Source organism: Trachypithecus francoisi, unplaced genomic scaffold (assembly GCF_009764315.1).
Source record: "Trachypithecus francoisi isolate TF-2019V2 unplaced genomic scaffold, Tfra_2.0 Lachesis_group20, whole genome shotgun sequence".
Classification (NCBI taxonomy): domain Eukaryota; kingdom Metazoa; phylum Chordata; class Mammalia; order Primates; family Cercopithecidae; genus Trachypithecus; species Trachypithecus francoisi.
Window position 1 is genome coordinate 24,207,301 of NW_022681466.1, and position 120,951 is coordinate 24,328,251.

General features: G+C 43.0%; 1 protein-coding gene across 7 annotated transcripts; it reads right to left on the minus strand.

The window, feature by feature from the left end:
* Positions 1-11,557: 11,557 nt before the first annotated feature.
* Positions 11,558-96,069, minus strand: SPOP (speckle type BTB/POZ protein). 7 transcript variants are annotated; one of them, XM_033183411.1, is made up of 11 exons: positions 95,797-96,069; positions 86,297-86,349; positions 36,853-36,996; positions 36,068-36,189; positions 33,365-33,516; positions 33,114-33,241; positions 25,163-25,340; positions 21,450-21,505; positions 20,508-20,630; positions 14,558-14,700; positions 11,955-13,226 (listed from the first exon to the last, which is right to left on the minus strand). In XM_033183411.1, the coding sequence occupies exons 3-11, from the start codon at positions 36,928-36,930 to the stop codon at positions 13,082-13,084; spliced, it is 1,125 nt and encodes a 374-aa protein (XP_033039302.1). In that variant the 5' UTR covers positions 36,931-36,996; positions 86,297-86,349; positions 95,797-96,069; the 3' UTR covers positions 11,955-13,081. The 7 variants fall into 7 exon arrangements, with proteins under 7 accessions (XP_033039294.1, XP_033039302.1, XP_033039300.1 ...); XM_033183409.1 differs by having other exon boundaries at positions 86,291-86,349; XM_033183404.1 differs by lacking the exon at positions 86,297-86,349 and adding an exon at positions 51,769-51,819 and having other exon boundaries at positions 95,797-96,020.
* Positions 96,070-120,951: the final 24,882 nt, after the last annotated feature.

Here is a 120,951-nt window from a genome sequence, read left to right on the forward strand (position 1 = left end):
TGCTGTGCCTCACACCTGTGTGCTGATGCATGATCACAGCCTCAACCTGCTAATGTGGGAGAGGAAGTGGCAACAGGAAGACAGACTGCTGCACGGTATGCACCCCAAATTCCCAGGTCCTCCTGGCCGGAAGAGCAAGTGTGGCAGGAAGGGTGAAAGCAGGAAAGGATGGTGGCATGCCAGCCAGTGTTGGCACACCCCTCCTCCCACCTGTCCCTGATATTGTATGTTGTCTTCTCTAGAAAGGTCTTCAGAGACCCAGGTTGGCCCCTGGGGCACAGTGAGGGGCAGGTCTCACCCTGAATCTCTTAGTCAGAAGACAGCCAAGGCTTCTGGCTCCTAACCCAGTGATTTCTTCCCATTACGCCAGGCTTCCTTGCCCCAGATCCTTTTCATGGCTTGGCAAAGAAAGCCCTAGTCGGTCCTAGGGAGCCTGGACTCCCCTCACTTTGGGATGAAGGCAAAGCTGTGCCCAGCTGGGATATGTTTGAAGAGAGCTGTGTCTTGAGTCTTCATTGGCATGTGACCTTTATCTACCCACCTTGCCTCTCTGGGCCTTGGATGGCAAGTCTTCCCCTACCTGCTCACATGGTTCCTGTGAGGGCCAAACTGGCCCAGTGGATGGTGAGCCCCCATATCACTGTTGGCCCCAGCCGCTGGTGCTCACAGACACCCACAGGAATGGGAGAGGACTGGGTTTCTCTTTCTTTTCAGGGCAGGCTATGTGGCACCACAGCTGAGTGCACAGATTCTGAAGCCAGGTTGCCTGGATCCAAATTCCTTCCCCGCCACCTCCTAAGTGTAAACCTCGGGCAAGTTACTGAACATCTTTGCGTTTCAATCTCCCCATCTGTAAAGTGGGGATGCTTGCTCCTGGCAGAGGGCTTTTGTGAGTTGCAGCCGTGTTTAGTACAGGGGCAGTGCTCAAGACCAGTGGCCCAGTGACAGCTCATCATGCCCCTCCTGCTCCTGCCAAGCCTGGGTGGGAAGTAGGGAGAAGAACGGCCATGGGCTCTATCATTCCTTGCTGCATATCCTAGCTGGGCACAGCTTTGCCTTCACCCCAAAGTGAGGGGAGTCCAGGCTCCCTAGGACCGAGTAGGGCTTTCTTCGCCAAGCCATGAAGGGGATCTGGGGCAAGGAAGCCTGGCGTAATGGGAAGAAGTCACTGAGTTAGGAAGAATGTGAAGGAAAAAACTAGGGAAGGTCAGAAGTCTGTCATGTCTACAAAAGATGACACATAAAAAGGAATCTACTTTTGTTTTCCTTGATTCTGGCCCAAAAATGGGGCACTTGGTTGCATTCCTGTTCCTCGGCCCAGCATCCCACTTGTGCAAGCACCAGCCCTTCCAGCGCACTGAGTGGTTTCTTCTGTGTACTGCCCTCTGGAGCTCTACCTGTAAACAAAAAAAGGCTCAGAGAATGCAAGCGACTAATGGATCTTTATTTAGGGACCCAGAGAGCTGCCTGCCAGGCACACTCTCCAGGCACGGGGACCCTCCTGCCTTACCTTGCCCTGAGTCCTGGCCCCAGTGCCCTGTCCCCCAACCACACACTGATAACCCAGTCTCTCCTCACCCAGCCTCATCACCTTCACCTGACAGACCAGTTTCTCTGGGCTTGGACGGCCCCATGATCCCTTGCTGGTATCCCGTGAATGGGTGTGTGAAACATGCCCATCTTGGACTGTACCCTTGAGGGTGACGACTGTGCCTGTCCTGCCGCATAGTGAGTCCCCTGAGGACAGGGCCTTTTGTGACCCTTTCCTTCCATACTTTGAGAAGGGCCAAGTGCCTGGGGTACACACAGGGCCTGGCTGGTAAATCTGGTTGACTCACAGATGAACTCAATGCAGTTTCTATTGTGGGAATCTTTCACAGGGAGAGGGAGAAAGAGAAGGGAAAAGACACAGGTGAGGAGGCAGCTACATTGTGCCATGCCACACTGGCTTGGGTAAATAGAGGGTAGATGGGGGATGAGTGTGGAAAGGTATATAATGCCCCCATTTCCCAGTCTTGGCACTCTCAGGCCTGGGAGAGGAGGGGGCCTGCTGCCACTCAGCAGGCTCTGCCATCTGCCACATCTCAGCGGAGATCAGAACTGGAGGGCTCATTGTAGGCAGGTTTTGTTTTTTCTCTAAATGTGGCAGGATCAGGCTCAAGATGTCACTCTAGGAGCAGGACTAGGGACGGGGAGCTAAATGTCTAGGAAAACAGGGGAGAAATAAATGGAAGCTTCTATGTTCCAGAAGAGAAGAATGGGGGCAAAAAAAGAAAAAAGAAGTTAAAGAAGATAGTGTAGGGAAGATGGGCTTGATTTAGCAGGTTTGCATCCATCTTTCCCTGGCCACTCAGAAGGCAGCAATAGCCCAGGACACAGGGCTCCTGGGTCCCAAGTGCGTTCCTCTCCTCAACCCTTGTTTTTTTTTTTATTAAAAAAATTTTTTCAGAGACAGGGTCTCACCAACCTAGTCTCAAACTCCTGGACAAGGTATCCACTCACCTTAGCCTCTGGAGTAGCTAGGACTACAGGCATGGGCCACTGTGATCAACCTCAACTCTTATTTTTTTGAGATGGAGTTTCGCTCTTATTGCCCAGGCTGGAGTGCAATGGCACGATCTTGGCTCACCACAACTTCCGCCTCCCGGGTTCAAGTGATTCATTCTCCTGCCTCAGCCTCCCTAGTAGCTGGGATTACAGGTATGCGCCACCACGACTGGCTAATTTTGTATTTTTAGTAGAGATGGGGTTTCACCATGTTGGTCAGGCTGGTCATGAACTCCCGACCTCAGGTGATCCACCCACCCCGGCCTCCCAAAGTGCTGGGATTACAGGCGTGAGCCACCGTGCACGGCCCCCAACTCTTATTTTTATACCTACAAGCCAAAATGCCTCTGCCCTGCCTCTGAGCTTCCTTTCTGGTATGCCTAATCTCCTAACTTTTGGAGACTGTAACAATGATGACAGTGATGATCATAAATGAAGGAGGCAAGAGTGATTTCCAGTTGACTGAAAGATTTGATGCAGGTTCTTTCCTGGGACCTCTGTGGACTCTTCCTCCTCCATATATCACAACAGGTGAGATACCTGGAACCTTGCAGGACGCCAGGCCAGTTCGTCTACTTAGGATGCTTTTTCCAGAGTGAATCCTACTCAGAAGATTCCCACACTCCCAAAGGTGCCCATTTTAGTGTGTCATTGTAGATTTTTATTCCAATCCAAGAAATCCTTAAAGGAACTGGTCTCAGAAGGCCATATATGGCTTAGTTCAGAAACAACAATACAGCAATAGCTATAATATTAGTAGCAATTTACCTTTCTGAGGCCTTTATTCAATGCCAGACACCATGATAAAGATGTGACATGTATATTTTCATTAATTCCCGACAAGAAGTCTAGGAGATATACCCATTTTACAGATGAGAAAACTAAGGCCAGGATCACGAGTGGTGGCAGGAGATGGAAGCCAGACTCCTGGACTCCAGGTGTGTGCTCTCCAAACACCTGCTGTGGCTGGGCCCTCAGTGCAGCCTGCACTCTTACCAGCTCTTCTTCAACAGCTAGTTCAGATCATGTCTCCAAACCCCTCTCCCAGGAGTTCTCAGACACTGACCTTATTTCCACTTAAATCTGAAAAACATACGACAAACTTGCTCAACCTCCCAGTATCAGACAAACCCACTTATTTCTGCAGGACTCTCCTCACATCTAGAGAGAGGATTCATCTCTGCCTAAGCCCACTCACCTGTTCCTCCTCCAGCACTCTTAGAACCTGAAGGCATAGACTGTCCCCGCTCTACCGGATCCTGGAGTTTTGACTGCTTCCTCTCTACTAGATCTTTCCCATCGGCTTTAAACATGTTATGTCTCCTTCATTCTATAGACAAAACCTAAACACTCCCCTCAACGCATTTTCCTCCTCCGATTACTGTCCTAACTTTGTGCTTCCCTTCACAGCCATGCCTCAAAGGCTTCTCTGTCTCCCGTTCCTCACCTTCCCCATCAGGGTCCCTTCCCTGAAACAGCCTTGGCTAAGGTCACCAATTACTTCCATGTTGTTAACTCCAGTGGACATCTTTTACTCTTTTATTCAACAGCATTTTTTAAAAAACATTTTTTTTTTCTTTTTAAATCTGGTTTGCTTAACTTTGTATTTCCTTCATATAGATCTCTGGCCACTTCTCCTTTGAGGTGTATCTTCCTGTACTAGCCTTGAAGTATAAGAATTCCATAAAGTTCAGTCCCGGGCCCCCTTTCTCCTCACTCTACGCTCCTCCTCAGTGATCTAACACCCCAGGATTTCGATGACACCCCTAAACCTGTATCTCCCAGAACCATCTCTCCAGTCCCAACTTCTCTTCTGAGCTCTAGGCTTACCAATTCAACAGCCCATGTGATACCTTCATTTGGATTTCTCAAGGCATCTCACAGTCAACAAGTAAAATAAAATCAATGACCTGATTGCCTCAAGCCTGTTTATCTTCCCATTGGTCTCGCTTCTGGTAAATCCATCTATTCACATAAGCCAGAAACCTCTTCATCCTTACTCTGTCCAATTCATCAAGTTCTGCCAAATTTGCTCCCTAAAATCCCTCTCAAGTAGATGTACTCTTCTCCAGCTGCGCCAACTCCCTACTTCAAGTTCTGTCATCTCTTGCCTTCTTCCACCCCCAACCCCAATGCTAATTTTTCCATACTCTAGCCAGAGATCTTATTAAAATGCAGATCTTGTCGTCCCCTGCTGCCTAAAGCTCCTCCGTGGCTTTCCCATCGCTCCAGTCTAAGTTATCTAAATCCTAATGTGACCAACGAAGGTTCTGCCACGGCTTCCAACTTGCTCTCATATCTCTCCACACTCTAGCCACCTGGCCTGCCCTGGGCTTCTGGAAAAACACAATAAGCTCCCTCCTGCCTCAGGGTTTTATGAATGCAATTTCTCTGTGTGGAATGTGCCTTCCCGAGTACCAAGTTGACAGGTCCTCATCCTTCAGCTCTCACTTCAAGAGCTGATTTCTGGCCGCGCACGGTGGCTCAAGCCTGTAATTCCAGCACTTTGGGAGGCCGAGACGGGCGGATCACGAGGTCAGGAGATCGAGACTATCCTGGCTAACACGGTGAAACCCCGTCTCTACTAAAAAATACAAAAAAAAAAAAAAACTAGCCGGGCGAGGTGGCAGGCACCTGTAGTGCCAGCTACTCGGAGGCTGAGCCAGGAGAATGGCATAAACCCGGGAGGCGGAGCTTGCAGTGAGCTGAGAACCGGCCACTGCACTCCAACCCCGGGCGACAGAGCGAGACTCTGTCTCAAAAAAAAAAAAAAAAAAAAAGAGCTGATTTCTTAGAAAGGCCTTTCTGGATTCCCCAGACAAGATAGTTCCACACAGAGGATCTCATGGTACCCTACACATTTCCTTCAGGGCACTTACCATGCTCTGACATTATTTGTGGGATTATTAAGGATAATCTCTCCCCATTAGACTCCAATGACTACAAGGAGCAGTTAGTTTTACTCACTGTTGTATCCCTAGAGACTAGAATAGTCCTTGGCATATTGTATATGGAATGTATAAATGAACTATTAGCAAAGAAAACAAAAAGAGCTGTAAAAACTCTTGGCCAAACCAAGGCAGAGTTTCTTAAATACTGCTGGGAGGAGAAGACACTCGGGATCACCCGTTGGCAGGCATGCTGACCACTCTCAAATGCCCTTTTCTTCTTTTAAAAATAAAAACTGTTGTTCAGAGGTAACGGGGCAGGAAGGATGCACTACGGAGAAAACTCCCTGGAATCACTGAAGATTATGTTGGATAACATGTCAGTCACAATGTCTACTTTTCATTAGTGCTTCAATAAAATATACTTTCGGCTGGGTGCGGTGGCTCACGCCTGTAATCCCAGCACTTTGGGAGGCCGAGGTGGGCAGATCATGAGGTCAAGAGTTCGAGACCAGCCTGGCCAGCATGGTGAAACCCCATCTCTACTAAAAATACAAAAAATTAGCCAGGCATGGTGGCACATGCCTGTAGTCCCAGCTACCCGGGAGACTGAGGCAGAAGAATTGCTTGAACCCAGCAGGCGGAGGTTGCAGTGAGCCGAAATCATGCCACTGCACTCCAGCCTGGGCAACAGAGCGAGACTCCAAATAAAAAAAAAACAAAAAAACAAAATCACTTCCAATACTGATAAGACACAGAAATTGTAAAATGTGTTAATTTAACCAGAGAGTAAAATATGCAATACAACATGTATCAATGTATCTTTCGATTTCTGAAAAGGCAGTATTTCATTTTGCTTTCAAACTACATAAATGTATTGTTTTTTGAGACAGGGTCTCAGTCTGTTGCCCAGGCTGGAGTGCAGTGGTGCGATCATGGCCCACTGCAACCTCAAACTCCTCGGCTCAAGCGATCCTCCCACTTCAGCCCCCAAGTAGCTGGGACTACAGGCGTATGCCACTGTGCCCAGCTAATTTAAATTTTTTTTTTTTTTTTTTGTAGAGACAAGTTCTCACTATGTTCCCTAAGCTGGCCTTGAACTCCTGAGCTCAAGAAATCCTCCTGCCTCAGCCTCCCCAAGTGCTGGGATTACAGGCATGAGCCACTGCACCCAGCCCATAAATGCACTTTTTAAATGCTATGGGTGGCCAGTCATGGTGGATCACATCTGTAATCCCAGCACTTGGGGAGGCCGAGGTGGGTGGATCACTTGAGGTCAGGAGTTGGAGAAGAGCCTGGCCAACACGGCGAAACGTTATCTCTATTAAAAATATAAAAATCAGCCAGGCGTCGTGGTGCACACCTATAGTCCAGCTACTGGGGAGGCTGAGGCAGGAGAATGGCTTGAACCTGGGAGAAGTCTGAAGTGAGCCACGATCGTGCCACTGCACTCCAGCCTGGTGACACAGCAAGACTCTCTCTAAAAAAATAATAACTTAAATGTCCAGTGGTGTGCTGGAGCTGCTTCACACTGGCTCTCTAGAGATAATTATTAAATTTTCAGGAATTTGAGAACTGGTTGCTAAACAGCCATTATTAAAAATTCAGTTATACTAACATACAATTAGGTAAAGGTAATAAGTACTCAAGACTTATTTCTTCCTAATTATTTTACATTTTACTACTATCCATGCTCAGCTATAGTGGGCTGTGTGTCTCTTCCCAACTCTGCTTCAGTGATGTCATTTTAGTGATCCAAAATCAGCCATGGTGACAGTGTTTACACCGTGGGAACTGGCAATGCTGCCAGCCAGGGCTTCCATGTCTGGGAACTGAATGGTGTACCTTTATAGCACACCAAGAACCAAACCACTGGCCCATGAAAACATTTGAAGGTCTGAAGCAAATGTTTATTGGAAGATGAATAGGTTAAAATGTACAGAAACATGTCAGCCAGGCATGGTAGCTTACACCTGTAATCCCAGCCCTTTGGGAGGCTGAGGCAGGCGGATCACCTGAGGTCAGGAGTTTGAGACCAGCCTGACCAACATGGAGAAACCCCGTCTCTATTAAAAACACAAAATTAGCCAGGCATGGTGGTGCATGCCTGTAATCTCAGCTACTCGGGAGGCTGAGGCAGGAGCATTGCTTGAACCCAGGAGGCAGAGGTTGTGGTGAACTGAGATCGTGCCATTGCACTCCAGCCTGGGCAACAAGAGTGGAACTCTGTCTCAAAAAAAAAAAAAAAAAAAGTATGAAAACACGTCTTTAAGAAATCCTTCTCAAAATCGTGTAAGGGTTGAAGGCAATTTTTTCTCAACTTAAAGCTACAGTTGTTCTACAACATGGCTTTCATAACGAATATCAGTTACTAGTGCCCATCATTTATAGGACAACCTGTACACCATTACTTCTACGAAAAAACAAATGTGTTGACTAGATTATGATACAAATTCTGAAGAGTGGGAGAGATTCCCTTCCTCTCTCCCTTTCAAACTTCTGGAAAGAGGAGCTTATTCTCAATCTATGTTTTCTCACCTCATCAGGCTTGGTTTCTGCCTCCACCATTTGACTGAAACTGCTTGAAGGTAACCCTTGACCTCCTTACTGCTAAATTCAATGGATTCTTTTGAGTCCTCAGTTCTACGGGCTCTCTGGTTTATTTCTGCTTCCTCCATTAGACTGAATTAACAGAACAGAAATCCCACCTTCCATCCTAGGCTTAGCCTAGCACAGTGTCTGAGGCCTCCTAGATGCTCAGCAATTGTTTGCTCAGTGGCTGGAAATGTAATCTCTGTGACCTTGGGCATGCCACCTCACTTCCATGGATGTCTGTTTTCTCAGACATGAAAAGAAGGTGAATCATGTGGGACCCCCTTTTTCTCCTTCGGTTTGTCGAGACTCAACTTTAAGGGTCTTGCAAAGGCTAAAACTCTCCCCCCGCCCGTTTTTTTTGTTTGTTTTTGAGATGGAGTCTTGCTCTGTCACCCAGGCTGGAGTGCAGTGGCGTGATCTCGGCTCACTGCAATCTCTGCCTCCCAGGTTCGAGAGATTCTCCTGCCTTAGCCTCCCGAGGAGCTGGGACTACAGGCACACGCCACCATGCCCAGCTAATTTTTGTATTTTTACTAGAGACGGGGTTTCACCACGCTGGCCAGGCTGGTCTCAAACTCCTGACCTTGTGATCCGCCCACCTTGGCCTCCCAAAGTGCTAGAGTTTCAGGCATAAGCCACCGAGACCAGCCAACATTCCCTATTTCAAGTGAGCGTTATAAGTGGATGTGTCCACTTTATTACCAGGCAAACTCCTGGATTTTCATCTTCTCCTTGGTCCTTGGGTCTAAGCTCCAAAGCTATCCCTTTGCCTTCTGCTGTTTCTTGGCTCAGAGTCAGGCTGAGTGACCTTGAGGAAGTTACATAGCCATCTTCCCAAGCTATACAATTGGAATGAATGGGAGCTGTGCAAGACAAGCTGGCAAATGTTGAGAACTCCTGTGAGATCTGTAAACTGCAGTTACTGGAGCTACATCCCCAAACCTGAGTTACACATATTTTATCTTCATAACCTTTCTCCCCTGGAGTTGATCCCCTTCAACTCCTTCATCATTTCGGTTGCTTGTACTGAATTCCCTCAAGTCTAAAATTCTTTTTTTCCCTAGAGCTGCAGAAATCAAGACCAAATAGTATCCAGATGCCACTTTCTACTCCAGCACTATAGGATTTACAGAGGGGGAGGGATCATCTTGCTAACGGCTCAGCGGCATTAAGATCCCATCAGTCAACAACATTCAAGTTCCTGTTCTCATCCCGAGGTCAAAGCTTCTGGTTCTCCCAGCTCATTATCCCAAATACTAATCGTCCTACATTTGCTTTCTTGCTCACTGTCTCCATGAGGTGTCCACCTATTGGGTCAAAGGCCCCAAAATGGCACGGTCACCTCTGAAATTAAAAGAAGAAAACGCATTCACCTTGCGCATACACGTACATAAAGAGCAGTCCAACGATACTCACCTGAATGTTAGATTAGTCAGCAAGCCATTAGAAATGAAGCTAAATGATGTAGGGCAGAGTTCAGTGACAAGTCATGAGATAAAGGAAACACACAGGGCTCAGGCTGATTTAAAAGATAATTAGTTGTGGAAAATAAGGTTGGGTTCCAGCCAAGAATTTGTCTTTGACAAAGATAAACCAAAGGCTTTGATACAGTCATTTTGGGGGGGATTTAGTTGTTCTTTTATAGGAGTTGAAGAGCAAGAATAAAGCAATAGTCAGTTTCAAAGTGCAGCTCAACTCCCCCTCTGTTTGTTGTTCTGCTCATAAACATACAAGCTATTTCCTTTCATCTGCACAGGCTCATACAATATGGAGATCCCACAATAGATTTACACCAGATTTAAAGATGAATGTGCAGAGCTGTGGTCAAGCCAGAGATCTTCTGGCCTAAGAAAGATCTCAATGTCCCTGGCTGGAATTAAAAAAAAAAAAAAACAACACACACACAAAACAAGAGAAAGCTCTTCAAGACCAAAAAGGCTTTAACAGTGAAAAGGAAAAGAGGAGCATCTCTTACCCAAATTGTTAAAACCCACAAAGATGCTTAAGATGTCTAGTAACAATGCAAAGAGCTTTAATCTTTACATAGAGAATGGGGAAAATTTTCCATAGGTGGTCGGATATATGGGGGGAGCTGACAACACAGAGAAAGGGGAGATGCGGATGATGCCAGATACTCTATGTGGACCTGAAACTGCAACTCCAATGGTTCTGCGAAACTACTTGCCTGAAATACTGTTTTGATAAATAAGCCATATCCTTGTGGAATTGAAATCTCCAACTGTTTCACTGGCACGGACATCTCTGCAGTGACAGCTCATGCCCCAGATTGTGGAGTTAACTTGAATTAAATTTCAGATGTGGGGGAGCTAAGGGAGGGGGGTGGTGGCAGTGGGAGGTTTATGAACAGTATGCTGGGGCTCTGATGTTGTCATAACCAGATGGCTTCAACTGTATCATTTAAAACAAAAACAAACATGCCCAGAAAGAATGAAATAATGACAGGAGCATCAAGTAGCTTTACCTGTACCTGAAATCCCAACAGCTTTGTACCCACAGTAGAGCCCAAGTTGGAAATTCCATAAATACTGAAGATCTCAGAAGAGACCTTGATCCTGACAGAAGCTAGGTGCCAGGACTGCTATCCTCCTGAGGGCAGAGTCCCTGAACTCACCAGCCTCTCAACCCACAGCTGTCTGTGAATGAAGAGGAAAGCAAATCTGAAGCCTGGTTTGTCCTTCTGGAACCTCTGAAGAACAGGCCAGCAGAGGCACCTTTCCAGAGCTTTGTTCTTGCTATTCCCACAGGAAGGAAGCTTTACTTTCAGTTTTGTACCTAAACATTTCAGAAATGGAACTTCCTCCAGTTAATTACATAATCTTCAGGATACTCCATTAGAAGATCCAGCATTCAGTAGTTGTGTGATCTAAGGCATGTCCCTTCTCTGGGTTTCTGCTTCTCTCATCTACACAGTGGGAAGATGCCGTGTCTCACCTGTCCTACCAAGTTCGTCAAGTTGTTCGGAAGTTCAGATGAAATATTGTATACAAATTTCGCTGGAAAAACCTAAGATGATATGGGTAGAGGAGACTTTCGAGTTCGCCTGGATCCCTGGACTTGTGTGCTGATCTGGAAAGCTAGGACGGAGGAGGCGCAGGACAGCAGCCAGCAGCCAGCAGCCAGCACATGTAGAACTGGGTACTTCCTCACTCAGGGGACACTTCCCAAGGGAAACTGGGAAGTGCAATGGAATGGTTTCCAATAAACGAATCCTGCCTTTGATTATATTAGTAACAGATCATAGTTATCCATTCTAGAGGCAGTAAGATAAATGAAAGTTGGAAAATGTACAAAATCTAAGGTCCACTGAAGGGAACTGGAAGGTGAAATAGGTTGAGGTCCCATCAAAGGTAAAAAATACACATGCTGGCCAAATAGCTGATGCATTCTTCAATATATCCCACTGTCCTAACAGAGCCACAAAAAAGGCAGACAGGGAGCCCCAGAACATTTTTGTGAGCTCAGATATTAGCTTTTCTGGAAACACATCAAGTCAATGACAGAACCAGTAAGAGACAATAATTTCCCTTTATTTAATCTCCACATTTATGTCCCCTGGATCTTTTTGTATTTAGTTAGGAGAAGGGAGGTGGGGATTAGGTCTTAAAACATACAGGGTGCAGAAAAGCCCACTACCATTACTTGCCTTGGCAGAGGTAGGGGCCTGATCCCTCATCAGGATATGGACTGGGAGATACTCAGGGAGGACAAGAGACTGGCAGATGCTGATAGCTCACAAAGAAAACTTGAAATTATGGAGTCTCAACAAATCCCTACGGCTCATTAGACATTTCAAACATAATCTCTGCAAGCTGAAAACTAAGACTTCAAAATCCCTTAAGCAAGGGACTCAGACCCAAGAGACAAGGCAGGTGAGTGAAACAAAAGACCAGAGATACCACACAGTACAAAATAGTAATTATTTATATTTTCAAAAAGAAAAAATTAACATTTGGAAGTTCTCCCCTGGAGGAAGAGGGGCTAGTCAGAAGGAACAGAACTGGCTCCTATGCAGGCGGCAAGTCAGGTACAAACAGCTGAGCAATCTGGGCTGGGATTTTATCACACAGCATCTTTAATTAATAAAATTTCCTTCTCTCTTCTCTTCTTTTGTTCTGTTTTTGTTTTGCGTGTTTTTTTTTTGTTTGTTTGTTTGTTTGTTTTTTAGAAAAAGGGGTGGGGGAGAAGAAATAAAATCAGAGAAAAATGCCCAAAAACATTTTCCACAATATCTAAAAACAGAGAACCACAGTTCTTGTCAAGACAGTATGAATTCTGGATGAGTTATTTTTTTCCAGTTTTCAACACCAATAAAGATTTTTGCAAAAGCCACCACATCAGAACACTCATCTTCCAGATCAAATAACCTTCCCCTTTTGCCTTCACTTGTCATTTTTCACAGAAGGATAAAAGGATGCATTCTGTTCTTGCAAACAGTAAGTGCTAACGACAAGAGAGCTCTTCTGATGCTTGTATGGTGGTGAGTTTTCACAAATATCCAAGTTTTAGCACAGTTGGAAGGACTAAAATTTGTTTCTCTCAATATAAATACTACTGGAATCCACAAACTGATTTTTGAGAAATTCTGCAAAAATCTTTTCTTCTTTCCTTTTCCCTTCTGTTAAAACTCAATGTCCTTTCTTTTTTTTTCCTTTTTGCTCCAGGCACCTGACGATTTATTCTGCTCAGTCAGATGCAGACAGGTTTCTCCGAAGTACCACCGCTGGGATGTCCTCAGGCCAGCACCTAAACTGAATCCCCACAGTATCAAACTCGGCCAGGCCAAAGGGAACACAGTGACGCAGCAACAGGGTTTTCATTAGGTTGAATAGCCCCGAGTCCTGGGCCCTTCCCTCCCCCCGTTTCCCCCAAGTTATTTAGTGCTGTTTTAAAAGTCTGGGGCCACAATGCAGTCTCTTCCCCTCACAACAGAGTAAAAGCTCCACAGATTGCGCTGTCTACCTGGTGGTCAGTGGCAGCAACAGTGGCTGCTGTTTCTGGAAATTAAACGGAGTCTTACAACAAGCAGGATCTTAGGATTGCTTCAGGCGTTTGCGTGGGGGTCCCAGAAAAGGGCACTGTGCTGAAGCCAGAGAGCGGTATGCCTCAGCCACCAAGTGGGGATGTGACACCACCATTGACTTCCACCCAGAGGTCTCCAAGACATCCGAAGCATGACTAGGAGAAATGTGGAGAAATGGGTTACCAAAGGGAGTGAGCAAGGGATGAATTCAACAGCCATCTAGATAGCCTAATTTTCCAGTGTTAGGTATAAAGGGTGTCAATGCAAGAAACAGACAGAACCCTTAATATGCATGAGAATTTGCTTGTTAGACAATGCGCAGACTGGCGACTTGCCTGTGGCTGTCGTCATCTGAAAACCAGGACTTTGAGCCACTATATTCTCAAAAACAAAAAGCGGAATGTTCCCCAGGCCCTCAACACTGCCTATGTTCCTTATATTCACCGGTGATGCCCATCATAAAAAGGAGCATAGGCTCCCTCAGCCAGAAGCCCTGAGCTTCTGCCTGGCTTTGCCACTCACCAGCCTTTAACCACAGGGCAGATCAGAGCCCGGGGCCTAGTTGATTATCAAAAAAGAGGGGAGGATAACCATACTTCATTCAATGGTTAATATCTCAAAAGCACCAAGCACGTGTCCAGCACACAGTAAGCACTCAAAGGAACTCACACTGATGGGTCTCTCCACTCCTTCTGCCTCACTTGATCACTCCTTAGAAAATAATTCTACAACTAGACCTAGAGGATGTTATTTCTTGTCTTTGGGAATTTTCTATGTTGAATATTATTCACTCAGTCATCTGAAATGTCTCAGACCTGTCTTGCCCCAGGACTGCTGTTGTGAGGGCTTTTCTTCTTCGGGTTTTTCCCAGCTTTTGCTCTCTCCATGGGGCAAGGGATAGAACATGTCCCACTGAGAAGATGGGTTGTAGTTACAATTCATCTTTCATATTATTATTCATATTATTTCATATTATTATTTCAGAAAGTAGTATTGCCAGGTCATTCGTCACGTACGATGAAGGAACAGACCTAGCGGAATGAACATTTCTTTCTCAAAACAGTATTATGAAACCAGCTACTGATGATCCCTTCTCTTTTCCTCATTCTATAACTGAACGTGAGGTACGTTTTACCAACTCATAAACATATCTCTATCCCCCTAGAAATCTACATGTCTTTTATTAAGTCACTGAGTGTGAAGTAAAGATACTATAATTTGGGGCACACAGCTTTTTCAGGCAAGTTATTTTCATCACTTCGATTCACTATGCGGAAGTAAAACACTTTACTCACCAATAGGATTCAACCCATGAAGGTAAAACCATTTTCCATACAGTAAATTAAAGGAAAAGATGAAAGCTCTATACTTACTGCCAAAAGGTTAATGAAGCTACTTGCCTGCTTTACCCACTAATTCAAAGTCTTTCTCATTTCTTCAACTATCCAACTATTCTGAAAGAAGAACTTTGAAGATGCCAACTCACTAGTTGATGAAATCCACTGCCTGAGTTTTCAACTGATCTGCGCTGTGGAGGTCAGCCAGGATGAGAATTTCTGCAGCATTCTCCACGGACAGGTTACTGCAGAGGGCATCCTCACACATGACCTTTAAACGCTCCAGGGCATACTGTAAAACACAAGCACTGCTGTCGTCAGAGCAGCAACAGCTCTGGGCTGACCACTACTGAAGCTGTTTTCTTTAGCTGTACCATCATATTAACTAGATACTTGAACAGAACTGCACAGACCATGAAAAGCTACTACTGCAATGGTAAAACATAACCATATTCTTAAGGTCAGATGTTTAAGATTGAAACACAAACAGCTAAAATAACTTGGAAAGCTGCCATTAGAGTTCTAAAGTCTACCTATTAGAAAAATGGCAATTCCAGGGTAGATCTGCATCCTGAAGTTTACTCTCCTCCAGTCTGTGATGAAAGTTGTTCTTAAACCTTCACCACTTAATGATTACAGTGAGGCATCAGTTTGCTTCAAGTCAACAGGGACATTACTGCAATCCCCTTATTTAGAGCCAGAAGAGGGTGAAGCACAAATCTTTTGACTTAAGCATTGTCACTAGCCCAGCAGGATATGCCAACTGACCCATCAGGCTGTGAAAAGGAGCCCTGTGGTGACTTTTACCAGCACCTCTGCTACTAGTTGTTTCTGAATGAGGGTCAACTAAAGGCTTCCTTTTAAATAGAGAAGGATAAATAGAGTCTTATTTTACTAGGGTTGAGGTTAAGCTTCTCAGGGTAAACGGACAAAGTGGCAGAGAACCTAATGCAGTTTCAGTTTAAAAACTTGTATTTTCTAAGAAAAGGGCATAACTGTTCTTGAAATGGAAAGCCTAGGTTAATGCTGGGCACATCTGATCTACTTGATTGGTTCTGATACAACTCTACCCCTTGTTCTCTAATATGAGATTATGAACTTACTAGGAACTTCAGGTATAGGAAAGAGGAAGGAAATACAAGGAGGCACAAAATAAAATGTCATTAATCAGTTCACAGGAAAACAGCTTGCTTTGAGGCTATGCACAGTATCCTTATAGGCCCCAGCTTTAAGGCCCCAGAACTCAATGACACAATGCCCCTTCAGGGTGAATCATGGCAATCAAACCAGGACAATTTCATTGTTATCAATTCTGGGTAAGGAGGCATATCTGCTGGCACTGTGATCTCCTGCAGCAAAAAGAGGTTTTATTGGTTTTGGTGCAGCTTTTTTACATCTGAGTAACTGGAAAACAGTTTCCATGGAAAACAGGAATGACATTAGATAAGCAAGAAAGGAAGTTGCCGTTTTTGTTTTAAAAGGCTGGAAAAAAGGTTTAGTAAATGTTCAGTTTTTTATACAGTGCTGCCCAGACAATTCCTCTTATCTTTTCTCAATACATTCTTTTAAAAGGACTTTTACTGTGAATAGCTCTGATCCCTACTGCATAATTAGACAAAAGTAGCCATTCTTGTCCCTTGGGGACAAAGTTTTTTCTTAATTATGCTTCTGAAAAACCTGCCTAATGGCAGTACTTACCCAAGAGATGGAAATTGTGTCTCCCAGGCCTAACTGAGGAGTTTTGTTTTGTTTTTGGTCTAATTACACATGTCCCCAGGAGACTGGAAAAGCTTAGAAGAAGCTGTTTCAGCCTCTTGGGTAAATTCTAGATGTTTAGATCATTCCATGAAAGATTTCTTATTCTGTTTTCCTAAAACTCACAAAGAGGTGTAAAGGTAAAAATGTTTTCAAATAGGCTTGGAGCAAAACCTGTCTAGTGGGAAATTCTGAATGGAATTTGAAAATGCACCCTTCAATTACTTCTCATTCATAAATTTAAAGCACTGCTGTGATTCAACAGCTTTATCTTTTAAAACCACAAGTTAACACATTATGCTGAAATGCTATCCTTGAAATGGCAGTTCAGGCTGATCACCATGCCCTGTGTCCTTACAGTAGGTTACCAGTAGGTTTTCCGGCTAGGGAGCAAGAATGAAAACTCAGTGACACAGCAGAAGTTTAATCTTGGCTCTGCGGATATACAACTCTGAGCCTTAGTATTTCTGTCTAAAAAGTGGGCCTTGCAATACTTATCCTTATGGAATCTAGAAGATGAGAGGATAAACACCTGATGTGTATAAGCACAAATGACCACTTCATTAAAAATCAGAGCACAGATCAGGCAAAATCATAATTAACTTTATAAAAGGCAGGTATTGGATTATGTCTTCTACTTTCCCAGAGCTTGCAGTGAATATTTTCTTACTGTCTCCATTAAAAGCAAGTTTCCCTTGGTCAGAATTGAGGTAGACTGGAAGGATATGGAATTTTCACCTTGCTTAATTATACTCATAAAGTCTTTTTTTTTTTTTTTTTTTTTTTTTGAGACGGAGTCTCGCTCTGCCACCCAGGCTGGAGTGCAGTGGCCGGATCTCAGCTCACTGCAAGCTCCACCTCCCGGGTTTACGCCATTCTCCTGCCTCAGCCTCCCGAGTAGCTGGGACTACAGGCGCCTGCCTTGTCGCCCGGCTAGGTTTTTTTTGTATTTTTAAGTAGAGACAGGGTTTCACCGTATTAGCCAGGATGGTCTCGATCTCCTGACCTCGTGATCCGCCCGTCTCGGCCTCCCAAAGTGCTGGGATTACAGGCTTGAGCCACCGCGCCCGGCCTATACTCATAAAGTCTTGAAAAGTGACAAGAAGGATACGGTTACTATTCCAATCTTCTTCATCAAGAGCACTGATTGCATTTACTTACCCCATCCTCTATATACACTCCAAAAAGCCGATCAATAAAGCTAAACCTCCACTATAAACACAGGCACTTTCCTCTGTCCTCAGGCACAAAGGGAGGTAGACTATCCCATCAGCAAACACTGGAAGACTCTTGTGTCCTTTGACCAGAACCCACTTTTCCCACCAATGGGTATTGCAGCATCACCCCAGGAAGAGGGGGTGCTTTCAGCAGAGAACCTTCTTTCTCACAGAGTCTACTGCTGGCAGGTTCTACACCCTTTTCCCACCCTCACGCCAACTCCACTTGTCCCCCAACACAGGAAAAGCTCCCACAGGATAAACACCAATTCTTTCACCCTTCCCCACAGGTCATGTGTCCACAGACCGCAGGGCCTAGAAGGGTATTGAGTTCTCTCTCTGATGTACCTACACAATGAAAGTCCGTTTCCCAATGTGTGTTTTGGGGACCACTAACGTTTTTTTGTTTTGTTTTGTTTTGTTTGAGACGGAGTCTCGCTCTGTCGTCCAGGCTGGAGTGCAGTGGTGCAATCTCGGCTCACTACAAGCTCTGCCTCCTAGGTTCACACCATTCTCCTGCCTCAGCCTCCCGAGTAGCTGGGACTACAGGCGCCCACCACCACGGTCGGCTAATTGTTTTTTGTTTGTTTGGCTAACTTTTTTGTTTGTTTGTCTGTATTTTTTAGTAGAGACAGGGTTTCACTGTGTTAGCCAGGATGGTCTCAATCTCCTGACCTCATGATCCGCTTGCTTCGGCCTCCCAAAGTGCTGAGATTACAGGCGTGAGCCACCGCGCCCAGCCGCTGACCACTAATCTTGCAGGTGATCCTTGAGAAAAAGGATTCCAGGGTTCACTAAATTGGAGAAATGCTGTCTATCATAATTCCTGTTAGAAAATTTACAGTAACATTAATATGCTACAGGTTCTGAGAAATCCTGCAGTAAGACAGCAACTATTTGTCTTGGTTAAACTCAGTATTTTTCATAAGCCTTTCCCACCAACCTAATATCTGTTGATATTTCACCTTATTTTGGGAATCACTGACCAAATTATTTTAGGTAATCATTATATGTCTTTGATTCTAAGATCTGCGTTTTTATTTTCACACTTTAACACTTCCCAAATTGAAATGTGTCTTATGAAGTATAATTTATTCTACTATTAAGCTATTAATTCTCTCATAATTTTGAAGAAATACTTTCTATTTCGATAACTACTTAGGTAAAAGCTGAAAGTGCTAACCAGGACATTAGGTAAACGATTACAGCCATGCCTCAGTATCCTTAGGGGACTGGGTCCAGCGGCCCCACAAATACAAAAATCTGTGAATGCTCAAGTCCCTTATATAAACTGACAGTATTGGCCAGGCACAGAGACTTACACTCATAATCCCAGCACTTTGGGAGGCTGAGGTGGTCAGACCACTTGAGGTCAGGAGTTCGAGACCAGTCTGGCCAACATGGTGAAACCCTGTCTCTACTACATATACAAAAATTAGCTGGATGTAGTGGCGCATGCCTGTAATCTCAGCTACTCGGGAGGCTGAGGCAGGAAAACTGCTTGAACCTGGGAGGCAGAGGTTGCAGTGAGCTGAGATTGTGCCACTGCACTCTAGCCTGGACAACAGAGTGAGACTCCATCTCAAAAATTAAATAAATAGACCAGATGTAGTGGCTCACAGCTGTAATCCCAGCACTTTGGGAGGCCAAGGTGGGTGGATCATTTGAGGTCAGGAGTTCGAGACCAGCCTGATTAACATGGCGAAACCCCATCTCTACTTAAAATACAAAAATTAGACGGGCGTGGTGACAGGCGCCTGTAATCCCGGCTATTCGGGAGGCTGAGGCAGGAGAATCACTTGAACCCGGAAGGTAGAGGTTGCAGTGAGCCGAGATTGTGCCATTGCACTCCAGCCTGGGTGACAAGAGCAAGACTCTCTTCTCAAAAAAAAAAAAAAAAAAAAAAAAAACAGACAGTATTGGCCTGTATCTTTATGTATATCCTCCTGTGTACTTTAAATTAGCCCTATATTATCTGTACTAACTAATACAATATAAATGCTATGTAAATAGTTGCTATACTATTTTGGTTTTTTATGTGTATTATTTTTTATTTATTTTTTTGAAACAAGGTCTCGTTCTGTCACCCAGGCTGGAGTGCAATGGTGCAATCATGGCTCATTGTGGCCTCAACCTCCTGGGCTCAAGTGACCCTCCCACCTCAGCTTCTAAAGTAGCTGGGACTATGGGCGTGCACCACCACACCTGGCTAAATTTTTTTATTTTTATTTTTGTAGGGATTTGTCCCGAATCTATGTTGCCCAGGCTGGTCTTGAACTCCTGGGCTCAAGCAACCCTTCCTCCTTGGCCTCCCCAAGTTCTGGGATTATAGGCTGAAGGTCCCACGCACCCAGCACCACTGTGCCCAGCCTGTTTTTTCTTGTTTCTTTTTTTTTTTTGGAGACAGAGTCTTGCTCTGTTGCCCAGGCTGGAGTGTGGCATGATCTCAGCTCATTGCAACCTCTGCCTCCTGGGTTCAAGCAATTCTCTTGCCTCAGCCTCCCGAGTAGCTGGGACTACAAGCATGCACCACCACGCCTGGCGAATTTTTGTATTTTTTAGTAGTCATGGGGTTTCGCCATGTTGCCCAGGCTGGTCTCGAACTCCTGAGCTTAGGTGATCCACCTGCCTCAGCCTCCCATAAGTGCTAGGATTACAGGCGTAAGCCACTGTGCCTGGCCTCTTGTTTCTTTCTTCTCAAATATTTGTGATCTGAGGTTGGTTGGGTCCACATGGATCCAAAGGGCTGTTTTACTGATAAAGTTTAAATACGTTAATAAACTCAAAAACATTTTTGTAAATTATAAAGCACAATCCAAATGTATTTTGAATCTTTACTATCACTGTGATTAAATTTGAGATAGAAAAAAGAGGAGAGGTAAATGTCAAACTTATCCTTCTTTCCCATAGTTAGGTGACCATATAGTTTACTATTCAAAACAGGACACTTTTGAGAATAAAAAGTGTGCTATTAATAATTGTGTTGGAATAATATGTGTAAACCAGGACTGTCTTGGCCAAACCAAATATGCTCATTTTACCCACAATGCAATACAGAAGCCTGTTCACGAAACTCAAGAAGTCACAATAACTCCTAGTCCTGATTATTTTTCTATTCTTATCTTACCTTGTCAGCAGCTGCCAACAAATCATCAGCCATTTTGTCGAGGTTTGGAGCCTTCCCTGTGTATATGAAGCACATCATTTCCTTAAAAACTTCAGGCTCCACATCATTGATTTCCACTCGATTCTATGCCAGAAAAACTGAATATGAGAAACATTCCAACAGAACAAAATCCCTAAACTAAACTATTTTCATGATTTTAAGCTCTCGTGAGGAGAGAACCTTGTATCATTTAAAACCTAACATTAATGGGCCGGACACGGTGGCTCACGCCTGTAATCCCAGCATTCTGGGAGGTCGAGGCGGGCGGATCACGAGGTCAGGAGATCGATACCATCCTGGCTAACATGGTGAAATCCTGTCTCTACTAAAAATACAAAAAAAATTAGCCAGGCGTGGTGGCAGGCACCTGTAGTCTCAGCTACTCGGGAGGCTGAGGCAGGAGAATGGCGTGAACCCGGGAGGCGGAGCTTGCAGTGAGCCGAGATCACACCACTGAGCTCCAGCCTGGGTGACAAAGTGAGACTCCGTCTCAAAAAAAAAAAAAACCTAACATTAAGGGAAAATTTCTTTGTCCAGCTTGATTATAACAATCTTTTCGCCCATCACATGTTCCATCTTTGTTTTCTCAAACACAACAGCAAAACAACTCTTTGATTTTTTTCACCTTTCTTTTCCTCAATTTTCTGAGTAAAAACATATGTCTAAATACCCTCACCCAAAACTGTGTGGATGATCAGCTTCATTTAATAAGTCAATCTGCTTTATCCATAATACTTCTACACCACTTCTCTCTGCTTTCAGAAGGAGTTTAGGGACTCATACTCCATTTTAGTAACACAGTAAGAAAAAAAATAATTAGGAAAATAAATCTGCAGCTAAAGTGGGAAATCATCTGACTCTAGACACCTGGCTAAACAGACATGTCTTCATCTTGTTACATACCTTTTTGCTTTCTTCCATTTCATGTTCAAACATGGCACTAAAAACCGGAGAACGAGCTACAAAGTGAAAGAAAAACAAACAGATAAGCCTATCACAGTAAAATCTTTTGGTTTTTTCCAGTCATGAGGGAGAGATCATTTTCTTTCCTATCCTACTGCTATAGGAAAGGTCTCTGCCTCAGCTTACATCAGAATTACAAAATTCCTCTCTTTATATAACAATAAGTAACTAATTATAATACATAAAGGAAAATAAGGCCGGGTGCGGTGGCTCAAGCCTGTAATCCCAGCACTTTGGGAGGCCGAGATGGGCGGATCACGAGGTCAGGAGATCGAGACCATCCTGGCTAACAGGGTGAAACCCCATCTCTACTAAAAAAATACAAAAACGAGCCGGGCGAGGTGGCGGGCGCCTGTAGTCCCAGCTACTCAGGAGGCTGAGGCAGGAGAATGGCGTAAACCCGGGAGGCGGAGCTTGCAGTGAGCTGAGATCTGGCCACTGCACTCCAGTCCGGGCGACAGAGCAGACTCCGCCTCAAAAAAAAAAAAAAAAAAAAAAGAAAATAAAACACTACTTCCAAAATAACTTATTGTCTCTACTCCAACCATTCACATTTCAAGGAAATTACTTATATACGTTGGATGATAATGCTATGTTCTCTGTATAGATTTGGGGTTCAAATGCAAAGTCCCTTATGATCAAGCAGGGTGTTCTAATACCTATGTTTTTGTTGGAACTGACACCACACTTTCTGCACCTCCAGGGACCACATAGGAAGGTCAAGAACTGGGCTCAATGGCATCCACTAACCAGATGAAGTGCATGTTCACCTATGGCAAGCTGCCTGTCTTTCTAAGCTATGGATTCTTAACAGAGATGATATTGCCGCAAAGAGGTAGGGGAAAAAAAACTTTAGATTTTATAATGATTTGTGTCCCTTTAAAGCACAACCCTACCTGATAAAATCTCCTTCCTTACTATTTTATTTCTCTCATCAGGGAGAATTTAAATTTAGTTTTTCTCCTTAGAGGCAGGGATAATGAAGGTTGAGAAACAGTATTCCAACTCATGCTCATTCTAGTCCAATGAACATTATGAAAAATAATCTCAACCATGAAAAGTAATAAAATGGCTAAGAACTCAAATTTGTTCATGTTGTCAACTAAATCAGGGGTTTTGGTGAAAGGTGTGATCCAACGATTACCTAAGAGTGAAGGAATGGACAAAATACAGAGTAGAAGGGATTTGAGCTAACAGGGAACTGGAATTTTTGGCCTATAGTTTATGTCAGAAAGGACTAATTTTAGTTCTGCCATTTTCTTTTCTTTTCTTTTTTTTTTTTTCTGAGACAAAATCTTGCTCTGTGGCCCAGGCTAGAGTGAAGTGCAGTGGCGTGATCTCAGCTCACTGCAATGTCTGCCTCCTGAGTTCAAGCGATTCTCCTGCCTCAGCCTCCCAAGTAGCTGGGATTACAGGTGCCCACCACCACGACTGGCTAATTTTTGTATTTTTAGTGGAGACGGGGTTTCACCATGTTGGCCAGGCTGGTCTCGAACTCCTGACCTCAAGTGATCTGCCCACCTCTGCCATCCAAAGTGCTGGGATTACAGGCATGAGCCACTGCACCTGGCCTAGCTCTGCCATTTTCTAACCACATATTCTTGGGCAAATCATTTAACCCTCTGAACTTCAGTATTTTAATGTATACCAAAAGGATATTAATTCTCATTGTTCTTATTTCAGAAGGGTTATAGACTATATAGAGAACTAAATAAATATATTTCAGAAATTAAAGACTAAAGGCCTGGTGCTTTTCATAAAGAAGGAAGGGTCCAAAGCAACCAGGTATTGAGGGTCCTCAGTAAATAGACAGCAGCTGATGCAACGAGAATAAATGAAATCACTCAGGGAGAAAAAGTGGAATGAAAACAGAACTGAAGCAGATCCTCAGGGCTCACCAATGTATAAAAGGATGGGTGAGGAAGAAGTAAGGAGACCACTCATCAGAAGCAACCAGAGAACCAGGAGAGAGGAGTCCTGGTATATGAACTAAAGTCCTTCAAATTTAGCAACTAGTAGATCATGTAATTTTGAAAATCTGCTTTCATAGCATGGAGGTGAACTGAGGATAAGTGGGAGGAAAGAAGTAGAAAGTGAATATGCTAACTCAAGAAACTCAGTTCTGGGGAAAAGAGAGAGAGAGATAATACTAGAGGGAGAAGCTTGGAGCCTGTTTACTGGCTGAAGGTGAAGAGAAAATAACAGAGAGATACTGAAGATACTAGATAGATAGCAAGGGTATAACCGGTAGAGTAAGGTTTCTGAGAAGGCAAGATGGGATACAAAACAGAGCAGAGGTAGAAAAAAAGTCTGCTTTGTCCACGAGGAAGAACACCTCTACTGAGAATGCAGGTGAGATGAGAAGCAAGAGATGAGGGAGTTCCTACATAAGGGCTTCCTTTTCTCTTGGAGGAAGTAGGCAAGGTAATCTTCTAGGAGTTTGGAAGGAGTTAAAGAGTGGTTAAGGTTTGAGACAGCTATAGTTAAGAAAGGGAGTTGCCTAAACATCTGTAGAAAAACTGTTGGCGGTGTTGAGGGCCTAGCTAAGTGTGGAGACACTAACCAAAGAGTTATAAACTTCCTTGAGTTTTGTTTTTCTTCCCCCTGAGATGGAGTCTTGCTCTGTTGCCCAGGCTGGAGTGCAGTGGCATGATCTCTACTCACTGCAACCTCCGCCTCCCAGGTTCAAGCGATTCTCCTATCTCAGCCACTGGAGTAGCTAGGATTACAGGCACGTGCCACCATGCCCAGCTAAGTTTTGTATTTTTAGTAGAGATGGGGGTTTCACCATGTTGACCAGGCTGGTCTCAAACTCCTGACCTCAGGTGATCCAGCCGCCTTCGCCTCCCAAAGTGCTGGGATTACAGGCATGAGCCACTGTGCCCGTGACTTCCTTGAGTATTACACAATAACAGCCAGTTGTGAGAGGGTACAGGAAAATGTTTAGACTGAGGCAGTTTGAGGTTTTACCAGGTGTGTACTTTAGAATGACAGAGCTGAGGGTCTTAGTAAGAAGTGTGTTACTTGAAGGTTCACGCAATTTCCTGTTGGGTCTTAGGGTCTTAAGAGAAGTATGCGGTGATTGTTACCCTTCCCTGGGTGGTGAAGTCAGTCCTTCCTCATCAGCTCCTCCTTGGTGTCAATCTCCCTGGTCTTGAAAACCATGGGTCTATTAGAGCAAGAACTGATCCTCCATGTCAGGGGCAAGAGTTTCATTCTTCTAGCATGTTTAAATTGAAGAGAGGGCTAACCCCTTCAGGGCTGAGGACTAGCTAGATGGCATTTAGTCCTGAGTATAGAATCCTTTCCACTACATCCTAAGCCCCTATCTAGGGGTTGATACCTGCTCTTAACTGGTGCTCTAACATCTACTTTCTAGGGGCAAAGGCATTCAATACCTTTGTACATCATCATCCATTCCTTGAAAATGATGGCCTGGGTCCACTACAGAGAGGAAAAACAGAAATCTCATTTTAGAGAGCAGCTTTTTTGGTTCTGAGCATTAATGTTACCAGAATACAAAGGTATATTTAGCTGCGGTTTGTTTTGTAGTTGAGTTCAAAAAGTTGAAGTTGTTCAAAAGGTGATTATGCAATCACTTGTTTTTCCTTAATTCACCAAAATTATAAAATTCCTCATGAATAAATACCAACCTGCTAAGATAGCTTTGTGGGCCTGGAATTCCTGGCCAGCAACACACAAGCAGCAGTCTGTGAACCGGGAATTCTCCCACAGTCCTCCTAACTCATCTGCCAACCGGCACTCAGGAACCTTTACCATGTTCATGGTATTCTGGCCAGAAATGTTGACAGAATCTTGCACAACACTCACCTGTGAAAGGAAACACAAGCCAAGCTTTTGTTACCAGGAATTTTTTTGCCAGCAGATAGAGAGACGACTTTTACCTCATTGCTGTAGTACATTCAGATACTAATATTAATCATATTATCTTGAAACCACCTCCACAAATCAAGGCTTTATCCCTGGATCAAGTAACTCCTTTTCTGTCACAATCAGACTTATTCTATACCATCTCAGGACAATGGGGAGAGAGCCCCACAAACCTCCTTTTCCTCCAGTTTCTAATAAGCTTTACCTCCCTTAGACTACAAACCTGGGCAAAGGTGCCAGAGAGACAAAACTGACAGAAACAAATGTTAAACCTCAAGTATTTACCTCATTCTGCCTTAAGTTCAATACAAAGAACTCCTACAAATATTACCATTTAAATTAAACTCTAGAGACAAATTTCATAAAAAACTAAAGATTGTGCCCATTTTTTTTTTCCAAGACAGAGTCTCACTATGTCTCCCAGGATGGAGTCCAGTAGCATGATCATGGCTCACTGTAGCGTTGACCTCCCAGGCTCAAGTGATCCTTTTACTCCAGCCTCTGGAGTAGCTGGGACTACAGGCACATGCCACTACACCTGACTAATTTTTTATTTGTTAAAAGAGACAAGGTCTCACTATGTTATCCAGGCTGATCTTGAACTCCCGGGCTCAAAGCGATTCTCCATCCTTGGCCTCCCAAAGTGCTAAGACTATAGGCGTGAGCCACTGCACCTTGCCAAATATAATAACTAAAGCCTATAAGAAGTTATTTTAATTAGGTCAAGAACATGCACAAAAAATGCATCTTCTACAAGGCCTAGTAAATAACTGGTACTTCTTCAAAAATATTAGTTTAATGAACATGACATTACTGACCCACTGTCAGTAAGGACCAGACTTGGAAGATCTTTCTAGTAGTGAAAACTGGGTGAATATCCCATACTTTTATACCTTTAGTCAGTTGTGATAATGACATACAAGATGCCTGGCTGTAGCTACACATGCACTTATAGCTTTGGAAGATAATGATGACAACAGGTTTATAAAGGAATCCCAACTTCCCACTATGGCTTCAGCAGAAGCACGTTTTAACCAGTTCAGCCTAGATAAAAAACCAAGTTAACTTCTAGGTGAGTCAGTGAAACTCAGAAAAATCTGTGAGGGTACCAAATACAAGGATTTATAAATCATACAACGTCACAAAATAAATGTCAGTTGCCAAACTGTAGATAGGATGCTGCAGATCAGTCGTCTGCCTAACAATCATTCAAAGCAGAACTCACAAACCTTGAGAATTAGTTCCCCACTCTTGCTATTCCTAACACTAAGATGAGAAAGACAGCTTAGGAACATCCTTAATGACCCAGATTTCTTTTAACCTTCAAGATGCAAGTCATCCCTTAAACGCAGTCATAAACCCAGAGGCAAAGTTAATGACCTGTAGTTCCTTCTGTGCAGGAGTGAGACATTTACTATCAGGTCAAGAAATTTATTCATTTGTTTAAAACTAGCCGTTATGGTCTTGGGCAATGAAGCAGCCAAGTTAATCACTTATGAATATACTTGGCATTAGTATCACATTTATCAGAGCCAGATTATAACATTATTTTAATAGCCTAGGACCCAGTACAAACCATCCCACAGAGATTCTCTCTTGTCCTTTGTAAGATCTCTAATTTGCTTCTGCCACTTTCTCATATTAATACCTTCACTTCTTTGATATAACATTAACACTGAAAGTAGAAGTTGCCTGTTCTCAGTTATAGCTCCAAAATACTAATTTAAAAAAAAAAAAAAAAAGGAAAAGACCAATTAAATCCGACTTTCTCACAGGGAAAGGCAGGAATCTCCTGGGATGGCCAATGAAGGGAATGGAGAATGCTTTTGGCACTGGGTTCCCAGTTTGAATTAAACTAGGTTGACAGGAGCCCAAAGTCATTAACACTTGATGGCAATTTAGTAGACTGGGTGAAATGAATTGGCAAGAAGAGCTAAACTGAATTTCACATAATCAAACCATGGTTACCAGTGGGCCTTCTGCTGGTTAGATGCACATGTGGTAATCAGTGGGGCCCAAAGGCTGTGACATCTCTCACTGGGGCAATTCCTCTCTCTGGACTCAGACAGGAACACAGCAGAAAAGAGAACGTACCTTTATTGTCTGAGCCAGGCTTGTTCTGTAGATATATAGATGCCTGGAGTCTCCAGAGCGCTGAATGTCTGGCACCTCTCACCAACATTAAATACGCTTAATTAAAAATAAATTCTAAATGGCATTCACAAATGAGTCTTCAGAGCCCAAACTTTTAACTTAAAAAGGGATTGTTTTCCTCTGCAAATGATGATGCTAAAATGAGACCATTTTGAGAAAAACTAAAGATTTTTTTTTTAATGCCTATAAAGTTGACTGTGGAGACTCATTCAGAACTGCAGCTGTGAAGATGACGTGACTGTGACATTTATGTCATCTTATAAATGACTGCATGAAAATGTCTCAGGAAGGCTGTATAATCTCCTTAACTTCAACTTGTAAAAGGGTCTCACTTTTAAAGTGAATCCTTTTCTTAAAAAAACAAATTTCATAAAAAACTAAAGATTGTGCCAATTCTTGTACATTTCATCTATACATAAAGTAAAACCCAGAGAAATACACTTTTTAACTTCTGTATAATTGAAACAATCTAGGAAAAACAGACACTGCCTACAAATTATTTACAGCAGGAACAATATTTCTACTAGCAAAAGATTAGCAACAACCTAAATGTCCATCAACAAAAGAATGAATAAATTATACATTCACACAAGACTATTATATACAGCACTAAATATGGATGAAGTATAGTTATATAAATTTTAGAAACATAATGTGAAAAAAGCAAGTCTTAGATGACTACATACAGTCTGACACCATTTTTATAAAGCTCCAAAACAAGTAACCTAAACAATGTATTATTCAGACATACAAATAAACAAGTACATGATAACATAAAATTCAAAATAGTTATTTATCATCCTCTGAGTGGGGAAACAAATCTTAGGGACTGGGGAGAAGCATTACAGGTTAGTTTCAAGTTATTGGTCATATTTTTAGGTTGAGTGGTAGGTTTAGTATAGTCTCATGCTTTATAACCTACAATGATATTACCTATTGAATCACCATTTGTGTAGTCAAGAACAACCAAATAATGGTATTTTCATCCAGTACAAATAATATATTCAAATAATCCAATAATTAAAGGATAAAAAGGTAAAAATGAATAGATTCACTTATTTAAAATTTGGCAGCAATACCTATTCCCAGGCTATGGGGTGTGTGTGTGTGTGTGTGTGTGTGTGTGCGCGTGTGTAAAACAATTGGTTTTAAAATTTACAGACAGGGTCTCCCTCTGTTGCCCAGGCTGGAGTACAGTGGTACTGCTGTGATCACAGCTCACTGTAGCCTCCAACTCCTGGGCTTAAGCAATCCTCCTGCTTCACCCTCCCAAGTAGCTAGGACTACAGGCATGTGCCATCATACCTGGCTAATTTTTAAATTTTTTGTAGAGACAGGGTCTCACTATGTTGCCCAGGCTGGTCTCAAACTTCTGGGATAGAATGATCCTCCTACCTCAGCCTCCCAAAGTGCTGGGATACAGGTTATAGTGAGCTATGATTAAGCAACTTCACTGTAGCCTGGGCAAGATCAAGATCCCATCTCTTAAAAAATTAAAATAAAGTTAATTAGTGTCTGGATATTTCACATTTATATGTTATTTCATATTTCATCTTTAGTTGCAACATCACAAAGAGGTACTGGGATTATCTACCTGTCAAAGGCATATATGGTAAAGTTGGAATACAATGCATCTTTATTGCTAATGGCTATTTGTTTTCAATATAAATAATTGGAGAAAAGGGTCAATAGAAGCTGAAATATTTCATGAAGATTTTCTGTGGACCAAATTATTAAAGAGAAAATTTTAAATAGAATTTAAACATGCTTTCATGTCTCTATTTATTTATTTATTTTACAGACAGGGACTAATTATGTTGCCCAGGTAGGAGTGCAATGGCTATTCACAAGCACGATCATAGCACACCACAACCTGGAACTCCTGGGTTCAAGTGATCCTCTTGCATCAGCCTCAGGAGTAGCTGGGAACCACAGGCGTGCGCTACCACTCCTGGCTCTCATGTCTCTCTCTTTTATTACCAAACTAAATGCTCTGTCAAGAAAACTTGGGACCCGAGTTTGTGCTTCCTTGGGTGAATGGCATTCAGCTCCACTTAGTGTAGTGCAGCGGACTAGAGATAGAAAATAGGGAGCTGACATGACCCTCACACTAGTTTGCTGCACAATGTTAGGAAAAATTACCTGACTCCCTAGGCACTGCTTCTCTCCCCTTGTAACATGAAATGAAGAAAACAGAACTAAACCTAGCTCAAAGGACTGTAATAAGGGACAATTCAGGAAATGCTTTCAAAATGCTTCCAAATAAGTTAACTAAGCAATATCAACTTGGAAGAACTGCCACATTTCCTAATAGGTAAAACATCACTAAGAACTGAAAGTGATCTCAGTGTCCACAGTCATATCACCCTGAACACGCCTGATCTTGTCTGAAAGTGAACTCAATGTAGGGCACATTATAAATAAGACCACCCATTCATCATTTTCAGAGTTCACAATCTAATTTCATTTAAACGTTCAACAACAGGAATACCACTGAAATAAAGGCCAAACATAAATGGGTGCTTCTCGGTCTTCCACCATAGGAGTCCCCCTTGTGGCCTCTGGGAGCACGAGAATCCCTATGAAACAATTGTACTTAGTATACCAGGATGAGAATGAGAGTGCCTGAGCCAAAGGCTGAGTGAGGAACGGGGCACTGGGGTACTAGAACCTAGATTTCTATATGGACATCAATTTCATAAAAGCCTCTAAATAATATGAAAATACTAATTAAACCAATAACAAATAAAATGTAAATATGAATTAAAACAAATGTGTTTATAAATATTCCACTGATAGAAGGGAAATAACAGGTCAAAGGATAAAATGTGCACCAAAAATGATCTAGCTATGAAAAGTGCTAAGAACTTAGATGAGCTGCAGACATCTTTAAAACCCACACATCCAATACACACCCCCACGCAACCGTCTTGCAACGCTGAATGCTACTAAGTCCACAGAGAGCCTTGGAACAGAAACAAGTCTCACTAGGCATAAGCCCAAGTATGAGAAGCAACACTCAGCACCTGTGGCCAACAGAGAAGTGTGAGAGGAACAGATGGCACACCTGGTTCGATGGTAAAAAACCGATGGCATCAGCAGAACCCAGCAGACGTTTCCCTGTTCAACATCTCCTCGTTTCTAAAGTGTCATCTCACTTCCCATCTAAGTCAAGGCACATCTAAACTTAACCACAGGATTTCTCCTAAGAGAATTTCATATGGGGAAGTGAAGGGAGAGAGAGACCGAGCTGGAACTTGGCCTCGGATTCAACCACAGGATAAGAGACTGCCAAGTGAGGGAAGGCCAACTGGTTTCCAAATCAAGACTGTGAAGACAGGGGTTGGAGCAGCTGGAATGGATTGGGAAGAGAGTGGGAAGCATATGAGAAAAGGCTGGACCCACTGTGGACTCAAAAAAGCTACAGTAAAGGTTATGGTATTGCCTAATATTGCCAGATGCAGTATTTAGGGGAGATTTTCTTCAGAGAACAGTTTCAAGATTGGCTTTCATTTCCAATAGAAACTAGAATTTTCTACTATTTTTAAGTTTTTCTGAAATGCAAGTCTCTAAAATAGGTGAAGATTCAAACTGTGATCTGTTTACATAACATCTAACCTCATGTAAAACCAAATAAATTCTCATTTCTTCATTCAGGCAACTGAGTATAATCTGTGACCAGTTAAGATTTACACAGAATTCACACTCCAAGTTTATCAGACATAAAAGAACTGCCACATTTTATGTATTTATTATAGATGCTATCACTCTAGCATTTCCTTCTTTTACTTAGTAATTAAAAAGGAGAAGGGATACCAATTTATGCAAACTATATTTTACATATTTAGTGTGGTATTGTAAGAAACTGCCTCCAGGCCGGGCGCGGTGGCTCAAGCCTGTAATCCCAGCACTTTGGGAGGCTGAGACGGGTGGATCACGAGGTCAGGAGATCAAGACTATCCTGGCTAACACGGTGAAACCCCGTCTCTACTAAAAAATACAAAAAAACTAGCTGGGCGTGGTGGCAGGCGCCTGTAGTCCCAGCTACTCGGGAGGCTGAGGCAGGAGAATGGCGTGAACCCGGGAGGCGGAGCTTGCAGTGAGCTGAAGGGAGCTGAGATCCGGCCATTGCACTCCAGCCCGGGCAGCAGAGAGAGACTCCATCTCAAAAAAAAAAAAAGAAACTGCCTCCAAAGTTTTCGAATCATTTGCAACTACTCTGTTGCAATACAGAAAGCTGGCTGGGCGTGGTGGCTCACGCCTGTAATCCCAGCACTTTGGGAGGCTGAGGGAGGCGGATCGCTTGAGGTCAGGAGTTTGAGACCAGCCTGGCCAACATGGTGGAACCCCATCTCTACTAAAAATACAAGAATTAGCCAGGCCTGGTGGCACACGCCTGTAATCCCAGCTACTCGGGAGGCTAAGGCAGGAGAATCACTTGAATCTGGGAGGCAGAGGCTACAGTGGCCAAGGTCACGCCACTGCACTATAGCCTGGGTGACACAGCAAGACTCCGTCTCAAAAAAAAAAAAAAAAGAAAGAAATACAGAAGCCTGCTACTGACAGCTAGGCCTTTTCTGCAAAAGGGCAAGACTCCTAAGGGACTCCTTTTCCTGCTACTCAGGTGGTGATATGCCTTTGAAACTGTCATTAACTCACAGTGTGAGTCTATTATTTGACAGAGAAAGCTGGCAATTGGGGAACAACCGTACCATCCCCCACGATGATACACTGTTTATTATTATCAAGCGGTGCTGCTCAGGAAGTGGTTCCTCAACCACACTATGTGCAGGGAACACTAATGCCCCAGTTGACTGGAGATTTTATTCATTTATTACACCGTGAGCTTGTAAGTATTTCTAAATGTATTCATAACATCATGAAATGACTAATTGGTATATACTCATTAAAGAAACCACTTTCCAACTCATTCTTGGTTTAGGAATTTGACTTCAAGGCTTCTCCTGTAAACCTGGGAAAAGCTCTTAGGTCATTGGTGTGAGGACTTTCCTAACTGACTACAGCTAGCTCTCTGAGCTGTGAGTCAGAGAGCTTTACATAGCCTTCACCCTAGAAAAAAATGGTTCTCACCTTCCTATTTCATAATTACTCCAGCAAGACAAACCATAGGCCTCAACTCTTGATAAGAATCTAGTTTAAAGAGCAGAAAAGGAAAGTAATGTGCAAACACACATGGCCTTCACACTTAAGAAGCCAGAAAGTATAAAGAACAGATACACATATTTAGCTTGATGTGACAGTTCTTTCAAATGCTATCTGAAAAAAATCCCACAGTGAAAACTCCTGACCCAAGCAACTTAAAACTGACACATACCAAGGTAGCACACAATCTTTGTTTTTCAGAACAGTAACAAGTGGAAAGCTGAGATGCCCAACAACCTTGAAATCATCAGGTAGCTCAATAAGTCACATAAATAACATTTGTGCAGCACTACTCCACTTGGGGTTTTTTCTTACTCTACATCCCTGATACAATTAAGTCTACCAATACTCATCAGGTCTGGGAACTGCTAGTCTCAGCAGAATACAAGGACTCACCTCGCAAAAGAGGGTAAGCTTGTCATCAGGGAGAAGCCCGTTGGCCTCATCCAAAAGGAAATCTCTACGGATGAATTTCTTGAATCCCCAGTCTTTGCCTTGCACAAACCTATATGCCCGTTGACTCTCTGGGGTGAAAAAAAAAAGTCATATTTAAGGTTACGCAAACACCAGATCAAAGCCACAACTTGTCAGTGTATGAAACTTCTGGATGTGAAACTTAAGAATTGAACAAAGAGGAGAACATTCACCCATAGCTTTGGTTTCTTCTCCCTTGGCATTCAGGATGGAGAATTTGAATTTTGCCCGAACTTCACTCTTTGGACAGCTGACCAGTAACAGGTAAAGTGACAGGTAATCTTTGCTTTCTTCATCTAGCCCTTTGGGGTTTACTCGCAAACACCTGTCCAAAACAGATAGAAAAAAAAAAAAAATGTCAAAAGCATCCATTTTGATAGAACTGGAACATCAGACTCAAGAGAGGGAGATATTTAAAAAACAAATCCAGGCCTCAAAGAAGAATATAATTCAGTAGAATAACCAGCTGGGAACAACTTTTTTTTCTTTTGTTTTTGAGACAGGGTCTTACTCTGTCATCCAGGCTAGAGTACAGTGGTATGATCATGGCTTACTGCAACCTCGATCTCCCTGGTCTCAGGTGATCCTCCCACTCCAGCCTCCTGAGTAGCTGGGACTACAGATGTGCACCACCATGGCCAGCTAATTTTTGTCGAGATGGGGTTTCGCCATATTGCCCAGGCTGGTCTTGAATGCCTGAGCGCAAGCGATCCGTCTGCCTCAGCCTCCCAGAGTGCTGGGATTACAGGAATAAGCAACCACACCCGGCTGGAAACCACTTTTCTAGAGCAAAATGGGTCACCTTTTAAAAAGTAAACAACAGGCTGGGTGCGATGGCTCACCCCTGTAATCTCAGCACTTTGGGAGGCCAAAGCAGGTGCATCACTTGAGGTCAGGAATTCGAGGCCAGCCTGGCCAACATGGCGAAACCCTGTCTCTACTAAAAATAAAAAATAAAGAAAAAAACTAGCTGGGCGTGGTGGCAGGCACCTGTAATCCCAGCTACTCAGGAGGCTGAGGCAGGAGAATCGCCTGAACCTGGGAGGCAGAGGTTGCAGTGAGCTGAGATCGCGCCATAGCACTCCAGCCTGGGTAATAAGAGCGAAACTCCGTCTCGAAAAAGAAAAAAAGAAAAAAAAAAAAAAGAAATGTGTGGGCCAGGTACGGTGGCTCATGCCTGTAATCCCAGCACTTTGGGAGTCCAAGGCGGGCAGATCACTTAAGTTCGAGAACAGGCTGACCAACATGGTGAAACCCTGTCTCTACTGAAAATACCAGGTGTGCTGGCAGGCACCTATAATCCCTGCTTCCCCGGAGGCTGAGGCAGGAGAATTGCTTTAACCCAGGAGGCAGAGGTTGCAGTGAGCCAAGATTGCGCCACTGCACTTCAGCCTGGGCGATAAGAGAATGTCTCAAAAAAGAAAAAATAAGTGTGAATAATCTTTTATAGATAATAATAATATACATCATCTTTTAAAGATATTTTCCCAATCTGGCAATAATATTCCAAGACTAAAATAAAAGACGCAATATGAAGGAAGCACAGACAAAAGTAAATTCTCATTACATAGCACAGAATTCCAGGCCAGACTTCTAAACAGTGTTAGAGATGCCAACCTGTTACGGAGAGATCAAAACAAAATTCAGACAGAATAGGTTCAACTAAGTTGTAAATGTCATTAGTCAAATGCATGGGTTTCAGACACTGCTTCTACCACATGCAATACATAGGTCACATGTATCCTTAGGCCTTGTCTGTATTATTGAACCTCTCTCAAACAGGTGGCCCAATCCAGTATCTCTCTAGGGAGTGCATATGCCACATACATTATTATACACCTTGCTAATGATGAGGATTTAAATACGATGTCTAAGAATAAACATCTCTCTCAACACTTAGTAGTAAAATGCACAATATATAGCCAACAAATACTAAATTAATGAAAAAATAACTTTTGCTGGGTTATCAGAGGTCAAAACTGGTGGTTCAGAGACATGTGTTTGCTCTTTGCAGTGGGTATATGGTTGTATCCTCAACTGCCTGCTCCTCAGGCAAGATGACACATAGTCTGAATAAGACTGATCCCCACTCCTCGATCATATTTTCCCTGCTCCAGGGATTAGTTCAGGGAATGCAGACATAAAACGATTGGTGCATGTACAACATATTCCTGGCCACACAGTTCAGAGAAAGCTCAAAGACTTTCGCTGGCATGTAGTAGATTATACCCATTGCTACTGCCAGTCACCCTTCAAGCACAAGAGAAGCTAGACCTGAGATGTCCAAGAGCGTGGAGAGCAGGGCCAGGACAGAGATGGTGTTCTTACTCTAACCACTGGCTTGCTGGATCAAGCTACCTTCAAACCCATCCTATACCCGGTCAATACAGTTACATAAGCAAATAAATCCCCTTTCCTGTTTAAAAGCAGGCAACTTAAAAGTAAAGAGATTTTTATGTTAAAATCTAGATTTCTTGCTTTTCCTGAAAAATCAGAAAATCTGGCAAGGGTCAGTCCTTACTCATGCATAGCTATAGTTAGCTGGAGCTGAGTAGCCAGCATCTCTTTTAGAACACTCACTAGTTTGCCAAGCAGTCACCAGTCATTCCATTTATGGGTATCATTTATAACACTGGCCTTCTTTATTTATTTGCATTACCCTATAGCTTGAGTTTGCTGATTTCTGATATACTCATTGAATGAATTCAACAAATATTTAGTGAGTACCTATTATGTGCTAGGCACTGGGAAATACAGTAAGAACAAAACAAAAGTCCCAGCCCTCATGGAAATTACATTCTTGTCAGTGTCCCATAAAAACAAACAAAACAGACAACTTCAGAAAAATTTTTACAGCTAGACGTATTCTTCCTCACCATTTCAGTTTATCATTGGCTCCTGATGAAAAGGTAGAACTTTTAATGACTTCACCCATTTCCTCCCGGCAAAAGCTAAAGTTATTGATGGTCCACATGTAGGAGAATTTCACTACCTTGATCTGTTGATAGAAAAACAGGAAGGAATTAAACAGGAAGTGGACAACCTGAAAAAAAAGGCTGAAGAGCAGATTGTCATTTCCCCTCCCTCCCTCTGCATGACCCTGATAGGAAGATAGCAGTTTTCAGGTTTTTCTCACCTTAGGTTCCTCATCCACATTTTAAGAAATCTCATACTGACCAATAGCTTTTATAACTTTTTCAGCTGCTGAGAACACTGGATGGAAAGTGAGAGAAACATAGATAGGAAAAAAAAAACAAAAAACCACAGCACCACCATGGACAGGGCTGGGAAAGCATATGTTAAATCGTACTTAAAATGGGTCTCTGTTACTAAAACGGTGATGTCACTGCCTGGGGTTGCACATCTCAAACTTGTTTCCCCAACAGAGGAAACTTAAAACACTTTCATCAAGGGCAATGTAACTAGATCTAGTTTCAAAGATTCCCCCTTTCAACCTCCACTGAAAAACACTAGCCTAGGGAATTTAGATTCCACATGGAAAACTAAGGCACCTGAGGCTAACAAGTACCTTATCTATCTGCTCTTTGGCAGTTATGTTCCAGAGAAAGCAGGAAGTCCAATGTGGAAAAGCAATCCTACTCCTTTCGTCCACCAAATCCTCCCCAGATGCAAGATTCACAGGGTGAAAACGTCAACTTACCTGTGTGTAGCACCAACTCTCAGCTACGGGGCCACTCGACATTTCTGCCGGAGGTGGAGGACTTGGAACCCTTGACATCGCCAGTTTGAAGGTTAAACGAGATTTCCAAAGTCAGGGAGCAAAGATTTCTGTTCCCTCTTCACCCTGGTCAGATCCAAAAGCAAGAAGACTTTATTAGATTATTGAGATACTATCCTAACTATTGACCTGCTAGAGACTGGAAGTTTTGTCTCCATACTGTTTGAGTGGCTCCTTACCATGGAGGTCCTAAATTTTTTTTTTTCCCCCTGAGATGGAGTTTCACTCTTGTTGACCAGACTGGAGTGCAATGGTATGATCTTGGCTCACTGCAACCTCCACCTTTCCTGGGTTCAAGTGATTCTCCTGCCTAAGCCTCCTAAGCTGGGATTACAGGCATGCACCACCACGCTTGGCTAATTGTGTATTTTTAGTAGAGACGGGGTTTCTCCATATTAGTCAGGCTGGTCTTGAACTCCTGACCTCAGGTGATCCACCCGCCTCGACCTCCCAAAGTGTTGGGATTACAGGCGTGAGCCACCGTGCCCGGCTGGGGTCCTAAATTTAAATGTTAACGTCAGAAAAGGCTATCTAATGTAAAGTAGTCACCTAGTCACAATTATATCACCCTATACCTCTGCACAATACTCAATAACTATATTGCTGAATGAATTTACTCGAAGGGTATTTAAAGTATATCTATGAAAAGGCTGCCTGAAGAGGAGACAGCATCATTAACACCAGACATAACTTGCCATAGGCTCCTTCCTTTGGGGTACAAATACTCTACTCCTAAAGCAAAATGACCTTGTTACCCTCTCCAAGTTTGCTTCATCTTCTCCTATGCTTCACTGCAAACTTAAGGAGTCTTCTATTCCTCAACCCATTGCTAGCTGCTCTCTTGAAGGGGAATATTTTTACACCTTTCTTAGATGTATTCCTTTCTCTGAAGCATTCATGATCTCTCCCTGCTTACATTCCTGTAACCACTCGATATTTCAGATTCTTCTCCTTGCTCTGTTTTGTGATCATTCCTCAGTTTCTTGTACCAGATTATCTTTGTCCACTGTTGCTCCCCATGGTTTAATCCTCAATCATTTTCTCAATCTACATTCTCTTTATGTCAATTTTTTGTTTTTTCATCAGTCAGACATATCTTTATGGCAATTTCATCCATCCCAACAATGTCAAATTTCTACCTTTATACAAATGTTTTCCAAATCTCTACAACTCTCACCTCTCTCATAAGCCTCAGACCATTCTCCAATAACTGCTATATATCTCAATGGGGTGTCTCAGTAGCAAATCAAATCCAACTCAAAATTCTTCCCTCCAAAGCCTTTCTAAATACCAAAGTCATTCAAAAAACTGGTGAACTTGGGGATGAGGGAGTAGACTGGGGAGATGTAGGTTCAAGGGATACAAAGTTGCAGATGGGTAAGATTAATCCATCTAGAGAAGATCTACTGTACAACATGAGGGCTATAGTTAATAATATTGTATTGTATAACAGAAGTTTGCCAGAAGAGATTTTAGGTGCTTTTACCACCTACGCGTGCACACGCACACACACACGTGCACACACACACGTACACACAAAAGGTAACCGTCAGATAATGGATATGTTAATTGGTTTGACTATAGTAATCATTTCACTATGCATATGCAAATCAAAATATTATGTTGCATACCTCAAATATATACAATTTTTACTTTTTTTTTGAGACAGGGTCTCACTTTGTAACCCAGGCTGCAGTACAGTGGCTCGATCTTGGCTCACTACAACCTCTGCCTCCCAGGCTCAAGCAATCCTCAGCCTCCTGAGTAGCTGGGACAATAGGCATGCACCACCATACCACCTTGCTAATTTTTTGTATTTTTTTGTGGAGACAGGGTTCTGCCATGTTGCCCAGGCTGGTCTTGAACTCCCGGACTCAAACAGTATGCCCACCTTGGCCTCCCAAAGTGCTAGGATTACAGGGATGAGCTACCACGTCTGGCCACAGTTTTTTTTAATTGGTGAATTTGGTTACAATTTCTTTTTTTTTTTTTTTTTGAGACGGAGTCACGCTCTGTCGCCCAGGTTGGAGTACAATGGCCGGATCTCAGCTCACTGCAAGCTCCGCCTCCCGGGCTTACGCCATTCTCCTGCCTCAGCCTCCCGAGTAGCTGGGACTACAAGCGCCACCTCGCCCGGCTAGTTTTTTGTATTTTTTTTTAGTAGAGACGGGGTTTCACCAGGATGGTCTCGATCTCCTGACATCATGATCTGCCTGTCTCGGCCTCCCAAAGTGCTGGGATTACAGGCTTCAGCCACCGCACCTGGCCAATTTGGTTACAATTTCTAAGCACCATAAACAAAGACCAAAGACTACAAAAAAAAAAAAAAAAAAAAAAGCTTGTAACATATGACAAAAGGACTGAATAAAAAATTGATATATAAATTGTTTCTGTGAAATCAATTGGGTGTATCTAGTACAGTGGAAAATACATGTACCCTAAAACTTAGTAACGCCACTTTTAATGATACATGTGCTAGAGCTGTGATTCTGAAGTGTAGAATAAAAGGACCAGAATCTCCTTTTAAACAGATTGCTGGCCCCACCCCCACAGTTTCTGATTCAGAGATTTGGGATGGGCCCAAGTTTGCACTTCTAACAAGTTCCCAGATGATCCTTTGAGAACTGCTGTCCTAGAGAAACTACACGTGGGCACAAAACACAGACAAGGGTTTTCAATGTGGCACCGTTAATAACAGTGAAAAACCAGAAACAAACTAAAAATCCTTTAATAGGGGAATAGATAACTAATTTGTATTATTTCCATATAACGGAAAACTATACTTCAGAATTTAAAATTCATGAACTAGGCTGGGCACAGTGGCTCACACCTGTAATCCCAGCACTTTGGGAGGCTGAGGCAGGCAGATCACTCGAGATTGGGAGTTTGAGACCAGCCTGACCAACATGGAGAAATCCTGTCTCTACTAAAAATACAAAATTAGCCAGCAGTGGTGGCGTGCGCCTGTCATCCCAGCTATTCGGGAGGCTGAGGCAGGAGAATCGCTTGAACCCGGGAGGCGGAGGTTGTGGTGGGCCGAGATTGCACCATTGTACTACAGCCTGGGCAACAAGAGCGAAGCTCCATCTCAAAAAATAAAATAAAATAAAATAAAAGAACTAGATCTACAGCACCATGGACATCAAACACAGCGCTAATAAAAAAAGCAAGTTTAGGAATGACATGTACAGTATATTATTTATGCAAATTTAAGGTTTATATATTATTTACAGATATATGATGTAGTAAACGTAAAAAACAACAACAACAACAAAAACCCAGCCTTGACAGCCTATATATCAGTTTCATACTGGGAGAAGGAGGGAGAAGGAGACTGGGAAAATAATATAAGATACTTCAAGTTTATCTCTTGTGATTCTTTTAAAATAAGGATACAAGGAAAATATGATAATACAAATATCTGTTAATTAGGGATGACAGGTACTTGGGTATAAACTACTTTTTGTAGTGTTCTGCATTATTTTTATTGTTTTGATATTGGAGCAATTGTGTAAGGATGTATTCCATTATATCACACATCTCTGGTTTTTAATATACAAGGGAGAAATTTCCTGAGCACCTAGTTTATTTTCAAAGGCCAAACAATATGAATCTTATAACTGATCATGTTGCCCTCCTTGCTTGGCTACTAGGAAATCCTGAGACAAGTTTGTGACTCATCTCTTAAAACTGTAAGCCCATATGCCTGTTTTATATGCTATATTTTATACAGGATCATATGTTCATTCTATAATAGTTTTATTTTCTTAATTATTCCCTTTGATATAATTCTCTCAACTTTTAATCTTTTATTATGTTAAGTATTTTTGGAATCTGCCTCAAATCCTTTGCAGAAAGAGGTATAACAAGTAACAACAGGCTGGGCATGGTGGCTCATGCCTGTAATCCCTGGACTTTGGAAGGCCAAGGCAGGCGGGTCACCTGAGGTCAGGAGTTCAAAACCAGCCTGGCCAACATGGTGAAACCCCATCTCTACTAAAAATACAAAAATAAGCCGGGTGTGACAATGCACACCTGTAATGCCAGCTACTTGGGAGGTTGAGACAGAGAATTGCTAGAACTCAGGAGGTGGACGTGAAGGTGGAGGTTGTAGTGAGCCAAGATGGCGCCATTGTACTCTAGCCTGGGAGACAGGGGGGGAAAAAAAAAGTAACAACAAATCACACAATAACTCAACTCACAAATATTCACTGATTCACTGACTACTTAAATAATAAACAAGGAGATTAATAAACTACAGGTGCGCCTTCACAGAGTAATACTCATAAATGGATGCTATTCCCATGGTCATAAACGCTATCTTACAGGAATTGACTTTTTTTTTTTTTTTTTTTTTTTGAGATGGAACCTCACTCTGTGGCCCAGGCTGGAGTGCAGTGGTGATCATGGCTCACTGCAAGGTCCGCCTCCCGGGTTCATGCCATTCTCCTGCCTCAGGCTCCTGAGTAGCTGGGACTACAGGCGCCCGCCACCATGCCCAGCTAATTTTTGTATTTTTAGTAGAGATGGGGTTTCACCGTGTTAGCCAGGATGGTCTCCATCTCCTGACCTCATGATCTGCTGGCCTCGGCCTCCTAAAGTGCTGGGATTACAGGCATGAGCCACCACGCCCGGCCAGGAATTTACAATTAAGGCATCTGTGAAATCACAGATGAAGCTAACATGGTGTGCTGTCTCACTTAAGCTAGCAAACTAAGCACTGCAGTGGCATTCGGGCCTCCCTGGCTTGTGCAATTCATGATTCCATGATAACATGAAGAAAAGAGGCCAAATGCTACTGTGGTCACCTCCAAGACAGGCTTGCATTTGATGGAAAACACATTCTCAAAGAACTGTTTTATTTTTCCATTAACAAGTATAAATTAGCTAGTTTTACAAATCCCAATTATCATTAATGGCCAGAGTGAAATTTCAAAATTCCTACTTTGGGACAGGGTGCAATGAAGGTTTGATTTTATGCGTTAGTTAAGAACAAAAAATTTGGCTCTGGAGAGGTGGATTATAGGCACAGCTCTACACTGAGTAATCATAAAATACTAATTTGAACTTATTTTGAGGTTAAAAAAACTTCAAACTTACCTAACAATGAACAATTTATGAATTACCTAAGCCCAGGGAAAGGCCAAATTTTAATAATCAGTTTATTTTAATGCCTTAATTGTTGCTACTGATCCTTGGTTCATTATTATAACCAGAAAAAAGAAAATACTACTTTGATCTTGACCATTTTTTCTCACCTTTTTTGCTTCTGACTTATTTTGTAGCTACATCTTTTCCTTTCTTCTAATTGTTTTTTTTTTTTTTTGAGACGGAGTCTCGCTCTGTCGCCCGGGCTGGAGTGCAGTGGCCGGATCTCAGCTCACTGCAAGCTCCGCCTCCCGGGTTCACACCATTCTCCTGCCTCAGCCTCCCGAGTAGCTGGGACTACAGGCGCCCGCCACCTCGCCCGGCTAATGTTTTGTAATTTTTAGTAGAGACGGGGTTTCACCAGGTTAGCCAGAATGGTCTCGATCTCCTGACCTCGTGATCCGCCCGTCTTGGCCTCCCAAAGTGCTGGGATTACAGGCTTGAGCCACCGCGCCCGGCCCCTTTCTTCTAATTTTTAAAAATCTCTAACCCCACAGCCAGTAGAACTGGAGAATCTGTCTCAAACTCTGAGGAGCTCTAACCACACAACCTGCTGTGAAGGAAATTGACTAGGACAGCACAAGTCTAATTAATTTCACTCATAGCAGGAACCACAGGCAAAGTGTTCATCAGCAAAGTAGTCTAGTGCTACATGAACTCTCTAGCACTTCATGCCAACTGCTGCAGATGACCAGCAGAAAAAAATTTTAGAAAAGAGATCTACCTGAGGATTAGAGTTTGAGAACCTCTGCAGTAGACAACTAAAGCCAAAATATATTGCTCCTGCCTTCAAACAAGTTAAGACAGTCTCTGTCTGCATTCTCTATTGAGAAATTTATTTTCCAAAGCTTACCAAACTTTCTAGTACACTCAAACTCTGAGGCTGAACATACACCACCATTTATCTTCCTGCTTACTCTATTAAATTCTAACCTGTGAGAACAGACCTCTTCAAGTTACATTAAAAAATACACTTTAAAATATCTCTGTCAGCTGTAAATCTGCTTAATTTCCAATGAAGGTAGTATCAGCTAGCACCTAATAAAAATCTCTAATGGAATGCTTCCTAGTGGGTATTATAAGGCCATGAAGTCATTAACCAGTTTTGATGTGATTCAAATCAACAATATAGTTTCTAACTAGAATATTAAACTTTGGAGGACAGACAGAAGGACAAACGAAAATGTATTACAGGTTGAGTATCCCTGCTCCGAAAATTTCCAAAATCCAAAAGTTTTTGAGCACTGACATGACATGCTCATTGGAACACTTTGGATTTCAGATTAGGAATGTTGAACTAGTAAGTATGTAACAAAACTATTCCAAAAAATCTGGAAAAATCTGAAATCCAAAACACTCTGGTCCCAAGCATTTCAGATAAGAGGATAGTCAATCTGTAATGCTGTCGTGATGCATAGATAATGCTTTCAACTGAACCTACGGTGCATTTCTTTTCTGCCTTCTTTTATACTTATGAACACTTCTGCTGACTCCTATAGACTTTAAGCTTCTTAAACAGAACCTGCAACTGTTCTATCGGAACTCAAGGCATTCAGTACAAATACTCTGATAACGGCCAGGCGTGGTGGCTCACGCGTGTAATCCCAGTACTTTGGGAGCCCGAGGTGGGTGGATCACGAGGTCAGGAGTTTGAGACCAGTCTGATCAACATAGTGAAACCCCATCTCTACTAAAAACACAAAAATTAGCCAGGCGTGGTAACACGTGCCTGTAGTCCCAGCTACTCAAAAGGCTGAGGCAGGAGAATCGCTTGAACCTGGGAGGCGGAGGCTGCAGAGAGCTGAGTTGGTGCCACCGCACTCCAGCCTGTGACACAGCGAGACTCCATCTCAAAAAAAAAAAAAAAAAAAAACTCTGATGACTGAAACACTCATCCAGTTGCATTCAAGTTCATTAAGTTTTCTGGGTTTTTTTCCACATATCTCTAAAACAGCCCTTTGAACAATGCTGAGTATATCAGATTTGCAATGTAATGAGAATAATTTGTTATTTCAGATAAATTATATTACAAAGCCAAAAACTCCCAGCCTGGTACCTCTAATCCCGGTCCTGGTAAAAGTGAGTTTTTCATCCAGTATCAAGTATATATTTATTCTACAAGAGGACAAAGCCTTGTTATAATTTCATGTTGAAAACAAAAATCAGTAACTAATCTGAACTAAACTCTTACATAATCAGAATTCTTTCAAGATAGAAGAGAAATTTCCTGTACAATAAAGGAAAATGTCCCAATAGTTTATTTTGCAGTATTTACACAGCTAGGCTGGAACACCCTCTGAAAAGTGTTACATAGACAGCTTGTGCAGTCACTTTTTAAATCTTTCACTTATTTCCCATGAGCATTTCTCCATCATCAGTCGAATCTACTTATTCAGAGAATTAAAATAAAATCAACCAGTTAACAGAGAGAGAGGCATGAATCTCATACATAATATCTATGACTTAGCCTTACTTATATCCATCAGTTTTAAAATGACAGGAACAAGACTGTGAAGACATTAGACTGAATCATGAAACTGTTGTTTTATATGACAAAAATAACTGAATATCAGCAATTTCATGTGGTTCAACATAATACACAGCATATACAAGCTAGATGGCTGGGAACATACTTCTTGCCAGAGAATGGTCTGTTAGGGACTTTTAAAAAGCCTAACTCTGTTTTCCTCTGGTTTAAAGCTTTGCACAGTTTCCAGGTAAAGAAAACCCCAGTGTTGTAACTATTTTCAACCCGAGATGTTTGCATTTTCCAAAACAGAAGATGCCAAAAAGATGGATGACAACTGAACAACAACAAAAAACTACAAGACTTTTGTATACTCATTTTTGAGAAACTAATGTATCCTAAAAGGAGCCTTTTGTTTCTTCTGTTATAGTGTGCTCAATCATATATATACCCCAGGAGGTAATCTTTTATTTCTCATTACCCCAAGGGTAGTTATTAAAGGTCATACTGACTTCTGTTGCAAGGTTTACATGACTTTTGAATATTTGTTATGAGTAAACTTTCTGCGGTTCAATCTAGTCCAACAAAATATTAAATACACTTAAAAAATTTTTAGAGACACAGCTTGAAACAAAACTCAGGGCTTCAGACAGACCTCAATCAGCAAAGGAAAGACTGAGGTTCTCTTATGTCTTTTATCACGTTCACGCTTTGTAAAACTTTACAAATTAAGGATGCCTGTTTCTCTGCTGTTGTTGTTTTCTTTCTTTTAAAATTTTTTTTTTAAAAAAGTTGTAGAGACAGGGTCTTGCTATGTTGCCTGGGCTGGTCTCAAACTCTTGGCCTCAGGCAATCCTCCTGCCTTGGCTTCTCAAAGCACTGGGATTATAGGCATGAACCACTGTGCCCAGCCTGTTTTCATTTTTTAAATTCTTAAACATTGCACCTACAGGGGGATTATTAAGTGAATCTAGAAATCAAGAAGAAAAAAGTCAACAGTCTTACAGAAAAATGGGCAAAGAACAACTAACGGTGTAGAGAAATGGAAATAACCCAGTGGTTCTTAAATATATGAAAAGATGTTCAACTCTCATTCAAGATAAAAATGCAAATTAAATCACACATTGATTCACCCACTGAATTGGCAAAGATCAAAATGTTTGATAACACTTACCCAGGGTAAAGACAACATTTCTGGTTGGAGTATAAATTGTTACAATCTCTGTGAAGGGCAATGTCTATCAAAGTAAAAAATGCACATCCCCTTTAATCCAGCAATTTCACTTCTAGAAATGTATCCCTACTGATATGTTTTAAATGACAAATATAATAGGTTTTTCACTGTGGGACTATTTATAAACACATGAAAATGGAAATAACCTAAAAGTTCATCAACAGTGGATTAAATAAACTATGATACAGACAATATAATAATACACATCTCTTAAAAAAATAAAGAAGTTCTTTTTTTAATAGAAAATGTATATTTGTTTTAACATATAGAATATCTCCGAAAAGACATAAGGCTCTAGGGATGCTGGTTACTCCCATGGAAGGAAACTGGGTACACCTGAGTGGGAAGAAATCCCACTGTATTCCTCTTAATACTTTCTGAATTCTGAACCATGTAAATATATGACCTATTCAAACAGTAAATTTAAAAATTTAAAAAGGAATTAGCAGCCTTTACAATTAATTTTTCCAAGTTGTGAAGAGGCTTGTACATCAGACCCACATGAGAGACAAGAAAGGAATTCTTCAGTGGCCTCCATTGCTATCTGAGTAAAATCAACCTTTTCGTCATGACCACCATGGCCTCAGCACACCTCCCTGACCTTCTCTAACACTTTTCTCAATCCTGATGTTTTAGTCACTCAGGCCTTTAACTCTAATCCACAAACACGTTGGGCTCTTTCCTCAGCCCACCAAGCTCTTTCTTCCCTCAGGTCTTTTCATAGGTCGATCCTTCTTGTAATTCAGGTCTCCTATCAAATGAAGTTATCTTCAGAGTGGTCTTCCCTGACCACCCAGTCTGAAGCCGCTTCCACTTCTAGCCTGTTCCTCTCATCACATTACCCTATTTTATTTTCTTCTTTATTACCACTACCTGAAATTATCTTGTTTTTATTTTTTCACTTGTCTATTGTGCTCCCTACTAGAAGTTAAGCTCAAGGAGAATAGTATCCCCCTGTGCCTAGTATGGCCTAAGAGGCACTCAGTAAATATTTGTTCAATGAAATTCTGGTTGAGTAACTAGACTCCTTCTCTTTTGGGATCATTTTTTCCCTAAAGAGTTAATAAATTAAAGTTTAGAAGTTGTTGAATGAATGTAGCTATAGGAATCCAGGCATACTTCTAAAACAATAAAACATTTTAAAAGGAAAACTATCAAGTCACTCCAACTTTAAGAATTTATTGAGTACATTACAAAACTATACTCTTCCCTGATTAAAAATTTTTTCAAATTCAAGAAAACAGAAGAAAAGGGAAACCTACAGAGCTATGGGGGAGGGTTTCTGAATCCACAAGACAATAGAGAGAAAAGTACATTTCCCAGAATAAGTCAATCCTGGTTACAGAAGTACCATTACAGCAGCTGTCAGGAACCTAAGCTAAACTCTAAGTTATTTCAAGTTAAATTCTTTTTTTTTTTTTTTTTTTTTTTTTACAGAGTTTCACTCTTGTTGCCCAGGCTGGAGTGCAATGGCATGGTCTCGCTTCACTGCAACCTCCGCCTCCTGGGTTCAAGCGATTCTCCTGCCTCAGCCTCCCAAGTAGCTGGGATTACAGGCGCCCGCCACCATGCCCAGGTAATTTTTGTATTTTCGGTAGAGAGGAGGTTTCACCGTCTCTTCAGTTGGTCAGGCTGGTCTCGAACTCCTCACCTCAGGTGACTCACCCACCTCAGCCTCCCAAAGTGCTGAAATTACAGGCATGAGCCACTGCGCCTTGCCTCAAGTTAAATACTATATATTACAATAAAATTCTAATATATTGATTGAGGGAAATCCTTAGCATCTACTTTTATTTGTTATATTGTTTTTGTATCTGACACTGGGTTTGATTCTGGATGTACGGAGAAAAGATAACTAACATTTATTAAATACAGATCAGTGTAAATATGTACATATGTAAAAACATGACTAGGCATATAACTAAATTTTTTCCATATCAGGCTAAGATGTAGAACACATTTCTGTCATAGCCAAATATTTCTCTAATTAAGAGCTGAACTGCTTTGTAACTGTTGTATATAAGGAAAACCTAGAAACAAGCATAGTATTATGTGTTCAAGTCAGTACTTGTAAGATTTTCCCAGTTTACAGGTATTTCTTAGGTAAGTATAGATTATAAATGATTGTGAGGATATGGACTTGTACATAAAAAGGCTATTTCTCCTTCCTTTCCTCAATCTGTGTTATAATTTTATAGAAATGCCTAGCCAGTAAGGCTCATCTAGATAGATGAAGTCAAGCTGAAGATGAATAAGAAGGTACATGACTCTCAAGTCACTAAACCCAATAGGATAAAAACAGAATGCTCCGACTCCCAAGCCTCGGTGTGTGCTGGCAGTTTACAGGCTTACTGCTCTTCTTTCAGGTTATAAATAACTACAAACTGTCCTTGTCCCCAAGGAGACCTTAGCAGCCAGCTCAAAGGTTAAAATATGGAATAATTCTCACTTTGGATGCAACTTTTCCAGACAGCAAAAAAATCACAAAAGCAGAAAATGTAATGCCAAGTTAAGTTAGGGCAGGGGGATCATTCCCTTGCCCTAGAAACTATCTATTATGTAACAGCTGTTTTTTTTTTTTTTTTTGAGACGGAGTCTCGCTGTGTCACCCAGGCTGGAGTGCAGTGGCCGGATCTCAGCTCACCGCAGCTCCGCCTCCCGGGTTTACGCCATTCTCCTGCCTCAGTCTCCAGAGTAGCTGGGACTACAGGCGCCCACCACCTCACCCGGCTAGTTTTTTGTATTTTTTTAGTAGAGACGGGGTTTCACCGTGTTAGCCAGGATGGTCTCGATCTCCTGACCTCGTGATCCGCCCATCTCAGCCTCCCAAAGTGCTGGGATTACAGGCTTGAGCCACCGGGCCCGGCCAACAGTTACTGATATAAACATGTTAGCATAATTATCTACCCCAAAAATATGTCCAGCAATGCATCTCTGCTCCAAATGCTGAAGTTTGTCTTAGAAAGGGGCAGATGCCATTCAACCACCTTGCAGGAGTGTAACTCCCTGGACCTTAAAAAGACTTTTTGAATTTTTGTTTTGCTTTTAATTTAGGCACAAAGGACTACTGAGCTAAACACATCCACATAACAGTATCAGAGGAAAAAAATTCCTCTGTCTCCATTTGGATGGAGGATCCAGCAGAATAATGGCCACAACAAGCACAGGTCTCACAAGATCTGGGTTAATACCATCAGGTGACATGCTGCTGTTGTTAATTACAGAACCCCTGCTAGGAAGAAAAACTCCTCCAGCTGCTTTAAAAAAAAAAAAGAAAGAAAGAAAATAGGGTTCCTCAGATTAGACTTTTCCACACTGGGAAATACCTGAAATGGAAGGAGAGGAATCCGGATCAGGAAACAAACCTGATTACAAAGGGGCTATTTCACTTCAAAGTGGGTCTCAGTTCCAAAAGAGAACATCTTTAGAAATGAAGTCAGAAAGGCAAACGCAAACAATCAACAACTTCGCCATTCTCACAAATCAGAATCATGTGTTGATTCCACTAAATGTCTTGGGGACAAATCTCCAGGGCCACAAAGAGTGAACTTGGGAAAGATGAAGATTTTAACACATCCCACATGTTATAAAAGATGCCTCCTCTAGGTTGAGAAAATTCACTTATTCTAAAGAAGAGCTAAAAAAAGAATCAGAAAAGGAGGAAGCAGGGAAAAGCCCTATGGTAAGAAGATTCCATTTATTACATAGGTTAATATTCTCATGGCTATTTTCCAATTTGAGAGGTTATGGTCTTTCACCCACTCCCCTCAATGATGACTATGAAGAACCTTATAAAATCTAAACAGTAAACAGATGAAAGGGTTGGCCCTAATACTATTTAAGCATGTCCAATCTGCAAGGAATTAAAAAACAGAAGGGTCATTTCATGAAACAAATAGAGCTTATATAACCCCACAGAGTCCCCTGGTTTTTATAGAAGCCAAATTCAACAGGCAGTTCTCTTTGGCCATCTATACTTCAGCCAAGCCATTTAAAAATATTTCTTGCTAACATGATTCGGCTATGGAAGGGACCCAAGGAATGGATTTCAAAGGAGAAAGTCTAATTAGTCGTAGGGCATACATTTTGAAATAAGTTCATTAACTTGGAAACTGAAAAGGCCCACCTGCTCCAGAGGATTTGGTCTCCTACAAGGGCAACCGATTATGTTCAGCATTAACTATTACTATCCAGCAGTAAAGAATTCAGTATTCCCATGAGATACCTTTCTTCCTGAAAGGCACCTAGACCTCCTTCCAACTATAAAAGAGAAGAGAGGTATATGTATGTTTTTAATCTTCTCCTTTACAGTCTTAACTAAAAAAACCTAACTACTATTTACATGGACCATGCGCCTTACTTGGAAACAATCTGCAGAAAATAAATTCCCTCCTCTAACATTATTAAAAATAAGCAAAATTATATGTTAATGTTACAGTTCTAAGTAAATGAAATGGAACAAAGGATGGGCAGGAATTTCTCAGTTTTAAGTGTTCATTCCAAAATTCATGACTCAAGGAAAAAGTAAAACCACACAGGCAGACAAAATAGGAAAAGTTAGACAGAATGTCTGTCTTAACAGAATTTCCTGGCTCCTGATGATGTGTGTCAGAATTTAAAAGATTAAAATGCAGTAACACCTATTTAACCCAACATAACTCTGACAAAACATACACAAGCTTTGGAGGCCAAAATCTCATACTACAAAGTAAAAGTTTTAAGATGTTACACAAAATGGTGGAGAGTTTTTTTCTGTAAGTTACACAGAAAGATAAGAGCTCCAAGGTAAAACACACAGAGGCAATTTGTTCAAAATCAAACTTCTTTTATAGAGTAAAATGAAGCCTACAAATTTCTTTAAGGTATCTTTTTTTTTTTTTTTTTTGAGACGGAGTCTTGCTCTGTCACCCAGGCTGGAGTGCAGTGGTGTGAGCTCAGCTCCCTGCAACTTCTGCCTCCTGGGTTCAAGCAATTGTCCCACCTCAGCCTCCCGAGTAGCTGGGATTACAGGCACGTGCCACCATGCCTGGCTAATTTTTGTCTTTTTAGTAGAGATGTGGTTTCTCCATGTTGGCCAGGCTGGTCTCAAACTCCTGGCCTCAAGTGATCCACCTGCCTAGGCCTCTCAAAGTGCTGGGATTATAGGCATGAGTCACCGCACCTGGCCCCAAGTATCTCTTTTCATAAACTGTAATTCTAATTTCCCTGAAGGTCTTTTATGTTTTTGGGTTTTGTTTGTTTGTTTTTTAGATAAGGTCTTGCTCTGTCACCCAGGCTGGAATGCAGTGGCACAATTATGGCTCACTGCAGCCTAGACCTCCTGAGCTCAAATTATCCTCCACCTCAGTCTCTTGAATAGTTGGAACTACAGGCATGTGCCACCACACCTGGCTAATTTTTGTATTTTTTGTAGAGATGGGTTTTTACCATGTTGGCCAGAATGGTCTTGAACTCCTGAGCTCAAGCAATCTTCCTGCCTCAGCCTCCCAAAGTGCTGGGATTACAGGCATGAGTCACCATGCCCAGCATTCCTGAGGAACTCTTCTAGGGAGAAAAATAATCTGACTCTAAGGTTTCCATATCATATATTATCAACCATTGATTAAAAATTTTAATTCAAATATCATTTCTCCCCTTACCATTATTGTAAAGTCTTATCCTATATCTAGAAATCACCAGAGAAGATCAGAATAAATAGTTCTGGCTTACTCCAGGTAAGAATATTTAAAATAAAACTTTTTTTGAAGCCACTTATGAAAAATGTTTATTTAACACTGTAATGATTCTTATTTTAAAAAGAAAATCTTACATGCTTACCTTATATGACTTTAACTTTTTAACTTTACCTATCATTTGCACTAAAATGAAACAGTAGATTGTACTCAAGAGGTGTATTTTTAAAAGTTATGGTAAATGTTTTTATGCATTTCATTCTGCTTTTTCCCTCATGATTAAACTATATTTAAAATAAAACTATGTAAAAACTCACCAAGTTAAGTCAGTAGGAAAACTCTAATTTGTCTTGTCTAACAGGAAATCTCTGTTGGAAACAGAGAATATGAATCAGAGTTAACTAGATTCTGAATCTCATACAAGTCTTTACTTATTTTGTCTATTCCTAAAAAGGAAAAATCTTACAAAAGAAGGTGATACATTTGCAAAGAAATGACTAGTAAAAATTTACTAGTCAAAATTACCATTCTCAGGTCAAGATGGGTGGATCTCTTGAGGCCAGAAGTTCGAGACCAGCCTGGCATCATGGCGAAACACTGCCTCAACTAAAAATACAAAAAATTAGCCAGGCGTGGTGGTGCGCGCCTGTAGTCCCAGTTATTTAGGAGGCTGAGGCACAAGAATTGCTTGAACCCGGTGGTGGGGGATGGGCTGGGGGCAGGGCGGGGTGGAGATTCCAGTGACCCCAAAATCATGCCACCGCAGTCCAGTCTGGGCGACAGAGTGAGACTCTCTCAAAAAAACAAACAAAAAAATTACCATTCCTTTACCTCATCACTAGCTCTGAATGCTCTATTTCTTAGTCATCTCTCAAAAAAAGATTATACTTAGAAATGGAACTCAGAAAAATCCAAGCTGGTTCTCCTTTTTTTTGAGATACAGTCTCAGCTCTGTCAGCCAGGATGGAGTGCGGTGGAGTGATCTCAACTCACTGCAATGGCCACCTCCCGGGTTCAAGCAATTCTATTGCCTCAGCCTCCTGAGTAGCTGAGATTACAGGTGCCTGCCACCAGGCCTGGCTAATTTTTGTATTTTTAGTAGAGACATGATTTTGTCATGTTGGCAAGGCTGGTCTCAAACTCCTGACCTCAAGTGATTGGCCCACCTCGGCCTCCCAAAGTGCTGGGATTACAGGTGTGAGCCACCTCACCCAGTCCTAAGCTAGTTCTTCTAATAAACTGACCTGAGTGCAGCAAAAATGAAGTGACTTGTCTCGTGTCAATACTTACAAGAAAAGAGAGATCACTGTTGCCAGCTCTTTCACAAAATGCTGAAAGAATTATTACAAGTTTTAATGTAAAACACCTTTTAAAAAAAGTGCTCTATGGGTAAATTACACCAAAGCAAGAGGCATTTAAACAAAGCCATGTATCCTATGGTTTCTGTTTAGAGACAAGGTCTCACCATGTTGCCCCAGCTGGAGTACAAAGGCTATTCACAGGCCTGATCACAGTGCACTATCTCAGCCTCCTGAGTAGCTGGGACTATAAAGGCACATGCGACCAGGCCTGGCCCTATGGTTTTAATAAACAACTGTGACAATGAGATGCAGAATGGTGGACATTAAAGACTGGATTAATACTGGTTATACAAGGGAGAGAAAGAGGTTCCTGTTGAAGACTGGAGAGATAGCCAAGCAACACCAACCTCTGATAATCCACTGTATCCTACAAAGTAGCTCAAAACAGAAACAGGGATAAGAGAAGTAGCAATGCTTCTTGGAGTCTAACATAGGCAGAAAATTCCACTGCTATATTCTTTTGTGAGAAAATAAAGTATTGCATAAATCATGGGTAAGTGATTCCTTAAAAATAGAATCTCGGCTGGGCACAGTGGCTCACGCCTGTAATCCCAGCACTTTCAGAGGCCGAGGCAGGCGGATCACAAGGTCAGGAGATTGAGACCAGCCTGACCAACATGGTGAAACCCCGTCTGTACTAAAAATACAAAAATTAGCTGGACATGATGGTGCGTGCCTGTAGTCCGAGCTACTCGGGAGGCTGAGGCAGGAGAATCACTTGAACCCCACAGAGGTTGCAGTGAACCAAGATCGCACCACTGCACTCCAACCTGGCGACAGAGCAAGACTCCGTTTAAAAAAAAAAAAAAAGAGTCTCTTTCTGAAAATGTAAGCACCAACTTTAACTAGTACATTGGTACAAATAAGATTCTCTTAGACTATATAATAGCTTTTGGTAAACAAAGTCCAGCTACTATCAGTGATCAAATAGCCATCACCAAAAACTGTGCTAAATGACTGATGCTAAAACAGGGCAGTCTTAATCAGATACCATAAAATAAATTCACTTGAGATCAGGAGTTCGAGACCAGCCTGGCCAACATGGTAAAACCCCGTCTCTACTAAAAATACAAAAATTAGCCAGGCGTGCTGACCGGCGCCTGTAATCCCAGCTACTTGGGAGGCTGAGACTGGAGGAGAATCCCTTCAACCTGGGAGGCGGAGGTTGCAGTGAGTCGAGACTGTGCCAACAATCCCATGTAGTTCAGTTAATAGTAGCAGGAGTCAGGCTGAATTCATGCAACAAATATTTACTGAGTACCAACTGCAGGGCATTCTTTGCGACACAGTGGTAAAGAGACAGACAAGGTTCCTGACCCTCTGAGGATAGAAAGATAGAATGCCTTTAAGGCAGAAGATATCAACCAACTCTTAACAAATGAAAATGAATAGCCATGATTCTTAAAGCAGAAACCAATATCTTTAGTCCCTTACTCTCCAATTTTTTTTTTTAAGCTTAAGGTTTGGGTTTCTCAAAATTTAAAGCATCTGACAATACTGCTAAGGGCTGAACAGGGAGACTAACATACTGTTGGTAGAACAAACTGGTACCACCACTTTGGAAAACAGTTTATCATTATCTAATAAGACTAAAGAGTCTACAATTCTGCTGCAAGTACATGGTCTAGAGAAACTTCTGTAGATGTTCACAGCAGCATTGTTCATTAACAGCCAAAAACTAGAAACAATCCAAGTGTCTATCAACAGAATGAATACATAAATTGTGGTATATTCATATAACAGAATGCTATATGGCAATGAAATCAAACTACAGTTCTATATAGCAACATGGATGAAAGTTATGAACATACATATTGTTAAGTTCTTCCTGAAAGATATAAAAATGTAAAAATCACATAATGTATTATTTCAATTTATACAAAGTTTAAAAACAGACAAAACTAAATTATACTGTTTTAGAATGAATCCTAGGTGGTAAAGTCATAAAGAAAAATAGGGATATGATTATCACATGTCAGAACAGTGGTTATTCTGAGCAATGGTATAGGTTATGATCTAAAAGTGAGATGCAGCAGGCTTCTTCCAGGTGTTGGAAATGATATATTTCTAAGTCTAACTGGTGGTTACATAGATATTTGCCTTTTGTAATTAATCCTCATATTATACAGTCATGTGTATTTTTCTGTTATATTTCATAATAAAAAATGTTCAGGCCAGGCATGGTGGCTCACGCCTGTAATTCCAGCACTTTAGGAGGCTGAGGAGGGTGGATCACTTGAGATCAGGAGTTCAAGACCAGCCTGGCCAACATGGTGAAACACCATCTCTACTAAAAATAGAAAAAAAATTAGCAGGACATGGTGGCACACACCTGTAATCCCAGCTACTTGGGAAGCTGAGGTGGGAGGATCACTTGAACCCAGGAGGCAGAGGTTGCAGTGAGCCAAGATGGTGCCACTGCACTCCAGCCTGCACGACAGAGTGAGATTCCGTCTCAAAAAAAAAAAGTTCAAAGCATACATGATTAAAATAACCTAATAGAGTTATATATTATTGGAGGCTATCTCTAGCCTCCAATAATATATAAGTGTGAGTACATCTTGCACATAATAGTTTTTTTTAAAAAAAAAAAAAAGATAATTTAGGATGAGAAGTCAGTAATAAAACAAGGCCACCCAGGAATAAATACCTATAGGCAGGATTTTCTATTACTTTCTCTGAATTTAAATGCCATACCTAAGATCTATATTTCAGGGAAATTTTCTGTACTAATATAAAGGTTTAAATCTACATATGACTACCACCAGGAACCATGAGTTAATCCCCAAATTATTTTGAGACAAAATCTTCTGAAAAAGCAAAGCCAAGACACAAGTATTTTTTGCTTTTACTAGTTTAATCATGGTCTCTGATGGAACCTCCAGTAAAATCCCAACTCCCTCTAAGTGAAAGCCTCACAATGGCCAAAAGAGTCCTGCACAATCTGGACTTGATTACCTCTCTGGCCTCATTTCTAACTACGTTTTCCTGATCTCACTATGTACCAGCTACACTGCCCTTTTTTGTTGTGGTTCCTTAGAATAGGCCCATTCCTGCCTTGGGGCTTTGCACGTGTCATTTTCTGTCTGAATAAATCTTCCCCTCGATGTTCTCAGGGCACACTCCTTCACCATTGCTAAGACTTTCCTTGTCACCATCTCTGTGAGGTCTTCCCTGACACCCTTAAAAATGAATTCCTGGCTGGGTGTGGTGGTTCATGCCTGTAATACCAGCACTTTGATATGCCGAAGTGGGTGGATCACTTGAGGTCAGGGATTCAAGACCAGCCTGGCCAACACGATGAAACCCCAGCTCTATTAAAAACACAAAAATCAGGCCGGGCGCGGTGGCTCAAGCCTGTAATCCCAGCACTTTGGGAGGCCGAGATGGGTGGATCACAAGGTCAGGAGATCGAGACCATCCTGGCTAACCCGGTGAAACCCCATCTCTACTAAAAAATACAAAAAACTAGCCGGGCGAGGTGGCGGGCGCCTGTAGTCCCAGCTACTCGGGAGGCTGAGGCAGGAGAATGGCGTAAACCCGGGAGGCAGAGCTTGCAGTGAGCCGAGATCCGGCCACTGCACTCCAGCCTGGGCAACAGAGCAAGACTCCGTCTCAAAAAAAAAAAAAAAAAAAAAAAAACACAAAAATCAGCCGGGCATGGTGGCACACACCTGTAGTCCCAGCTACTCAAGAGGCTGAGGCAGGAGAACCGCTTGAACCTGGGAGGCGGAGGTGGCAGTGAGCTGAGATTGCATCACTACACTTCAGCCTGGATGACAGAGCAAGACTCTGTCTGAAAAAAAAAGAAAAAAAAAAAAAAAAAAGCAATTCCCTCCCTTAACAGCCACAATCCTATTCCTGCTTTATCATTTTTTTTTCTATAGCACATAAAGTCATCAACCATCCTGTATCTTTTTACAATCTGTCTTCTCTAACTGGAAAATAAGCTCTACCAAGGCAGGTTCTTGTCTGTTTTGCTGCTGCACCCAGACAGTGTCTGGCACATGGAAGGCTACAAATACTTATTTAATAAATGACTGAATTAATGTTTTCTTTTAGATTCCCCTGCTTGAAAGATTAGACAGTAACTCTATACAAAAAAAAAAAAAAACCCAGAATGTTTCCCCACTCTGTATGTCAAATTAACAAAGTTTATTTTACTAACAAGTTTCAGGTTTATGCACTTACTATTAATGAGTCAGAAGATTAAGACTTCTAAAAAGTTGATACAAACATAACTATATTTTCCCTTAACAAATGTATAATATTGGCCAGCCACAGTGGCTCATGCCTATCATCCCAGAACTTTGGGAGGCCAAGATGGGTGGATCACCTGAGGTCAGGAGTTTGAGACCAGTCTGGCCAATATGGTGAAACCCTGTCTCTACCAAAAAATACAAAAATTAGCCTGGTGTGGTGGTGGGCACCTGTAGTCCCAGCTACTAGTCAAGAAGCTGAGGCAGGAAAATCGCTTGAACCTGGGAGGCAGAGGTTGCGGTGAGCCACGATGGCGCCACCGCATTCCAGCTTGGGTGACAGAGTGAGACTCCACCTCAAAAAAAAAAAAAAAGTGTAATACCTGTTTTTAATGATAACAATGCCACTGAGGGCACAAAGAGACAAGAACTCTCACATTCTGCTGGTGCGGTGTAAATCAGCATAACTATTATGGGAATTACTTGACAATATGTAGCATAAAGACTGAGTACTTACTATATATACTATTTAAGTTTGTAAAAAGTGACCACATTTAACTTTCATAGTCAGAAAAAAAAGTTTTTTAGAAGAAAGAATCATGCAAAAATATGTATCATTTCAATAAAAAAGTTCTTCAGCACCTTGGAAGGCCAAGGCAGGCAGATCACTTGAGGTCAAGAGTTTGAGACCAGCCTGGCCAACATGATGAAAACCCGTCTCTACCAAAAAATACAAAAATTAGCAGAGCATGGTGGCATGCGAAGAGATTGCAGTGAGCCGAGATCATGCCACTGCACTCCAGCCTGGGTGACAGAGTGATACTCTGTCTCAAAAAAAAGAGAAAGTTCTTTATAATACTGTATTTGGACGCCAACAAAAGCAATAAAGGTTTCTGTTACATATCCAGATGAAATATCTCAAGAGGGTAACTACAGTTAGAAAAATAATGGTTTTTTACTTAGGAACTAAAAAAAGTTTTATAGCAGTTTCCAGAGTGGAAAGGAAAACAAACTCTACGGTGTTAGTGTTCCACATAAGAGCATAATTTTCTTCTAAACAAAGATTTAAGATAGGAACATTTGTCTGTAGCATAAAACGTGGGACTGATGTGACAAAGAGCAGGTAAACAATTTCATTCAAACTTGGTGACTACGATGACATAGGGAAGATAATTCACTAAACGAAATTGCCTACTGGGTGACATGACAGATACTTCCGAGTATACATATAGTGCTTATACTTTTGAAGGAATACGTCATCTATGTTAAAGTTGGCATAAGCCTAGATCCAAAGGTTACTTTCCAACCACAATACTTATTACCTGAACCAAACCCTAGGATAAGAACAGATCTGAGATAAAATACACAGGCATCTGATATACTAGTTCTATTTATTACTCTGATTTCTATTTGAAGGTCTTATTGGTTGTCTTAAAAAAAATTCAGCACATAAATTCTCAAATTCTTAAAGATAGTTGATATATTCATGAGACAGGTGGCTGCCCAAACTAGTTGTTAAGAAAGGAAGTCCTACTCAAACGCTTGCAGCAGGCAGAGTGTGTTATTAGAGAAGAGTAACAGTTTTCATTTGTAACACTTCAGGATTCCAAGTGCTCAAAGCTCTGAATAGGAGCCAGGTTTAAAGGGTGAAAAAACACAGAGCATAAAAATTAAAAATATACTCAACCTCACAATAATGAATAAGGCACAGTGGATTAAAGACTCCAGAAAAAATTTATAAATGAAAATCATTGGTAATTGAAACATATGGTCCTTGAACAAAATTTAAATGTAATAATTCTAATCAAATATCAAGGTGAAGACATATTTTTTAAATGCTTCCTTTGGCTAAGAATGCTTCAAGAGACCCTTCTATAAATATCAACTATGTCTGGATCACAGTGAACTTAGAAAGTAACATAAGAAGAACATGAACTAGATTGGAGATCACTAAATAGTCCCACACTCAGTAGGGAGAAAATATTCTAGAAGAAGGCTGGGCATGGTGGCTCACGCCTGTAATCTCAGCACTTTGGGAGGCCCAGGTGGGCAGATCACCTGAGGTCAGGAGTTCAAGACCAGCCTGGCCAACATGGTGAAACCCCATCTCTACAAAAACACAAAAATTAGCCAGAAATAATGGCGGGTGCCTGTAATCCCAGCTACTTGGGAGGCTGAGGCAGAAGAATCACTGGAACCTGGGAGGCGGAGGTTGTAGTGAGCTGAGATCGCGCCACTGCACTCCAGCCTGGGCGACAGAGCAAGAATCCGTCTCAAGAAAAAAAAAAAAAAGAAAGAAGGTATTCCAGGAGTTAAAAAGTAGTAAAAGAAAGCTTACAAGGAGAACAAAAGGTGAGCAGTAATTGAAGTTTATTTAAAAACACCTACTAACATGAGACAACAGAAATGCAAAATATTAAAATGCAAGCTGGCCAGGTGCTATGGCTCACACCTGTAATCCCAACACTTTGGGAGGCCAAGGCAGGAGGATTACATGAGCTCAGGAGTTCAAGATCAGCCTAGGCAACATAGTGAGACCCTGTCGCTAAAAAATTAATTAAATTAAAATAAATGTGAAGTTGCCAAATTTATCAGATTCCAAAAAGAATCCATAAGGAAAGAAAATTTCAGAGCCTCTCATTCTCTGATAAAAGAAGACCATTATTCCAAAGTATGGAAGGTTTTCCTCATCCCTCTCCCTCCCTCAAATAATGACTATAAATACCAAAGTGTTGGACCCAGTGGGAGAACTCAAATAATGAGATAGTTTAGGACAAAATCAAACCATTGAAACAAAAGAAGAGGAGAAGGAGGAAGAAGAAGATGATGAGGAGGACAAAGACCAGAAAAGATATGTACAAAGTTGTTCACTGGTTGTCTGTAATGTAATGGGGAGAAAAAAGGAAAACAATTTAAATATCCATCAAAGGGACTGTGGAAAACCTGTGAAATATTCATACTGTATAATAAAAACAAAACAGCTAAAATGGGAGACCTAGATCTGAATCCACCAACATGTACAGATTTTGGAAAACAAGAATGAAAACAAGACTGCTGCAGAACTTATATATATATATATACACACACACACACACACACACATACACATACATATGCACATATGTACTCACACGTAATTTACTGTCTAAAAATTAAGCACGTAAAGCAATACATTTTCATACATACACACATACATACACATCTACATTGCACTGGAATGATACACGCTAAATTCACGGTAACAGGTAGTCTCTGGTAGTGAAGGATGGAAACAGAACAGAAAGTATAAATAAATAAAACTTTAGCTGACAATGTCACAGTCTCTTTTTGTTTGGCTTTTTCTTTTTTTAAGCTTTTCAAATCTATGAATTCAGGAAAAATGGTAAATTAGAAAAGCTAAAGATTGCTTAATGACTTGTGATACAGAAAAAAAAGCTAAATAGCTTAAAGCAGTATTTTAAATAGATACTAATGCAGCCTAAATCAAACCAAAAAGAGCCAATGAATTCAGTCCAGATCATCTCACTAATGAAAATCCTGTGTTGGTAAATATTTTTCCTATAGCTGATGGGAATTATACAGCACTGGGGTTCCTTAAGCAGAGAAACTAAAGGGACTGACTTTATATATGTCAATAAGAAAGCACATCCCTCCCTTCCTCCCTTCCTTTCTCTCTCTCTCTCTCTCTTTCTTTTGAGACGGGGTCACCCTCTGTCACCCAGCTGGAGTACAGAGGCTCAATTTCTGCTCACTGCAATCTCTGCCTCCTGGGTTCAAGCAATTCTCCTGCCTCAGCCTCCTGAGTAGCTGGGATTACAGGTGCGCACCACCATGTTAGTGAGGCGGGTCTCGAACTCCTGATGTCTGTGATCTGCCCACCTCAGCCTCCCAAAGTGCTGGGATTACAGGCGTGAGTCACCGCGCCCCACCAGAAAGCACGTCTTAAAATAATGTTCATAGTAATCCGACATATCTTCATACAGACCATAAATCCTTATATTTTGCCTTAATTTTATTCCTCTAAGAACCAATCTCTCGTTTAATCATCTCAAATTTCAGTACCTGAAACTCAAAGACAGATTATAAAAACAACACTTGAGGCTTTTTTGCCTTCTTGAACTGACTTAAGCTTTTTTTCCTTCTTTCAAATATGTTTTTCCTCCTTCTTCCTTGACTTTTCCCATTTCCAACCTGTTGTTTTTTTTTTCCTTCCATTCTCTCACCAACAGTTGCTTTCAACTGCTAGCAAGCCTCTGGCATATTTATATTTTTTCACTTCTTAAAGGAAAAGATGCTCCCACTCCACAGCCCAAACGTCAAATAAAGGGGAAAAAAATTTATGTACAAAGTACTAACCATATTTTGATATCTTTCCTTTCTGTATTATGGCTAGGAATAAAGCTCTAATTGCCAAACGAGAGCAAAATCAAACTTACCTGTACATTTTATCATCTTTATAACATTTAAATTTATCCAGGGTCCTCTGTTTCACAAGTCACTTTGGTTAGGAATTATAAGGCCACTTAAAATAGGCCACTATAGTTGAGCACTATAGTCTAGTGGAAACCATAACCTCAAGATTCATGGTAGACAAACAACCTAGGCCAGGTGTGGCAGCTCATGCCTTTAATCCCAGCACTCGGGGAGGCCAAGGTGAGCACATCACTTGAGGTCAGGAGTTCCAAACCAGCCTGGCCAACATGGTGAAACCTCGTCTCTACTAAAAATACAAAAATTAGCCCGGCATGATGGCGCAAGCCTGTAATCCCAGCTACTCGGGAGGCGGAGGCCACAGTGAGCCGAGATCACGCCACCGCACTCCAGCCTGGGCGACAGAGTGAGACTCTATCTCAAAAAAAAAAGAAAGAAAAAAAGAGAGAGAGAAGCAACGTGTGCATTTCCACCCCCATCCTCCTTTAAAAGGATTTCCAAGGTCCTTTCCAGTTAAATGCTTTAAGCTATATAACCACTCCCTCATAAACAGTATTCAATGTTTCACAGTCTTCAAAGTACTCTGACATTTATGATCTTATTTGGGATTTTCAACAGCTCTGTGAGGCACACAGAGCAAGCAAGTATTTTACAAATAAGGGAACAGAAGCTCAGAGTTCCAATCTGCTGTGGTCACATGGCTATTAATGGGCTTGAGTTCAGAACACAAAGTCTTTTAACTCCTAAACCAACACTTTGCAATTCCTTTGGGGTGACTCTTAGATCAGGTATGGTCTTTTATTCAACATGTAGGAGTGGGAAAAATACCTGAGAAAGATACTTATATTCCCTAGCTTTCAGTTCCAATTTCATTTTCAAGTGGCAACTCAGTATGAATGTATGTTCTTTTGGCAGGGCAAGGTGACTCATGCCTGTAATTCCAGCACTTTGGGAGGCCAAGGCGGGCACATCGCCTGAGCTCAGGAGTTGCAGACCACCTGGGGCAACATGGTGGAACCCTGTCTCTACTAAAAAATACAAAAAAAAAAATTTGCCAGGTGTGGTAGTACATGCTTGTAGTCCCAGCTACTCGGAAGGCTGAGGCTGGAGAATCACTTCAGCCCAGGAGGCAGAGAGGTTACAGAGAGCCGAGATCATGCCACTGCACTCCAGCTTGGGCTACAGAGTGAGACATCATCTTAAAAAAAAAAAAAAAAAAAAAGGACATTATTTTGTTCTAATGAATTTGGAGCACCATTATTAATGGAGACCTCAACAAATCATTAATGGGTTCATGTCTACTTCCACGACTGGATCCTGGGAACGAATCTTATGTTGTAATTATTTTTATTTATTTTTTATTTTTTTATTTCTTGAGATGGAGACAGAGTCTTGCTCTGTCACCCAGTCTGGAATGCAGTGGCGCAATCTCGGCTCACTGCAACCTCCACCTCCCAGGTTCAAGCAATTCTCCTACCTCAGCCTTCCAAGTAGCTGGGATTACTGGGATTACAGGGGTGCGCCACCACGCCCAACTAATTTCTGTATTTTTAGTAGAGACGGGGTTTCACGATGTTGGCCAGGCTGGTCTCAAACGCCTGACCTCAAGTGATTCACCTGCCTTGGCCTCCCAAGTGCTAGGATTATAGGTGTGAGCCACTGCACCTGGATGTTGTAATTATTTCAGAATGACTTTTCATGCTTTAGCACCTAATCATCAGTTTTTTCAAATAAAATATCTATTGTTTTAACATGCCAGAGTAATTTTTCTAGTCTAAGTTTTCAAGAAACCAGTGTCTTTCTCCACAGCTATCTTCCTCTCCTTCGCCACAAGCTTACAGAATTAAAAAGCACAATTTTTTTTTTTTTTTTTTTTTTTTTGAGACGGAGTCTCGCTGTCACCCAGGCTGGAGTGCAGTGGCCAGATCTCAGCTCACTGCAAGCTCTGCCTCCCGGGTTCACGCCATTCTCCTGCCTCAGCCTCCCGAGTAGCTGGGACTACAGGCGCCGCCACCTAGCCCGGCTAGTTATTTTTTTGTATTTTTAGTAGAGACGGGGGTTTCACCGTGTTAGCTAGGATGGTCTCGATCTCCTGACCTCGTGATCCGCCCGTCTCGGCCTCCCAAAGTGCTGGGATTACAGGCTTGAGCCACCGCACCCAGCCAAAAAAGCACAATTTTTACCATTCTTTAATTATACTCATTTCAGGTGTCTAACATGACTAAAATACTAACTGGCACCTCTTCGACTCAATTGCTTAAGCTAAAAACCCTATCTTTTCCTATCCTCTTTATCAGGAAGTCCTGTCAGCTGTCCTGCTTCTCAATGTATTCCACATTTATCCATTTCCGTCAAAGCCAGAGTTTTCTCACCTGAATAGTTACTGGTTTCTAATTGATCTCCCAGCCTTCTCTGTAGCCCAATTTATGTATTCTTCACATGATAGCCACAGTGGGCTTTTAAAATGTAAATCCAGATATTGCTCCTTCACTTAACCATACTTAGAATTCCAGCTCTTTATCTGAACCTACAGAGTCCTGTAAGAGCTGGCCCAGTATACCAAATTCATCACCTACCACTCTCCCTTATCGCTAACTTTACTCCAAAAACACTGGGTTTTTCTCTCTACAAACAAGCCAAGATTGTTTCCATCTTAGGGCCTTTGCATTTTTCCCTCAGGCTGGAAGAAACTTCTTCCAGATATTCACATTGCTTCTTGTTACTTGTGGTCTTCTCTGACCACAGCCAAAAGCAGTAGCTCTACGCCTACACCTGCTATGAATTTGTTTCATGTGACTTAATCCTCTACACTGTCTACAGTCTATAGCCTGATCATTCGGGTGCACTTATAATAATCACATGTGGTCCTGCAGGGCTGAGACTCAGAACCTAGACAATGGGGGCTCTCCTGAAAGAATGCCCATTTCTAAGTCTGAAGCAGCCCCCTGGTCTTTTTCTTTTCAGTGCCCAACAGAGTACCTACTAAACTCATTTTACTTTGGGTGTACAATTTTTAAACAAAGACATATTTAATCTTAGAAAATTTTCCTATGATGTTGTTTAGGTCTCTCTTTTTAAAAATTACATCACACTTCTAGATTCTGCATTTTTTTATTTGCCTTAAAGAAATCAGCCAGGACCGGTGGTGTCCCATTATGACTAGTCTTTTTTTTCTTTAATTGATAGAAAGTAAACTATGGGCTGGGCGTGGTGGCTCATGCCTGTAATCCCAGCACTTTGGGAACCAAGGCGAGCGGATCACCTGAGGTCAGGAGTTTGAGACCAGCCTGGCCGACATGGTGAAACCCCATCTCTACTAAAAATACAAAAATTAGCTGGGCATGGTGGCGCATGCCTGTAATCCCAGCTACTCGGGAGGCTGAGGCAGGAGAATCGCTTAAACCGGGAGGCAGAGGTTGCAGTGAGCCAAGATTGTGCCATTCCACTCCAGCCTGGGCAACAAGAGCGGAACTCAGTCTCAGAAAAAAAAGAAAAAGAGGCCAGACATGATGGTGAACACCTGTAGTCCCAGCTACTTGGGAGGCTGAGGCAGGAGAATCGCTTCAAACCGGGAGGTGGAGGTTGCAGTGAGCCGAGCTCGTGCCACTGTACTCCAGCCTGGGCAACAAAGCAAGACTCTGTCTCAATAATAATAATAATAATTAATAAGCAGAAAAACAAAAAGTAGAGATATGAGTATTTCTGGAGATGAAGATCTAAATAATACCAGCAATTTTAACAAATACCTTATACAGTGATAGTAAAAATTGACGAAACTTGCTAACACTAAATTTTTCCCGAGTAAAAGACTAAGCTGATTTGAATAAACTAATGGAAGTTATTAACACTCTTTGTGGGCGAGAAGTTTGTACCTAGAACATCCTGTATTGTGCCTAGCACAGAGAAGGTGCTTCACAAGAAAAGTCTGGTGAATAAAGGAATAAAATAGCTCTGGAGATATAATAGGACTTAATAATATCCAGTCAAATGATTTCATTTTACAGATCAAGGAACTGAACCCCAAAGCAGCTTAGTGGCTTGCCCAATGTGATAATAATACATACAGGAAGCCAGCAGCAGAGTTCGGAACAGTATCTAGCTACTAGCTATCGTACTATCTCCCCACAGTTATGTGGGGAAAAAAGAGATGTTGGGCTCAAGAATTTCAGTGTGGGTAAATGAAAGATAAAAGATTGGTGAAAAATAATCAGACTGTAATTCAGAACACTGGGTCCAATAATGATTGATAAATTGGAATAGCGTAAGAAAGATATTGGTGAGGCACTATAGTTACCCATTAAGTAGAATCCAAATGGGCTACCAAATTCTCTCCATTATCAGAAAGGATACTAGACACAAAACCAGAAAACACACACAAAATTGCCTTCCCTCAACCTAGCTTTCCAGTCTTGTCTAATGTGACTGGTCAAATTAAGTCAACTGTCAAGCTACTCAATTACACTGCTCAGTCTATATTCACAGCAAAATTAAAGTGGCTATACAAACTGGATCCCTCCCAAGGATATGGAGTTACAAAGATAAATTTGCAACTCTATTTGTTCCTGGCTCCTGTAACCTTTTCTTATTTTCAATTCAACCAAACCTTTACTGATTAAAACAGCACAGACATAATTTGACTCATTCTTAAGATGTGAAAGGTATCTTTATTTCCTGAATAAAAGGCATCCTTTATTTCCTCTTTCAAAGCAAAGATTCATCCTATCATCTTAATCAAATTAGTATCAAATATTTAGAGTACCCATTTTGTGATAGGCCTATGGATCATTTAAATTTTGGAAGAATAGGCCCGGCACTGTGGCTCATGCCTGTAATCCCAACACTCTGGGAGGCCAAGGCGGGTGGATCACTTGAGGTCAGGAGTTCCAGACCAGCCTGGCCAACATGGCGAAACCCTATCTCCACTAGAAATACAAAAATTAGTCAGGCGTGGTGGTGGGCGCCTGTAATCCCAGCTACTTAGGAGTCTGAGGCATGAAAATTGCCTGAACCCAGGAGGCGAAGGTTGCAATGAGCCAAGATCGTGCCATTCACTGCACTCCAGCCTGGGCGACAAAGTGACACTCTCAAAAAAAAAAAAAAAAAATTGGAAGAATAAGTTTTCCCTACCTATACTACGACAGGTTGATCATCCCTAATCTGAAAATCTGAAATGCTCCAAAGTCCAAAACTTTTTGAGCACGGATATGATGCTCAAAGGAAATGTTCATTAGAGCATTTTGGATTTTTAATATTTGGATTAGGGGTGTAAATATTTCAAAATAGGAAAAAAATAAAAAATCTGAAACACTTCTAGTCCCAAGCATTTTGGATAAGGGATGCTCAACCTGTAGTAGAGTCACTACTACAGACAGATTTTAATCTTAAAGCTAACAACTAATCTTAGCATTAGTAAATGTGCTTCTATTACTTGTGCCTTTGTCAATCAACATAAAAAAATATTCATTGGATGCAGTTTGAATGTCCAGTCCCAGGCTGAACTGCCAATCTCACCATTGCCAATGTCTCTGTGTGGTTTGAATAAGGAGAAAGTGTTTCTGGCCTTGAAGACCCAAAATAGGTCTCAACTTAAAAGAATAACTCATATTTTCAAGAATGTAGAGTTTCTCTTCAGTACATAAAATTTCCTCCATTAGACAATTTCCTACCATCTCTTAAATTCTTCCTTTAAATAGCAAGCCATTTAAAAGTCACCAAGACTATATACCCCGACCCTTTTACCCCTGCATACCAAATGGAACAAAAACACAGTAAAACCAATTTTAAACATCTAGAATAGTCAGATAAGAATTCAAATCAGGAAGGGAAACTTTGGACTCTAGACACAAATTCACTTCAAATAATACTTAAGGAACTTGTAAATATATTTCTAAGGGATTGGGCCCCTCAAAGTTACAAAACATGGGGAAGAGTTAACACTACCACTTTATCATTATTGCCAGAGGTGGTTGCTTTAAGAACTGTCTTACAAAGGTCAACGTTTTATTGGGTATTCCAAAAATCAATCCTTCACAATGAGAAATGGACATCAGTTAAATAAACTGCTAGAATAAGAACAAGTCAATATATTCATAAGCTATTCATAAGCTATTGACATTCTCAGGGCCTGAATTCTAGTGCAGGTTTGAAGATACTTTCCTGAATGTGAATTTCCTCATTTTTCTTTCCCTCATCTTTAATTGAGGGTGACTCTAAGGTCCCTTCAGTGCTAAAGTTCTATGCCCCTTTGGAACACTGCTAAAATTGTATCTACCTTTCTTCATATATGCATTTTATTTTAAAGAAAAGCAGTATATATATATACACGTAACTTAATTCAAAAGTTACAAGAAGTTACAATTGAAAAGTAAGTTTCCTTCTAGATTTCAAATCCCTCTCTAAAGGTTTTAGAGAGGGATTTTTTATGTCTTCAAAAAAATGAACATAACAGGCATCTACCAGCATATATATATATATATATAATACAAATATATATATATATATTTTCCCTGTAGACATACTTTATTCTTTCTAATGGTTGCGCAGAATTCCACTGTTACCCTGCTGAATGGTTTCCATGCTTTTGCTACTGCAAACAATGTAGCAACAAGTGTATCTAAACATAAGCACAAGTAGGCCCAATAGCCTGCACGCTGTTTACTTTGATATTGTGAAATTACCCTCCAAAATATATGTACTTCCAATGTGACTCCCACTTGAGCATCTACCCTCCTTGATACATTCAGGATGGTCAGAGCTAGTCATAGAAGAGTGGGTACAAAAAAAACCTTTAAGTAGAAGAGCCAGTGAGATTTAGACCAAAAAAAGAAAAAGTCAAAAATGCCTTTTATAAATACAAATATATAATATAATATACACAATATATAAGTATATAATAGATATGATATGTGGTACTTTGCTTACAAGATTTAAGTGTTGATGCTTCCTTGCGGAGCTCTGAACGAAGATATAGACAGAAAAAAAAGTTTTTTCTATTCAAGGAGAGTAGGTGAGCAACTTGTATTGCAAATCCTATGAATCCCAAGAAGGCCTAATTCTATCTTAGATCAGGACGTGAATTTAAATGTACAACTAAATTCCACTACATACAATCTGGCCTCTTTCACCCAGAAATGGTTATCAGCACAGCGAAAGTGAATTTAGTTCCTCGTCTTTGTCCCTGTTAATGCAGCCATTAACCCCCAATTAAATAGGACAGTGCACGATTCCAGAGGTGATAAACATGTTAGTAAAACAATTTTACTACACAGACAACACATTCAACACAGACAACAATTCTTCGGGCATTTTTAAAACTGTTTTTTACTAGTGACAGTGTCTCGCTATGTTGCCCAGGCTGTTCTCAAACTCAGGGACTCAAGTGATCCTCCTACCCTGACCTCCCCAGAAGCTGAGACTACAGGTATGCTGCCACCACACCCAACTAAATGTTTAATTAAATAACTGTTACAATGTCTGGCATGCAGTAGATACTGAATAAGTAATTATTAAATTAATTCATGGCATCCACTTTGGAAATTGCATGTTAGTTTCTTTTTTCTTTTCTTTCTTTTTTTTAAAAGAGATAAGTAGCACTTTGTGAGGCTGAGGCCAGTGGATTGCCTGAGCTCAGGAGCTCCAGACCACCCTAGGCAACATGGTGAAACCCCATCTCTACTAAAATACAAAAATTAGCTAGGCGTGGTGGCGCATGCCTGTAGTCCCACCTATTCGGGAGGCTGAGGCACAAGAATTCCTTGAGCCCCGGAGGCGGAGGTTGCAGTGAGCCAAGATCGTGCCACTGTACTCCAGCTTGGGCAAAAAAAAAAAGTAGCCTGGTATGGTGGCACATGCCTGTAGTCCCTGCTACTAGGGAGGCTGAGATAGGAGGATCACTTGAGGCCAGGAGTTCAAGGCTGCAGGTTGCTATGATTGTGTCTGTGAATAGCCACTCTAGCCTATGCAATAGAGTGAGAGGTATCTTTAAAAAAGAGAGATAGACAAGGTACTCCTATGGTGCCTGGGCTGGACTTGAATTCCCGGGCTCAAGGGATCCTCTAGCGTCAGTCCTCCTAATAGCTGGGACTACAGGCACACACTATTGAGTATCATCTTAGTTTTAACTGAAAGTATTTGCAAAGGACTATGTAAACACAAGGCAATTCTAGGAGTGGGTGTGTATGTATGTGGTGAGGAGGAATATATGAGTTCCTAAAATCAAAATAAATGTATGTGAAGTTCCCATTTTCCTTTCCTGTAACTTGCTATTATAAATATTTATTACATCTTTGATTTTAACATGCTATTAATTTTGAGGAGAAAAAGAAAAAAGCAATACTTTGCTCTTAAATTGCAATGCAAAAAAACCTGCATATTTTACAATCAGAGAAACTTAGTATATCTAAAGTGGTATATTCGTTTTCAACTGAAGCTCCCTCTAATTTTGTAAGTAGGAAAATACAATTTATGAAATTCATATGAGACTATTCCCAACACATTATTTCTTCTCCTCACCCAAGTATACCAACTACACCCAACACTAAATCTCTTAAGAAAACTGCCCCCTACCGTGCCCAGCTATGAGAGAGACTGAGGCAGGGGGAATTTCTTGAGCTCAGAGGGTCAAGTCCAGCCTGGAAAACATAAGAAAACCCCCTCTCTTAAAATAAATAACTAAATAAAACAACAACAAAACTTGGTCCCAGTTTCTTCTACTATCAGGAGTCACTGAAACACAAACCTCACAATTTTAAGCATCAGTGGGAAGAACTCAGAATCAAAGCCAACCTTATATACACCTACACATAAAACCAACTGGTATTATGCTGAGAACCAGAAATCTCTCTTTCAAAATGAAGGCGGTCTTCTAGTCTTTGCTCTGACTACACCACAACTTATTGGTAGGGCCAAACTGCAGACACTGGGCTCAGAGCAAATACTTCCAGGTATCCAACAGGGCATGAACTGGAAAGGGGAGGGTGAGCTGAATTAAATGGGATGGAAAGCCAAATATTAGAGTTCCTTTGGGGCCAGGCGCGGTGGCTCATGCCTGTAATCCCAGGCATTGGGAGGCCAAGGTGGGTGGATCATGAGGTCAAGAGATTGACCAACATGATGAAACCCCATTTCTACTAAAAAAATACAAAAATTGGCCGGGCATGGTGGTGTCTGCCTGTAGTCCCAGCTACTAGGGAAGCTGAGGCAGGAGAATCACTTGAACCCAGGAGGCAGAGGTTGCAGTGTGCCAATATCACACCACTGCACTCCAGTCTGGCGACAGCAAGACTCTGTCTCAAACAAACAAACAAACAAAAGAATTACTTTGGGCCAGGTGCAGTGGTTCATGCCTGTAATCCCAATATTTTGGGAGGTGGAGGTGGGAGGATCACTTCAGCCCAGGAGTTCGAGACAACCTGGACAACATGGCAAAACGCGATCTCTACAAAGAAATACAAAAATTAGCCAAGCGTGATGGCTCATGCCTGTGGTCCCAGCTACTTGGGAGACTGGGGTGGAAGGATCACTTGAGCACAGGAGGCAGAGGTTGGTAGTTATCTGGGAGGTCCCCAGAAACCCTTACCTGCAGGCATATGATTTGAGTTGCAGCTGAAGAAAAATTAAAATCTTCTAGGTGCTTGAAGATTCTACTTATGGCCGGGCGCGGTGGCTCAAGCCTGTAATCCCAGCACTTTGGGAGGCCAAGACGGGTGGATCACGAGGTCAGGAGATCAAGACCATTCTGGCTAACATGGTGAAACCCCATCTCTACTAAAAAATACAGAAAACTAGCCGGGCGAGGTGGCGGGCACTTGTAGTCCCAGCTACTTGGGAGACTGAGGCAGGAGAATGGCATAAACCCGGGAGGCGGAGCTTGCAGTGAGCTGAGATCCAGCCACTGCACTCCAGCCTGGGCGACAGAGCGAGACTCCGTCTCAAAAAAAAAAAAAAAAAAAAAGAAAATTCTACTTATTACAGTCAACATCCCATTTATCAGACTGAATTCCACAGATTAGTAAATAAAAATTTTAGGTTAAGTGTTCTCAAATAAAAATTTTAAACACCAAAACAAAACAATAAAAACCACAAATATTCCAACCAACAATTAAACAAAAAGGCCTTGGACTGAGGAAAAGGAATCACACCCCTCAATACAATCTACTGTTTCCAAGACACAAGAATCTGTTTCTTGGACTTGAGATTGGTATTAAGTGGCAGTGGACCAAGGAGAAAAAAATAAATGACATGAAACAAACCCAAAAATCAAATCCAAAGACAATTTAACACTGAGCTTGCTCTACTGTCAAGAACAAATTAAAGCAATGTTTGCTGGGGTTGCCATAGCAAACTACTATGACATAAAAGAAAACAATAGCTCACAATAGGCTGTAAACAGTCTAGTAATCAAAGTGCGTATTTATTGGTTACTACCTATAGCTGTCAGAAAAGTTTATCCAATCAGATCAGGTAATACATATAACTTTCTTTCTTTTTTTTTTTTTTTTAAGAGATGGAGTCTCACTCTGTCACCCAGGCTGGAGTGCAGTGGCGTGACCTCCACTCACTACAACCTCTGCCTCCCAGGTTCTAGCAATTCTCCTGCCTCAGCCTCCCAAGTAGGTGGGACTACAGGCACACACCGCCATGCCCAGCTAATTTTTTGTATTTTAGTAGAGAAGGGGTTTCACCATGTTGCCCAGGCTGGTCTCAAATTCCCGAGCTCAGGCAATCCACCTGCCTCGGTCTCCCCAAGTGCTAGGATTACAGGCGTGAGCCACTGCACCCAACCATACAAATAACTTTCCAAAGTAAGTTTTTAAATTGTTGTCCAATGTTCTTGAGATTTATAATTAACCCAATCACTTCTATAGGTATTGCATGTCTAAAAACTTTGACTTTCATGGCCGAGAGCAGTGGCTCACGCCTGTAATCCCAACATTCTGGGAGGCCAAGGCGGGTGGATCATTTGAGATCTTGAGTTGGAGGCCAGCCTGACCAACATGGTGAAACCCTGTCTCTACCAAAAATACAAAAAAATTAGCTGGGCGTGCTGGTGTATGCCTGTAGTCCCAGCTACTCAGGAGGCTGAGGCAGAAGAATCGCCTTAACCCGGAAGGCGGAGGTTGTAGTGGGCAAGATCGTGTCACTGCACTCTAGCCTGAGAGACAGAGTGAGACTCTGTCTCAAAAAAATAAATAAATAAAATTAAATGGCATTCTGGTTTATTTTGTCAACTGTTAGTGAGGTTAGTTAACTACTTTCCCCAAGACCAATTAACTCTGGTAACAATGAAGAAACTGAGTTTACTTGCAAAACTGAGGAACAGATCCTGAATCTTCAAGATCCCACCAAGTTAACAGCATCCCAAGAGGGCCTGTCAGAAGAGCCAGTCAGTCACCTATGGTGCCTTACATTGGTCAAAAGTTGTATAATTTAGTGAAAAGAATGTAACACTAGGAAGGAGATACTTAAAGTATGCCCCGAATTAAGCTCTGAACATGGTTATATACTTTAAAAAGAAAGTTCCTGAGTTTAAAAAAGTACTAGTCAGTTCTCAATTATCCATACTAAAGGATGTAAAAAGTGATATAAATATTCCAAAACAGGTATTAAAAAATAAATCCTTAACATTTTACTTTGGAATGCATGATGTAATTTTTCCTATAGATTTACATCCAACATTCTATCTTGGCTAAAATAATAGTAATTATTTACGTAGTCTGGACATAGATTAAAAGACATCATGGGAGTGAATTCAAGATAAAATAGGAACTCAGCAAGAGATAAATGTTGATGGATAATGTATATGAGGATAATTTAAAACTATTATATAATAATTCCTCTTGATCTCACAGCATCTTCTAGCAGCTCAGTCTTAGCCATAAAATATTTTTCGAATGAAAACTTCTTTTTTCTTTTCTTTCTCTTTTTTTTTTTTGAGACAGTTTCACTCTCGTTGCCCAGGCTGGAGTACAATGGCGCAATCTTGGCTCACCGCAACCTCTACCTCCCGAGTTCAAGTGATTCTCCTGTTTCAGCTTCCCAAGTAGCTAGGATTACAGGCACGTGCCACCACGCCTGGCTAATTTTTTGTATTTTTATTAAAGACGGGGTTTCTCCATGTTGGTCAGGCTAATCTCAAACTCCTGACCTCAGGTGATCTGCCTGCTTCGGCCTCCCAAAGTGCTGTAACCACAGGTGTGAGCCACGGTGCCCGGCCAGGTATTCTTAAAAGTGATGTAATAATCTCTGCATCAGAAAGAACTTCAGAAACCACCTTGTCCGAACTCTTTGATATTACAAAAGAGTTTATAATATCAAATTCTTTGATATCCACAAAAGTTGCAACATGTCTATATATAGAGAACTATAGAGTAATATAAATATTTAAGTATTGGGAAGATCATTATTTAAATAATTCACATATAAAGAACCTTTCTCGGGTATTTCTTGTAAAAAGAGACTTCAATGTATCCAGTTTGCTTAAAATTAGGCCACATCTAGCTTTCTGCTTTATCTTACACTTGCATACTACACAACTTCAGATGTACTAAAAATAAAATCAGTCCTCTGGGACATAACTCCCATAAAAACCTCTCCACTACACCACTATACAAACCCTCCTCTCCAATTAGTTGACCCTAGCCTGTTTTTTCAGCTCATACATACAACCATATGCCTTTCTCAAATTTATTCATACCACCCTGAAAGCCAGAAATGTTCTACCTCCTATCTGAATACTACCCTTCCAGGTCCAAGTCAAGTCCTACCTTGTTCTGAAGCATTTCCTAACTGCCCCAGTATACTCTAAATTCCTAGTGTCACTTTCTTGGCAGTTAACAAATGTTACTAAGAACTCATTAGCTGCCAATTAACACAGGATGCCCAGAATTTTAATTCTCTATGTTCTTCCCCACTCCAAAATTATCTTTTATAGGTCTAGTAATATCTAGGAATTGACACTTAAAAAACAATTTATCAGATGGAAAGAAGAAAACAGTTGCTACACAAATAAAATTGATTTAGGCCAGGCGCTGTGGCTCACGCCTGTAATCCCAGCACTTTGGGAGGCCGAGGCGGGTGGATCATGAGGTCAGGAGATCAAGACTATCCTGGCTAACATGGTGAAACACTGTCTCTAGCAAAAAAAAAAAAAATACAAAAAATTAGCCAGACGTGGTGGTGGGCACCGGTAGTCCCAGTTACTTGGGAGGCTGAGGTAGAATGTCATGAACCTGGGAGGCGGAGCTTGCAGTGGGCCGAGATTGCAACACAGCACTCCAGCCTGGGTGGCAGAGCAAGACTCTGTCTCAAAAAAAAAACAAAAAACAGAATAAAGTTGATTTTTTCCCTTTATCAAAATACCCTTTAATGCTGTTTACATTTTTTTCAATTATGAGAATATTTAAGGAATAATTAGGAAAAATCTAATATTGTACAGCAATTCTACTTCAGGAATAAATCCTAAGGAATCAATCTGATTGATGTATAAAGATTTATGTACAAGGATGTTCATCACTGCAAATTTTTTCTTTTTGAGACGTAGTCTTGCAGTGTCACCCAGGCTGGAGTACAATGGCGTGACCTCGGCTCACTGCAAACTCTGCCTCCTGGGTTCAAACGATTCTCCTGCCTCAGCCTCTCAAGTAGCTGGGATTATAGGTGCCGGCCACCACGCCCAGCTAATTTTCGTATTTTTAGTAGGGACAGGGTTTCACTATGTTGGCCAGGCTGGTCTCGAACGCCTGACCTTATGATCCACTCGCCTCAGCCTCCCAAAGTGGCTGGGACTACAGGCGTGAGCCACCGCACTCGGCTTTTTTTTTTTTTTTTTTTAAAGAAACGGCGTCTCGCTCTGTCGCCCAGGCTAGAGTGCAGTGGCGTGATCTCGGCTCGCTGCAACCTCCGCCTCCTGGGTTCAAACAATTCTCCTGCCTCAGCCTCCTGAGTTGCTGGGACTACAGCCACATGTCACCACGCCTGGCTAATTTTTTGTATTTTTAGTAGAGACGGGGTTTCACTGTGTTAGCTAGGATGGTCTCGATCTCCTGAGCTCATGATCCGCCCATCTCAGCCTCCTAAAGTGCTGGGATTACAGGCGTGAGCCACCTCGCCCAGCTGTCACCGCAAAATTTATAAGGAAAAACTGGAGGAAAAAAGTTCATTATTGGGAAATTGGCCAAATAAAATATGATGAATTTGGCTGGGCGCGGTGGCTCAAGCCTGTAATCCCAGCACTTTCGGAGGCCCAGACGGGCGGATCACGAGGTCAGGAGATGGAGACCATCCTGGCTAACACGGTGAAACCCCCGTCTCTACTAAAAAAAAATACAAAAAACTAGCCGGGCGAGGTGGCGGGCGCCTGTAGTCCCAGCTACTCGGGAGGCTGAGGCAGGAGAATGGCATAAACCCGGGAGGCGGAGCTTGCAGTGAACTGAGATCCGGCCACTGCACTCCAGCCTGGGCGACAGAGCGAGACTCCATCTCAAAAAAAAAAAAAAATGAATTCATACAACAGAATTCTATGTAGTTACTTTGAGAAGTTATTTTTTTTTTACTGGTATAAAAGGTCTACAATATGCTGAATGTTTAAGGTAATTTTTTTAAAAAATCAATTTTTTTGTAAAGATATAAATATCTACATGCACATACACATTTAGAGAAATGCCCAATAAGATGTTCAGAAAATGTTAACTGTAGTTAACTCTGTATGGTGGGATCTGGGGTAATTTTTTACTTTTTTCTTCATACTTTTCTATTTTTTTCCAAGAATTATTTTATAATCAGCAAAAGGAAATACTTTTGTTCTGAAAAAATACCATGTTGATTTTTAAATCTTAAGTCTTTTTAAGGATTCACGTGGAGTGCATTACTCCCATTTACTACTAACACCACCAATTAAAGGGCCACATAGGTGCTCCTAATGAGAAGTAATTTCTAACAATATGTCAAAGTGGAGTGCAAGGAACTTCCCTGTTGTTTTTTTTTTTTTAATTTTTATTTTTATTTTTTTTTTGAGACGGAGTCTCGCTCTGTCACCCGGGCTGCAGTGCAGTGGCCGGATCTCAGCTCACTGCAAGCTCCGCCTCCCGGGTTCACGCCATTCTCCTGCCTCAGCCTCCCGAGTAGCTGGGACTACAGGCGCCCGCCACCGCACCCGGCTAGTTTTTTGTATTTTTTAGTAGAGACGGGGTTTCACCATGTTAGCCAGGATGGTCTCGATCTCCTGACCTCGTGATCCGCCCGTCTCGGCCTCCCAAAGTGCTGGGATTACAGGCTTGAGCCACGGCACCTGGCCTGAAACTTCCCTGTTTTCATGTTGTTTCTTCAAGCCAGCAAGTTTCTGAAATAATTTACCCATAGCTTTCCCTGAAGGGAGTTTCTCACCTATGCAGAAGATGTTTCCATCAGTGGTGGCAGGACAGGTAGCAATGAGTCAAGTCATCACCAAGTTATATTTCAAAGGTGGAGCATCACCACCACCATCATCAGACAACCAAGCGGAGAAGAACTACCACTGCTGTAGCATCTCTGGTCAACAAATTTGACTACTGGGATACACTGAGACCAACATGGTACTCTGTGTCTTTGTGTTGACCAAATGTCAATGTCAAGGGCTCCCACAGCCATTCTACCTCATGTGCTCATCCATGCTCCCACACCTTAGCAAAGATCTGCTTGGAACTTTCTCCACTTCCCAGACACCAACTTCTGAATTTTTCTCAGCCCTCTTATCCCTCTACCAAGAAGGAGAGAAGAGTTAAAATGAGAAAACAAAAAGTGCAAAAGCCCAAGGGAGGACCCAGCTGGGTATACTGGAAGACTAGAAAGAAAGGCAGTATAGCTTGAACATGGTCATCAAAGGAAAACACTAAAAGAAACAGGCAAGGACCACATCACAGAGATCCAAACAGGTCAGAATACATCTGGGGATGTTATTTTCATAAATGTTGCTGCTCCCATGGTGAATCAATTTTATGCAAATGAAACCTCATCTATTCTTCCAAAACTTGGTACAATAGACCCAACCGCCTGCCTGCTAGGCAGTGTCTCCTAAACGTCAATACAACCAAAGCCAAACACTACCTTTTTTCCCAAACCAGCTCCTCCGACAGCTTCATATCTGCTAATGGACAGATCATTCACCCAGGCTTTATATCTCAATGTTATCTTTCATTCTTTGCCTATTGTCCACCTCTGTTACACACAAGCTTCTCAGTCCTTAAACCTCCAACCTACTTATGCTTTCCTAGCACCACTGACACTATCCTGATTCAAATTACCACCAATTCTTGTTCAGATTACTAAAGTAGGCTAGTTTCCATATCTCCAGTTCTTTCACCATTAAGTTTGTCCTATATGATGTTATTTAGATACTTTCAAAACCATCAATAAGCAGATGATATAAAACTGTATTACCTCAAGCTCTGATTTCATTTCAAGCTCCACTCATATATCTGCCTACTTAACATATTTATACTTAGCCTCATTCGCATCTCAAATTTAACATGTCTAAAATTGAACTCCTGATTTCTGATCTTCCCTCCAAATTCCACACCTACTCCTCCCATTCCTATCTCCCACCCTCATCTCAGTAAGTGACACGTCTACCCATCCAGTTGCTTCAGCCAGAAACCTGGGAGTCATTCTTGACACTTTCCTCTTCCTCAACCCCCACATTCAATCTATAATTAAATGAATTCTTTCTTTAACATACTTCTCGAATCCATCCACTTCTCTCCATCTCTTCTGTCACTAAGTCCCACCTGCAGATACTTATTTAAGTGGTATAGGTGCAGCCCAGGCATCAGTAGAAAAAGTTCCCCAGGTGATTCTAACAAACAGCTAAGAGTGAGAACCACTGCTCTACAACATTTGGACTTCCATCAACCTCTCTGACTTCATTTCTACTACTTTCTCTCTTGTTCACTTACCTCCAGCCATGCTGGTCTCCTTGCTGGTTCCTTGAGTATGGCAGGCACATACATACCTTATGGTTTTTGCTATTTCTTTTGTCTAGAGTGCTAGTTCACTCCTTCATCCTCTACAGATATTATTCATATACCTTTCATGTGAGTTAGTGAGGCCTTCCCTAGCCATTCTCTCTAAAATCACAACACCTACTCCCACCCCAACATTCCCTATCTATCCCTTTTTCGGGTTGTATTTTTCTCCTTGAAACTTATCACTTTCCAATATACCATTTATTTTATTTATCTTGTTTGCTACCTGAACATAAGCTCCATGAGAGTAGGGATTTTTGTCTGTTTTTGTCCCCAGCATCTAGAATAGCATCTGGCACACAGTTGGTACCCAATTAATATTTAATGCCTCAGCAAGGCCTTCCCTGACTCCTCCAACTAAATCTAATCTCCCCATTATTTTCCTTAATAATTTATTCTGGCCAGGTGCGGTGGCTCACGCCTGTAATCCCAGCATTTTGGGAGGCCGAGGTGGGTGGATCACGAGGTCAGGAGATTAAGACCAGCCTGGCTAATGGGGAAACCCCATCTCTACTAAAAAATTCAAAAAAATTAGCCGGCCGTGGTGGTGGGTGCCTGTAGTCCCAGCTACTCGGGAGGCTGAGAGGCAGAAGAATGGCATGAACCCAGGAGGCGGAGCTTGCGGGGAGATGAGATCGCCCCACTGCACTCCAGCCTGGGAGACAGAGCGAGACTCCATCTCAAAATAATAATAATAATAATAATTTATTCCTTTCCTTCATTACATTTACAATAATTTATAACTACATTAGCTTGTTGAAGTTCCTTTTCTAGACTACAAATTCTGTGATAGGGGATTTTCTATGAGGCTCACCATCATATAAACTTTGCCTCACTTATACGGCACAGAGTAGCTACTAAAAAGAGAGTCAGTAAATCAGTAACAAATAAAATTTGTGAAAGCACACCCTAATCATGTTATTTCTTCAATCAAAAATTTTCAATCTCTCATGCTTTACCACGTTAAACCCAAACTGCTTGGCCATAGTAGAAAACCTTCCATGCTCTGATCCCATTTATTTTCCAGTCTTATCCTCCATTATCCTATCTTCTGCTTCAGCCACGCTATGCTCTTCATCATTTCCAGTACACACCCTATGCTAACACTGCACTTCCCCACCTCCACATTTTCACTCATGACATTTCTTCTGCCTCAATTCCCTTCCCCATCTATGCCAGTGGAAATTCCAACCTTCAAAATACCCACCCTTCAAAGCTCAGTTCAAATGTAACCTTCACAAAGACAGTCCTGAATCTCACCCCAGCTTCCCCAAAGATCTCTTCCTCTTCTAAGCACCAAAGATATAATACTGGTTTAATCCCCCACTCATTTCAGAACATACCCCTCCCTGACCTTCTATGCTTTTGCTTTTAGTCACTCAGCAGGTATCTGTTAAAAAGAAAAGTCAGTTAACACTATTCCCTTCCCTTCTCTACCATAAAACATATTTAAGCCTAAGCGTGGTGGCTCACGCCTGTAATCCCAGGAGTTTGGGAGGACAAGGCAGGCGAATCACCTGAAGTCAGGAGTTCAAGACCAGCCTGACCAACATCGAGAAACCCTGTCTCTACTAAAATTACAAAATTAGCTGGGCATGGTGGCGCATGCCTGTAATCCCAGCACTTTGGGAGGCCCAGGCAGGCGGGTCACCTGAGGTCAGGAGTTCGAGACCAGCCTGGCTGACATGGTGAAACCCCATCTCTACTAAAAATACAAAAATTAGCTGGGCACCACCACGTGGCAGGCACCTGTAATCCCAGCTATTCGGGAAGTTGAGGCAAGAGAGTCGCTTGAACCTAGAGGCGGAGGTTGCAGTGAGCCGAGACTGTGCCACTGCACTCCAGCCTTGGTGACACAGCAAGACTCTGTCTCAAAAAAAAAAAGTAAATGATAATTCCTAGAAAAACATTTCCGTTCAAAAGAAATTTGAAACTTTTTATGATCTTTAAAAATGTCCCATTCATGTTGACATTATGTTCAGTGATGCTAAGTGACTGCACTTACAATCTGGTAAAATTCTATCAGGAAACACCTGTGCTTCAAGTATTGACCTTTGTTTCCCCACCCACAACCTCTCTTAAGGTTGTGATTCTCAAAGTGTGGTCCCAGTAGATTCCTGGAGGTCTCTTTCAAGTGGTCTGTGAAGGCAACATTATTTTCATAACAATACCAAGAAACTGCCTTTTTCATTATGTTGATATTTGTGCTGATAGTACAAAGGCAATAATGGGTAAAACTGCCGGTGCCTTAGCACAGGGCTCCCCAACCCCAGGGCAGCAGACCTTACCGACCCATGGCTTGTTACGAACCAGGCGCACAGGAGGTGAGTGGTGGACGGGTGAGCAAGTATTACTGCCTGAGTTGTGCCTCCTGTCAGATCAGCCATGGCATTAGATTCTCATAGGAGCCTCAACCCTACTGTGAAATGCAATGGGAGGGATCTAGGCTGCACGCTCCTTATGAGTTATCTAATACCTGATGATCTGAGGTGCAACAGTTTCATCCCAAAACCAACCCAACTACCAGGTCGTGGAAAAACTGTCTTCCACAAAACCGGTCCATGGGGCCAAAAAGGTTGGGGACCACTGCTAGCATGAGCTATTACTCATCAGCATGAGTAATGACATCGAACTGTGCTACAGTCATTGTCTTTTGCCATCACACATAGGTGATTTTTTAAAAAACAATTGCTTGCACTTAAGAATGTTCTTGATGAAGCAATAAAAATTATTAATTAAATCTAAACCCTTGAGTGTAGGTCTTTTAAATAGTCTGTAATAAAACGGGGAAGTATGCATAAAGCACTTCTGCAAGATACTCAAGTACAATGGGCTGTCTCCAGAAAAAGCACTTGTGACTCTGAGTTGTGAGTTGAACTAGCTGCTTTTTCCATGGAACCCTACTTTTACTTGGAACAAAGAACAAACTGGTTATTTAGACATGAATATTTAGCAGACATTTTCTTGAAAATGGAGTCTGTCACTTTGAGGAAAGCAAGTATTTGTTGCCAATGATAAAATCCAGGTTTCTAGTGAAAACCTAGAATTGTAGAAAACTTGTAGCTACTTGACAGCTTCCCAATACTTATAGACTTTGCAGATGAAATGGGTGGTGATAATAACTAATGTAGTTTTTTTTGATATTGTATTATAAAATGTTTAAACATTTAGAATATCTGCTTAACTCAATTAACAAGTATTTCCCAAAAGACCACAGCACGATATTCTAAAATCACATATGGGTAAAAGATCCATTCAAGTGCAAGTCAGATTAATGGATTTTAATGTAACAGTAACATCAATATGATTTCAGATTTCATACTGCAACTTAATTTATAAGAAACTAACACTTGTCAAGTTTTGGTGTAGTATCAGAAAAGAATATGCACAATTGTCTGAAAAGGCTGTAAAATACTTCTCCCTTTTCCAACTACATGTTCTTTCAGGCCATATTTTCTTTGGGTACTTCAATCAAAACAAATTATCACATCAGACTGAATAAAAGCAGATATGGGCCGGGCGCGGTGGCTCAAGCCTGTAATCCCAGCACTTTGGGAGGCCGAGACGGGCGGATCACGAGGTCAGGAGATCGAGACCATCCTGGCTAACACGATGAAACCCCGTCTCTACTAAAAATACAAAAAAACTAGCCGGGCGAGGTGGCGGGCGCCTGTAGTCCCAGCTACTCCGGAGGCTGAGGCAGGAGAATGGCGTAAACCCGGGAGGTGGAGCTTGCAGTGAGCTGAGATCTGGCCACTGCACTCCAGTCCGGGCGACAGAGCGAGACTCCACCTCAAAAAAAAGCAGATATGAAAATCTAGCTGCCTTCCATTAAGCTGGATATTTAAGAGATTTGCAAAAATGTAAAAAAGCCACTCTTCTAATTTTTCAAAAACTTATTTTTTCATAAAAAATATATTATGTATGTTCATGAGATAGGTTTATTATTTTATAGTAACAATTTTTTTTTTTTTTTTTTTTGGAGAAGTAGTCTTGCTCTGTCGCCCAGGCTGGAACGCAGTGGCCGGATCTCAGCCCACTGTAAGCTCCGCCTCCCGGGTTTACACCATTCTCCTGCTTTAGCCTCCCGAGTAGCTGGGACGACAAGCGCCCGCCACCACGCCTGGCTAGTTTTTTGTATTTTTTTAGTAGAGACGGGGTTTCACCGTGTTAGCCAGGAGGGTCTCGATCTCCTGACCTCGTGATCCGCCCACCTCGTGATCCGCCCATCTCAGTCTTCCAAAGTGCTGGGATTACAGGCTTTAGCCACCGCGCCCGGCCAGTAACAAATATTTTTAAATGTCTTCCATTTTAATATCTAATTTGGTAAATATCAATGTATATAACCCACATAAACAAAAGCTCTTTAGGGTCCTCAAAAATTTTTAACAATGTAAAAACTCCTGAGAAAACAGTGAGAATCACTGTTCTAAGAAAAATATGCCTCTGATTCCAGCCACTCCCAAAACTGCTCTTTTGTACCAAAATCTTCCCCTTCCTCACCCCCAACTGGAGTTGAAGCTGGGGCAGATATCTGGCCCAGGGGAAAATCAACCTTTCAACTGACCAAATCAGATCTCCCCCAGGAATCTGAATTATGCCTCACGGAGACTAAAGCCTATTTACAGCAGAACACTAGAGTCCGCAAACTCTTGCGGAAGAACCTGCTACTGTTTTGGTTTCAGCCTTTTCTGAGGTTTGGTTGTTCAGCTTTTCCTTAGATTCTGCAACAGCTATTTCCTTTTTCCTTCAGATAAATCTCCCCCAGTTTATGTTTTTTTCAACCCTGCATGTGACACTGGAAACTCTTTTATATGAACTGTTTTGAATACGTTTAATTTCCTTATGATCAAGGAAGCCTTGACACCATAAAACTTCAATGCTTTTACCCAGTCCTTATACAAGACACCAAATTACAATAAAGTTCCCTTCCATTTGAAGATATCCCTATATAAAATCACTCCAACAAAACTAAAAGTTGAATGGAAATTGCAGGCTCATTCAAAACAAGTGATAAGTTACTAGGTAAGGAAGGTGTAATTTTTCTCTTCTTTAGGAAAAGTCCATTATACATCATGTGAATATATACTGGACAACAAATAGCTTCATTAAAATATGTCAATTTGGGGCTGGGTGCGGTGGCTCATACCTGTAATCCCAGCACTTTGGGAGGCCCAGGCGGGCGGATCACAAGGTCAGGAGATAGAGACTATCCTGGCTAACACAGTGAAACCCATCTCTACTAAAAATACAAAAAAATTAGCTGGGCGTGGTGGCAGGCACCTGTAGTCCCAGCTACTGGGGAGGCTGAAGCAGGAGAATGGTGTGAGCCCAGGAGGCGGAGCTTGCAGTGAGCCGAGATGGTGCTACTGCACTCCAGCCTGGCGACAGCAAGACTCTGTCTCAAAAAAAAAAAAAAAAAAAAATACAGACACACACACACACATACACATACATACACACCAATTTGGCCAGGCGCGATGGCTTATGCCTGTAATCTTAGCACTCTAGGAGACTGAGGCAGGTGGATCACCTGAGGTTAGGAGTTCAAGACCAGCCTGGCCAACATGCTGAAACCGCATCTCTAATAAATTAATAAAAATTAGCCTGGCATGGTGGTGCACACCTCTAGTCCCAGCTACTCAGGAAGCTGAGGCAGGAGAATTGCCTGAACCCAGGAGGCAGAGGTTGCAGTGAGCCGAGATAGAGCCACTACACTCCAGCCTGGGTGACAGGGCAAGACTCCGTCTCAAAAAAAAATAAACAAATAAATAAAAAATACCAATATGACAGAAAGCCTGAAAAATAAAGAACAAGGGAGTGAGACCTGCCCTATCAAATATAACAATTATTATAAACCTATGAGAATTAAGGCAGTGCAGTACCAGTACAAGATAGGCCAACAGACCAACGGTATGGAATAGAGAAAATACAGATACAAACTCTCATATATATGGAAACATATAGGTGGCATTATGAAGTTGTAGAGAACAGATGGACTATTCAATAAAGGATGCTCGGCCACTAGACTATCCTTATGGAAACAAAACTGGATCCATACTTCAGGGTTATCTTTATGAAAAAAAAATATGATCTGTACTTCACATGAAACATCAAAATAAATTCCAGGTGGATTAGAGACCTAAAGGTAAAAAGCACACTTTAACAACTTTTAGAAGAAAAGATAAGATGAAACCATTACCTCCATATAGGGGAGGATTCCATCATGAAGACACACACACACACACACACACACACACACACACACATAAACCCATATAGGAACAATATAATAAATCTGATTGCATGAAAATCTAAAACTCAAGGCTGGGCACAGTGGCTCACGTCTGTAATCCCAGTATTGTGAAAGGCCGAGGCAGGTGGATCACTTGAGGTCAGGAGTTTGAGTCCAGCCTGGACAACAATGTAAAACCACGTCTCTACTAAAAATACAAAAACTAGCCAGGTGTGGTGGCAGGCACCTGTAATCCCAGCTACTTGAGAGGCTGAGGCAGGAGAATCATTAAACCTGGCAGGCAGAGGTGGCACTGAGCCAAGATGGCACCACTGCACTCCAGCCTGGGTGACAGAGCAAGATTCCTTCTCAAAAAAAAAAAAAAAAAAAATCTAAAACTCAGTTTGATAAAAGATAAAATTAAGTTAAAAACAAATTAAAGGGCTGGGTGTGCTGGCTCACGCCTGTAATCCCAGTACTTTCAGATGCCAAGGTGGGTGGATAACCTGAGGTCAGGAGTTCGAGACTAGCCTGGCTAACATGGTGAAACACCATCTCTACTAAAAATACAAAAATTAGCCAGGCATGGTGGCACAAGCCTGTAATCCCAGCTACTCGGGACGCTGAGGCAGGAGAATCGCTTGAACCTGGGAGGCAGAGGTTGCAGTGAGCCAAAATCATGTCATTGCATTTTAGCCTAGGTGACAAGAGCAAAATGCAGTCTAAAAACAAAAACAAAAACAACCAAATTAAAACACACCCATCAGAATGGCTACTATTACCAAAAAAAAAATTTTTTTTTAACAAAATAAGTATTGCCCTAAAAGGGATATCCAAAGCCTAAAAAAAAAAAAAAAAAAAAAAAAAAAAGCCAGGTGCGGTGGCTCACGCCTGTAATCCCAGCACTTTGGGAGGCCGAGGCAGGCGGATCACTTGAGGTAAGGAGTTTCAGACCAGCCTGGTCAACACGGTAAAACTCTGTCTCTACTAAAAATACAAAAATTAGCTGGGCATGGTGGTGCACGCCTGTAATCTCAGCTACTTGGGAGGCTGAGGCAGGAGAATCTCTTGAACCCAGGAGGTGGAGGCTGTAGTGCCCCGAGATCACACCACTGCATTCCAGCCTGGGCGACACAGTAAGACTCCATCTCAAAAACAGAAAGAAAAAAGAAAAGAAAGAAGAGAAGAAAAAGAAAAAGTGTTAGGCTGCAGAGAGGTTGGCACCTTTGTGAACTGTTGGTGGCAATACAAAATTGTTCAGCCACTATGAAAAACAGTATGAAGTTTCCTCAAAAAATCAGAAATAGAATTACATGATCCACAATTCCACTTCTGGGCATATACCCAAGAGAACTGAAAGCAGGGTCTTGAAAAGATGTTTGTACACTCATGCATCAGTATCAGTATCAGCATTACTCCCAATAGCCAAAAGGTAAAAACAACACAAATGTCTATCAACAGATAAAACGATAAGCAAAATCTGGAATGGAATATTATTCAGCCTTAAAAGAAAGGAAATCCTAGCACATGCCACAACATGGATGAACCTTGAGGACACTGGGCTAAGCGAAACAAGCCAGTCACAAAATAGACAAACTCTGTAGGATTCCACTTACACTTACACCAGAGTAGTGAAATTCCTAGAGACAGAAAGTAAAAGGGTGGTTCCCAGAGCCTGGGGGAGGGAGGAAACAAGAAGTTGTTTAGTGAGTACAGAGTTTCCGTATTGCAAGACAAAAAAGTTCTAGAGATCTGTTGCACAACAATGTGACTATACTAAACACTACTAACTGTATACTTAAAATGGTTAAGGTGGTAAATTTAACATTAAGGTTTTTACCACAATAAAAATAAGAGATTGTTTATTATGTGTAATAATAAAAAACTGGAAATACCTTATGTTTATTAAACAGGAAATGGATAAATGGTGGTACAGCATATTCTTACAACCAAATACTAAACAGCAGTTAAAATGAACTCAAGTTACATGTATCAACATAAATAAATCTCAAAAAACCATACTAAGCAAAAATATTAAGGTAAAGAATGGTATAGATTGGAGTATATAGTACATATTGATTATAGCACAGTTAGAACATAATAAACACCAAATTCAGGATAGGTGTTACCTCTAAGGAGGGAGGCAAGAAGAGAATAGGAATACACTAAGGCTTTGCTATTTCATTAATGTTTTATTTACTAGAAAAAGCATCTGGGGGCAAATATAATAAAATGTTAAGATTTTATAAAGCTGGGTGATAAGTATATGCATGGATTATTCTTTATATTTTCTATATGTTTAAGATATACACATATATTTACATATATACACATATATATTACATACATACGTTTTGGTGTTTTTTTTGAGATTTTGAGATGAGTCTTGCTCTGTCGCCCAGGTTGGAATGCAGTGGCACAATCTCAGCTCACTGCAACCTCCACCTCCTCCTGGGTTCAAGTGATTCTCCTGCCTCAGTCTCTCAAGTAGCTGGGATTACAGGCATGAAACACCACGCCCAGTCTAAGGTCTTTTATAATTAAAAAATTAAGGCCAGGCACAGTGGGTCACAACTGTAATCCCAGCACTTTGGGAGGCTGAGGCGGGCGGATCACTAGGTCAGGAGATTGAGACCATCCCAGCCAACATGGTGAAACCCCGTCTCTACTAAAAATACAAAAATTAGCTAGGCATGGTGGTGTGCGCCTGTAGTCCTAGCTACTGGGGAGGCTTAGGCAGGAGAATCGCTTGGACCCGGGAGGCGGAGGTTGCAGTGAGCCAAGATAACACCACTGTACTCCAGCCTAGTGATAGAGCAAGACTCCGTCTCAAAAAATAATAATAATAATTAAGACAGCATAAAAGATGTTCACTGAAAAACTGTCATTTTTATTTATAGCAAATTTCTACATGGTTATCTGTTTCCAAATATCAAGTAAAGGAATATATAAATCTCAGTTTGAGATGAATGATCACACATACATTTTTCCTGTTACAAATAAATAGATATATAGATAGGGGAGATTAGAGGCTTTCAAAGAACTACTGACATGGCAAGGAGATTTACACTAACAGCTTTTTAGAAAATCAAAAGTCAGGAATAAAGGTCTTCATGGTCAAGAAGGTGTTGCTGGCCGGGCGTGGTGGCTCAAGCCTGTAATCCCAGCACTTTGGGAGGCCTAGACGGGTGGATCACGAGCTCAGGAGATCGAGACCATCCTGGCCAACACAGTGAAACCCCGTCTCTACTAAAAATTACAAAAAAACTAGCCGGGCGAGGTGGCGGGCACCTGTAGTCCCAGCTACCTGGGAGGCTAAGGCAGGAGAATGGCGTGAACCTGGGAGGCGGAGCTTGCAGTAAGCCGAGATCGCGCCACTGCACTCCAGCCTGGGCGACAGAGCAAGCCTCTGTCTCAAAAAAAAAAAAAAAAAAAAAAGAAGAAGGTGTTGCTGTCTGAATGGTTAATTCCCTAAGGTCTATATCCAGCTCTTCCAAAGCTGCATGACCAGCTCTGTCATAGAGTACCTAGGCAACTCCTTGCTAGTTCTATTAAAACATGACCATAGTTGGAAGAATGACAGCCCAAGCATTTCCTCAAGAATGTGTACTTTAGAATTTCTTTTTCCTGTAATGGGAGCTTTTCAAAAACAAAAATAAAAGTGGCTACTAGGTCTTATTGGCAAATGTGTCAGAATAGCCTTTCAGAGAGATTCACTATGCCTGAAAACAAACACAAGAAACAGGTGTGCTTCCCTGAATATACAAGCAGGATTTAATTTGGGACCAGTATTGTTATGAAACCAGGTTGAGAATAACCTTGTAAATATGACAAAATGGTAAAAAGCAACTGAAATATGAATTTCAGATAAATATCAGACTACTGTTATTGTCTGGCTTTCAGTAACCTGAAATCAGTAAGATTACTCAAATACCACTACATTGTAGAAGTCTAACAAAACATTTTTTGCTAAGACAGGAATTAGTCTACCCCGAAACCCACTTTAGAATGCAGTTCTGCTGTATCTTTCATTTGTATTAACCTTTATTAGTGTGATGAATTTTCAGAAAACATTGTGGCTGCCCTGACTTTCCTCCTGAGTCTACAGTACATGACAGAAAGCCACAGGATTCGGCACTGTTCCAGACCCTGAGTTAAGACAGCTAGATATCAGAGTTTATGGCCTATCTGAAATTTTTCCCTAATTAAGAACAATTTGCCTCACTTCTTTTTTATGATGAAAATCTAGTGATAATTTAAAAAATGTGATTACAGCATAATCTTACATAACACTCTGTGTAGAGATGAGGAAAAGGGAAGACATACTTGGGCATAGACGCACAGATGTTTTTATATAATAATAAAACCGCCACATCCCAAAGCTTAGAAACACACAATTTCAACCTCTAAATTTTATTCTGTGTGCCTTTCATCTTAGAAAAAAACAAGTTTGCTCATGAGAGGTGGGGACAAGGGGGTAGTCAATGCTCTCTTCAGATACTGCCTTTCACGAAGAATATTCAAGTCAGGGAAGCTGTGAGTTCTAACATCCAGAATCCAGCAATGCCAGTGACACAGAAGTGAGTCAAACACTAAGTACATCGGGTTAAAATTAAAGCACCTTTAGTTTTTAGATTTTGGTTCCAGAAGCTGCATATGGTAGACAAATAATCTATTAGGTTGGTGCAAAAGTAATTGCGGTTTGTACCATGAATGACAAAACCACAATTACTTTTGCACCAACCTCATAATTTACTGAAAGGGAAGAAAATGTCATATACATAAAGGTAAGGGTAAGGGTTCTGCATCTAGGAAAGGAAAAATACAAAGTGAGCTAGGAACTTCTCGTGACAGAAAGCAAGGAAGCACTCATAGCCCAAGCTTAAAGGGCTCCCACAGGCCAAATACGGAACAGTGTGAGCATCAAAAAGAATGTAAATGTTGGTAAAACATAGAATAAACTAAAATCCATGACACTAAAACAATGAGAGTGAAAAACTCATTTACCACTATTAGAGATGATACTATACCACTTCCTTACTCAGAAAAGTGTTAAAGAAAAAAAATTAAGAATTTATCTCAATTTTTTAGTAGGAACTATAATTTATGCCAGGCACGGTGGCTCATGCCTGTAATCCCAAGACTTTGGGAAGCAGAGGCAGGAGGATCACTTGAGGTCAGGAGTTCGAGGCCAGCCTGGCCAATATGGTGAAACCCCATTTCTATTAAAAATACAAAAATTGGCTGAGCATGGTGACTCACACCTGTAATCTCAGCACTTTAGGAGGCCAAGGCAGGCGGATCACAAGGTCAGGAGATCGGGACCATCCTGGCCAACACAGTGAAACCTTGTCTCTACTAAAAATACAAAAAATTAGCCAAGTGTGGTGGCGGGCACCTGTAATCCCAGCTAACTGGGAGGTTGAGGCACAAGAATCACCTGAACCCAGGAGGCAGAGGTTGCAGTGAGCCATGATCACTCCACTGCACTCCAGCCTGGGAGACAGAGCAAGAAACACACAATTTCAACACACAATTTCAATTTTTTTGAGACTCCATCTCAAAAAAAACAAAAAACAAAAAAGAATTATAATTTATTCCCAACTGGTGAGGAAAATCCTTACAGAAGATTGAAAGCTAATCAGTGTAAAAGAAATGACAGACTCAGAAAAATCACTATTTCCAAAAACCAATGAATTAACTGATTTACGCAAAGATCATCATAATGAGGTGAAATGTTGCTGGAGAAGTGTAATAGTACAATGCCAAAGTAGCACCACTCCACAGATAACTTACTAATTATAAAGGGGGAAAAATGTCTTTACAACAAAGGAGTCTGGTATTTATCCCCTTAAATGATCAAACAAACTCAGCATCATTAATAGTGGGACAGTATGATGATATCATGTTTCTCCTATGATGCAGTGAGGAGCAGAGAAACACGTACAAAGTAGTCTCATAAAAAACGTTTAACGATAATCTGATCAAACCTTTAGAGCTAAATATCTGTTTATGAAACTATGAGGAAATAACCAGAAAATTCCAGAAGTGATATATTCTACAAGACAAACAGCTCAGGCTCTTTAAAAACCAGTATCATGAGGCCAGGCATGGTGGCTCACACTTGTAATCCCAGCACTTTGGGAGGCTGAGGCAGGCGGATCACGTGAATTCAGGAGTTTGAGACTGGCCTGGTCAACATGGTGACACCCCGTGTCTACCAAAAATGCAAAAATTAGCCAGGTCCACATGGTGGTGGGCACCTGTAATCCCAGCTCCTCAGGAGGCTGAGGCAGGAGGATTGCTTGAACCCTGGAGGCAAAGGTTGCAGTGAGCCAAGATCGTGCCACTGCACTCCAGCCTAGGCGACAGTGAAACTTCATCTCAGAAAAAAAAAAAAAAAAAAAGTATCATGTGGCTTCTAAACTGTTCTCGATTTAAAGAGACTAAAGAGACATGTTTGGAGGAAAAAAAGAAGTGTCATCTTCAAGATAACTGAGCAAATCTGAACATGAATTGGATATTAGATGGTATTAGAGAATTACTGTTAATTGCCTTAACTGTGACAAGTATTATAAGCTTTAAGAAGATACATCTAAAGTATTTTAGGGTAAAGTGTCATGATGTTTGCAATACAAAAATGTATATATTTAAATATATGTGCATATACATAAAGTAAATATAGCAAAATGTGAACAACTGTTGAATCTAAGTGATGGATATAAAGATGTTAACTGTACTATTCTTTCCATTTTTCTGTATGTCTAAAATTTTTCACTTAAACCATTATAGAAAAAAAAAAAAAAGGGCTCCAAATGTACTTCCTCCAGGAAGGCCTCCCAAATGAACTCTCCTCTAACCCTTAATCATGTCTTCACAAGGTCCTCTCAGCATGGAACATAGTGTATTACTGTTACAGTTTTGTTTTCTAATTGTTCTCTTATTATTTCCTATATTCAGTAGGTGTGGCTTTACAACAGGATTATGTCTTTGGGCCAGGCATGGTGGCTCAAGCTTGTAATCCCAGCACTTTGGGAGGCCGAGGTGGGTGGATCATCTGAGGTCGGGAGTTCGAGACCAGCCTGACCAACATGGAGAAATCCCGTCTCTACTAAAAATATAAAATTAGCCAGGCATGGTGTTGCATGCCTGTAATCCCAGCTACTCAGGAAGGCTGAGGCAGGAGAATAGCTTGAACCAGGAAGGCGGAGGTTGCGGTGAGTCAAGATTGCGCCACTGTACTCCAGTCTGGGCAACAAGAGCGAAACTCGGTCTCAAAAAAAAATAGTAATAATAATAAATAAATAAATAAAAAGATTACATCTTTGGTTTTGGCATCAGGGTAAGACTGGCCTCAGAATGAGTTTAAGAAGTATTCCCTTCTCTTCAACTTTTTAGAATAGTTTGAGTAGAACTGGTATTAGTTCTTCTTTAAATGTTTGGTAGAATTCAGCGATGAAGCTGTCAGGTCCTGGGCTTTTTCTTTGATGGGAGACTTTTTATTACTGCTTCAATCTTGATACTCACTATTATTGATCAGTTCAGGTTTTCTATTTCTTCATGGTTCAATCTTGGTAGAGTACATGTGTCCAGAAAGTTATCCATTTCTTCTAGGTTTTCCAACAAGACTGTAAGCTCTCTTCAGGCACAGACATATTTAATTCTTTTCTACTTCTTTGAAGCTCATAGTGAAGTATTCTGCAATCAGCAGACTTAAAAAATGCTAGTACCAGTATTCTGTATCAAGACGGCAGACCTCAACTAACTAGATTAGCTTTTCAATTTCTCACCAGAATAAGGACAGTTCACTTGGATGAACAATTTAAAGTTACAGTTATCAAAAGGAGATCATAAATCATTTACAGGCTTACAGAATTACAGAGAAACTAGCATCTAGGTGTTAAAGGAAGAAATTGGAATATAGGTTTTTTTTATGTCTTCCTAGCATTGTCATGGATTTGCTATTATCCAGACATATGACTTTATTCTCATGACATTATTTTTCAAACAAAATCCTCCATGACCCCTCCCCAATGTGCAAAACAGTGAGGTATTTATACATAACTCTTCAGTGCAGTGAAGCTTAACAAACTACATAATGAACTTTAAAATCTTAGATAAAAGACGGCACAAATATCAAAAATTTTGATAATAGTGTTGGTGAGAAAACAGGCAGACTCACACTGCTGGCAGGAATATAAATTCATACAACCTCTGTGGAAAGCATTTAGTAGTATCTAACAACACTACAAATGCACACCCATTGATCCAGCGCGTCCACTAGGAATTTAAACCAACAGACACTCATGTACACATAATAAGTACATACAAGGAATTAACTGTATCACTGGAAACAACCTAAATGTCCAGTAAGTGTTGGCTGAATGATGGTACATCTACACAATGGAATTATCTGCCATCTTTCAAAAAGGAAGAGGGACTGTATTTACTACATGGAATGATCACCAAGATAAATAGAGAAAAGCGAAGTGCAAAATAAGCATAGTGTCTTATTGCGTAAAACAAACAAAAACAAAAAAATGTGAAGAATATATAGGTGTATATGCTTGTAAAAGGATATACTGTCTCTGGATGAATAAACAAGATTGCTGCCTTTGGGAAAGGGAACTCATGGATAAAGAGGATGGTAAGAAAAGAAAGACTTCACTCTCTGTGTACCTTTTGAATTTTGTTTCATATGTATGTACATGTGTTTCCCATTTTAAAGAGTGATTTTTTAAAAAAGGCTCTGCACCAGTACGAATTATTTAACAACATTCATCTTAATCTAAAAGCATTGCATGCCATCAAAATTTTAAATGAGGCTTCGGTGAATTCAACTAGACAAAATGTTTCTAGAAAAAATCAGGCCCAGCGCGGTGGCTCGCACCTGTAATCCAGCACTTTGGGAGGCCAAGGCGGGGGTGGATCACTTGAGGTCAGGAGTTTGAGACCAGCTTGGCCAACATGGCAAAACCTCGTCTCTACAAAAAGTACAAAAATTAGCCAGGCATGGTGGCACTCATCTGTAATCCCAGCTACTCGGGAGGCTGAGGCAGGAGAATCACTTGAACCCAGGAGGCGAAGGTTGCAGTGAGCCGAGATCACACCACTGCACTCCAGCCTGGGTGACAGAACAAGACTTCATCTCAAAAAAAAAAAAAAAGAGGAAAAAAGAAAAAACTGAAGCATCCTAATGGCTGAAACCTACTGAGAAGAAAGATGGACACTTACTACAATAGTTTCACTTCTAGATATTACCAGAACCTATCCTATCCTAAGTATGGACATAGGGAACAGTAAACATCTCCAAATACCAAATTAGCTACTATGAAGAGCTCTAAAAGGAGAGATCAACAAAGTACCAAATGGATACCAACTGCCCCAACCCTAAGTGTGGGGTAGTCTTACAATAACTTCTACTCCTCAGGGAAAAAAGGAAAAAAAGATGAGTTTCCAGCTCTTTCCCAGGAAGATATATGCACCCCAAATTCCTCTGCTCCCTGTGTGTCACCTCTTGGTTCTAACTGTAACCATGGCAAAAGGAAACAGCACAAAAGACAGCGGAACCCTGTAAGGGCCAGGGTTAAAAGGGGAAGTGAAAAATACATATACTTTAAGGCCCAAGAACAAGCGGTTTTGGAGGCAGCCAAAAAAGCCGTGAGAGAAGAATATCAAAGAATACAAACTAAAGAGAATTGAAAGTAAGGTCCCTTCCCAGTTATCCAGCTAGGAGACTAGGATTGGCAAGGAGAACTGAAAAACACAAAAAATGCCCCTCCTCTCGCACTCCCCTCCCCACAACAATTTAGCTATTCATTTCAATGTTATCTAGAAAACCTTTTGCTATTAAGAGCTTATCTTTTCTTCTCTCTGTTTTGATGGCAGAGGTAAGCAGCAGCAAAGTATCCCAAAACAGGGTCACATAAAATCGCCAACTGAAAACCCAGGTCCTAGATCACTGAAATACTATTGTTCTTCAGAGTTCGTTATTTACATTTCTTTTTGTTATCTGCCAACGTGAAAGAAACATCACATTACTTAAAACCTCCACTGAATAAGTTATTGTCCACCAACAGTTTCAGATTGCCTTTGTTTTCACGTCACAGAGCACCAGTAAGGTACAGATAAAATTAAAAGTGCTAAGGAAGATCTCTGACCAAATAAAAAGGCACATAGGTCACACAAAGTAAGAGGGCTGGTAGGTGAGATTCCTGATGCCTTGATTTATAGTTAGGACCCTAAGCTTTATACTGAGTGTGCCCTTTATCTCTGTCTTATCTAGTTCTGCGAATCAAGAATTTTACTAAAATGAAATGCCTCACTTATTTTCTTTTATGACCCTTAGTCTTCTTTAGCAAAGCTTCCAAAATCCCCTGCCAGGACAAGTGATGGAATGGAGCACCTACTCCTAAATTTAGGGTAAGTTGGTACTAAAAGGTACAAGCACGACGATGGAGTATAGGAATGGAAAAGTAATCCTACAACTAGAAGATGCAGTGACAGTTTCAAAAGAAGGGTCAGTGTGGGACACGCTGGCTCTGGGAGGCGTTTGTAGCCTGGGAGTCTCTAGGGCAACACCAGATGAGAATAGTGCTTTGTCCGTAAGTCTTTCACATAATTTAAATTCTCCCTTTTGGGCAGGAGCAACAGGCTCATTATCTGGCAGCAAGTCTAGCCCACAGCCTGGGAAGAAGGCGGACTCGTGCTCCACCGGCTCTTTATCCCGCAGGTCCCTGCAACACCACGATGCGCATGCGCCCCGGGGGCAGCTAAGAAGCACCCCGAGCTCGTTCACACTCGCGCATGCGCAGTCACCCATCTCGCCGCAGGCGACAGCTCACTATTTGGCAAGGGGGATGGGGCTGGGACATGATGGGGGGGGGCTGAAGGCAGGGGGCGCGTTTGTGTCTCCAATAATGCTTAAGATAGGGAGAAGGGACGGCTGATTCGGCTTTGGCATTCGCAGGCCACGTAATCCGGGTGTAGGAAATGGGACTGAGGAGAGTATATGTGTGTGCCGGGGGGTGGGGGGGCAGTGGGGGTCAGTCACCTCTTCAGGGAGGTGCCCCCCCACTCCGACAGGACAACCCCCTCCCTCGACTCTCCTCCCCCCACTCACCTGAGAGCGGCGGCGACAGCTGCTGGTCCCCGTCCCCCTGCGCTCGCCTCATACTGTCCGCAACATCCGGGACCTGCGGGACCGCCGATACACAAATACACACACACTCGGAGCGCGCACACTCACACACACACACCAACACACACCGGCCGGGGCGTCATGGCGTCAGCACGTCGACGCAGCCAGCGCGTACCGCCGGGCCCCACCCCGCGCGGCCTCCTCCCTTTTACTCCCTTCTCTTCCCCTCCCCTCCCTGGGTTTCCCTGCTCCTCCTCCCTCGTCCTTAAGACTCCGCCTACCTTCCCTAGTGCGCATGCGTCTCGGGGCCAAGCAGGGCCCGGGGATATGAGTGGAAGGAGGGGCCTGAGTAAAAAGAGGCGGGAACTTGGAGGGGGTCGCGTGCGGGGCGTGGGAGGCCGCGTCGAAGTGCGAGGACCAAATAGAGGCGTAGCAAGCCAAGGGTGGAAGTGGGCAGCGTAACAATTAAAGGCATTTCACAACAGCGATTTAGGTCTGCAAGCAGTTTGTGGAGTACCAACCACTGTTATATGTATTAACTCATTTTTTTTTTTTTTTTTTGAGACGGAGTCTGGCTCTGTTGCCCAGGCTGGAGTGCGGTGGCCGGATCTCAGCTCACTGCAAGCTCCGCCTCCCAGGTTTACGCCATTCTCCTGCCTCCGCCTCCCAAGTAGCTGGGACTACAGGCGCCTGCCTCATCACCCGGCTAGTTTTTTGTATTCTTTAGTAGAGACGGGGTTTCACCGTGTTAGCCAGGGTGGTCTCGATCTCCTGACCTTGTGATCCGCCCGTCTCGGCCTCCCAAAGTGGTATTAACTCATTTTTTAAAAGCCAGCCCTGTCGGTAAAATATTTTTTGGACTTTATGATGATGCTAGAGACCCTTTTAGGTAACTTTCAAAATTTAGCACTTAGAAACAAAAACAAGGACTATCCTTTCAGGGAAAGGTAGGAGATATAGGTGATCTAACTAAAAGGAAGCTGGCTAGGCATGCTGGCTCACGCCTGTAATCCTAGCACTGTGGGAGGCCGAGGTGGGTGGATCACTTGAGGTCAGGAGTTCGAGACCAGCCTGGCCAACATGGCAAAACCCCATCTCTACTAAAAATATAAAAATTAGCCAGGTGTGGCCAGGCGCAGTGGCTCACGCCTGTAATCCCAGCACTTTGGGAGGCCAAGGGGGGCAGATCACAAGGTCAGGAGATTGAGACCATCTTGGCTAACACGGTGAAACCCTGTCTCTACTAAAAATACAAAAAATTAGCCGGGCGTGGTGGTGGGCACCTGTAGTCCCAGCTACTCGGGAGGTTGAGGCAGGAGAATAGCATGAATCCAGGAGGCTGAGCTTAGAGTGAGCCAAGATCACACCACTGCACTCCAGCCTGGGCGACAGAGCGAGACTCCATCTCAATCAATCAATCAATCAATAAAAGGAAGCTAATTCAGTGACAATTTGTTGCCTTGGACACCTGAGTTCCCTGTCGGCTTCACATTTTAGCCCCAATGGGCCATAAGTGATTCCTGAGTTGAGTAAAAGAAAAGGCCTCAGATCACCTTGGCCCTTGGAGAAAAAAAGTTGTCTCGGCGTTAGAGTAATAATGTTAGTGTTGTGTATTAGTTGTTATGATTCTTTTAGCTCAGACTTTTAAAAAATTATTCTTGAGCTGGGCACACTGGCTCACGCCTGTAATCCCAACACTTTGGGAGGCTGAGGTGGGAGGATCCCTTGAGCCCAGGAGTTGGAAACCAGCCCGAGCAACAAAGCAAGATTCCGTTCTACAAAAAAATTAGCCAAGTGTGGTGGTACCTGCCTGTAGTCCCAGCTACTCAGGAGGCTGAGGCAGGAGGATCCCTCAAGCCCAGGACTTTAAGGTTACAGTGAGCTGATTGTGCCACTGCACTCCAAAGTGGGCAACGGAGTAATACCTTGTCTTAAAAAAAAATTATTACTACGTTGTGTCTGTAATCCCAGTACTTTGGGAGGCTCGGGTAGGAGTATCACATCAGTTGAGCCTAGGAGTTCAAGACTGCAGTAAGCCATGATCATGCCACTGTGCTCCAACCTGAGCAACAAAGTGATATCTTGTCTGTAAAAAAAGAAAAGAAAAAAAAGAAAAAGAAAAAAAAAGAAAAAGTTTTTTTTTTTTTTGAGACGGAGTCTCGCTCTGCCGCCCAGGCTGGAGTGCAGTGGCTGGATCTCGGCTCACTGCAAGCTCCGCCTCCCAGGTTTACGCCATTCTCCTGCCTCAGCCTCCCAAGTAGCTGGGACTACAGGCGCCCGCCACCTCGCCTGGCTAGTTTTTTTTGTGTTTTTTAGTAGAGACGGGGTTTCACCGTGTTAGCCAGGATGGTCTCGATGTCCTGACCTCGTGATCCGCCCGTCTCGGCCTCCCAAAGTGCTGGGATTACAGGCTTGAGCCACCGCGCCCGGCAAGAAAAAGTTTTTAATATTCTTACTGAATGAAGCCAAATAATCCAGAGTGGTCATTTTCCCTCTTTCTTGCTGGAATGGTATCATTACACACACGCACGCACGCACACATAGCATTGGATACGAGAGCAACCCAATGAACCTGTAGATCGGGAGGTGACAGTGTGGGCCCTGCTTTGGGAACAGCTTCTGGGAGCCCTGCTGTCTCCCAGGCCTATGTGACTGTCTCTAGGAGACAGTGCTCACTGTCTCCTGCCACATGCGTCCTGGTGCCAGGTGGCTGGTGAGTCTGTTCAGTCGGGAAGTCTGGGAGCCCATGAGCAAAACCCCAGGGGTTTGGGGAAAAAAAAAAGCCCCTGACAGTGCCAGGCTGTCTTCCACTTTCAAATACAGAAGCAAGCCGTACAATCTCACAGTTTAAAATTTCCTAGGAGGCCGGGCGCGGTGGCTCAAGCCTGTAATCCCAGCACTTTGGGAGGCCGAGACGGGCGGATCACGAGGTCAGGAGATCGAGACCATCCTGGCTAACACGGTGAAACCCCGTCTCTACTAAAAAATACAAAAAACTAGCCGGGCGAGGTGGCGGGCGCCTGTAGTCCCAGCTACTCGGGAGGCTGAGGCAGGAGAATGGCGTAAACCCGGGGAGCGGAGCTTGCAGTGAGCTGAGGTCCGGCCACTGCACTCCAGCCTGGGTGACAGAGCAAGACTCCGTCTCAAAAATAAATAAATAAATAAAATAAAATAAAATAAAATTTCCTAGGAATCACGGACAAAACATTCCAGACTCCTAGAGTTTACACAACTGATTTTTCAGTCAGAATGATCAAGAAATGTAGATCGTAAATTCTACAATGACTATACCTGCCCCACTGCAAAACAAAAAGAGCCTGTGTCACCTATTAGGCAGATGCTTGAAACTTTCCAGTTAGATTTCACTTATCAGTCGGGTGCGGTGACAGCACTTTGGGGGGCCAAGGCGGGCGCATCACTTGAGGTCAGGAGTTCGAGACCAGCCTGGCCAACATGGTGAAACCCTGTCTCTACTAAAAATACGAAAATTAGCCCGGCATCGTGGCACACACCTGTAATCCCAGCTACTCAGGAGGCTGAGATAGGAGAATCACTTGAATCTGGGAGGCAGAGGTTGCAGTAAGCAAAGATCATGCCACTGCACTCCAGCCTGGATGACATAGCAAGACTGCCTCAAAAAAAAAAAAAAAAAGAGAGATTTAACTTATCATTGTTATCAACAAACATGATTCCTTTAGCTGAAGCCAGCAAGGTTTTTGGTCCCTGTGAAAATTCAGAATGCCCTAGAAATAATCCAGTAACCAGTGACAAGTAACTGGTTCCTGGTGTCACTGAGGTTGCTCAATTACCTATTCTCTTGACTTCAGAGTTCACACAAAAGCAGAGAAAAAAGAAAAGGGGTACTCTTTGCAGGAAGGAGCATGGAAGTGGGGAACAGGGTGCGGGAAAAGGAAACTGGATGCATGGACAACCTACTGTAGCTCCCTCACATTTGGAGCTAATTGTAACAGCTTCGCCAGACTCTATCCAGGACCTGGAAGGGGACTCCTCGGGGAAAGTGAGTCTGTGCCAACAGCTTGTCCAAGCTGGGCCTGAATCCCCAGTGATCTGGAAGAATATGAGAGGTCTTATCCCATCTGTAGCCTGGTGCAATGAAGCTCCTATTATACTGTGGGGACCATGCCTCCCACCTGAGATGTGATCCTATCAGCCTCTGTACAAAGGACTTTGATTTGGTGTGGAACTGATTAAACGATTGTAGATGTCCTTGGAAGCACTGTGTGGAAGAATTTTAAACAGCTTCTCCTTTTTAATATGCACTTCCTCTTCGGTTTTAATTATTTTGTTCCTACATTTTCCCTTTCAATTTACTAAAATCTAGAAATGTAATTAGAGCAGAGGCTGGGCTCAGAGAAAGCTGCCAGGATTTCTACAGCATGATTAAATATACCAGGCATCCCTTTAGTGTGGGACTGAAAAATAGGATTCTCATTATTATCTTTCCCTTATCCAGGAAAGAATCGGCACCACATACAGATACGGATTTATTGAAAATGCAGCACTAATTAAAAACTCACCCAGCCTCTTGACGAGGTTTGGGTAATGAAAAAAAAAAAGTGTAGTTATTTAATTATTTCCTCCATTTAATGTTTTGTTGCTGTAATGACAACAAGCAAGAAGCGCTTCTTGTTCTTCTTTCCTCAAAATAAAATTCTTGTCTCCTCCTGAGGGATTTAATGAGGCTTTTATCTATGCAACAACAATCAAGCTTACAATGGCACCAATTCAGTTCACTGCTCCTTGTGATGGTAAGCAACATGCAGAACTCACTTTCTTAATCCAAAACACAGACAACAGCCGGGCGCGGTGGCTCAAGCCTGTTATCCCAGCACTTCGGGAGGCCGAGACGGGTGGATCACGAGGTCAGGAGATCGAGACCATCCTGGCTAACACAGTGAAACCCCGTCTCTACTAAAAAAATACAAAAAACTAGCCGGGCGTGGTGGCGGGCGCCTGTAGTCCCAGCTACTCGGGAGGCTGAGGCAGGAGAATGGCGTGAACCCGGGAGGCGGAGCTTGCAATGAGCTGAGATCCGGCCACTGCACTCCAGCCTGGGCAACAGAGTGAGACTCCGTCTCAAAAAAAAAAAAAAAAAAACACACAGACAACAAAGTGTTCATTGGCTGTCATGAGCCAGGTCTGGGTGTGGTATCTTCCCCAGAGGCTCTGAGATGCCTGGTATTTATTTATTATGCCAATGAGGATCTTCGGCTCCATTTTACAGTCCAGCAAGCAAAGATGTGGTTTCCTTGAAGTTCTAGAGGAGGTGGAGGCAGGCAGGACTGAACAGAAAATGAGTACAGACTCCCATTCTGGTTGTAAGTGCTGTAAGAAGCTGAAGTCTTTCCTCACTCTACAGCTCTTCCGTTGGGTGGTCAATGATCAACTTTTCAGTTGGGCAGTTGGTCCTCGGGCCCAGTGGCTCCTTTGTTGGAGCCCTTCATGGACACTGGGGATGAATATACAGGAAGGAAGATCTTTAGTAGGGACACAGTCCTGTGCTCCAGAGGTACCCAGCCTAAAGGAAAAGAGACAAATGACATACCCCCAGGACACATGCACAAAGAAACAAGAATAACACATTTATGATGTTATACTGGGGCCTCTATGGAGCTCACAAATATTAGCAGCGGAGAAATTTTGATTGATTCATGAAATTGCATAGTGAGGCAGCTGTGGCTTAATGAATGGGCTCCAGCCCCCTTGTCTGGAGACTCAAGTTCAAACTCAGCACTAACACTTACTGCAATATAAAGTTGGACAAACCTCTCTAGGGCTCAGTTTTTCCACTGGAACAATAAGCAAAATAATGCCCACCTTATCATATACTATGGGAGGATGAACTGAAATAATATTTTGTTGTTGTTGTTGTTGTTGGAGTCTTGCTCTGTTGCCCAGGCTGGAGTGCAGTGGTGCGATATCGGCTCACTGCCACCTCTGGCTCCCAGGTTCCAGCAATTCTCCTGCCTCTGTCTCCCGAGTAGCTGGGACTAGAGGCATCTGCTGCCACACCTGGCGCATTGCTGATGTTGTTGTTTTCTCGGTAGAGATGGGATTTCACCATGTCAGCCAGGCTGGTCTCGAACTCCTGACCTCAGGTGATCTGCCTGCCTTGGCCTCCCAGAGTGCTGGGATTACAGTCGTGAGCCACCGTGCCTGGTTGAAATAGTACTTGAACACAGCACAGTCTCTGGCATACAGTAGACTCAACTTATTTATGAATGTGTCACTGAATGTGGATGTTTTGGAGTAAGTGTTTACATACCTGCTAGCCTTCAAGTCCCACTCTCATCTGTGCACTGTGTCACTCCTTGCCTCTGTGCCCTTCTTCAGAATTCTTTGGGGAGTGTGGAATCAAGAAAACAGCACAGATTTCTCACCCAGAACACTGTTACTTGCTAGCTGTGTCCCCTGCACGAGCTCTTTGACCTCAGAACCTGTTTCCTCAAACATCAGCCAGAATTCCCAGTTGCAAGAACTGCATCAACTCTGGCTACATCAATCAGAACTGGAATTGACTGAAGAAATATTGCTGGCTCCGAGAATTAATAGGAGCTAAAGAGTCCAACTTGGAAATTCAGCTGGAAACCAATGGCTGGTGGAGGAAGGACAACCACCTTCTTTAGCAGGACAGTCTGGGGAGGAGGCCCAGCTGCTGGGCACTGCCATAACGTGCCGCCAGCAAACACATCACCACTGCTGCTGCTGCTGCTAAGGATGTCTAATATTCTCTTCATCTGTGTCTCATGCTGCAAACCCACAGCTCCAGGTGGAAGTACCCGGTTGGCCAATCCTAGTCCACCTCTTGGGTCCTGACTACCATGGTGGGTAACAAGGAAAAGTCTCCCTGCCATGGTGTCTGCAGTGTTATGTGTGACCCTCCTCACTGATGCGATCCACAGCAGAGGACACATCCCAAACAGGAAGCAGATCAGATGCTGGACCTCTAGGTCCCCATCCCATCAGTGAAATGGGGCATTCCATCATAGGGTAATAAGCAGCATTGCATGACATATTTGTTCAAAAGGGCTTGACATACAAAAGGATTCCTTTACTTTACTTTCCTCTTAAATAAAACAAAAGGGAGCCAGACCGTGGTTTGTGCCTGTAGTTCCAGCTACTTGGGAGGTTGAGGCACAGGAGGATTGCTTGAGTCCAGGAGTCGGAGGCTGCAATAAGCTGGGACTGCAACACTGCACTCTAGCCTGCTTGACAGACTGAGACTCCAACTCATAAAATAAAGTAAAATACAGTAACAAAACAGCTAGGCGCAGTGGCTCATGCCTGTAATTCCAGCATCTCGGGAGGCCAAGGCAGGAGGATCACTTGAGCCCAGCAGTTTGAGACCAGCCTGGGCAACACAGCAAAGCCCCATCACTACAGAAAAATACAAAAATTAGCCGGGCATGATGGGTACCTGTAATTCCAGCTACTCTGGAGGCTGAGGTGGGAGGATCACTTGAGACTGGGAAGTCGAGGCTGCAATGAGCTGAGATTGTACCACTGTGGCGACAGAGCAGGACTCTGTCTCAAAAAACAAAAAAAAAAGGCTTGGAATGGTGTACTTATCTGAGGATTTGATCAATATATATTTACAGACATAGAAGTTCTGAGGTTTTAACCTGGGAAATGGCTGGGATACATGATATCTATAGGGTGGCACTCCAAGCAAAGAAGAAACAATGAGAAAAAATAAAGGAAAGGAAATGGCAGGTTTGAGCCTGTTTTTCTTTTACTTTTGTCTTAGACTAGCAACACAACTCCATCTCCATCTCATTCATCTTTAAAATGGGTCTGAAAGTTATCTGAAGTCATTACTTCAAAATAAGTTTTAGAAGGTTACTATTTGTTTTCAACAAAGAATATATTATCAAAAGTAGATTTTATTCACTGTCACGAATTATTTCCTGTGGGTTTTTTAGTCTTATTCTGAATGGGATTGATCTGCCATCTGTTGGCATTTGCCCGAAAATAACATTTACCTAAATGTAGATAATTAGTTTAGCAAAAACAAATTTTTTTCTACATCAACTCAAATAAGAATTACTTTGGATTTTACTGTTTTAGATTATCCTTGCCATGGCTCTACTTTATCAAGGTGAATTGATTTCAATTGAAAGTTTACTCTACGTTAGAATCTTATTTAAAAAAAAGAATTTAATCTAAAATTCAATTATGGAAGATCTGTGCCAAAGTGAAAAGTCAACTGAGTGCTCCCCAGGTACAGAGCTCTACCAGGGTACTACAGGGTGAGTCAAAAGAAATAGAAATATTGTCCCTATTCACAGACTTTTCAGGTTAGAATAAAAGAATTTTATAACTTAGACCTTAAAGCTTCTCCAACCTAGTGGTTTTCTTTTCTTTCTTTTTTTTTTTTTTTTTTGAGGCAGAGTTTCACTCTTGTTGCCCAGGCTGGAGTGCAATGGCACGATCTCGGCTCACCGCAACCTCCGCCTCCCAGATTCAAGCAATTCTCCTGCCTCAGCCTGCCTAGTAGCTGGGATTATAGGCATGTGCCACCAGGCCCAGCTAATTTTGTATTTTTAGTAGAGACGGAGTTTCTCCATGTTGGTCAGGCTGGTCTCAAACTCCCGACCTCAGGTGATCCACCCGCCTCCGCCTCCCAAAGTGCTGGGATTACAGGCGCGAGCCACTGCGCCCGGCCATTCTTTTTTTTTTTTTTTTTTTGAGACGGAGTCTCGCTCTGCCACCCAGGCTGGAGTGCAGTGGCGCGATCTCGGCTCACTGCAAGCTCCGCCTCCTGGGTTCACGCCATTCTCCTGCCTCAGCCTCCCAAGTAGCTGGGACTACACGCGCCCGCCACCGCACCCGGCTAATTTTTTTGTATTTTTAGTAGAGACGGGGTTTCACTGTAGTCTCGATCTCCTGACCTTGTGATCCGCCCGCCTCGGCCTCCCAAAGTGCTGGGATTACAGGCACTCCTAGTGGTTTTCAAATGGTGCTTGCTTCCCAAGCTCTGGGCTTCTGAAGACTTGCCTGGGGGGCTCCAAGGAAGTGGGGGAGGGAGGGACCAAATGGGGCCAGGACAGGCCAAGCCAAGCAAATCTGGTTGTCTTTTTACCCATTCAGTTCAGAAAGTAGCCACCATCAACCAGGTACAGTGGCTCACACCTATAATCCCAGCATTTTGGAAGGCTGAGGCAGGCTGGTCACTTGAGGCCAGGAGTTCGAGACCAGCCTGGCCACGATGGTATAACCCTGTCTCTACTTAAAAAGATACAAAAAAATTAGGGGGGCACGGTGGTGCACGCCTGTAATCCCAGCTACTAGGGAGGCTGAGGCAGGAGAATCATTTGAACTAGGGAGGTGAAGGTTGAAGTGAGCCGAGATTGCGCCACTGCACTCCAGTCTGGGCAACAGAGTGAGGCTCCATTTCAAAAAAAAAAAAAGAAAAAGAAAAAAGAAAAGAAAAGAAAAGAAAAAGAAAAAAAGAGGCCCAGCATGGTGGCTCACGCCTGTAATCCCAGCACTTTGGGAGGCCAAGGCAGGCGGATCCCAAGGTCAGGAGATGGAGACCATCCTGGCTAACACAGTGAAACCCCGTGTCTACTAAAAATACAAAAAATTAACTGGGTGTGGTGGCAGGCGCCTGTAGTTCCAGCTACTCGGGAGGCTGAGGCAGGAGAATGGCGTAAATCTAGGAGGTGGAGCTTGCAGTGAGCCGAGATCGTGCCACTGCACTGCAGCCTGGGCGACAGAGCCAGACTCTGTCTCAAAAGGAGGGAGGGAGGGAAGGAAGGGAGGGAGGGAGGGAAGGAAGGGAGGGAGGGAGGGAGGGAAGGGAGGGAGGGAGGGAAATTAGCCACCATCCTTGGCTCCTCTAGTCCCAATGTCTCACACCTAATCCTTCAGGAATTCCTATTAAGTTCTAGTTTCAAAGTATCTCATGAATCCATTCACTTGTCTACTTCTCTTCTGTCCCACCGAAGTTCTAACCACCATCCTCTTTTGCCTGGACCATAGAAAGAGGGTCCTAATTAGTCTTCCTAATTCTCTGCTTGTCTCTCAATCCATGCTTCACTCAGCAACCAGGGCAATCTAATTAAAATTTAAGTCAGACCACATTGCAATCTGGCTTAAAACCTTTGAATGGCTTTTTCTTGTACCAAGAATAAAATCCAAACTTTGTATCACCAACTACCAGAGCCTCATCTTCAACCATCACATCTCATGTTGCTTCTTTTCCTGTCCTTGCTCCAGCAACCCTGACCATCTACAGATGCCTAGAACCCATCAAGCTCTTTCCCTCCCCAGGCCTTTGTGGCTACCATTGTCTCCGCCGGGAATACTTTTTGCCTGGTTCTGTCTCTTCAGGTTTCAGCCTAATTGTTATATCCTTCTCTGACCTCCCACCATATCCAAAATAAGAACTTTCTGTTATTTTCTATCACGGTACTTCGTTTACTTTCTTTACAACACCGCTAACAATTTGTAATTGTTTTTGTGAATTTACTCTTTCATTATCTGTCTCCTCTACTGGATTGTCAGCTCCATGGGGACAGTAACCTGGCTGGCTGGCTCTCCGTTATGTCCCAGCATCCAGCATAGTTTGAGACCAGCCTGGGTAACATAGCAAAATCACGTCTCTACAGAAAAAGACAAAAATTAGCTGGGCGTGGGTGGGCACCTGTAGTCCCAGTTACTTGGGAGGCTGAGGTGGGAGGATCATTTGAGACCGGGAAGTTGAGGCTGCAGTGAGCTGAGATCCTGCCACTGGGGCAACAGAGCCAGACTCTGTCTCAAAAAAAAAAAAAAGCCTTGCGGCCAAGTGCAGTAGCTCATGTCTGTAATCCTAGCATTTTGGGAGGCCGAGGCGGGTGGATCACCTGAGGTCAGGAGTGCAAGACCAACCTGACCAACATGGTGAAACCCTGTCTCTACTTAATACAAAAAATTAGCCGGGCGTGGTGGTGCATGCCTGTAGTCCCAGTTTTTTTGGGAGGCTGAGGCTGGAGAATCGCTTGAACCCGGGAGGCGGAGGTTGCAGTGAGCTGAGATTGCACCATTGCACTCCAGCCTGGGCAACAAGAACGAAACTCTGTCTCAAAAAAAAAAAAAGGCATGGAATGGTGTACTTATCTGAGGATTTGATCAATATGTTTACAGACATAGAAGTTCTGAGGTCTTAACCTGGGGAACATAGAAGTTCTGAGGTCTTTTTTTTTTTTTTTTTTTTTTTTTTTTTTTTTTTTGAGACGGAGTCTCGCTCTGTAGCCGGGCTGGAGTGCAGTGGCCGGATCTCAGCTCACTGCAAGCTCCGCCTCCCGGGTTCACGCCATTCTCCTGCCTCAGCCTCCCGAGTAGCTGGACTACAGGCGCCCGCCACCTCACCGGCTAGTTTTTTGTATTTTTTAGTAGAGACGGGGTTTCACCGTGTTAGCCAGGATGGTCTCGATCTCCTGACCTCGTGATCCGCCCGCCTCGGCCTCCCAAAGTGCTGGGATTACAGGCTTGAGCCACCGCGCCCGGCCAGTTCTGAGGTCTTAACACGGTATCTATAGGGCAGCACTCCAGGCAAAGAAGAAGCAACAGGAAAAAAGAAAAGAAAGGAAATGGCATGCAGCACGTGCTGACATGTGGACAGGAAGTGCTCTGTACTTACTGAATGAATAAACATATAACAGGAAGCCTTAGCCTTAGCCTTGCCTGGAATGTCAGAGAAGACGCAAGCAAAAGTTGGAAGCATAACTGGAAGGCTGATAGGTAATGTGGGTGGAGAAGGGGAATGGGGAAAAAAACAGTCCAGGCAGGCAGGTAATCTAAGGCCAGGGAGGGCTTGAAGTTTTTTAGAAACTCCATGAAAATTAGTGTGGTTGGGCCAGGTACAGTGGCTCAAGCCTGTAATCCAAGCACTTCGGGAGGCTGGAGCGGGAGGATTGCTTGAGGCCAGAAGTTAAAGGCCAGCCTGGACAACATAGTGAGATTCCACCTCTATAAAAAAAAATAAAAAATTGCCGGGCGCGGTGGCTCAAGCCTGTAATCCCAGCACTTTGGGAGGCCGAGACGGGCGGATCACGAGGTCAGGAGATCGAGACCATCCTGGCTAACACAGTGAAACCCCGTCTCTACTAAAAAATACAAAAAACTAGCCAGGCGAGATGGCGGGCGCCTGTAGTCCCAGCTACTTGGGAGGCTGAGGCAGGAGAATGGCATAAGCCCGGGAGGTGCAGCTTGCAGTGAGCTGAGATCCGGCCACTACACTCCAGCCTGGGCGACAGAGCGAGACTCCGTCTCAATAAAAAAAAAAAAAAATAAAAAAATAAAAAATTAACAGGGTGTGTTGGCACGTACCTGTAGTCCTAGCTACTTGGGATGCTGAGGTGGGAGGACTGCTTGAGCCCAGGAGATCGAGGCTGCAGTGAACTGTGATTACACCACTGCACTCCAGCCTGGGCAACAGAGTGAGAGCCTGTCTCAAAAAACAAAATTTTTTTTTTTTTTTTTTTTGAGATGGAGTCTCGCTCTGCCGCCCAGGCTGGAGTGCTGTGGCCGGATCTCAGTCACTGCAAGCTCCGCCTCCGGGTTCACGCCATTCTCCTTCCTCAGCCTCCCGAGTAGCTGGGACTACAGGCGCCCGCCACCTCGCCCGGCTAATTTTTTTGTATTTTTTAGTAGAGACGGGGTTTCACCGTGTTAGCCAGGATGGTCTCAATCTCCTGACCTCGTGATCGCCCGTCTCGGCCTCCAAAGTGCTGGGATTACAGGCTTGAGCCACCGCGCCCGGCCATAAAAAACAAAATTTTTTAAAATTAATTAATTAATGTGGTTGGAGGATAGAGAGTGAGCAAGAGGGCAGTGTGAGGTGGGTCAGGAGGGCAAGGCAGAGCCAGCCTTTTTCCCCTGGGATCCAAACCACAGGACCTGAGAGTAGGGGAGGAATGAATTTCCCCAAAGCACAGTCAGGGCACTCTGGGCGGGGAAAGCGAGAAATGAATGCAGAGGCCAACAATGCAAGACCACTCTCCTTGGTTTTCCTCCCCCTTCTCTGGCTGCTCCTTCTCTGTGTCCTTTACAAGCTCTTTTTTTAGCAATCCTTTGAAAATCTGCTTTCCTCGGATTCCATTCAGTTCCTCTCCTCTTCACACTGTCTTCACTTTCCTTGAGATCTCTCATTCACTCTCACAGCTCCCCTGCCATCCATCTGCTAGAGAATATTCCCAGTCCGTCTTGAGCCAGGCTTTCCTCTTGAGCCCCAGACTTACCTACCCAACTACCAACCTGATAGCTTCAGTCAGATGTCCCAATAGGCACCTAATATTCAGCAGATCTAACACCTGGCTCTCCTCTAGTATCTCACCAAGCTGCTCATGCCTGAAAACTGGGGAGTAGCCTTGATTCCTCAGCCCTCATTCAATTAATAACCAAATTCTGACATTCATACTTTAGTTATATCTCAATTCTGCCTACTTCCTTCCATCTCCACTGACATTTCCCCAATTCTTCCCTGGATCACAACGGCCTCCTCACCAGCCTCCCAGCCTCTGATCTTCCCCACTCCAGTTCATTCTCCACCCTGCAGCCAGAGCGAGCTCTCTAAAATAACTATCCGGCTGGGCACAGTGGCTCAAGCCTGTAATCCCAGCACTTTGGGAGGCTGAGGCAGCGGATCACCTGAGGTCAGGAGTTCGAGACCAGCCTGGCCAAAATGATGAAACCTTATCTCCACTAAAAATACAAAAATTAGCTGGGCATGGTGGCACAGCCTGTAATCCCAGCTACTCGGAAGGCTGAGGCACAAAAATCACTTGAACCTGGGAGGCGGAGATTGCAGTGAGCCGAGACTACAAATATCACTGCACTCCAGCCTGGGCAACAGAGCGATACTTTGTCTCAAAGTAAATAAATATGCCGGGTGCAGTGGCTCACGCCTGTAATCCCAACACTTTGGGAGGCTGAAGAGGGTGGATCACCTGAGGTCGGGAGTTCGAGACCAGCCTGACTAACATGGAGAAATCCCTTCTCTACTAAAAATACAAAAATTAGCTGGGCGTGGTGGCACATGTCTGTATTCCCAGCTACTCGGGAGGCTGAGGCAGGAGAACGACTTGAACCGGGGAGGCGGAGGTTGCGGTGAGCCAAGACCGAGCCACTGCCCTCCAGCCTGGGCAACAAGAGCAAAACTCCGTCTCAAAATAAACAAATAAATAAAAATAAATAAAATAAAATGACAATCTTATCAAGTCACTTTGCATATAACTCTTCATTGGCTCCCACTGCCATCAGGAAAATAAAATCCAAACTCCTTAACAGGGGTGAAAGGCTCTCTAAAAGTGACCTGTGCTTTTAACTCTAGGTGCCCTCTTACCCTCCCCTACCCCACTTAGCAATACAGTTTCCAGTCGTACACAGATCTACTTTCAATTCCCTGAGTGAACCAAGTTCTGTGTTTTTGCACATGCTGTTCCCTCTTCCCAGAACAGTCTTCTTTGCGTCTTTCCCTGCCCCCACCCCCTTCCCCCTGTTAATTTCCTGCTGATTCTTCAGGCTCTGGCTTATCCATCTGTTCCTCCAGGAAGCTGTGCAAGTGTCTCACAGCCCTGAGCCAGGTCTTCCTAAACTTCTCCTCCCACTGCATGTCACCCTGGATTGTGGGTGCCTGAGTCCTTCCCTCTCTGCTCATTACTAAATTGTAAGCTCTTTGGGGACTTATTCTTTTCATTTTATTGCTTATTTCTTTCTTTTTTTTTTTTTTGAGGTGGAGTCTCTCTCTGTTGCCCAGGCTGGAGTGCAGTGGCACGATCTCAGCTCACTGCAACCTCCACCTCCCGGGTTCGAGCGATTCTCCTGCCTCAGCCTCTGGAGTAGCTGGGATTACAGATATGTGCCACCACGCCTGGCTAATTGTTGTGTTTTTAGTAGAGACGGGGTTTCTCCATCTTGAACTCCTGACCTCAGGTTATCCGCCTGCCTTGGCCTCCCAAAGTGCTGGGATTACAGACGTGAGACACCACGCCTGGCTTCTTTTTCTCTATTGTATTTCTGGCACCAAGCAGCATTCCTAGCACATCACAGGTATTCAGATAAGTACTCGTGGAATGAATACATGAATGAATGAGTGAAATAAACATTCATCTCAGGAACTTGGTTCCAGGAGCTTTAGGCACAGAAGCCTCCAGAGCCTTCCTCTTCCTGCATCCATTATTTGGCCTCAGGCTGGTCAGTGGGCTGGCTGGTCAGAGGCCGGTGACAACCCTGAATACCCATCCAAGAGGTTCCTTGACTCAGACCTTCTGCTGGGAGCCCAGTCTTCCCTTAAAAGGCCACCTTATCGGAAAGTGCCTGTGAAGGCATTTATGAGCTCTATTTTTATCTATGTTGGAAAGCCTCAAAGTCAATTCCCAAGCCAAAGACATTACACTCAGGAACGCGGATGAGCAAGGAAGCATCTCTGCGATGCGTTTGAGTCACAGCTTTGTTTTCTGTGGCAAGGGCCTCAGTTCCTCCCCATTACTGAGCCCTTGTTTTTAAGGACTGGCTGACTCTAAAAAGCTTTTGATCTCACATTTGTGAAAACTAGATCTTGCAGCTCTTAATGATCTGTGCAATGGTGTCATCTTCCCTACAATTTCTTAACTCTGCTGGGCAGGGCAGAGCAGAGTGGATTGCCAAACAGCTCCCGGTTTATTCAAACTGGCTTCCCACCCCCATCTCCAAATGGAAATTCATCTTGGATGATGGAAGGAAGCAGGGTGGTGGGGGGGGCGGGGCTCCCAAGGAGCCTGGTCAGAGAAATAATTGGACAGAAGCTACAAGGCTGAGGAGAGTAACACAGCAGGGCTGGTGAGCAAGTTGAGAGCCTTTGCCAGGGAAAGGATTCACTGTCAGCACTGCAGAGAGCAAGAGCGGGAGAGAGAGCGCCGAAGGGGGGAGTGTGAAGAGAGGAAAAAGACAGTGAAAGACCAGAGGAAGGGAGAATGGTGGGAGGAAAGTGGGAAGCTGCAGGATGGAAGGATCACCAGTAGTTTATGGAGAAGGGGAAGAATGCATCTTCCCCTTAATCCAAGTCGGGTAAATTGGGGAGAGAGGGCGTTAGAGAGTCAGGTGGAAGCCCCAGAGAGATGGTCAGTCACACCCTCAGATGTGACTAGAAATCTGGATGTCGGGATTAGAAATGAGAGTCAGGGAAGACAGGAAGGAATGTTCTCACTCCCATATTCCAGGTACAGACTTTGCCATCATTCCTGTTCCTGGGGATTTAGGAAAGATAGGCTTTTTGTTTTGTTTTGTTTTGCTGTTTTAGAGGAAGGGTCTTGCTCTGTCACACAGGCTGGAGTGTGGTGGCAAGAGCATAGCCCATTGCACCTCGACCCCCCTTTCAAGTGATCCTCCCACTTCAGCCTCCTAAGTAGCTGGGACTACAGGCGTGTGCCACCATGCCTGGCTAAAGACAGGGTTTGTCGGCTGGGCACGGTGGCTCATGCCTATAATCCCAGCACTTTGGGAGGCCGAGGTGGGCAGATCACAAGGTCGGGAGATCAAGACCATCCTGGCCTACATGGTGAAACCCCGTCTCTACTAAAAATACAAAAATTAGCTGGGTGTGGTGACGTGTGGCTGTAATCTCAGCTACTCGGGAGGCTAAGGCAGGAGAATCGCTTGAACCAGGGAGTCAGAGGTTGCAGTAATCCGAGATCGTGCCACTACACTCCAGCCTGGCAACAGAGCAAGACACCATCTAAAAAAAAAAAAAAAAAGATTTTGTCAAAGAGTGCTGGAATCCAGAGGACTCAAGACACTGTTAATTCACTCTCTCCTTTCCTTTAGCAAAAGAGGCCTTAAACAATTGAAGGTCCATGCTCCACTGTCTCTCCAACCCCACATTCCCCCTTCTGAGAACAGACACAGCCTGTACCCCAGTCCCTTCTGTGCCTCTGCCTCTGTTGGCCACTGTGGGACAGGAACCAGAGTTAGAACTTGGAGTCTGGGCTGAGTCAACACTGTCTGTGGGAGAGATGGCTTCCTGGGAAGTCTGGCTTCAAAGCTTCTGACTGTCCAAGCACGAGGTACCATGGAGGTTGGAGGTGGCTTTGACTTTCAAAGTACCTCTCACTAGAGAGAGAATCATGGGACAGAAGTTTCCATAGTCTAGGTCAGGTGTGGTGGCTCACCTGGATTTCACCCATCTCTTTAGTAGAGAAACCCCATCTCTACTAAAAAATACAAAAAAAAAATTAGCCGGGCGTGGTTGTGGATGCCTGTAGTCCCAGCTACTTGGGAGGCTGAGGCAGGAGAATGGCGTGAACCTGGGAGGCGGAGCTTGCAGTGAGCCGAGATGGCACCACTGCACTCCAGCCTGGGCAACAGAACGAGACTCCGTCTCAAAACAAAAAACAAAAACAAAAACAAAAACAAATTGTTGTTCCCAGGTTGTCTCCTTTCTCCTCCCTCCTTTCCTTCCTTCCACAAACAGTTATGGAACACCTACCGTGTGCCATCCACCATGATAGGGGTTAAAGATACAAAGATACAGCGTTGGAGGAGAAATACACATAAATACTAATCAGATGCAAGGCAATGATATAAGTACTTCAATAGGGTAGGTGGCAAACTAGTGACCCTAGGCCAAATTTGACCTGCAGGCACGTTTTAGTTAAACTGACAAAGAATTTAGGTCAGGCATGGTGGCTCACACCTGTAATCCCAGCACTTTGGGAGGCCAAGGCCAGTGGATCACTTGAGGTCAGAAGTTCGAGACCAGCCTGGCCAACATGGTAAAACCCTGTTTCTATAAAAAATACAGAAATCAGCCTGGTGTGGTGGCAGGCGCCTATAATTCCAGCTACTCGGAAGGCTCTGAGGCAAGAGAATTACTTGAACCCAGGAGGTAGAGGTTGTAGTGAGGTGAGAACCTGCCACTGCACTTTAGCCTGGGCAACAGAGCGATACTCCATCTCAAAAAAATAAATTAATTAAATAAAACTGACAAGGAATTCAAAAATTTGGGCAAGTTTATTTAAAAATTGGGATTTCCACCTTCTCTTAAAAAAAAAAAATTGATGGGCTGGGTATGGTGGCTCATGCCTGTCATCCCAGCACTTTGGGGGTCAGAGGCGGGTGGATCACCTGAAGTCAGGAGTTTGAGACCAGCCTGGCCAACATGGTGAAACCTCGTCTCTACTAAAAATATTTTTTAAAAAATTAGGCGCATGTGGTGGCAGGTGCATATAATCCCAGCTACTTGGGAGGCTGAGGCAGGAGAATCGCTTGAATCCGGGGTGTGGAAGTTGCAGTGAGCCGAGATAGTGAAACTTTACTCCAGCCTGGGTCACAGAGTGAAACTCTGTCTCAAAAAAAAAAAAAAAAAAAAGGGCGGGCAAGGTGGCTCACATCTGTAATCCCAGCACTTTGGGAGGGCGAGGCGGGCGGATTTCCTGAGGTCAGAAGTTCGAGACCAGCCCAGCCAGTGTGGTGAAACCCCATCTCTACTAAAAATGCAAAAATTAGCTGGGCGTGGTGGCAGGCACATGTAATCCAGCTACTCGGGAGGCTGAGGTAGGAGAATTGCTTGAACCCAGGAGACAGAGGTTGCAGTGAGCCAACATCACACCATTGCACTCCAGCCTGGACAACAGAGCAAGACTCTGTCTCAAAAAAAAAAAAAAAAAGGGAAGGAGGTGAAAAGCCACAGCACTTTATTTTATTACTTAGCATAGTGGGCTCTTCTAGAACACCGCAAATTTTTAATTTTTTCTCTCCTAAAACTCACTATTTAGAACACAGCATCTTTTAGATGGAACACGCATACTGTTTTCACAGGCTGCGTCCCACCCCTTTTCCCATTTACCTAAACTAGCTTGCCTCATTCATCCGTGATCCCTGCAATGATTGTGCAGGTGTCAGAATTGAGGACCCTTAAAATGGAAAGCCATCACAGGACCCAAAGGAGGGAACAGTCGACTCTGAGCGAGGAGGGCAGATCAGTTAGCCTTTGAACTAAGTCCAAGTTCCTTATTTACTTGTTTACTTGTTTATTGTCTCCCTACCCCACCGCCCTCATTGTGAGACTACTCATAAGAGAAGGGCTTCAGTCAGCTGCCTTCTCCACAGGGTCTCGGGTGCACAGCCTGGTACAGGGTCAGTCTCAATACCTATTCCTGAAATGTGTTGAATGAGTAGAGTTGCTAGAAGTGCCAAATGCAAAAGAGAATTCCAAGCAGAGAGAACGTTGGGCATCAAAGCATGACAGTAAATAGCATACAGGGAACTGCAAATAGTTCCTGGTGAGTGGAAGTGCCGGGAGTGTGAGGTGGGTGGGATCGAGCAGGGTGGAAGTAGCGGGAATTGAAGCAGGGAAAATTGACTCCGGTGGGATCCTAAAGGGCTTTTTGTGCTGCACTAAGAAGGTAACTGTGGAATCTTGGAAGAGATTTGAGAAGTGGAGGGACAGGATCGGGTAGATTCTTGTTGCGTAGAAATAGCTCTGGCTGGGTGGGAGTGTGGGAGATGTGGGCTCCAGAGGAGAGACAAGCAGCAAACAGAACCTTCCATTCAAACTCCCCTCCTCACCTCCACCTTCCCCTTCGGTTTTGAACCCCCTGAAACTGACCTGGGAATCTATTTTAAGAGAATGGTGCCCCCTGCTGACTAAGCCTGGGCTTGCACCTCCCAGGGCCATCAGGGAAATTAAAAAATTTTTGGCCCTGAACAAAAAAGCACCTGGAAGGCTTGTGCACAGAACTGCAAGTCGTGATGTATCTGACAGTGCCTTCCTTTTCCTAGGAAGAGAGAGGCCCATAAGAACACTTGTGATCATGAGTAATGCCACAATAGTGTTGCCAGATAAAATAGAGAACACCAGCTAAATTTGAATCCAGGGACATACTTACATGAAAAATTTGTGTTGTTTGTTTGAAATTCAACTGCAGCCAAGCATCCTATATTCTTATTTGTTAAATCTGACAATTCTAGATAGTGTGTAGCGGGGTCAGGAGAAAACTGGAAATGAAATTGGACAGGCTGCTCTCCTTGGGTATCTCTGCAACCTCAACCTCATCTAAGCAGGCAGAGCTGGAGATGATGCTTTCTCATATTTTGCAGTGGCTTTTAGTTGTATAATTCTATTTGAGAAATCACTTTTAATTTAGTTCCATGATTATGGTGCATCCTGTGTATGGAATCCTTCGTGAATATGAAGAGAACTGTGGGCCCTTTTTACAGAAAAATGAACCTACTAGCTACACACACACACACACACACACACAGACAGAGAGAGAGAGAGCGTGTTTTCGGGGAGTTCCCAGCCTTCATGTAAGAGTAACACATTCCCTCTAGGGCTGTGGTCTGAGTGTGGCAGTTCTTGGGTTCTGAGTGGGAGGAAATGGCGTCTTGTCGGTAACCTCAGCTGAAACGTAGTGCTTCTGTTAGCTCTGGCCACCCACACACCATGACAAAACACAGAAGTGGGCAGGAAGAAACATACCATCCCTCCCCTTGGTGAATGGCTTGAACCACTTCCCTCTTCTACCTCTCCCAGAAATCACGGGGAGTCAGGCATATTCGGACCAAAAGCCCACCTATCCTCGCGGGCTCATGCTGCCACAGAGTGGAAGGCAGTGAATGAAGTCACGCTTCATGCCAAGTCCCTCTTCACTCCCCTTCCCGCCCTTCCTGCCAGTGGCAGGCATAGCCCACTGGCTCCCACTCTGAGGACCATGTCTGTCAGAAACTGGCTGTCACCAGCTGGTGGCAACCCTCCAGAATATATTCTGGACGCTCTGGGCTGGGTGATCAAACCCCTGGTCTGAACACGCTGGGGGCAGATCTCAGCAGGCATGCCTGGAGTCTCCTTATGGCCCTTTCTGGAAAGCTCTCTGAGCCTCCATAGCCTCCTGTCCTCCAGGCTTTATAGAAGGAAGGCAGAAGTGGCCAAGGCCAGGGGGATGTGGCTTCCAGAATCTCTTAAAGTATCTAAATTACAGAAAAATTTCATTTCAGGTTGCTTCTGTCTCTGTCAGACAAGCATGTTTATGTGACATTGAGCTCTGCTGGACTGCCTGTGGAATACAGTGCCCCAACTGACCAAGTGCATCAAGCAAACAATCACAGTGATATACCCTACAGTGTACGACTGTAGAATAACGTTTTATGTTGAACATTTTCTACAATTAAAAATTAATTTAATGAATACAGTACTATGATTTCCAATCATAATTTTTTTTTTTTTTTGAGATGGAGTTTCGCTCGCTGCTCAAGCTGGAGTGCAATGGTGCGACCTTGGCTCACTGCAACCTCTGCCTCCCGGGTTCAAGCGATTCTCCTGCCTCAGCCTCCCAAGTAGCTGGGATTACAGGCATGCACCACCATGCCCAGCTAATTTTTCATATTTAGTAGAGACAGGGTTTCACCATGTTGGTCAGGCTGGTCTCGAACTCCTGCCCTCAGGTGATCCTCCCGCCTCAGCCTCCCCAAGTGCTGGGATTATAGGCGTGAGCCACTGCGCCAGGCCTCCAATCATAACTTCTTTGGAAGCAGGGTCCTTTGTTCTGAGGTTGGATAGCTTTTCCTAAAATCTTTTGAGTTAGGCCAAGAGTGGTGGCTCATGCCTGTAATGCCAGCACTTCGGGAGGCTGAGGCAGGTGGATCCCTTGAGCTCAGGAGTTTGAGACCAGCCTGGGCAACATAGGAAAACCCTGTCTCTCCAAAATTACAAAAATTAGCCAGGTGTTGTGGCATGCACCTGTAGACCCATCTACTCAAGAGGCTGAGGTGAGAGGTTGGCTTGAGCCCAGGAAGTGGAGGTTGCAGTGAACCATGATAGCACCACTGCACTCCAGTCTGGGCAACAGAGCCAGACCTTGTCTCAGAAAAAAAAAAAAAAAAAAAAAAACTTTTTAAACCACAATGGTGATATTTGTTTTTTTGTCTTTTTTTTTTTTTTTTTGAGACGAAGTCTCGCTCTGTCTCCCAGCCTGGAGTGCAGCGACCGGATCTCAGCTCACTGCAAGCTCCGCCTCCCGGGCTCACACCATTCTCCTGCCTCAGCCTCCCGAGTAGCTGGGACCATAGGCGCCCGCCACCTCGCCCGGCAAGCTTTTTGTATTTTTTTTTTTTGGTAGAGACGGGGTTTCACCGTGTTAGCCAGGATGGTCTCGATCTCCTGACCTCGTGATCCACCCGTCTCGGCCTCCCAAAGTGCTGCAATTACAGGCTTGAGCCACCGCGCCCGGCTGATATTTGATTTTTTCAAAATGTCCCTACTTGAAAAAATTAAAAGCCAGCATACCTCCAAATTATTTGAAAATTCTACTGGGAATTTTCAGAAAATCCAAACAGCTGGAAACCACTAGTTTAGCCCACTGAGGGTTAGGGTTCCCTGACCCCGGGAAGTGGGGAGTGAAATGGGAGGCCCACCCACAGAGCTCCTGCCCTTCTGTGGGGCAGTGCAACACGACCTTCAGCTGATGCATTCTGGTGGGTTTCAGGCTCCCTCTTCCAAATATGGGGAGACTGGTTTCTGGCCTAACCTCTTCCCAGGAGTGTTCTAAGGATAAAATGTCACGTACTAAAGAGCTTTGGGAAAGAAGGAGCTCTATAAATATATGAGATTACTGTTCCCAAAGACAGCTGGTGTGTTTTTAGTGGGAAGGGCTGAATGATTCCACAGAGACTGAGGACAATTTCTCTGCCAGGGCATCCAAGGAAAATGACCAGCACTACTCATAAAACCTGCAAACTGTTCCACTGACAAGCGGGGCCAGACAGAGGCAAAGGGTCTCCCAGCAGGCTTCACTTTCCTCCCTCAGAGGGCACAGGTCCAAAACGCAACTCGAATTCAGGGAGCCTAGAGTTCTAGTTTGTGTCTCAGGGACATACCTAGGGACCCACCGCAGGTCACCTAACTCTCCCTCATTTAGGTTTTCCCATCTCTAAAAAGTGCGGATGTCTGCTGAGTCCCTTTTCACAAGGGTGGTACGAAGCTGTGAGAAAACACATAATCCATTCCTAAATACCTCACCTGATAGATTACCTACCATTCATGTTTAATTCCTGCCACCTTAAGTCCTTTTAAAAACAATATGGGACTTTAGTTTCTTTTAATGTTTAACTCCAGAATAGCTTTCCCCATGATTGTACCCCAAATCACACTGTGGCAGGGCAGCGGGGGGCAGGGGGTTATTCCCCTTGCCACAGACGAAAAGGTGAACAGGGACTGAAAAATCACTTTGTCATGTACCTGAGCATGAACAGTAAAGGAGGTGGCTCAGATGCTTTGACCAAAGTAGCTGTAAGCACCATACACCCCAAACGAAAAACAGTGTCTTGGGAAATGTGTGTGCCAGTTCCCTCCCTTCCACACATAGCTGAGAATTAACTGCAGATGAAAGTCCTTTGATCTTTAGAAATCTGAGGCATCAGGCCGCCCAGGGTTAGCCATCACCATCACTTTTGTTTGAACTTGTCTGGTATTTTACATTTATCAGCCTATTATAAGTTAACAGTGTTACTGACTTTAGTCAACTTTGGCACTCCCAGTCCCTGTGATCCTGCAGGTAAGTTGACACCCGGAGCAAGCTGGCAGCTCACAGAACCTTTTCAGGTATCTTCAAGTTGAGCAAAACAATACCTCCTGTAAAATCTGCTCTCCTGCCATATGTTCCCTACGGAACTGACCTAGGCAGGAGCAAGGGGTGAAAGGCAGTCAGGCACCCCTTTTCCTGCTTGGCAGTGGAGTCCAAGCTCGAGCTCCTCCTCCTCCTTTCATCTTCCTACACTCTCCAGCTCATGCCTCACCTTGCCCGGACACCTTCCTTCGTTGTTATCCCTGCATTTCTGAGATGTGATAATGTGTTTTCCTGTCTCCCTATTAGACCGTGAAGTCCCTAGAGGGTAAGTTCTAGCCCTACTTAACTTTGAACTCCCAGCATGTTCACAATACATGGCACCCAAAAGGAAGTAAATGTTAAGATGGATGGACAGGGGACTGAACAAATACACTAGAACTGGGCTCCCAGCCCACCCTGGGTAGGACAGGCCTGCTCTACAAGCCGTTTCTCTAACGTCAGGTGAGAGCCATGCTGAGCTACTGAAACCCTGCCTTGCTCATGACTAGTATTAGGCGTTTTTGAGACAGCTAGTTGAAAATGGTAGAAGGAAGAGGTCGAGGGAATTGGTCTGGTAGCTGGGAAGATGTCTCTTAAAACAGGCCCAGGCCGGGCGTGGTGGCTCAAGCCTGTAATCCCAGCACTTTGGGAGGCCGAGACGGGCGGATCACGAGGTCAGGAGATCGAGACCATCCTGGCTAACACAGTGAAACCCCGTCTCTACTAAAAATACAAAAACTAGCCGGGCGAGGTGGCGGGCGCCTGTAGTCCCAGCTACTCGGGAGGCTGAGGCAGGAGAATGGCGTAAACCCGGGAGGCGGAGCTTGCAGTGAGCTGAGATCCGGCCACTGCACTCCAGTCCGGGCGACAGAGCGAGACTCCGCCTCAAAAAAAAAAAAAAAACAAAAAAAAACAGGCCCAGATGACAACTGCTTGCACCTGCAGGTCCCTGGCCCTAGTAACATGCTCTAACCACCTAACTAATCCACAGAAGACAGTTTCGAAGACCTATAAATCTAGTAGGGAAGAAGCTAATTGATGCAACTTTCAGGATGAAAAAAAAAGACAGGGGAGAGGGTGGAGAAAGGAAGGAAGGAAGTTCAGCCAGATGTACTTAGAGCATCTTCTCTCTCCAGCAGTTCAAAATGATAGGGGGCTTTTTGGGGCAGGGCTGCAGTGACACCTGGGCCCCCAGAGAGTAAGAAGAGCACAAGTGAGGCAGGGCTTGAAAGGCTGGGCGGGGGGTGGCAAAGCAGCCGTTCAGGAAGGAGGCCGGGCTCCCATCTGGAGAGCCAAGGGGCTAGGGCTGCTGAACAGATGGAGAGAAAGTTGCAGCTGGTGGAAATGCACTTTCATGTGTAAAGTTTGGTCCTTGGAGGATTGCGATTTCCAACTCTAAAGGCAGCAATGGGCAGGTGGCTCTGCTCCATACTCCGCCTTTTCCCTCCGTTGCCACCCAGACAACTCGACAGTGGCTGTGCCAGGACTCAGCCACCATGACTTCCGCCAGCATCCCTTTCAACAGGCAGAAGCTGGCATGGTGACACCTTGGCAC

Bases quoted from the DNA above. Each gene is read 5' to 3' on its own strand.
- SPOP (XM_033183403.1), bottom strand. From the start codon at position 36,930: ATGTCAAGGGTTCCAAGTCCTCCACCTCCGGCAGAAATGTCGAGTGGC. The intron at 33,517-36,067 runs GTGAGGAAGAAT...TGTTTTGGACAG, and splicing joins GCCAATGATAAACTGAAATG to GTGTTTGCGAGTAAACCCCA. The intron at 13,227-14,557 runs GTGAGTTGGCAT...CATTTCTCCTAG, and splicing joins GCAGTGGATTTCATCAACTA to TCATGCTTCGGATGTCTTGG.